The sequence below is a fragment of the Anabrus simplex genome, chromosome 1, assembly GCF_040414725.1.
Source record: "Anabrus simplex isolate iqAnaSimp1 chromosome 1, ASM4041472v1, whole genome shotgun sequence".
Classification (NCBI taxonomy): domain Eukaryota; kingdom Metazoa; phylum Arthropoda; class Insecta; order Orthoptera; family Tettigoniidae; genus Anabrus; species Anabrus simplex.
In genome coordinates, this window is record NC_090265.1 from 1,508,247,762 (window position 1) to 1,508,391,940 (window position 144,179).

A 144,179-nucleotide genomic window follows, 5' to 3' on the forward strand; every position below is an offset into this window, starting at 1 on the left:
AGCCAATCACAACATTGCAAATTTTAATGGCTTGTCATAGCGGGAATCTACAGCTAGTATTTCGCGATTTGGTGACCGAAGTAGTTGTGAAATATCGTGTCCTGACTTCCAAGTAATATTTAAGGATTTATCAGTGCAGGTGTGTGATTAATCAGTGGCTAAATAAGAAATTTTCAGCTTTTCATGGAAGAGTGGAATCGCCCAGGAAGTGAACCATCATGGCGGGAAGACGCCATGCTCTGACAGAAAATAGAGCCAGTGACGCGCGACGTCGTAGAAATTAACCTGTGATCGTTTCTCATAACGCAATATAACACGTAAGTCGGACCAGAATTAGGAAGGTTTGAACACATTTTCTAAAATTCTAACCTACGGACACAAGATAAATCGGTCCCAAGTGCAGAATTATTACGCCACATCCCTTCCACAGAACTATTTTCGAAGTGGGGGGAGGACTGTTTACAAAAACGGAGACACTAAGCTGGTGAAACTCAGTCTCGTAGAGAACCTCAGTCTTGTACGAAATCTCAGTCTCGTGGTAATCCTGAGTAGGCTTGCACGAAATCTCAGTCTTGTAGTGAATCGCAGTCCTGTGAGAATTCGCAGTCTTATAAGAATCTTCAATGTCTTATACAGTAGATGAAATCCAGTGAGTAATGTATTTATTTGTGAGAGTAATATCTTAGCCGAAAATGAACACTTCGACAAACTTTTATTCAACTTTAGATTATGCAGATATAATCAGGCAATTAAATTAACAAATGACAATGGTAGTTATATTCTCAACACTTGCCATGAATGAACTTAAGGTGCTAGGACCGAGGTGAACATTGAATCTCGTCGTAACACGTAGCTGCATCACATTTCCCTATTTCACGTGTAGCTTGTATATTTCGTGGAAAAATCATATGTTGGAGAACGATTATTATAAAATTCTCCACATCATTGGGAACATTACATGTAATTTTTCCACACTCTCATAGAACTATTATTGCAAGTGAGATATTTGGGAGCAGAATTAGTCCAGCCAGTTGCAGGGAGAAAAACTTTGTTTTCATACTTGGAATGCCGCCGTAGTAAGACCTTGAGTCCAGTGTCATGGTCAGAGAAGGTGAATAACCAATAATCCTTTACACAAACAATCTGAGAAGGGTGAGAGAGAGGCAACAGCAGGCAGGTAGCGGAGTCCAGACTTACGACTTCACGTCAGGTGATCAATGCAGTGTCATTGAATATTCTTCGTAGGAGTGTTAAAATGCGAGTGTTAATATAAATATGGGCGTGTGCAACGATATTGTAAAAATGCATCAAGTTTGCGTGTGTGACCTCTTGGATAACATCAGCTTGAAGATGAAATACTAAGTCCATCATGACGTGGTCCGGAGGATGATCTGACCTGCCTCCAGCACAAATAAGGTAAATGAGCAAAATATAATCATGTAAACAAGTAAGGCTATGAACAGTCGATGATCAAAAATGTAGTTTAGAATTTTAGATAGGACTGTAAATAATTCACGGATCGGATGGTAATTATAAAATTAGGATAATAATAATAATAATAATAATAATAATAATAATAATAATAATAATAATAATAATAATAATAATGTGTTAGCGTGTGTTACTTGCGCAGTTTTCTTTTAATGTAAGTCATTTTGACATGTGAGAATCCTATTTTACTAAGAAATTTACATACGGTGTAGAGCAGAATTTTAAAGTGATGATAATAATAATAGTTGTGGTAATGAGCGGTATTTTTGTTGACATTTTGATTTTGTGGATGCTGCCATGTTAGTTTAAATGTTTATTTTTGCTATTAGCGCATTAGGTTTATTGTTTCATGTTCTGTTATTCAGATGACCGTTTCCGGTAGCTCTCATAATTTGTATTTCGCGATGATGGTTGATACGCGAAGATTTAATTTCTTTATGTAACGTGGTTACACAGTTCCATAGCCGTGTTTTTGAGAGGCAATCTCGTTATTTCAGTTATTTAATTAGTGACAGGAAGCCATTGATAAGTTAGCTCTGTTATTTCATAAGATGTGAAACGGTCGATGATCAAAGTAACGAGCAGAGTAATAGTAATATCCCTGATGTTCTGTGGTGAGAAATGGAAAATGTGATATTTGGACCATGTTATTAATAGTGTCGTATAAATGGATGCGTGAACGACGGAGTTATTTCGCCCGCCGGATACGAGCGAGGCCGTATTATGAGTTACTACGTCGAGAATATTGATGAATAAATAGAATTGAGAGATGAATTATTTAACCGAGAGTGTTAAATATACGACAACGTGTGTTATGGTTGTAGGCGGAAAGCCTGTAGTGCTTCAAATAGTTTCCAGGGAAAATAAATGCTCGGAAAATATGCAATCGAGAGCCCGAGATAAGTTGTGCACAGAGCGACTGATCAATACGTGTTTCGACAGTCAAATCTAATCATTGATGACATGTAATGCGAATAATTATTGTCCGTAAAGATTGAATAAGGTCATGTCCAGACATTTTAGTCTGAGGTTAGAAGGTTGCCATCAAATTCACATAATTTTTGCTACTTGGATCAGCTAACATTTTATGCTTCTTCATTGCGCATATTTTTTTCAAATTTTATTTGGCAGCGATTTTTGGGATCTAGATTTTATTATGATATCATTTGTTTGTATATATTTTGTCACCGTATTATTTTAAATCTGATACGTGAATTGTGTTTGATTTAATGTCTGTAAATATAATAGAATAGGCGTAGTCAGATTATTTTAATTTCAGTATTTTTTAGGAGCAGTGCTTCTCCATTGACATGTTCATTTACGTAAATAAGATTTCATGTGTTAGGGTAAGAGATCATCGATTAGTTCATAGTCAAAAATATAGTAGTGGGATGCTCATATAAAAGGCAGTCAGTAATCACCAAGTCTTAAAATCCACTACATTTCAGTTAGGCAAATGAAGCGATCTTTAATAAGCAGTTGTATCACAAGTGCCGTAAATGAATGACATAAATTAGATGGGATCTGCCTCCATCTAGAGTTGGTACCACACAAATATGCGTGCACAATGAAAATGCAGACAGCGGCAAACTAGGTAAAGTTAATGATGTAAAGGGATCGCTTTCATTTCAGATGTAAACCTGAGGCACTTGGCCTAATTAATTTAAGTAATTTTAAGAGTCCAGACTATCACAGCTAAGTAAATGAGGTTTAACAAATTAAATGAGTGGTGGTAGCACTCAGGTGTTCAGTTCAGTAAAAATTTCCTTGTTTTCAGCCACAAGCAGTTTAAATATGTGGCAAAGATTATATAACAGAAAAAGTACAATGTTCATGGTTGTTTTCCTTTTCTCTCTTTTCCTTATTATTACACATAGTCAGTGTATTTTGTTATTATTTTAGAGTGGGGTGCTTCCCAAATGAGTTTAAACATGAGTTAAATATTTGACAGACACCTTAACGTCAATGTTAATTGGATGGATTAATAAATCAATTAATTAATTACTGAATTTATTGTGAGATGACATTTTTAAGGTATTATAAATCATTCATTCAAATGAGACTATATTTCTGACCAGTGTTTAAATGTAGTCACGTCATCGTCATGGAGACAGTGGTTCGATGTAATTCAGAACACTAAAATTTAATCGACATGCAGTTGAGAATTTATTAAGGCAGATAATTAATTTATTGAAATGCAGATCTTTCAATTGTTTTAAATCTGATTTTCATTTCACATCATTTTATTATACACCAGTTTACTTTCATAATTTCACTTTGCAAAATTTTTGTTGAATAAACCGTTTTATTTATTTCAATTTTAATTCAGTCTTTGGGTACCGTTATTTAATAGTTTAGTTTACCCCATCTTTCATTTCCTCACCCCCCCCGATCGACGTGTGGCCCATCAACCCGAGGGATCGAAGGACGCACCGCCCTTGCGGAAGAAGAGTCTACATGCGGCGGTGGGTATTTTTTAAATGTCATTATTTTCAGGAGCAGCCGGCGCACGTATCAAGAAAGTAGACCACCGCATTTGGGTGCCTTTAAAAAGGGCACAATACATACATACATACATACATACATACATACATACATACATACAAACAACAACCTTTGACAATGATGTTCGGTGAATGAAGTCAGAACAGTTGATCCGGCAACGCTAGCGACACGCAACGCTGCACCTGCGTAGCAGCAGGTTTTGACCACCTGCTCCCAACGTTGTTCAGTTGAGCATCGTGTGTGTGCCGTGTAAGATCTGTTTGACACCGTGCATGTTCAGTGCGTTGGTTCTGAACTGCGAACAGGAACAGGAACGACCAAGAGATCAATGTACAGATTTGTTTTAAGCGTGGTAAGACACCGAAAGAAACGCATGCGATGCTGGTATGCGTTTATGAAGATCAAGCACTGTCCTTGAAGTGTGTGTACGCGTGGTTCGCCCGTTTTCGAGGAGGCCGGGAAAATATTTCTGACAACCCTCGTAGCGGAAGACCGGCGACCGCCGTCAGTGACGAAAACATTGAGAAAGTGAGGACATTAATCACGAACGATCGGAGAATAACTGTGCGCATGATAGCGGATGAACTGCAGATTAACCGGGAGCCCGTACGACAAATCGTTACCCAGAAGATAGGGAAGGGGAAAACATGTTGTCGTCTTGTCTCACATCACTTGATTGACGATCAGAAGCAGGCACGTTTAGAGGCTTCACAGGATTTTGTCGAAACGGCGGATGCGTTACCAAATTTCTTGAACTGTATCTTCACTGGGGATGAAACCTGGTGTCTCAGGTACGACCCTGAAACGAAACGGCAAAGCATGGAATGGCATTCTCCGTGATCCCCTCATCGGAAAATGGTCAGAGCCGAAATGTCACGCATCAAAACGATACTCATCATCTTTTTCGATAGTCAAGGCATTATCCACAAGGAATTTCTACCTGAGGGAACGACGCTGAATGCTGCACGGTATATTGAAATTTTGACCGGTTTCATGAAACGTCTACGCAGGGTACGACCCCAGTACGCACAACAAGGTTCATGGCTTTTTGTCCATGACAGCGCTCGCCCACACACAACCAATATCGTCAAAAAGTTCATGGCAAAAAGGAGATGGTGCAACTTGAACATCCCCACACTTGCCAGATCTCAATCCTCCAGACTTCTTCCTATTCCCGCGACTCAAACTCGCTTTGAAAGGACACAGATTTGACGATTTTCCTGACATACAATGAAACGTGACGAGGCTTTTGAACACCACCCTAACGGAAGCCTTCTTGCCAATTTTACAGGATATCTATCGCCGATCTCAGCAGTGCATAGTTATGGGAGGGTATTATTTCAAAGGACAGTAAGGTCACTGTCGTGCATTGTTCATCTATGTTGATAGTACAGGACTATTCACTGAACTTTGTCACTTGTTGTACATACATACATAAAGTATGGATGTCGAGCCGGTGGTCTCATATTCCCTTAGTCAAAAAAATTATCTATTACTGTCGGGGTAAGACACTCCTATCATCCTCAGGGGAGGGCGTGAAATGTAAAATAATCGAGAACAACCGATATTAGAGTCCAATCCATAGTTTTAGGGACATTCTGTGACTTTCTCGATCTCGTTTATAACAACGTTCAGCCGTGGTTGGAAAGGAGGTTTGAAAGATATGGAAATGTGTCCAAAACGGCCGAGGTTATGAATATGTATGTGTGTGTGTGTTTGTGGCAGTATACCTCTTAACCAAACTAGGTACACATAACACTTACTATCAGGAAAAAGACTGTGGGGGTAAGGCACTCCTATAACCACTAGACGTACTGATCGCTGAAAGTATCTTCCACTTTGGAGATCGTGGAAAATTAACTTTTCAGTGGTTTCCCATATTCACCGAGTCCATTTTCCTTGCAGAAAAAAGCCGACTTTCAGACAGTGCTGAAGGACATAATTATGAAGATGTCTATAGTGACTATCATTCTGAAAGTATCCAGATACTGAAGTTACTAGCCATACGTAACGCAGTATATCAATTCGTGCTCACTTCATTACACAAATTACAAGTTTTCTCAGAACGTAAACTGTCCACAGAGATTAATAATTTTGAGATGCCCCGGATCAGACGATCCACGTCTTACAGGCGTGAATAACTGAGTGCATTCGTTCCGCGCGGTTTTGCTCGTCTGGCTGTGTAACACGAAACGTCTTTGACCTATCCAGATAAGTTCTCACATTAGCGCGAACTTTTAACTGACTTGTTTATGTTCTCTTCATGTCCTATTGTTCTCTACTTTACGAAGCAATAAACAGCGTCTACCTTCTATGAGACGGGAAGGACACGTGTTTCTAACAAGCTCATACCCGCTGGCTAGAGGTCAGAACATTGTTTATTAGTCGTCACTTTCTCGGCCTGTTCTACTTAGCACCAAGGATATGCAGTCATACTAAGTACAAATCCACTAACATGTAACATGTCGCTGTTGTGCCTGCAGAAACCGCTATGTGAAATATTTCAGCTTAAATCTTCGGCCGATAAGATTTTGTCGTCCAAGATTAAGCTTCGTACGAGTAATTTCGAAGAACCTTCTCTCTTTATGATTTATGTGCTGCGGGTTAGTATTTCTCCCACAATTCTACCACATAACGTTTTTCGCAGGCGCAACGACGAAGTAAGATGTGCTTAATGAGCGTATCAAACATCTGATAACTTGTGTTAGCCTATTCTATTCAAATAAGTTATATAGCTTTTCGCCACAACTTAAAAATGTTGTCATTAATTTGTGTGTAATATCTCATTTGCATGCAGGGAAGGTTCGTGCTACGAAAATAAGCCAATCTACCACAGGTAATTTCTGGTAAATTTTATGTTCAATATTCCGATATCGTTAGGTAACCCAAGGATAACGGATAACTTTGGTGTGATGATGCAATCTTTCCTCGCGGAGGCCTCGTGCTTTGAACTGTCGATATACGTCCCTCTTCAATATAGACTGTTATGCCTTTCAGTGTTCTTTCTGCAAGTCTCTGTGAATGGACTAATTTCCTCAACAACCGACTGTTTCTCCAAAAATCGTACAAATAGTCTGTGGGGCGTAAAGCCAACTGTCTATTTGAAAGTGGCACTGTGGTTTCGTCGATTTTTACAAATATTTCTTTAAAACCGTTAAGAATTTGGTCAACCACAGTCACCTACGGTCTACCTTTACCCTTACCCTCCATGGCAGGGTTATTTTTTCTTTCAGGTAAATTATTCTCTCCCATTCGTCTCGTATGATCGAAGTCTGTTCATATGCACAGTTTCATAACTTAACATCTTGCTCCCATACGTACATACCAGCTATCATTTAGTTGCCGTCATGCCTGTTACTTGAATTTTATAAATGAGATAACCTCAGTCCACCCAAATTTCACTGCCGTGCAACATAGCCGACTTGTTAACGTGATGGGTGCAAAAGAAATTTCGTCTGGGAACTCATTGGTCTAACTGCGTACTCATTGCATTAGCTTTGCTACACCTCGATTTGATCTCATCTCCTGCACTGCTATAGAGTATTACAGTATTGCACATTGAATCATCCATCTCTTCCAGTTTCTATTCTTTAGCTGGCATTCAATTATCGTACTTTTCTTCGCAATTATTTTCAATTTAGTCTTTGAGTGCTGATTTCCATACCTTATCGAGTTTTCAACAGTGTGTCTTAAATACAAAGTCATTTAAAACCAGACATACCGGGCAAGTTGGCCGTGCAGTTAGGAGTGCGCGACTGTGAGCTTGGATCCGGGAGATAGTGGGTTCAAATTCCACTGTCGACAGCCCTGAAGATGGTTTTTCGTGGTTTCCCATTTTCACACCAGGCAAATGCTGGGAGCTGTGCCTTAATTAAGGCCACGGCTGCTTCCTTTCAACTCCTAGGCCTTTCCTATCTGTGTTGGTGCGACGTGAAGCCACTAGCACAAAAACGGACATAATATTTAATGAAATGGAATATAGAACAACGATTTAATATCGAACGAATAATGTCATGATTTCTGAACTAGAGCCGAGAGAGAGAAAAACATTTGTATAATCAACAAGATAGGCTTATACGCAAGACTAAACTTCCAAGATACCAAATCAAAAGATTTGCTCGCTATTATAATTTAACTAGCAAATGTACCCGTGCTTCGCTGCGGTATTCTGCCTTGTATACGAATATTGAAGTAAATACTGTACATGCAGTAAATAAGATTGTTTTAAAATAGCATGTCTCTTAACGTTATCCGAGAAACAGCATGGAGAGGTCCCCATACGTTGTTTCCAATGTAAAGTGCTTGTTACGGATTTGACCGAGCTCGATAGCTGCAGTCGCTTAAGTGCGGCCAGAATCCAGTATTCAGGAGATAGTAGGTTCGAACCCCACTGTCGGCAGCCCTGAGAATGGTTTTCCGTGGTATCCCATTTTCACACCAGGCAAATGCTGGGGCTGTACCTTATTTAAGGCCACGGCCGCTTCCTTCCCACTCCTAGCCCTTTCCTGTCCCAACGGCGCCGTAAGACCTATCTGTGTCGGTGCGACTAAAAATATATTTTTAAAAAGTTACGGATTTGTGATGATAGCCGCAAGCTCACTTGCCTACTGCCATTCACAATCGAGTTGGGAAGTTTACATTATAATTGCAGGCCCCATTGCCTACTGCGCGGTCACAATCGATTTGGAGATTTTCCGTTACAATGGCAGCCCCCATTTCCTACTTCCAGACATATTACAAATTGAGGAGTTTTTATTATAATGGCAGGAAACTTCCCTACAACTAGTCAAAATTGAGTTGTGTAGTTATCATTATAATGACAGGCCCTTTTCCAACTGCCAGCTCGCATACTGCCAGTCACACCAAGTTGGTGAGTTTCAATCAAAATAGCAGGTCAGTTTGACTAATGCCAGTCACATTTTAGATGGGTACATCTGTTTATAAGCGCGGGAACGCTTGTTTTACATTACTTTTGCCTACTTATGTATAAGCTAGAATCATGAAATTTGGTCCACATATGGCCCTTGATCGTGCCAATGTGCGAACGCAACTTGATGATCCTATCATTCATATAAGTGTGTCAAACCATGAACTATACCTGTAAAAATCACCAAATTTGCGAACAATCCAGAAACACGGCCAAATCTAACGTATAAGAGAGAGAGATACGACAAAATGTCATAGGACTAAAGTTGTAGATCACTCCGAATTGAAGCTAACCTTTTATGAGGATACTTATATCTCTAAAAGTGAAGGCGCTACAGACTTGAAAATTTGTATTTGGAATCTCTTTTAAAAATAACAAAATACGTATCTTTTTGTTTTTGGAAAATCCAATTAATGCGGGGTGAACAGGGGTGAGGAAGTGGGTAAAATTTTAAAAAGACTATATCTGCAGTATAACGTAACATGTTATAGACATGAAAATTAGTATTTGGAATCTCCTGTAAAAGTAAAGAAACATAGACTATTTGTTTCGGAGAATCCACTTAAGGGGAACTAAAAAAGGGGGTTAATTTTTAAAATGAACATATCTACAGTACATCTCAAAAACTTAACACGTTACAGAAGTGAAAATTGGTATTTTTAATCTCTTTTAATAATAAAGAAACATGTATTATTTTCTTTCAGAAAAACCACTTAGTGGGGATGGGGGTAAAAAGGTCCGAGAAGGGAGTTGAATTGTTTTTTTATTTTTTTGCTATGGGCTTGACGTCGCACCGACACAGAAAGGTCTTATGGCGACGATGGGATAGGAAAGGCCTAGGAGTTGGAAGGAAGCGGACGTGGCCTTAATTAAGGCACAGCCCCAGCATTTGCCTGGTGTGAAAATGGGAAACCACGGAAAACCATTTTCAGGGCTGCCGATAGTGGGATTCCAACCTACTATCTCCCGGATGCAAGCTCACAGACGCGCGCCTCTACGCGCACGGCCAACTCGCCCGGTTTGAATTGTTTTTATTACGACATTGATATCTAAAAAACTGAAGATGTTACAGACGCGAAGATTGGTATTTGGAATCTCTTTGAAGAATAAAGAAACACGAACTTTGTGGGGGGGGAATCAACTTAACGGGAGGGGGCTCAACAGGAACTAGAATTACTTTTATCAGGGTACTTATATATCAAAAACTGCATATTTTACAGACCTGAAAACTGGTATTTGTGATGTCCTTTAAAAGTAAGGAAACACGTATTTTTTGTTTTGGGAAATTCCACTTAAGGTTGTGAAAAAAATGGAAGAAGTGGGTGAATTTTTTAAAATGAGTACCGGTATATCTACTTTACATGTCAAAAACATAACATGTTACAGACGTGAAACTTGATATTTGGAAAGACCTTCAAAAATATAGGAACATGTATTTTCCTTTTGCTTTCGGAAAAGGGACTTAACGGGGTGAAAAGAAGAAAAAAAATAGTTGAATTATTTCTTATGAGGATACTTATATCTCAAAAACTGAAGATGTTACAGACGTGAAAATTGGTATTTGAATCTCCTTTAAAAATAAGGAAACGTGTACTTTTTTCGAAAATCTACTTAGGTAGAGGTGGCGTGAAGTAAAAACTGACAAAGGGGATACTTATATCTCAAAAAGTGAAGATGTTACAGACGTGGAGATATGTATTTGGAATGTCCTTTAAAAATAATGAAATTTTTTTTTCGACTTGAAAGAATACTCTTTCTCACATGTACTGTTGTATGTCGCATGGTTGTCTTAGCCCTAAAAAGCAATACCACAAATGTGATTTACTAAGAGTTTCTGGGGGTAAATGAAACTCAATTTCTCGGTGAGTTTTTATACTTTAAGGATTTTCAGATAATGTCTTAGTACGGTAGCGAGGAACGATTACTTTTATCAAGTTACGAAATCCTCGCGAGCGAAGCCGCGGATAACTAATATAAAATTGTGACAAATTTATCTTTGACAAATCAAATGACCACAAATATGTCCTGTAATAAACAAAATTCAAATTGACAATGATTAGTTTATTTGCATCTAGTGGATCGTTTTTGAGAGAAAACTGTATGGAATTTGTAATCGACAAGTGTAGGAATTAGAGCATTCAGGGCCTAGACCTTTACGGACTAGCGTGTCATTGATTATTTTCCTTTAAAATCATCATGAAACCCCTAATTTGACTTCATTTAGTTGTTAGATTGCATTACATACAAATCCACTCCATTGGATTTCAATTTGCAATCATCATCATCATCATCATCATCATCATCATCATCTGTTTACCCTCCAGGATCGGTTTTTCCCTCGGACATAGCGAGGGATCCCACCTCTACCGCCTCAAGGGCAGTGTCCTGGAGCTTCAGACTCTTGGTCGGGAGATACAACTGGGGAGTATGACCAGTACCTCGCCCAGGCGGCCTCACCTGCTATGCTGAACAGGGGCCTTGTGGAGGGATGGGAAGATTGGAAGGGATAGGCAAGGAAGAGGGAAGGAAGCGGCCGTGGCCTTAAGTTAGGTACCATCCCGGCATTCGCCTGGAGGAGAAGTGGGAAACCACGGAAAACCACTTCCAGGATGGCTGAGGTGGGAATCGAACCCACCTCTACTCAGTTGACCTCCCGAGGCAGAGTGGACCCCGTTCCAGCCCTCGTACCACTTTTCAAATTTCGTGGCAGAGCCGGGAATCGAACCCGGGCCTCTGGGGGTGGCAGCTAATCACGCTAACCACTACACCACAGAGGCGGACTAATTTGCAAACATCATTGAAAATTACATTTTTAAAACAGGTATATTTTAAGAATAAGATATATTTTTGCTTTAATCTAATAAAATTTGTAATAAATATGGCCACAGAATTAATTGAGACATACATTTTTATTAAAGCGTAATGTTAAAATATGCTATGTTGCTAGATTTTCGACCTATTTATTAAATGTTAAAAACATTAAAATGTTAGTGTGTTGTCGGACTTGCCACAGAAGTCGTGTGCGTGTCACCTAGTGGCACGCATGTCAAAGGCTCACCATCCCTGGCCTAAGAGATTATTATGAATGAAATAATTTCTTATAGTATGATGAGATGAGGCCTCTTTGATAAAGGAGCCTCCTATAAGCTATATCTCTTACCATGACCATCGATCAATACTTCACATCACAGCCTGCAAGATCACACCGACCACCTGTACTCTAACGCCCCTTCTTTGTTAATATTTCTCTCATTCATGGTCCGGCTCCATGGCAAAATGATTAACGTGCTGGCCTTTGGTCACAGGGGTCCCGGGTTCGATTCCCGGCAGGGTTGGGGATTTTAGCCATCATTGGTTAATTTCGCTGGCACGGGGCCTGGGTGTATGTGTCGTCTTCATCACAACGCGCAGGGCGCCTACGGGAGTCAAATCAAGAGATTTGCATGTGGCGAGCCGAACATGTCCTCGGACACTTCACATTATAGCCTTCACTGTTGATGCGTAGCATCGTGTCACGCATAAATGCATACGACTGAATGTTTCATCATTTTTATTTACAAAAAACACTGAAAATTACATTTTTAAAACAAGAATTTTAAGAATAAGGTATATTTTTTGCTTTAACCACATAAAATTTGTAATAAATACTACATAGAATTAATTGAGACATATATTTTTTAAAGCGTAATGTAATATGCAATGCTGGTAGATTTTTGACCTGTTTATTACATGTTAAAAACATTAAAATATGTGGTATGTTGTCTGACTTGCAACAGAAGTCGTATTCGCGTGTCACCTAATGGGACGCATGTCATAGTTTCGGTATCCCCTGCCCAGACCCTCCCTGGAGCTACACTAATAACAACAAGGTGAGCCATCTCTTTCTTCAATCTGTGATACCATTGCTGTAAGTTCGTGTTTTCTGTCGGGTGAGTTGTACAAAGTAAATTAATTCCTGAGATTAGAAAGAAAGCCTGTGAGTAGGAAGCAACCAAGCAGGGGTGCAATATTTTTTTCGTCTCTTGTCATCTCTCTTCTGTTTCTTATTTATAACTTAACGCAGCCTGAAGGAATATCCTCCCATAAATTTTATAGCAGAGCTCTGCTTTGATAGCTCGTGACGTATATTGCGCATCAAACAAAAACATTGTTCGGTATTATCATGTAAAGTTCATTACGTAAGCAAGCATGCGGCGGTAGGTCGCACAGTAAATCACATCGTGCTAAATTTGCCTTCCTCCCGAGATTGAATGTGGATTAGATCAGAAGGATAATATCACGGCTTGTTATATCTGTATCGGTGAGCTGGCGTGACGCCAGGGGTTGGTGCCAACATCGAGCCGGGCCACTGTGTCTCGCTCAACCTGGCTACATTCTTGAGACGTCCTACATGGTCCTCATCATTCAGTAGTACAGAGTTCAAGTCACGGTACACTCCTATTACTACGGTTCATTAATATTTATTGTTTTCTTCTCCTAACACAAAAAGATAGAGAGATTTCCAATTGTTATATTTCGCCGTGCAGGATAGCTTTTCCCTTAAGCGAAACAATTCTAAGACACTCGGAATAGACTTTCAACAGATCAGGTCGTGTTCAATACCTAGGCTATATATATATTTACAATTGCATTACAAGACGACACATCTATGTGGATCAACATGTTTTAAATAAGTTTTAATTCACTGCTAATGGGCCTTAGTGTCTGAAAACTAGTTTTGAGTCCGCCTCTGTGGTGTAGTGGTTAGCGTGATTAGCTGCCACCCCCGGAGGCCCAGGTTCGATTCCCGGCTCTGCCACGAAATTTGAAAAGTGGTATGAGGGCTGGAACGGGGTCCACTCAGCCTCGGGAGGTCAGCTGAGTAGAGGTGGGTTCGATTCCCACCTCAGCCATCGGGAAGTGGTTTTCCATGGTTTCCCACTTCTCCTCCAGGCGAATGCCGGGATGGTACCTAACATAAGGCCACGGCCGCTTCCTTCCCTCTTCCTTGCCTATCCCTTCCAATCTTCCCATCCCTCCACAAGGCCCCTGTTCAGCATAGCAGGTGAGGCCGCCTGGGCGAGGTACTGGTCATTCTCCCCAGTTGTATCCACGACCAAGAGTCTGAAGCTCCAGGACACTGCCCTTGAGGCGGTAGAGGTGGGATCCCTTGCTGTGTCCGAGGGAAAAGCCGACCCTGGAGGGTAAACAGATGATGATGATGATGATGATGATGATGAACTAGTTTTGAAATGAATATTTGTGTGCTCTTACGATCTTAATAATAATAATAATAATAATAATCTTCTTTTGCCGGGCTGAGTGGCTCGGACGGTGGAGGCGCTGGCCTCCTGACTCCACCTTGGCAGGTTCGGACCTGGTTCAGTCCGGTGGTATTTGAAGGTGCTCAAATACACCAGCCTTGTGTCAGTAGATTTATTGGCACGTAAAAACACTCCTACGGGGCTAAATTTCGGTACCTCAGCGTCTCTTAAAAACCGTAAAAAGTAGTTAGTGGGAAATAACAGCAAATAACATTATTTATTATTACTTTCTTATTTTTCTTCGGCGTTTGTCCCTCCTGCTAGCAAGGTCCGCTACATGCATTTGTTGTCTCCATTTAGTTCTGTCCTGGTCTATGTCAGGGTGAAGACTAACGCACTTAAGATCTTTGTGAAGAGTATCGGCCTATCGCTGTTTTGGCCGTCCTTTCGGCCTCCTACCGGTGACTTCTAACATGTAACCAGCCTTCGCTATAATGTCACCGTCTGCCCTTAGTACATGTCCAAACCATCGTAGACGTCTCTCGCGCATTTTTTCTTGAATCGATGCAGCGCAAAATTTCTCCCTGTTAATAATACAACCATCAGCACTGTTTTTAACATAATGGCTATGATATTTTATAATGATTATAACTTTCAGCTCTATGTTATGAGAAAATACATAGAAATTCTAGTTTTTGTGAAGGACAGCCATGTTATAACGTCAAAAGAACAGAACATAACATTTTTGTCTGCAATTTAGAAGAGAGCCATACATAAAAATTACGTGGACATTTTCCTGCATTTTCTGTTTCGTTTTTCTATAACTACTCTATCAGTGTTAGGACGTAACATCTGGGCATTTTTTCCTCGAAGACTGTATGTTACGCTGTGATATGACAAAGTACTTCGGGATTTGGACTTAGCAAGTTTCATAACAGAAAACATATCGTCGTTGCAGGGACAAAACCTCCTATGTGATAATATTTTTGGGACCGGACGAGTTGGCCGTGCGCGTTGAGGCGCGCGGCTGTGAGCTTGCATCCGGGAGATAGTAGGTTCGAATTCCACTATCGGAAGCCCTGAAGATGGTTTTCCGTGGTTTCCCATTTTCACACCAGGCAAATGCTGGGGCTGTACCTTAATTAAGGCCACGGCCACTTCCTTCCAACTCCTAGGCTTTTCCTATCCCATCGTCGCTATAAGACCTATCTGTGTCGGAGCGACGTAAAGCCCCTGGCAAAAAAATATTTTTGGAGATATACTGATCCGCAGCACATACATTATGAAGAGCGAGAATGCCTTGGCAATATTCACACAATATTGCACCTTAGATGACAGAACCTTACCGACCAAAGTTCTAAGCTAAAGTATTTCACATAGGAGGTTTTGTCCCGGCAGCGACGATATGTCGAACCGAACATGTAAAAAATCCGTGCTGCAAGGGCACAATCTCAGAATTCTAGTTTGGGGGGCATTCCTGAAGAAAAAAAAGCCAAGTCTTCTTTATCATTATAGTTATCCTTCAGCAAATGTACACATTGTAAATTTAACAGTTTTATTTGATACCTTCTAGGAACCTTCTTGACATCCACTGAATACGGGCTTGCAAAGATTTGAAAAATAGTAGAAAATGTTTCTTCATCTTGAAACCCGGACTCAAACTGTGACGAAGGTTTTGCAGAATTTTCATATATTCTTCAAAGAGACTAATGTCAGGAGCACGCACTTTATTGTCATCGAGAACGCTACAGTTGATTGACACCTCTATTTCCACACCCACGCTGCCGTTTGTCTAGGCAACGTTATATTACTCAGCTCTTGCCTGACGTTAACAAACCGACAGGCTTACTCTTCGTTCTGTAACATCACGCTGCCTGAAGCTGTCTTCTTCTGCACTAGCCGATCTTCTCTCCCATACTTTTCATGTTAATTAGCATGGCGTACAAACGCTTTTACATGCTGAAGCATCCAGTTACAAATCGAACATTTCATCATTTCTACATATTCCATAAATAAGTTTCCCTATGAACGTCGCGGGAGTTGATGTATACTGCTAATAATAAGAGTTGGTGTCTGACATTTCTTGGAGGGAGGTCCGTTTACTGCCTGCCGAAGCGGGATAAAGGGAGTGGCTGTGTGGTTGCCATGGAAACGAGGGTGGGGCGACTGCGGTTGCCACGGAGATAACACCTCAGGGCAACTCGTCTTGCTGGGAGTTGCCAAACCTGTCACTGTCACTGATAAGAACCTGATTGTTTGTACAAGAGTGATCGCAAATGGGACGACACCGCCTGGCCAGGTAGTCTACAACAGATCACAGCGGTCAGAATGAAGGAGGGAACAAGTGAGCCGGAAGCGAGGGATAAGAGTAGAAAGGAATGATGTGGCAACGTCGTGAAATGGCACGTGCAGTGCTCCCCCCTCCAACCTTACCTGTCAGACACCAACTCTTATTATTAGCAGTATACACTACTACACTCTTGTATCTCTATAATGGTCAATACACATACACTAATATACTGTCATACTTGAACTTAACCAGTCCGCTAGTAATTCTCCACTGATCATCAGAGTGTCCGTGCGTGTTTGCAGCAACACGACTCCACTGATCTCTCTGCTGTTCTATGCTATTTCTGCTCGATTGGTTCCTAGTCTCAACTGCACACTCTACCGGCTCCTACATTGAGGATAAATACACTCTGGCAAGTATTAATGCAAACGCCCTCTGTACTGCTCCACGTGGTGCAATCGAAACTCATTTCCGATGTTCGTAAGGACTACGGACTGTCTACCGGCCTCAGAGACAACATCATTTCCTCAAGAAGTCAGGTGAAGAGTTCTAGTCACTCAGTTCCCAATCTCACTGACTGGGTTCGAATTCCGACAACGTTGGGAAAGATTTTCAATAGAACAAGTGTGTGGTGACACCGAGGGTATCTGGTCTTAAAACCTCGGTCTATAACCTAGTAGGTGGATTTGATCCCAACTCAATTTCGTAGTGTCTGAACGTGTTCAAATATGCCAGCCTCGCCTCGGTAGAATTTCCAGCACCTAAAACAACCCCTACAAGACACATTTCCGGCACTTAAGCGTCTCCGAGAAAGTAGTTAATGGGACATAAGATCAAAAACATTACTATTTAATATAATCCTAACCTGAGTCTGGGTGTTCCATTACTATTCAACCGGCTCAGGTTTTTATAATGTATTATTATTGATGATGTTTCGCCTGCCCCGCAGTTTTCGGGTAGCGGGTCTGCTTCTTAACTTGAGGACTTGAGTTCGATTCCTGGCCATATCATGAAATTTTACCTCGATCTGAGGGCTGATTCGAGGTCCACTCCACCTACATGAGACCAGTTAATGAGATACCTAACAGCGAGATAGCGGTTCCCGTATAGAAAGCCAACCTAGAGTACCATATTTGTTGCTCTGGTCGCACGTCACTTTCTAATCTAATCTTAAGGCCTTTTGGCTGAGCAGCGGTCGCTTGGTAGGGCAAGGTCCATTAGGGCTGTAGCGTCATGGTGTATGTTTGTTTGTTTGTTTGTTTGTTGTTCCAGGAAAAAATATTCGTTGACAGCCTCAGGTAGTTACGTATATGAAGTTTATCTGACAGTCTGTGTTGCTGTAGAGCGCCTGTAATTGACTGGAGCTAGATCTATGAAACAAGTGACTCTACACTGGCATGTAGGCACCATCCCGAGAATTCCACTGAAGTTGAAGTGCAGACATTTCGGAAACCCATTCCGTAGATGGATGGAATGTGTTTCTCTTTGCAATGTCGTTGCGTGACTCTTGTTCTAGTCCCTGAAACACGTTTTTTATTTGTGGCAGAGCTGAGAATCAAACTCTGGCTACATGAACAAGAATTTACTAAGCTTACCCTAAACCATGGCGCGGATTATGTCAACTTATTTAGTGATTAATTTTTCCTTTATCTACAAAGGACCGGTCGGATTCCAAGAACCTGAGATGGTTCATTCGGCTTGACTGGGCTTGAATACCGTGACGAGATTAATGCAGGTAACATCCAGTCCCAGCCGTGCTCGGCAGCGCATAACCTGCCGAGAGATCTTATCAGTGGCTAGTAGAGCCCCCATACATCAGCCGAGCAATAATCGGTGACCCAGGTCCTGATGAAGACCTCGTCTAGAGACCGCCGACTCGTATCAATGTACTAGATTAAATGGCGAGATCAGATCTACGTGAACTATAAACGCGAGTGCAGTCATATTTTCCCCAAGACATTGTGGAGTGATTTTGATCCCGTCTGGGCTACCAGTATTCAACTGGATTTTGTTGTTAAAAATTTACAATTATTTTCGTTTCTAGTCTATATCTACTATACTCTAACTGTCAAATGCATGATTTGGTCTCCACTTACTGTATTTACTACCTCTTCCCTCTACATATATCTACCTCTGGGACGCGCTCCACCAGGCTTGGAGATGGTTTCCTGCGGTTTTCCGTTTTCAAACCAGGCTAATACCGGGGTAATATCTTTACTTCCGATCACTCGTGCGTAGATAGCTCATATATTTTTTTCTTACAAGTGCTTTACGTCGCACCGACACATAGGTTTTATGGTGACGATGTTATGGGAAAGAGCTAGGAGTGGAAAGGAAGCGGCTGTGGCCTTAAGGTACATCCTCAGCATTTGCCTGGTGTGAAAATGGGAAGCCACGGATAATCATCCTCAGGGATGCCGACAGTGGGGTTCAAACCCACCATCTCCCGAATACTTAAGCGACTGCAGCTACCGAGCTCGGTACTCACACGATCTCTCAGGCTGTTAGGTGAAATGAAACATTTGCATTTTTTAAATAATTGAATTTATAATGCAATTTTTGTTGTTATTGCGTCTTATTTCAATTTTAGTGTATTGTAATTATTATTTTCATGATATCTTCAACATCCCTTTTAAACGAAACGAACACGCAAATGCAGGCAATACTTATGCTCCTTGTAAAACAGCTTCAACAAATACCAGTGAGAAAATCCGTAAGGAATAATAAATAATGTTATTGGTTTTACGTCGCACTAACTACTTTTAGGAACTCCCTAGAATGAGGAATACCATACGCCAAAACAAGCAAAGTGGACTAATACACAGGTCAAAAACATTAGGGGAACGTGTTTTGTAACGTCTGGTATGTGAACGTTGATTGAGTAGATGGGGTTCCAATGGTCGTACAGCATACCTTGAGACCTTAGCTACTCAGGGTATATCAAATCGAAGTTATACTCCATCTGTAGGCGTAGGTATGCATTAAACTGTCAGGTGACCCCTCAAAAAAAGTGAATAGCGGTGCGTCCGTGTGTAGTTGTGAGGTACACAGACTACTGCGGTCATTTGAGCTCGTTTTACGTAAACCAGCACATTCCATGAGATACCTTAACGAGGTTTAAGTCGCAAGAGCCGTCACCTTGATCCAGGAAGGATGGACATTTGTGGATCTTAATGTCTCTCCGTAAGTTATTCACCGCTTGTGGAATCGCTACAATGAGATCGGCCAATTCATAAGGAGGGTTGGACAAGGTCGTGGACGCATGACAACCCTACAGGATGACCGTTATCTGACCATCTGTGTTGCGGCGTCGTTCAGCAACTGCCAGAGAACTGCAACAAGATCTCAGGAGGGACACTGGGGTCACGGTGTCAGACCAGACAGTAAGGAACAGGTTAAGAGATGTGTCCATATGACCCAGACGTCCTGTTAGTGTGCCCCGTTTAACTCAACAACATCGCGCAGATCGCCTTCTGTTTGCCCGTACCCACGTCAACTGGCAACTTCGCCAATGGAGACCCGTGTTGTTCACAGACGAGTCCAGATTTACCCTGACACAACGTGTTTGACGTCATCGTGTATGGAGACGCCGTGGTGAGCAGTACATGCCAAATATTGTCCAGGAAGGCGATCGATTTGGACAAGGTTCTGTGATGATGTGGGGTGGCATCAGTATTGATGGCCGTACGGATTATGTCGTCGTCCGTGGTAATCTTACCGCTGCGGGGTACTTCGAGCAGATACTGCTTCAGCATGTGTTGTTTGCCGCATACGGTGTTGGCGCTGAATTCGTACTCATGCACGACAATGCCGAGTGTCATATAGCGCACATCCCCAGAACTGTTTTGCAAGAACTGTAAGTTACATTCAAGAGATGGAATCGCCATCATTGAGTCCCAATCTCAAAAGTATATGAAGAGAAGTGTAATACGAAGAACACACAGATTTTGTCTCCGAGCAAGAAGAATTAACACCGAGCTCGATAGCTGCAGTCGCTTAAGTGCGGCCAGTATCCAGTAATCGGGAGATAGTGGGTTCGAATCCCACTGTCGGCAGCCCTGAAGATGGTTTTCCGTGGTTTCACACCAGGCAAATGCTGGGGCTGTACCTTAATTAAGGCCACGGCTGCTTCCTTCCCATTCCTAGGCCTTTACTATCCCATCGTCGCCATAAGACATATCTGTGTCGGTGCGACGTAAAGCAAATAGCAAACAAAAAAGATAACGAGACGCAGCTAAAGTATCCTACCCGCTGGGAATCGAACCCGGGACCCTCAAAATCAAAGGTCACCATACTGACCACTCAGCAATGGAGTAAGATGTTTTAACTAAATATATCTTTTTTTTTTTGCTAGGGGCTTTACGTCGCACCGACACAGATAGGTCTTATGGCGACGAATTAAATATATCAATATGCTGTCAACATTCTCTCATCAAAACACTGCCACGGTAACGGAAATAGCTCATGATATCAAACAACTTGCATCGACCAAGCAACCTGATTACGCGGTACGGGTCGTATAGCTGAATGTTTGCATTTGGGAGATGTGGATTCAAGAGCTTCACTGTCGGCAGCCATAAGGGTGATTTTATGTGGTTTCCGCTTTTCACACCAGGTAAATTTCAGTGTTGTACCAGGCCATGGCCGGTACTCTCTTATTCCCAAGCCCCTCCTACCCCTGCTTCGCCGAAAACCTACTGTATGTGTGTTAACGCGACGTTAAACAGATTGATGTGAAAAGAAAAAGAACACTGCTCGTTGGCTCCAGTCTACAATATGAAACTTCGTAACTTATGATCTAATGAACATAAATTAACATTAACTCTCACCTACGGCTTCTTCATCAAGATATACAGTTGCTTTAGTTTTAATTACTCTGTTGATAGAGTGAATATACCTCATGGGGACTGCTGTAAGTACAACGAGGTTATAAATAAAGTTTACAGATCACTTCATATGGTAAGAGGTTGTGGTAAGGATGTAAAGAAGAGTGCGAATAAACCACTGGTAAGATCCCAGTTAGAGTAGTGTTAAACTGTAGGGTATCCCCACCAGGGTTACTTGATTTGAGAACTGGAAAAGATAATAATATAAGAAATAATAATATAAGAAAATTTATTGGACTCCAACCTATTCAATACATTACAGGATGTTAACATTTTTAGTTAAAAATCGTTAAAATGGAGACATGTTTCGCTCCCTATGTGGGGCATCATCAGTCATATCATTACTTGTAACTGGAAAAGATCCAAAGGAAAAGTAGGATATTTTGTGTCGGGCGACTTCAGACAAACTAGCACTGTTCTGAAAATTTTACAGTCATTGGACTGGGAAAATTTTGGAGTAAGGGGATGGAAAAATTTCGGAGTAAGGAGTTGTGCTGCTCGACTAATGGTATGTTCCGGGGCTGTCAGTGGAGAGATGGCGTGGAATGATATTAGTAGAGGAATTAGCTTGAGGGGATTTTTAAAAGTAGGAAAGGTTATAACTTGAAGGTAAAGTTGGAATTCAAGAGGACAAGTTGGGGCAAGTATTTATTCATAGGAAGAGGAATTATCAATTGGAATACTTTACCACGGGACATGTTCGATAAATTTCCAAATTTTGAAATTATTTAAGAAAAGATTAGGCAAACAATTGATAGGGAATCTATCACCTGGGCAACAAACATAAATGTAGATCTTTTGTTAATGTAAATGTTAAAAAGTAAATTTACCTAACAGGAAGTGGAATCTCCTAATACAAAATTCATTAACATTATTAGACCTATAATATTATTAAGGCTATAAAAATACATATTATTTACCTGAAGGACGTCCATACAGTAGATTAAACATGTTGTAGATATTAATAGCTTTGTACAGCAAAGTATAATTTGATATTCCTTTAACCTATTTCCCTAGAATGATAGGTATAACCGTTTTCATATATTTTAAATTTAGAAAAAAAGATCATTAGGCATATCATTCAATTAAGAATTTAAAAAGTAATTTTAGTTTCGCAGGCAGCAATTATGTATTATGGATCTTATTATGATACGAAGTTTATTTCTCCCATGCATATATTTTTTTGTATAAATGTCCACCTTATTCCTAGTCAGTCCCCTTTAGATATTCGATCCTTAATTATTGTATCATGAATTTGGCAATAATAATAATAATAATAATAATAATAATAATAATAATAATAATAATAATAATAATAATAATAATAATAATAATAGTAATAATAATAATAATAACTGATAGTAAAATCGTCGCGAGAAAAAAGAATGAATGTTCCGATTTCTTATTGATAGTATTGTTTTTATCGATATCCACAGTACTCAGAAACTTCCGATAATGAACTGAGCAATTGTACCGTTTCTATGATGATACCAGGTGAATCAGTGGCCCCGATCGATATTTTGTTCTGCACCTTCAACTAACGTGCGAGATCGTCGTGAGGTTGATATTACTCTGCTAGCATCCCGCATGGTATTTGTCACTTTGAGAACATCCTACGAACGATTTTGAACTCTATTATCTTTCCCACTACGTGACTATAGACTGTTCGAAAAACATGTCATGCTTTCATTAAATTTATCGTAGGTCTACGTCAGTCTACCATGTAACTATGTTAAGATGCCGTGCCAAGTGACCGGGTATAGCAAAACGTAAAATTAACGCATGAAACTACAACACAATGATGTGGAGAGCGTACGAAACAGGGAACTGAAGGAGTAACGTACTCTAACGCTTTCGTAATACATGTCTCACTCAAAGTTGTGACGTAGCGCATGGAGTCAAACACTAGTTTACCAGTTACCAGAATGTAGCATTGCATCCGGGAGATAATGGGTTCGAATCCCACTGTCGGCAGCCCTGAAGATGGTTTTCAGTGGTCTCCCATTTTCACACCAGGCAATTGCTGGGGGCTGTACCCTAACTAACGCCATGGCCGCTTCCTTCCAACTCCTAGGTCTTTCCTATCCCATCGTCGCCATAAGACCTATAGAATATATGTCGGTGCAGCGTAAAGCCACTAGCAAAAAAAAAAAAAAAAGTAGTATTGATAGTTCGAATCTCACAACCTATAAAATTATTTACATCGATATAAAGCTTCAGTGCTTAAACACAGGCCAGGGTGCGCAACACGCAAGCAGTAACGCGCCGTTATTACTGCTGTTACTGCGCTGCGCAACACTACACTGCTATACGGTCGGAAGGAAGTCGCTTCAGTCATTCGTCATTTATTCCAAGGACGAATACATCGACATGCTCCATATTTACGAGGAAGCGAGGGAGAATCCTTTGGAGGACTTCTGTATCAGGAAAGGTATCCGGACAGGCGACATGCGATTGAAAAGACTTTCCTCAGTGTTAAAAGACGTTTACTTCAGCCGATACCCCCTGTCCGATAGAAGACCGTTACGTTTCGCGTTTCAGACACGCTTCATTTATACATCAGACCCCTTTCAATAGTTCACACTATCATGGCATAACAGCTTCCAATTTTTGTGTAGACCGTAAATACAAAGATATCTTTTTTACTGCGTTTACTGTGCGTACCGGAAAGACATATGTTTTCAGGACTATATAAAACTGCAACATGATTACAATAATAATGGTTGGGGCAGCTGATTCATTGGTATCACACAATATAGTTAAAAATTATATCGGTCTCGAGATGCGAACACGATTGTTCTTCTCCAGTAAGATCGACAGCGGACGAATCTTTCATAATAGCTAAATAACTCACTTCAAAGCTAGGAATCTAAAATGTAATTCAAACTATGTTGGTTGCCAAATTCATAACAAAAATATAAATAAATAACTCCATTGCCTACAGATTTTTCATGCGAAATAATTATGTGTCAAGGATTTAAAGTTACAATACTCGGAGTACGTTTTTATGAAAGGAATGTACACGAAGTTTGTAAATAATGAGAACGACAAAATTGCCAACTGTCCAAATAGAGCTTTTCAAGTATTTTAATGTACCTTGTGTATAACGGAAAGGTTAATATGTTGATCTATAAGGGTTCATTAATTAGTGATTCAGTTTGAAAGTAAAAGGGTAATATTGATGTGTTTTTTTTTTTTTAAATAGTTACCACGATCGAACTGCTGCCAACAACGTGAAGAATAAGTCAGTAGGCCATTGCGTGCTTTCGATTGGCAGAAAGTCCACAACTCGTTATCGGTAATCGAAGTCCATCAGAAACAAGGTGCATAATAGATGCAGTCGTGTCGTGTTCCCTAGCCTTTCATTACTTGCAAATGGCAGGAGCGCCGCGTGCGCATCAAACAGAATACCAGTACACATAAGATAATTAATGAATGAGGCATTTAGTTTGCTTTGTGCTCCACCAAATAATTCAGGATTAATTAAGTATTATTTTCCAAACCAGATCTAAGTGGCGAGCAAAGAATTACCTAATAACAATTGCCCATGTACACGTATATAGGAATCACGATTTGATGTGTACGGTTTCGACTTCGCAACATATAGTGGTTAAGGTTTATTATTATTATTATTATTATTATTATTATTATTATTATTATTATTATTATTATTATTATTATTATTATTATTATACTGACCCTACCAAGCGACGAACCCAGGACCTATTTACAGCGCATTTGGTGCGCCCAATACATTCACCAGGCCGCGAACTGTGAGTCCACGGTGAGAAAGGGCTCGGTTTCTCAGGCACAACGAACAAAGAGCGGGGAGAATTATGCGTAATTGCGTTACACAGAAAGCCGGCCGCAAGCGGGAGGGAACGAGAATGTAAAAAAAAATCCGCCTAGTCGATTTGTTGGGAGAACTACCCTTTCCAGTTGTACGGGGCAAAAATATGGAATGTATGAAGTAATGTCTGGTTATAACATACTGCAATTTGGCGATCTAATTGAAACTGCAAAGTTACGATCAACCGTTAAGAGAAATGAGGTCAGCTTAACAAAGAGAGAAGGTTTGTTAGACGGTGATTCCCCTGAGCGAGGAATGGTGATACGATCTTTAAAACCCCGGAGCGAAAAGCTTCCCTGTGTGTTGGTGAATTGTTGAAGGTGCATATCGTTGTCCAAGTTAGAACCGCGAACAATAAGTCTATGGGAGTTCTTATGAGAGGAACGTGTGTATTTAAAGGTTATGGCCATATATACTACAGTACGGGAGTTAGAATAGAAAGAGTTAAGGAATACAACTAGTGCGTTTTAAGAACAGTGCGAATAGAAATTACTATAACGAAATTAAATCAAATTAAATTAAAACTAAAATGAAATAATTTTAAATTCAGTGCGAGGTAAGGAAGTCATTCTATTCAGCACTAATTACTATCAGCCGGAAGTGTGCGAACTGAATCTATTCGGAAGTAGGAGCATACCTTCTTCTCTACTCCTTTCTACTTTTTGCCAGTGTTTTATTTCCCCGTAAGGCTAATAGTTTTTTTTTTTTTTTTTTTTTTTTTTTTTTTTTTTTTTTTTTTTTTTTTGCGAAAATGGGGTGGGGAATGGCTAGGACTGCGAATGAAGTGGCCTCGCATTTAATGAAGAGAAAACCTCGGCATTCCCCAGGTGTGAAAATGGGAAACCAATCACGAAAAACTACGTTCAAGGCTACCAACGAGCTACTCGAGCCCACCATCTCCTGAATATAAGCTGGCAGATACACGACCTGTACCGTGTAAACAACTCGTGCGGTAACTCTTGCTCTATCAAAGTTGTTCAAAAGTATTAAGTTGTAAACAATCAGTTCTGTTCTTGACAAGCCGAAACTGAGTTCGAACGGGTGTTAAGTAAAAATTCTTTTTATCATCATCACTGAACTGTATCATTATTATTATTATTATTATTATTGTTATTATTATTATTATTATTATTATTATTATTATTATTATTATACCGGGAGGTACACCTCAACCCCACTCATTCAAAAGAAGCGCCTTAATGAACTCCTCTATCGACAAAAAGGTGAAATTGCTACTACAGAAAGTTGGGACATTAATCAGAAGATGTCACCATTGAAGTATTGAGTAATTGTGTTATTGTGTTATTGTGAAGTTGCCTAAACTGACAGAATTTATTCGGCTTGTGTTTGTTTACTTCAGGAAGTTTGAACTTTTCGCCGTAGATGGCAGTACAAAAACTAAGGTCACGCATTCTGGTGCAAGGAAGAACTATTTGTTATTCAAAGAAATGTTGTGTTTATAGGTTTTCTCAAGTAAATCAACTTTAATTTATTTTATATATATATATTTCAAGGTTTGGAACACTTCTCTCTCATTCCGCAGTTTTTGAATGTGACCAATCACTAATTTTCTGTACGTATTTTTCAGCCTATCACGGGCTTCTTCTTGGTTTTTGGGTGTAAAATTTTGAATTTGCCGATAAAACTGAGAGGGTGTGTCCGGATTCGTCCAGAATCCTCTCGAACCTTCCCTTCGGGTATATAAGCTGAGGTTTTTCTGGCTACCTTTTCTATTGATCGTCGTCTTTCGGAGTGTGTGCGTTAAGACACAGGCAGAACAACAGCCATCTAAATTCTATTTTTCTAGCTGTCTGCGCAAACTTATCCGAGGTGAAGGTCCGAATTTCTAACTATGTAAGCAACGTTTTCTAAAATGTAAATTTTCGTTCGCCAAATGTAATATTTCATAAAGTCTTTAACTGTAAACCGGGGATAGATAGTGCGTTACCCTCTCGAGTTCCCCTTCAACTTGGTTTGAGGTGACTACGACCTGGTAATTGTTTTTATTCTTTTCCGTAATGCATTAAATTGTTCATGCGTGTCACACAAGTAGCTAGGGATTAGTCCCTGTATCACTAGGCCAAGCGCCCCGTTAGGATTTTCTTCATTTACGAGTGTAAGTATACGCCTCCATTCATTTTGTGTTCGGGCCATTAATTTATCCTATTATTCTTTTTACACCAAGGCCCAGTTCGTTGGGTACTAGATACCGCTGTGTAAAACTATTTCCATTGTAAATCGTGCCTCTGGAGGCCAGAGATTGTAAGATTTTGATGTGATGTTCCCTTGAGTTGGTGGTAAGAAATCGGGAGCATGTACCCTCTTTTCTAAGTTTTTGTAATAGTGAGGGACGCCTCTGGAAGGCTATAGATTGTAACTTTGGAGCAAGTGCTCTTGAATTTGGGAGATTTCTATCCATGTCTAAACAATACCACTTTTGATATTGTAAACGTGTTAACTAAGGGCTCGAAACCCAAAATTGTTAAATTCCCTTTTCTGGGGTGTTCCACCCGTGTAACTGAATTGGCATTTTACCTGTTATTTCATTGTTATTTCACCTAGTGAAAATTTGTTTTGTTTCTTGAAAGAAATATAACCTTTATTTAAAGTTTAAATTCAAATTTTGATATCGTAGTTCGACCCATTCAAGCCCACACCTTCTTTAACCTCTCTGGGTTCCACAGATACCTCGGAACAATTATTATTATTATTATTATTGTTATTAAACTCTTACGTTAAATGCATAGATACTATTGTTAAATCCTTCAAACTGCAAATAAATATTCTGAACACTAACAAATGATTGTCCAAGGCTGAGTGACTCAGGCGGTATAGCGGTTGGCTTTCTGCGCCCAAGTTGGCTGGTTCGATACTGGCTCACTCCGGTAGTATCAGACATTGCTCCAATACGCACGTGTGATACCTCCTATGGAACGAAATTCCGGAATGTCAGCGTCTCCGCAAACTATAACATTAGTTAGCGAGACGTAAAACCTATAACACACAAATGAATGTGGCAAGTTGCTAGTGGTCAAAAGGAACGTAATGTAAACTATGAGTTAAGACATAAGAAGATGTTTCGTCCAATCAAGTGGACTTCTTGGAATTGATGAAATCAAATCAAAAATAAAAATCTCATTGGTACAGTAATATAGTTTAGCTTATACAAATCTGATTAGTTGGAAATAATGATGTCTGGAAAAATCCAGCTGCAGTTGCTTAAGAGCGGCCAGGTTCCCATATTCGGGAGATAGCGGGATCGAACCCTATAACGTCATAAGACCTATCTGTGTCGGTGCGACGTAAAGCAAAAAAACCGCACAAAATATTAGGACCAAAGAACTGACTTTTGCGTTACAAATTTTGCAACATAATTTGGACAGAAGAGCTGAAATTTGTGTTACAAATTGTGTTCGGCTGACTGGATTCCCTTTTAAAAAGTCTCACTTATACACAAGTATAGCATATGATTTGCTTATGAATTCATCTTAAATAGTTGCAAGGTAAACGATGATATAGAGCCTGTAAGTTAAAATTATGCAAGGTGTTAGAGGTAAATGTGCAGATATTTATTGTAGCAATAGAGAACGATGTGACGAACCAATATATATCAAACTCTTAGTAATCCTCGGAAGTTGCTTTAGAGAGCAAAGGGATACGATATTTTTTGAATAGGTAATATGCCTTGTTCTTGTGGCTTTCCTTCGATAACAGGCAAGTTATGCGCCATCCTTGCCAAACTGGATTCTGTTTCTGTTTAAGAGTAAATGTTCTACTGTAACAGCTGAACGCTACCGATACAATGCCACGAGATGTTACGTAACACTCTTGCTAAACTGGTTTTATGTTTAAGAGCAACTCAAGTACAACAACAGCTGAAGGCTGCTTCTACGGTATGCCATGTTACGTAACATTCTCGCCAGACTGGTCATGTGGTTGTTAATATTTTGTTTCCGTCTTAAGGGACTTCAGACCCCACCTTGTCATCGGTTTCAGGCCCTGGAAATGTATAGAATGGTCGGCGTTAATGCTGGTTCTTTTCCTGTTACGTCCTTTAGTGGATTGTGATATCTGTGGTCATCAGTCCCAAAGTCTAGTGAGTATGGAAATGACCTGGAAACCTGTGTCGGTGCGGGATCTGTACGAGCGTGTGACAATTATTCGAGCGTAAGGTTGGGATAGGCGCACCGGGACGTTAAATACGGTACGATGCCCGTGTGCACTGCGTAAAGGTAGAAAATAGAAGGCAAAATCGTGTTGACGTGTATGTAAACAAAATTATTTCCGTAAACGAAAGAATGCACGGGATAGGATATCAAAATGAGTAATGTTGGAACTTAATTATCGAAGCAGATCGTACATTTTGTTTTAACGAAAATGGACATATTATAAAAATAAATTTAACGTACCTACATTTCGTGCTTCTTGCAGGGCTGAATGGCTCAGACGCTTGAGCTGCTGACATTCTAACCCCAACTTCGCAGGTTCGATCCTGGCATAGTCCGGTGGTATTTGAAGGTGCTCAAACATGTCAGCCTCGTGTCGGTATATTTACTGCCACGTAAAAGAACTCCTGCGGGACTAAATTCCGGCACCTCGGCGTCTCCGAAAACCGTAAAAATAGTTATGCGACATAAAGCAAAATACATTCATAAATGATTGGTCCAAGTAACCGACCTCTTTCTAAACCCATGCAGATATTAATTGAGAACAGATGCTGGAAGATGCCTTGTCGTACTGCGCGGGGATGTTCCACAGCCCATGAGTGAGTGTTGTGCAAATTAAACATTCCTTGTCGTGTGAAAATTGCCTCGTCTGTCACGAATACACTCGAAAGAAAATCTCGATTGCGTGCTAGATTAACTAGAGGCAGAAGTCCACTCTTGATTAGTAATCATCACTGAGCTTGGTATCTGCAGTCACTTAAGTCCGGCCAGTATCCAGTATTCGGGAGACAGTAGGTTCGAAACCCCACTGTCGACAGCCCTGAAGATGGTTTACCGTGGTTTCCGATTTTCACACCAGGCAAATGCTGGGGCTGAACCTTAAGGCCACGGTCGCTTCCTTCCCGATCCTGGCGCTTTCTTGTCCAATCGTCGCCATAAGACCTAAGACGTAAATAAAGGTAATCAGCTGGTGAGGGACATTGCACCCGTTAAATAGGGCAAGGATGCATTCACTCTTCATGCAGTGTCCTACGCACGGCCCACCATCGGCACGTGTGATACAACGCGTGCTGCGCCCGGGATTATCGCCTACCACTGTCGGGATGTCTTCTTTCGCGTCTAGGATTGCTAGTTGTTTTACGTCGCGCCGACACAGATAGGTCTTATGCCGACGATGGGACAGGAAAGGGCTGGGAGTGGGAAGGAAGCGGCCGTGGCCTTAATTAAAGTACAGCCCCAGCATTTGCCTCGTGTGAAAATGGGAAACCACGGAAAACCATCTTCAGGGCTGCCGACAGTAGGGTTCGAACCTACTATCTCCCGAATACTGGATACTGGCCGCACTTAAGCGGCTGCAGCTATCGAGCTCGGTGGTCTAGGATTGCACATAGCCGTTCAAGCTCTCGCTTTTCATAGTGTGATGTAACACAATCAGTATCGCGAACATGCTGTACTGCAAGTACTACAAGTATCATTGCTGGATTCGTCACCCGTCTGTTGGGAAACCTTTCCCGATATATTCGCGCAGCGCGACCCGTATTCTGTTGTGCCTTACCATATGCTAGGAGCATATCAAGGTATTCGTGGTTTTCATACATTGGCAGTTTTAATATACTACTACTGCTACTACATACTACGTAACTCGCGTACAAGTACGGATGATAGTTCGACTCTCTGATAGCTGTTACTTAGGTGAAGATCAGGTAGGCAGCTCATAACTTTAGTCCGGTTTCATGGAAGGGGCGAGAACACGTCTAACCACATCCTCGTCGCTAGGAACAGCAGAGCACGGAATTGGCACGTTACACGTCTAGTTGAATGTTCTCCCACAGTGTAATTTCATTATGGATTTTTGGTAGAACTACTTGCCGTATGCAGAAACACCCCGGACTTAATTTCTTCATTTTGTTATAATGCACAACATAGCTAAAACACAAAACCTATAGGATGTGCGGTTAGTCTGCTAGACATCTCTAAATACCACAAGGAAAACATTCTTCCCGCTAAACCACACACATTTTACTATGGGATTTGCGCGTAATTCAGCTCTTACTGACCTGGGGCATCGTATGTTCGCGGCTCCCTAGTTATACTCCACCCAACATGTATGTGGTCATCAGGCCCATGCTCTAGTGAGTGTGGAAATGACCTGACAAACTGTAACGGTGCGTGATCTGTACGATTGTGCGTTATTATAATAATTCGAGCGTATGTTTGGAATAAATGTTCCGAGACGTGAAATATGTCAAGATCCCCGTTGTGCATTGCGTATAGGTATGAGGAAGAAGACGAAATCGTGTTGACGTGTCCGTGAACATTTTTACGTGAACGAAAGAATGCATGGGATAGGATGTCCAAATTAGTAGTATCGGAATTGAATTATCGAAGCACATCGAACTTTTTGTTTGAGACGAATAATGGAGATGTTATAAAAACTAAATACATTAAACGTACCTACATTTCGTGTTTCCTGCCGGGCTGAGTGGTTCAGACGGTTGAGGTGCTGACCTTTTGTCTCCAACTTTGCAGGTTCGATTCTGGCCCAGTCCGGTGATATTTGCAGGTGCTCAAATATGTCAGCCTCGTGTCGCTAGATTTACTAGTACGTAAAAAGACACCTGTGGGACTAAATAACAGCACCTCGGCGTCCCCGAAAACCGCAAAAGTAGTTAGTGAGACGTAAAGCAAATAATAATAATAATAATAATAATAATAATAATAATAATAATAATAATAATAATAATAATGATAATAATAATAATAATAATAATAATAATATTAGGTCATTAAGTGCTGAAGGAACAGAAATAAAATAGTAAAATATGCGTGGTCTGGAAGGAAACAAGATGAAATATACGTCACACGTGGCAACATCGGTCGCAGTAATTAACTGCAGAAATACTATGCGTAAGACCAGAACCATATAAAGCTCTTGGCGATGAGTCACCTGTAACCTCGTATTGTAGTTAGCGCGAGAGGACGAAGTGTGACAAACATATATTGTGTATAAACATCAAACATTCATATCAACATATCTGAGGAACATAAACAAGGTTACACGTGATAGACATGTAGCTATTAACCTGACGCCAGGCCGACGGTCGCTTTCATGAGTACCAGATGAGTTATCACTGTACACAATTCGCAGATGTCGAACGTATCTAAGAGGATTCCGCCACGACTGCATCCTATACTTTACTATGAGGGAGCTAATACCGAATCGCAGCAGATTACGCTACAGCATGTTAAGACGATGCTGATATAATACACCTGGGGTATACGGCTCCAGTAGAAGAAGGCGAAGAAGGAGAACAAGCAGGTAACGGGAGCCACATAGTCAAACAGGACATAGCCGAACAAAGCTCACATTATTGACACAGACATAAGAGTCGTATGGTCGTAGGAACTATAGTCGTAATAGTAACATTCTGCTGTATAAAATAATGACCTAACATACTGTAGGGGCTCCGTAATTCCATGTGAACGGTATCCAGACTATCTCGAATAGAAAAACACGGATTTACGAAAGTACACCAAAAAGCCTGTATACACGAAAAATTTACTTATATCAAATATTAAAGCACAATAGTTCAGAAAACAAAAACATACAGATTACCTTACACTAAAATGTTAAATTATCTCTTGTAAATAAGAAAAATGCACTAGGCAACCTACTTGTGTTAAACGTTATAGTTACTAATTCAGTAGTGATGAATAAAAAAACACGCATTTTATTGAATTTTTAAAACTTGATAATGATGATGGAGATGATGATTGCTGTTTAAAGTCATCGGCCCTTAAAAACATAAAATGTCTAATGTTTTAACTCCTAGTGAATAAAATATAAACTGCTCAAACACACGTAATGAACCCAAACCACATGCAGGGTAGGACTGAGGAACTGCCGAACTACGTTCAAGGTCAGTATCTAGCATCTTAACAAGCACGTCTTTCGTGTGTTGTGTTCAGTTTTCGACACGTACAAGGCACTCGCGCACTAAAACTCTCGATTTATAATTTTTGTTACCGTTACTTCATTTTTTTTTTGCTCGGATTTGTAGGAATGTCGAACTATCGAGACTAAAAATACTACATAGATTCTGTACTGTACTCCCAAGTCAATACGCTGCAGAAATGGCGTAACATCTGATATACCAAAGTGAAACTCGTAACAATAGTTCAGTGTGCTTTTAGGCAGACTTCACTTCTCCGAATCCATTTGCGACGCATTCGAGCCAAAACATCACGGTTGTTCCGAATATCCTCTGCTGCTTGAAAAATACGCTTTCGGATGTCATCCGAAGTGGTTACTTCAGTTCGATATACTCTTACGGTTTCCGGAGAAGCCGAGGTGCCGGAATTTACTGCCCAAGAGTTATTTTACCTGCCAGTAAATCCACCGATAGCCGCTGTGGATGGCAGGCGTAGACGAAGAATATACCCACGGTATTTACTGTCTGTCGTACGAGGCGACTAAAGGGGGCGACCAAGAGATGAAGGAACTTGAACCATGGGATTATTTGTGATTAGTACCATTACGTAATGATGATGATGATGATGCTTGTTGTTTAAAGGGGCCTATCATCTAGGTCATCCGCCCCTAAATGTACGAAATGAGACGAAATGTAATAGCAATTTAAAAGTCCAAAGACACCCATTGACTAGAATTCAAAACGCGATGACGAAGAATGATGGATGAATATGAATTGAAAGCAAATCATTGGATCCGACCCGCAATGCCTCACATTCCCAGAAACTATCGTAAAAAAATTGTTTTACTGACCAAGGGGCTGCTTTTAAAGCACAATCCTGAATCTATGATGATTGTTGTCTAGTGGGGTCAAAAATCCAGGTCATCGGCCCCTCATAATGGTACTTATCGCTAGTAAAGTAGAACCATGGTATTTCGCAAGTGGCGGTACTAATCAAGCGTAGCGTACACTTACAGTGTTCCAAACGTTATGGTACTACTCACAAGTATTGTACGTCGCACAGGTAACGCAGACCTATGGTGTTCCTCATATCGTGGCGCTACTAGCAGGCAACGCAATCCTATGGTGTTCCTCATAATGGTGCACTAATCGCAGGGACTTGTACTATCCTGTGGTGTTCCTCACATAGTGGGTACTAATCACAAGCAACGCCCAGACCTGTGGTGTTTCTTACATAATGGTACTAATTACAGGCAGCGTAAGCCCGTGGTGTTCAGCATATAGTGGTACTAATGACGGGTACTGTAAAACACTTCCTGATTCACACTCTGTTACTACTAATCACAGACCTATTGTGTACTTAACATAGTGGTACTACTCGCGAGGAAAGGGGAACGATGGTGTTCCCCGCGTTATGGTACTAATTACAAGTAGTCTCATGGTTCTAATTAGATTATCCCTTTTCGTTGCCTCTTACGACAGGCAGAGGATGCCGTGGATGTACTATTCGTCTGCGCCCCCCACCCACCAGCGTAGTACGTTCGTGGTACAATTGTGACGAACACGAGGGGTCGACGTTAATAGCTATTAGAACCATCATGTGGGGAACACCATTGGTCTGGGCGCTGCCTATGGTTAGAACCATCGTGTGCATACTACCTAGGCGGGGGAACGGGCGCGCTGCATCACGGACTGGCGTCCGTGCGGGAGGAGTGCCATGAACCGCGCCTGTATTCAGAACGGGTCTACGTTACCTATGAGTAGTACCACTATGTGAGGAGCACGCTGGGTCTGCATTGTTTGTGCCTTTATGTGATCAACACCACGGGACTGTTACTTGTGGATGGTATCATAATTAGCCATACATGTACATCGCCTATGTGAGCAACGTGGCCTGTCATTAATTACACTATGTGAGGACCACCACGGAAATACAAACGGTGAATGCATTCAAGTTCCTGATATCCAACATGACTACGAATAGCAGTTTGAAGTCAGAAATCGTCGACAGGATAAAAGCTGGATGGATGATCAAGAGAAAAATTACTGGAATGTTTTGCGATGGAAAAGAAAATGTAAAATTGAAAGGAAAGTTGTGCAAGTCACTTCTGAGACCTGACGAAGAGGCATGAGCATGGATAGATTGCAGGAGAAGAGCCTAGAAGTTTCAGAGATGAAAATGCTGTGATGGATATGTGCTGACACCAGGATTGACAAGGTCAGAAAAGAGATATATTATATTATATTATATTATATTATATTATATTATATTATATTATATTATATTATATTATATTATATTATATTATTGTTTAAAAGGGCCTAACAGCTAGGTCATCGGCCGCTAATTGTATGAGGTGAACGAAACGAAAATTAAAACTTCAACATAGTGTATATCCACTGACTAGAATAATAATAATAATAATAATAATAATAATAATAATAATAATAATAATAATAATAATAATAATAATAATAATAATAATAATAATAATAATGTCATTTGCTTTACGTCCCACTAACTAGTCTTTTACGGTTTTCGGAGACGCCGAGGTGCCGGAATTTTGTCCCACAGGAGTTCTTTTACGTGCCAGTAAATCTACCGACACGAAGTTGACGTATTTGAGCACCTTCAAATACCACCGGACTGAGCCAGGATCGAACCTGCCAAGTTGGGGTCAGAAGGCCAGCGCCTCAACCGTCTGATACACTCAGCGCGGCTAAATCTAAAACGAATGATGGTGAAATAAATGATCGTGAAACAAAACGATCCATGGATCCAATTCACAATGCCTTCATTGCTGGGATGATATTGTCTAAAAGGGTCCAAAATCCAGGTCACGGGCCCCTTGTATTGGTACTAGTCACTGGTAAAGAAGAACCATGGTGTTCCTCCTACAGGTGACGTAGACTCGTGGTGTTTATTGCACTGTGGTACGAATCATAGGCAATGTAGACTCATTGTATGTCACACACAATGGCACCACTCACACGTAACATAAACCTATGGTGTTTCGCACATAAGGGCACTGCTCACAAGGAATGCAGACCCGTGGTGTTCCTCACAAAGTGGGACTAGTCACGGTCGCCGGTATTCCCGTGGTGTTCCTCACAATGTGGGACTATTCACGGTCGCCGGTATTCCCGTGGTGTTCCTCACAAAGTGGGACTAATCACGGTCGCCGGTATTCCCGTGGTGTTCCTCACAAAGTGAGACTAGTCACGGTCGCCGGTATTCCCGTGGTGTTCCTCACAAAGTGGGACTAATCACGGTCGCCGGTATTCCCGTGGTGTTCCTCACAAAGTGAGACTAGTCACGGTCGCCGGTATTCCCGTGGTGTTCCTCACTTAACGGAACTAACCACAGGCGATGTTTACTCATGGTGTCGCTCACATAGTGGCAACGCCCACAGGCAACAAAAACCGATGGTGTTCCTCACATAATATTACTACTATTCTCAAGCAACGCAGACGCATGGTTTTACATAGTGGTAATAACCACGGGCGCCAGCCAAACCAGTGCTGTTCCTCGCTTAGTGGCACTAATCACAGGCAACGTAGACCCATGGTGTTGCTCATAGGTAACGCAGACCCATTCTGAACACAGTGGAACCGACCGGTGGAATACACACGATGACTGTTGTCACAAATAACCTCAGACCCGTACAGTTTCTCACATAATGGTAATGTTCTTACGTATCGTAGACCTTGGTTTTCTTCGCAAGGTGGTACTAGTCGCCATTAAAGTCGACCCATGGAGTTCCGCACGTAATGGTACTAATCACAAGTCAACATCCCGTGGTCGCCCCTTTTAGTAGTCTCTTATGACATACAGGTGATACTGTGGGTGTATTCTTCTGCTTTTCTCACCCACGGCGGTTTCAGGAAAGAGAGGATAAGGTAATATAATAGCGGGAATTTTCAAAAACATCCAAAGGAAGATTGCATTGATATGGTCATTTGATGAGAAGAGATTATTACTATGAACGTTGGCAGTATGGGTGCCAAGGGCACCAGAGGACGAGGAAGACAAAAAATGAAATGAAAAGAGAAAATATTTTTTTTTACAAGTTGCTTTACGTCGCACCGACATAGATAGGTCTTATGGCGACTATGGGAGAGGAGAGGGATAGCAGTTGGAAGGAAGCGTTCGTGGCCTTAATTAAGGTACAGCCCCAACATTTGCCTGGTGTGAAAATGGGAAACCACGGAAAACCATCATCAGGGCTGCCGACAGTGGGGTTCGAACCCACTATCTCCCGAATACTGGATACTGGCCGCACTTAAACGACTGCAGCTTTCGGGCTCGGTTAAGTAATGTATTGGATTGAGCTAAGTAGAGGAGACTCCACAGACACGTCGACCCAGCATGAGCGGGAAAAGACTAGAAAAAGGAGGAGACTTTATGTTTTCTTATTTGTGATCATATCAATACGTCTGTACTGAAAGTCAACATTATAATAGCAATAGTTTGTGTCTTAATGAGTTATGTGTTGTACAGGCATGACACTTGCCTTGTGTGAAGGGGGTAAAAGTACCTTCACGGGTTTCGAGCTCATTATCTTCCTTGGGCAAGCCTTGCAGCTACATTACCCTAGCGTGTTGCCAACACACTCAGAAAGAATGTTGAACAATAAGGGAAAGAAATATCAGATGCCCTCTTAAAATATGGCGCTGGAGCTAAAATAGGTATCGGCAAGTAACACTTGAAATAAAAGGAAGTTGCCAATCATTATATTTTATGCAGCATTGCAGTATCATTAGTTAAGTATAATAAAACATCTTCAATGTAGAAAGGGTAATGAGAGTTCAGGGATTCACACCCTGTTCCCCGGTCAAGGTGAAGATGAGTTCAAGTGGAGATAGCTGGCTACCTGGAAGCTTTTAATGAACGCTGTGCTTCTTTGAGTCGTAATTAATCTGGCGTGGTCTCACGCAAGGGCCAGCGAGTCTATTGATTGTACTGCTTGCATAAGGAACCAACTCATTAGTACTGGAGCTGTTTAATTAACGAGCAAACAACACTCGGACCACACCGCTTATAACACTAAAAGTGAACTAATGGTAATAATTCTAATGGTATAATGAGACAAGGAAACATCTTTCGTAAATTTGGTAAAACAAACACAGGTAGACATGCGAACAGCTGGACCACCTATACAGACCAAGTTCAACAAACTGAGCATATGTTACATGGATAATAAAATGTGAAAGCAAGTCATTTTCGGGAAGAAATTGTCACAACCTGTCAAGGAGCCAACTGTGCTTAAAATGTATGCTCAATCTCCCATCGTTAATGTTGTCAACAACAACAACAATAATAATAATAATAATAATAATAATAATAATAATAATAATAATAATAATAATAATAATAATAATAATAATAATAATAATAATAATAATAATAATAATTTTACGAATAAAACTCCGTACGTTTTATTGCTCTAATTTATTTCACGATGAACCAATAAATACACACACACATACACATATACACAAGTCTATTCGGCTATGAATGGTCACACTTACTAATTACTGTCTATTTACAAGTCTCTCTTCCTTACGACGCAGTAGGCGGTCCGGCCCGTTTCTATACCTGGGGACGGTTAATCCTTATATTCACTACCCCAAGTTGAGTCACCTGATACATCACTTGTATGTAGACCGCTGGGTTTGAACACAGGGCTGCGGGCTACACAACACACGGTGACTATTCCATGGTTCGACTCCAAAGACAGTTCTGTACTGCACACAGTCATATGCAGTGAACGACTAAATAGCTCAACAGTAAACAGCAGGACGATACTCACAACAGCGAATATTAACACAGGTCCTTTCACCCTCACACTCACGATAGCAGCTCCCCTCGCTGACTCACGGTGATCCTCAGTTAACAGAAATACTCAAATACACCGTACTCTCAGGTAGTACACAGTCGTCCGTTCCGCACGCCTTCAGTCCAATCACTCTCTGGACAATTCGATACCAACAACCACAGCTCCAGGTTCAGAGCTCGGTCGGGTCACTAGCTACAGGTAACACCTCGGTCGCCCTCAGCCCAGCCACTGAACCGCACCACACTGAGTCTCACAGTGACGCCACCACGGAGTCCCAACACTGACTCCGAGTCCAACACCAATACTAACTTTAGCTCTACCACGGAGCTCAACTCTGGCCGACTGTCCGCGGCTAGCCTCCATTTTTATAGCCCGGGTGATGGGAACCAGAGCATTCGCGAGGTGGCTAGAGGCGGAACATTCCCGCTGAATCTCCAAGAAACTCACAGTTAAGCCAGCCGCCGAGAACAATACACGGAGAGGCTGGCCCCAACCCAGAAGCCGGCAGGGAGATCCCCGGTCTTCTGAGTCACTAGCCCCTTCCTGGAAGTGCCTAAAGAGGCTACCAGAGGGCTGGCACGTAATTATAATAACAACGGTTTTCACTAAGTAATTTTTCGGGTTTTGGGTATGCCGAGGTGCTTGAAAATCTGTCCCATATGAATTCATATACGTCCCGACAATCCTGCCGATTGAACCAAGATCAAATCTACCAACTTGGGCTGAGGTCAGCATTCTACAATGTGAGCCACTCAACCCGGCAAGGGGAAGGTAAAGGGGAAAATAGGTTTTCTAGTATAATGGCTAGTAGAAAATATGAAGGGTGGTTCTTTAATACAGCAAATGAAGACAACGCAGACAATACTACACCTTGACCGGCTTTTATATCCATAGTTAAACTTTCGAGACTCACTAATTGCCTTCGTAGTAAATTGGCCTTTATAACAAAATCATACGTTCGTATAAATATATATTACTGCATATATTAAATTGTTGTGCATAGATAAACATTAGTGCAATAAATCTGGCCACGTTACATTGTATTTGTGGAAACATAAACACAATAGCGAAACAATAATACAAAATAGTACAGTATGCTGTATAGGAGCACGACAGTAGTCGATTGATTAATCATCTTTATGACAGAAGATGTTCTTTCTATGATGGCAATACCTTTTGGAAATGTAGAGTTATTTGGAAGTAGCCAGTCACACCTCTCATTCAATAACCAGTCTCACATAGCACTTACAAGGAGGCATTGCCTACCCGTCACCACCGATTTCGCTCAAATTTATAGAACATGCAGGGCTTGGCTAGAAACGAAAGTACCCGAAGTGGGAACTCCAGATGGCCAAGCGTATAGAAAATAAAAATAAAAATAAAAATGTTGACGCGGCTCTCGCACCGTATAAGCCACTTACGTTACCGCGCACGCCGAGCAGTTGTTGGCGTAGCGGTAAGAGCTAGGGCTAATAATTCGATGGTCGTGGGTTCGACTCACCGTGTGGTGATGGTTTCTTCTGTCAACTTTTATATTATTCATTTTCCAATTACGCAAAGAGGTGAATAATTCATTTTATTTATTTATATGCAAAAGGCATATTTCGTTTGTCAGACTTTTTTCTACCTGCGCCAAGAATCTATTGTTTGTGTACAGCCGCCAGGAGCAACCTTCACTTGTCAGGTGGAAACGAATCTTACAGCGAAACGACTATTCACGTTTATGGCACATTCCCCAAGGAGGGGAGATAGCCAATAAAGGAGAGAAAAGAAGAATTTCTGTTTGAACACGTCGGGAAAGTTCGCAAATCCAAATTTTCTACAATTGTGCGCTCTTTAAAAAATGACGTCCTATATGCCTATATATAAATATAAAAATTGAGAAAAATATGCTCCACTCGGGGAGTCGAACCCACGACCATCGAAATATTAGCCCAAGCTCTTACCCCTACGCCAACTACTGTTCGGCGTGCGCTCTAACGTACGTAAGTCGCTTATACAGTGCGAGAGCCACGTCAATATTTTTATTTTTATTTTCTATGCGCTTGGCCATCTGGAGTTCCCACTTCGGGTACTTTCATTTCTAGCCAAGCACTGCGTGTTCTATAAATTTGAGCGAAATCGGTGGTGACGGGTAGGGAATGCTCGCTTGTTAGTTATACACTGACTGACAGAGCAAATGCAACACCAAGAAGGAGTGGTCAGAACTTTATGCCAATTGCAGGGTAGACTGACGTCACTGAGGTATGCTCATGATGTGAAATGCGCCGCTGTGCTGCGCACGTAGCGAACGATAAATGGGACACGGCGTTGGCGAATGGCCCACTTCGTACCGTGATTTCTCAGCCGACAGTCATTGTAGAACGTGTTGTCGTGTGCCACAGGACACGTGTATAGCTAAGAATGCCAGGCCGCCGTCAACGGAGGCATTTCCAGCGGACAAACAACTTTACGAGGGGTATGGTGATCGGGCTGAGAAGGGCAGGTTGGTCGCTTCGTCAAAACGCAGCCGATACCCATAGGGATGTGTCCACGGTGCAGCGCCTGTGGCGAAGATGGTTGGCGCAGGGACATGTGGCACGTGCGAGGGGTCCAGGCGCAGCCCGAGTGACGTCAGCACGCGAGGATCGGCGCATCCGCCGCCAAGCGGTGGCAGCCCCGCACGCCACGTCAACCGCCATTCTTCAGCATGTGCAAGACACCCTGGCTGTTCCAATATCGACCAGAACAATTTCCCGTCGATTGGTTGAAGGAGGCCTGCACTCCCGGCGTCCGCTCAGAAGACTACCATTGACTCCACAGCATAGACGTGCACGCCTGGCATGGTGTCGGGCTAGAGCGACTTGGATGAGGGAATGGCGGAACGTCGTGTTCTCCGATGAGTCACGCTTCTGTTCTGTCAGTGATAGTCACCGCAGACGAGTGTGGCGTCGGCGTGGAGAAAGGTCAAATCCGGCAGTAACTGTGGAGCGCCCTACCGCTAGACAACGCAGCATCATGGTTTGGGGCGCTATTGCGTATGATTCCACGTCACCTCTAGTGCGTATTCAAGGCACGTTAAATGCCCACCGCTACGTGCAGCATGTGCTGCGGCCGGTGGCACTCCCGTACCTTCAGGGGCTGCCCAATGCTCTGTTTCAGCAGGATAATGCCCGCCCACACACTGCTCGCATCTCCCAACAGGCTCTACGAGGTGTACAGATGCTTCCGTGGCCAGCGTACTCTCCGGATCTCTCACCAATCGAACACGTGTGGGATCTCATTGGACGCCGTTTGCAAACTCTGCCCCAGCCTCGTACGGACGACCAACTGTGGCAAATGGTTGACAGAGAATGGAGAACCATCCCTCAGGACACCATCCGCACTCTTATTGACTCTGTACCTCGACGTGTTTCTGCGTGCATCGCCGCTCGCGGTGGTCCTACATCCTACTGAGTCGATGCCGTGCGCATTGTGTAAGCTGCATATCGGTTTGAAATAAACATCAATTATTCGTCCGTGCCGTCTCTGTTTTTTCCCCAACTTTCTTCCCTTTCGAACCACTCCTTCTTGGTGTTGCATTTGCTCTGTCAGTCAGTGTATATGCAGCAACAGCAGAGATTTATCTCTCGTACAAAGTAAGATTTTCCAAATGGGACACAATTATAGATTTACATTAATTAGGAAACACTCATTTTAAAAGGTTCCAAATAAACAGACGTCCTGCTGAAGATTAGATTCGGAATGACAAAACATCAACTTCTTTTGGCCAGTGCTTTAAACGAAGAAGGAGCTTCAGTTCTGAATGTATCTGAATGGTGTTGTTTTATGGTTTCAAAAAAAGTACTTGTTGGCGACAAACAGTTGAAAGACACTGCCAATAACGTATACTTCAAGCATAGATAAGCTGAAAACTTGTCGGAAAAGCAATCTAGGCATTCTCAACATTTGGGTCATGCAGTGATTAATAATCATAAGAAAAAATCTCTAAAATGTTGTAACATTCTATGTTTCCAAACAGTAAACTTTAAAACCTACGGTACAATCTAAATAATTGCTATTCTGAATTGCGGTCCTGCTCCGAATGTTATTCGACAGACTGTTCTGGAACATGATTCACTAAGGCTTTTGAGAATAATTTAGGAACCATGTGACGTAGAGAATGCAGAGCAATTGTGTGCTCGACATTTGCAAGCGTGCAGTAAAAGCCGGTTCCGTGGTGGTATTTAAGAGCATATTGTATGCACAGTGATTCAGGTAGTGACATTTACGAACGTGTTCTACCTCTGGGGTTAAAAGGGCGATCAATTTGCGAGTATAATAGCTTTCCTTCATGTGGTATCCAGGCGCGTTGCATGTTTGAAGATATCATAAAATATTATGTTTCATGGTCCAATTATGCCTATACTATCAGCGGTACACAATTATACAATGCACCCTGCCGATGTCCTATTTAAGTGTCATATTTACTAAGTATACAATTACCTCTTCGATCATTATCAGTTTGCATTCAAAAAATGTCAGTTACGCAGGAGATCGCGAATGTAGTCTCGGAAACTAGTAATACCGTGACTGTGAGATCCATCGCTATGACTACATGTCACTCAATACATCAATATCACAGTTGGCGCCGGAAGGTCGGTCAAAATCCAAGAAAGTTATAGAGGCAAAGAGTTTGGATTGGAAGTGTTTTACTCATGACATGCATTTCAAGACAATTTCATTGCATAATTTAAGGATAAAAGAAAACTTATTCCGAGAAAACAATATTTTATCATCAGGTACTGTATAATTCCAAAGACAATCAAAATATGCTAATCAGGTCGTAACAGAAAACCCATGAAAATTATACAGTATGTATTTCTCAAATGTGTGCTTAGCTTTCAAATTATGCTCTTAGTGTATTCCAGTACAGTTATTGGTTGGACATCCATTGACCCATTGTACAGAAATACTGCGCTGCCATTCATTAAATTAAATGCTTAAAATGTCCACATTAGCATTTTTCCGGAGACAGTGCGTGGTACGCTACTTTGCACGCCATTCGCCATGTTGTCCTGCTAAGGGCATTATCAGGTCTGACACCCACGATCTTCATGTCTTCCTTCAGGCGATGAAGCCATCGTTTCTTGCGATTGCCCCTTGGTCGATTTCCTCCTTGGTTGTACTGGAGAGCTATAATAGTAACTGATCGATCTTTTTTCTTAAGACATGTCCAGACCATGGTGCAGCTCCCACCCGTTGCCTGACATGGTCACTTCTGACGTAGTCGAGTTTTGTATGTCCTAACGACCAACGGAGCATTTTCATTTTCTTTCCATGGAGAGTTTTCTCATGTCTTATTGAAATAGCGAGCATTCTGAACCATAGAGTGCAACTGGTCTAACCATGGTTTTATACACTATGGGTGAGATGTGTAGATGCCTGGCGTTACTGTGTCCGTGCAAAGGTTGAAAAGCAAAGGTGAAAGTGCAGATACTTGGTGGACTCCAGCACTGATTGGAAATGAATGCGCAGTTCCTGCTGGGCAAGCAACCGTAGCCTACTTAGGACATCCTGGTACATAATTTGGACCCATTGGACAGAGACTTCTGGGACTTCATGTTCTCGTAGTGCCTTCCAGCTTTCTTCAGGTCCAGAAGGGCCAAATTAACAGGTGATTTCTCTCTATGCTGCTCGATGAGTAGGCGAGATGCATTGATCGCATCCGTCGTACTAAACCCATTGACGAAACCATACTGGTTTGGAGATATCTGAACAATGTTACGCAACCGGTTTTCTATAACGCGCTGAAACATTTTTAACGTGTGACAAAGTAAGCGGATTGGGTGGTAGTCTGAACGTTCGCCAACGTCATCTTCGCCCTTTCAGACCGGTATGGTAGTGCTCGACAGCCAGAGTTTGGGGAGGCATCCTTCGTAAATAATGCGATTGAAGCAAAGGCCACAAGGACTTCAGCTATGCTTTGGTCGAGTATCTTCCAAACCTCAAATGGTATGTCATCTGGTTCATTTGCTTCGCCATTTTACTCACGGCTTGTAATACTTCCTGGATGTTAACTGACATGACAGGTACAGCGACAGCATCACCACAAGGAATCAGCTGGTGTGGAAATTCTTCGTTACATATTATCCTGTAATCGTTCCTCCAACGGTCCAAATAGCCAGACGATTGTTCTTGGAATATTTCATTTGCACGCCGCAGCCAATAGCTTCAATTGCTCGGTGTCGAGATTTTGCTAGACTGTAGACCTTATTTTCACCACATGTTATATCGAGTGTCTCGTACAAGCCTTGGTAATGGTACTGTAGTCGCAAAAGTGCATTTTGCGCCAGATTTTAACATCTTGTACTGGTCATGATAAGCGTGTAGTCTTGTTTTCCGCCATGCCTCGTGGGCCTCCTCCTCATCCTTGACAGACATCTGTATTTCTTCGTACCACACAAAGTCTGTTTGTCTACAGACCGTTAACCTAATTTTATCGTTCTGAGACTGTCAACTGCTGCGTATGTATCTGATTAGTGATCTGAGCCCACAAACGTTTCTACAACCTGAACCGTTCACACTAAAAATACTGACCTTTGTCACGGACATGTTTTTTACGGAGAGTTAACACCACTTTATTCTTTCCGGACCAGTCTTCTGAGTCTGAGGTCGTTTTATCTGACCAATTCGAATGTCCAAAACAAGCAGATGACATTGAGAGGCAATGAATTCTGATGGGATTTCTTAAGCATTTAATGCCAACGTGAAGTCACACCTGTGTACCAGCCAATAATCAATCTGAATAGAATGCTCACCACTGACGTAAGCAATAATATAGTGACAATTATTAAATCATGATATTCGTAAAGTCGAAGATCCTGCATCGACCATTTCGTCTCCCATATTCGTGGTCTCCATGCACTTGGTATACCCACCTCTCGTTTCTCCAAAATGACCATGCAGGTCTCCATCAATAAGATGTTCTCCTGGGGTTATTATTTGAATATGAGCCCCTAACTGTTCCCAGAATTCCTCCTTCACGACATCAGGACATACACTTTTCGGGGCACAGCAGGAAATGATAGGTATAATTCTTACTTAAGTGTATTCTGATCACTATGATACGGTCCGATAGTCGATTGACGTAACTCCAGCATCACGAAGTTTCAGAGTAACGATCACCGCAACTCTGTTTCGGGCAGAACTTTTGCCATGATAGGAGATCTTGTAGCCATCACCTATGTCTTTTGATTTTGATTCTTTCCATTCTGTTTCAAGACACAGGCAATATCGATTCAGCGGTTTTTCAGAGCCTCTGCCAGCTAGCAGCTTCCTCAGTGAACGTACTAATATTAATGGTGACTTGTCACAGACAGGGGACTCACTTGCTTAGCCCGGTCCACCCGTAACGGGTAGCCCTTGCCAATTTATCACGTCGTTCGGGCGGGAACAGCGCGCGTTACTTATAGGGAATGTTCTTTTCTTTCTTTACAATTGGATTTACGTCGTACCGACACAGATAGGTCTTACGGCGACGATGGGATAGGAAATGGCTAGGAGTGGGAGGGAAGCGCCCGTGGCCTTAATTAAGGTGCAGTCCCAACATTTGCCTGGTGTGAAAATGGGAAACCACGGAAAACCATCTTCAGGACTGCCGACAGTGGAGCTCGAACCTACTATCTCCCGAATACTGGATACTGGCCGCACTTAAGCGACTGCAGCTATCGAGCTCGGTAGGGAATGTTCTATCCCTTGAACTTTCATGAATAAAAATGACGGCCATTTTCATTTGATGCGACGAAGAAGCACTCCAACCGACGTTTCCCTTCATCTGCCATCGGATTTTGAAGCATAAGGAACAGACGCTATTGGTAACCGTCCCTGACCTGGAGTTCAGGCGCTATCTGATGGTTTTCAGTGACATTTCCTCGACTGAGGGTCCATCATCCTCCCATTGAAGCTCTGCCACCCGAAGCCGTTAGCTCATTTGGATTATGAGGTTATTTGCCACCGCCCAACACGTGGTGTGGAGACAATGACGGTCTACTCCATTACCATAGCGGATGGCCTGGTCAGACTGATACAGGCCTCAGTTCGCCACATCATGGCGTTCTGATCACTCTCCAACAGTATTTCCTGCTAGTTTAACTAACCGGTTGCACATTTCACTCAGAGAGTTGCTGCAAGATCGTTCAGTTCATCCAAGACAGATACACGTTATAGAATATCAAGAATGTCCGCATCCTTGGCTGAGTGGTAGTGCACCAACCGTAGGTCTACAGGGGCGTGGGTCTGATTCTTGGCCGGGCTGCGTGTGTGGACTGGCTATTTGTGGTGTCGCTATACTTCTCTGCAAATCACACACAACACATACCGTGGAAGCTCTCTTAACCGGTCGTCCAATTAAACGTCCGACCCAGTGAACAATGACGTTTCCGGTTACCTGCGATCACGAGCACTTGCACTGTCTCCCACCACCCTCGTGGAAAAGATGGAATTGTTTCATACTGATTATCACTTACAACAGCAGATGCCAAATATATTTCAAAATATTGCTTAAAATATGGTGAAGCATCTTAAATTAAAGAACATCATCTTCCACCATTACTGAATGGAACCATTTTAACAGGCCATTTAGTTGTCTGGTCCCGATCAGACTGGTCCACCCGTAATACGCTCCTTCACCACTACTATACACAGTACCTCACACAGAATACGCCGACCACTCTCCATTGAGAATGTAAGAAGAGCTACAACCAAACTAAAAATCAAATGAATGAAGTGCATGATTAAATTCAAGAAAATGTACACCCCGGCGGATGCTAGGAATATAGTTTACAATTGGAAAACTCACAAATGGTGCATTTTTTTTGCTAGGGGCTTTACGTCGCACCGACACAGATAGGTCTTATGGCGACGATATGGTGCATTTTAGGAACGTTGATATTTTTACTGTTATTCGCCTTATAAAAGGAATCTGTTCCCAACAAAATTATTTTTACAGCCTGAATTATGGTAAAGCAGAAGATATTGACGTGAAATGAAATGCATATCTATAGCAAATTAACGAACAGAAATAGAAAAAACATTAATAGCCTACAAGTTTACTGTTCTGAAATATTGTTGGCCCATCCCAGAAATACTGCTCCAACGGGTAAAAAGAACTCAAAAGTTATCCACAGGTAAGTGAAAATTTAACTAATAATTACGGAGAATCCATTTACTTCGTATTTTAGATATCGTACTCTCCTCTGATGAGCAGTAACAGTCACCGAATACGTACTCTTTTTAATGAAGGTGCCGATATTAACAGTTTTGTTGGTCATGCTTTATTTAAAAACATACGTTAAAAGATTACAGGTAGTGTGTGGTGTTCGAATCTGTGCTAATGTGATGCCTGTAAGGGTATGTGTATATTTAATACACAGGAGTTATTTTAAATTAAATGTAAGTTATGTGGCCTTTGAAACAGGCACTATTTTAATATTTTGCTCCGCTTTGAGAGGAAAAACCACACTAAACTTCTTGAAGGAATGTCGACAATAGAATTCGAATTAATTTGTTGCAAAGTCCATGGATTCGAGCAATGCATCCGTGCAGGTAGTAAAATAGTACAGTACATTTTAATCCATGCTATTGTATCTTGTTTTAACAACATTGCAGAAGAAGGTCTAGACTTGTATAATAGTGAGAGGAATAATTCTTAGGTTGTAATTTCTTCTGGTTGGTCCTTCCGCTACTCGCCTGGGCTGTTCAGGCATTTCCGAACAGTACCAACCCTTCTCGTCAGTTCCCAGTTTAACTGCAAGCCAAGTTCAAGCAAAAAAATATATATATCTTATCGATTACTATCAGCAGAATAAAATGGCTCATTTCTCCAGACATGGCTAAATATTCATGAGGGATATCTGTTTATTTAGTGTTCAAGTACATGTGAACTTTTAATTTCGCAATTGTTAAAATAATATTCAGTAAATATTTAACATATTAAAAAATCATGGGAAATAATTAAGCTTAAGTTGCTGAATCGTGTACAGAATCGAGGATCAAGATCATTCTATAAAGCCAATACCCGATATCAATGACTATGAAACAAACTTGCTAAGAATTTTTGAATTATTAATAATAATAATAATAATAATAATAATAATAATAATAATAATAATAACAATAATCTATATAAATAAAGTTGTAGGGGGTCCGCTGTCTTTAATTTCTTTTGTTTTGCCAATTTTTCAGATATTTTTCCGTTTTAGGTCAACTCAAGACCGAATCGGTGGTTTTTACGTTTCGTGTCTGTTTGTCTGTTTGTCTGTTCCACTATCACGTCGAAACGGCTGGATAGATCTCAACCAAACTTCATATTTAGAGTATACTCATCCCGGGGAAGGTTTCGATATGCATATCATTTTAAAATCTTTGAATACTCGGGGGGGTTTATAGGAAAACCAGAGTGGTTTTTCCACCATCACGTCGAAACGGCTGGATAGATCTCAACCAAACCTCATATTTAGAGTATACTCATTCCGGTGAAGGTTTCGATATGCATATTATTTAAAAATCTTTGAATAGACCGGGGGTTTATACGAAAACCAGAATGGTTTTTCCACCATCACTTCGAAACAGCTGGATAGATCTCAACCAAACTTCATATTTAGAGTATACGCATCGCGGGGAAGGTTTCGATATGCATATCATTTTAAAATCTTTGAATAGACGGGGGGTTTATGGTTTTCCTCCATTTTCTCTTATACTATTGATTTTCTGTAAACTTCGTTTACCGTACGTGAAACGTCTCTTCACTATAAACAACTTTCGTTATGTTCACAATTTACCTTACTCTTCACATGACGGAGAAATTTACAATTTTCCGCTGGTATCATGCTCTGCATTGAGTGACCGACAGACCGACAACGAACCTACAGGTTATCATGGCAACGTCTCTGACTGCATGCCAGCAGGGAAGTAACGTATTGCCATTTTCCTCATCATGCTTTTAAATTCGTGGTTGTTCCTTGGGTAGAAGGCAAGAGAGGCGTCAATCGGCCTATCTGCGGGATATTGGCGGAATATCGTTGGATGTTATAATCGCCCTCGAATAGATTAAGTAATAACACCATTAGTCATATTATTTGTTTACCTAAGAATCACTGGACCTAAATTTCTCCTCTGTTACCGCTTTATTATATCCATAACTCACACTGGCATAATTTATTGAGGGGCATTTGATTTTCCAATACATTCACTTGGCATTTACATATTTGTCGTTATCCGGCTGTCCTCAATTATAATCCATTTTCTATTACGTTCAACTTTCTTAACTGTATTATTTCTTCCTTAATTACGCCGTACGTACGCGAGTGCTACAAACTACTGGATGTATTTCCACCAAGACTCATATTTAGAATACACCTGTCCTTGATAGGTTTTAGGGCAAATATTGTTTCTAAATCCCTGAACTGACTGGGTGTTTATACGAAACCGAAACAGTGATTTTGCACTTCCACAAAATATACACAACCAAACTTAATGGAAATCTACTTACCTTGGTAGAAATTAATTTCTAAACCTTTTTTCTCATGTGCATCATTTCGATACGAGGATTAATAAGGGAGATATCATTAACGGATGGTTTTTCTGTACAAGTCCCATCGGACTTGACTCACGAGCGGGTGCGTGTAAAGCGTATTCCTTACAACTTGAAAACTACTGAACACATTCGAACCAAAATTTATATTTAGCATCCACCTGTCCAAAGGTAGGTTTTAAACGTAAATAACATTTCATGTTCCGGAATGGACTGGCGGTTTATAGGGAACACAAATGGTGATTTTACTCTTCCACAATATATACAGAACAAGACCAACCTGACAGGAAATCGACCAAACGTGATGGAATTCCACCTCTAAACCTTTTTTTTCATGTGCATTTTTTCGTCAGGAGGATTAATAAGGGAGATATCGTGAACGGTCACTTTTGCAGGTTAAGTCCAGTGGACATAGCCCAAAAGGTGTTTTACATGGAGCAGATTCCTTATCTATATAAGTCAAATCGTAACGACTGTGTGCCTCTACACTGACTATTTTGGCGAAATTTTCGTACAGCTTTCCGTTTAAGGGGTAATAATGACCATCTCCATAATTTTTTGTTTAGTTTCCTGAAAGTCCTAATTTTTACCCTCCTCACCCAAAATCCACATTGCGGCATAATCTGCCAGAAGAAAAAGAAGATAATTGAAATTTGACAAAATTATACGTTTTAGCCTGTAACGAACGGAAAACATCAGAGATCATTAAATTTTTCACTTTTTATCCCCGAAGAATATCGAAATATGCAGGCAATTTTAATGATGGTGCAGACCTTCGGAAATTCCTATCACATAACGGATTGCACAATCTCCGTTCAATTTGGAATGATCTACAACCTTGGTCTTATGACTTTTTGCCGTATCTGTATCCCTTTTACGTTTGATTTTTCTCTATTAATCGATGTTAAGTCAATTTGGAATTTTCACATGCATAATTCATACTTTCAATTACTTATATGAAATACAGTATCATCAAACTCTTCACGAAAATTGGCCCACCCAGTACCCATATGTGAGCCAAATGCTATGTATGTAGCTGTCACATAATTATTCGAAAAGTAATGTAATGTGAGATAATCTTACAAAACCTTTACCCTGTTCCACGTTTCTAACTCAATCTGACCCAAGAATAGATGACATATCATAGGACCAGCCATTTAGGCCACTAAATCCGGCGCGTCTTATGGTATAATCCTTTGTCGATATGACGTACGTTTAGTAGCAATTAATCTGTAAATGAAGGTCTTCAATATTGTAAACACGCATATACTTTCGTATGTCGATCTATATATATTCACTGAAGTCGATTTTTAGCGATCGAGAAAGGGTGGGTCTGCTATTGTAACCAGTACTCCCCACACCGACTTTGACTGGCAGTAGGAAAGGGTTCCTTCTCCAATTCCTGTGTAACTGTCATTAGTAAGGAAGGCCTACAATTGTAATGAATAGTTCCCTTCTCGATTTGACTTGCTGAAGGCAAGTGAGCATGCAGTTTTGTTTAAAACTCCCCTACCCGATTGTGTTTGGCAGTAGGCAAGGGTGCCCGCCATTATAAAGAAATGTCCTCATCTAAAATGTGACTGGCATTAGGCATAGTGTCTTGCTATTTTGATGGAAACTCGCCAACTTGGTGTGACTGGCAGTAAGCTGGCTGGCAGTAGGAAAATGGGCCTGGCATTATAATGATAACTGCACAACTCAATTTCGAGTGATAGTAGGGTAATTGCCTACCATTATAATGGAAACTCCTCAACTGTAATTTGTCTGGAAGTAGGAAAGGGGGGCTGCCATTTTAACGAAAACTCCCCAAATCGATTCTGTCCGCGTAGTAGGCAATGGGGCCTGCAATTATAATGTAAACTTCCCAACTCGATTGTGAATGGCAGTAGGCAAGTGATCCTGCCGTTATATCACAAATCCGTAACAAAAACTTTACATTGGAAACAACGTACGGGGACCTCCCCATGCTCTTTCTCGGATAACGCTAAGAGACATGCAATTTTTAAAACAATCGTATTTACTGCATGTACACTATTTACTTCGATATTCGAATACAATGTAGAATACCGTAGCGAAGCACGGGTACATGCGCTAGTAATAATAATAATAATAATAATAATAATAATAATAATAATAATAATAATAATAATTTCTAGCTATATAGTGCCGCAGAAACACAGATCAGGAAGGTCATAAACTTAATTAAGGTAAAACCTCGGATTTTGCTGGTGAAAATAGGAAACTGTGAAGAATATAATTATCATAAGGGTTGCCAACAACAGGGTTCGATATTTTTTCTCGAAAATGCCAGCTTATAGCTATACGTTTCGTACGGCATAGCCACCTCTCTCAGTAATAATACCAGTAATGCAATGGTGTATGTTGAGCATATCGACATCAAGTATTGATCTTGAAAGATAATAATTTGCCGGAAATTTGCGCTCTAATGGGTTCCTCATCGTGATATTTAATCTTATAATAAGGCCCTCGCGTATTCAAGCGTCTTTAAATGGTAACCAACTGTACTGGGACTCGATTCCACCACCGTAAGAACAGAAGTCGAACGTCTACGGAATTGTGTATCCAGCTAGCCGACACGAACTGGAATCGTCTTGGGTTTCTAAAGATGACATTTCATTAGAACGACTACTTTTGTATTGTAATGCAGTAACCTGATAGTCAAGACAGAACTACACTTCGCGAATTTATTCATTGGTCGACTAAGGAACTTGCTGCCACTTAGAACAACGGATAGACGAGTGACATCATCGCTGGTGGCCGTGGTTCGATTGCCGGCTAATGCCGCTTCTTTTCCTGTCCACATTCTGATGACGTCGAGAGTACCAACTATACAAAAACACGCGCGTAGATTTCGCCCTGTTTTACGGCCGGATGCCCTCTTCGAAGCTAATCCTGTTTCTAGCTATTTATTGCCCATTGCGTATTTCTGTAGCGGTTGGTACTCTAGTGTGCTGACTGTACATGAAAAATATATTAAGATGAATACAGACACCTGTACCCGAGACAGAGGAATTAGCTAGACGCGGCTAAAATCCCAAAGCCGGGTAAGATTCGAACCCCGGATCTTCTGAACTGCAGACTTCGACGCTGACCATTCAGCCAAGGTGCTGGACGATTTGCAGCCGATTTTTTAAATGAAAATTCACGTCCCTGTGGTTTGGGTTTCAGGTATAACAGAAAATCACGTGGCTAAGATCACTGTATCAACAGTCACGTAAAATAAACTTTACAGTACTTGCTTGCTGGTTTTCTTCTGTGTTTTTTTTTTCCAACTTTCCGAGCATTAGCAGTTTCACTTTCTGCCCTGTTTGATCCCTCTTCCTCCCAGAGGTAACAAAATAGCCTGCATATTCTAAACAGGCATGACTCATATGGACATGGTTTGATCACTAAATAGAGCTGTCTCTTGCACAGTCCGAGCGCTATATCTTCTTTAGACTTCCCTCCTCTCATTCTTAAAATAGCGCCACGAACACAACGGCTCCCCTTTCCTAATCAGGGAGAGGAGTTTTTCTTGCAACGGAGAAATCAATCATAGAATATTTGTTTCTCCAAAAGCTCGCCGAGCACAGATATCCCCCAACCCTGCTTATTGATTATCTCCCCTCCCATCCTCCTCCTTAATCTCTCATATTTAATCTAATGGCACTAGTCGATGGAGCGGAAACCAGTGACAACGCTGATTCAGCGCGACAAGGATGCTGCCCGCCCATTAGGCGCATTGTGCGAAGACGTCGGGTGTCAAGAATGACACGCCTCGCTGCCATGAAATATAGCCTACCTACACCTTGCCTCTTCACGCTAAGACCACACAACCTTCTCTGGGAGAACCTACAGTTGTTCGTGATCCTCAGCGAATCACCTTACTAAATGTTAATTTACCAGTGATATACAGTATATATATATTGATAGTAGCCTCCGTGGCTCAGGCGGCAGTGCGCCGGCCCCTCACCGCTGGGTACCGTGGTTCAAATCTCGGTCACTCCATGCCAAATTTGTACTGGACAAAGCGGAGGCGGAACAGGTTTTTCTCCGGTACTCCGACTATCCCTGTCATCTTTCATTCCAGCAACACTCTCCAATATCATTTAATTTCATCTGTCAGTTATTTACCATTGCCCCAGCGGAGTGCGAGAGGCTTTGGCAGCCGGCACAATTCCTATCATCGCCACTAGATGGGGCTTCATTCATTCCTGACCCGATAAAATGACTGGAAACAGGCTGTGGATTTTCATATATATTGATAGTGGTTTAACATCGAAGTAACTTTTCGAAGGTTTTGGCGGCACAAGAATAGCGAAGGGATAGGATTGGGAAGGTAGCGATCGTGGTTACAGCCCCACCATTTCCTGGTGTGAAAATGGGAAAGCACGGAAAACCATCTTCAGGAATGCCGACAATGGAATCCGAAAGATATTTTTATTAAAATTCCCTTCTCGGTGCTAGGTATAAATGATTTTCTTCGTCGTATCCCTTTCTTCCTCTCGTGGCTTATATTTAACCATTTCCAAAAACGATCCCATCGATCTAGATGGACGTTTGATGGAGAAAATTACTCTGGATGTACAATAGAGGCAATGACTCAGACTTGAGAAACAAAACAGAGCAGGCAAGTGTGGAGTTTGAGGCAGAGACGGAAGGAACTCTCCGTGGAAGACTTCGTGCCGCTTGCAGTGTCATGTTGATTATGAACAGCGATGTGTTAACTACTACCAAATTTGAAAAAGAAAAAATAAGCATGTTGTTCGCAATGAGAAAGACCTAATAACATTTTACCTGTAAGGGAAGAATCGTACAGAGAAAAAACATTTTTAAAATCTGGAACAATCAACACGAACAACCACTTACGTACGCTTTATTGCATACTTGTTTTTTTGCTAGTTGCTTTACGTCGCACCGACACAGATAGGTCTTATGGCGACGATGCGACAGGGAAGGGCTAGGAGGGGGAAGGAAGCGGCCGTGGCCTTAATTAAGGTACAGCCCCAGCATTTGACTGGTGTGAAAATGGGAAACAACGGAAAACCATTTTCAGGGCTGCCGACAGTGGGGTTCGAACCTACTATCTCCCGAATACTGGACACTGGCCGCACTTAAGCGACTGCAGCTATCGAGCTCGGTTATTGCATACTATTTTGTTTTTTATGTTGCAGAATATCTTCGTTTATATATTTGTGTGATGTAACGTAATTAACTGGACGAATTATTAATTTTATGCTTACTTAATAATAGTGTTATTGGCTTTACGTCCCACTAACTTCTTTTAAAGTTTTTTTGGAGATGCCGAGGTACCGGAATTTAGTTCCACAGGAGTTCTCTTACGGTATGCTGATGTATTTGAGCACCTTGAAATAGCACCGTACTGAGCCAGGATCGAACCTACCAAGTTGGGGTCAGAAGGCCAGCGCCTCGACCGTCTGAGCCACTCAGCCCGGTTTTTTGCTTACTTACAGAATGTAAAGTTTGTTCAAAAAGCATTTACTGCACAACACGCATATGTCATATTTACTTTAAAACAATTCACTCTAAGTCCAATCCAAGAGTGAAGCTTTGAGTGCCGTGAGTGACCGAGGACATGTTCGGCTCGCCTGGTGCAGGTCTTTCTATTTGACGCCAATGTGTGACCTCCGCGTCTGAGTCTGGGTAATGATGAGAATTATGATTATGATGACGATGATGATGATGATGATGATGTAGGGAAAGAGTGAAAACCAGTGTCGTCACCTAGTTTAATTGTAATGGCCTACCGTACCACCCACCTTCTCTCCTAACCTCCCGGCCAACATTCTGATGGTAATTTTTTCCATCAACCGGGACTCGAACCAGCTAACCACAGTATATGACGATAGATACTTGTCGCCTTAAAGATAATGATCACCGTGCGGGCACTGATAAATAATAAATTACGTTGTTCATTCGTATGTTTAAATTACACAATACAGTGCATGTTAATGTCGTTAAAACATCAAAGTGCCATGTTAAAAGTCAGGTTCTAGATATGTATAGGCGGTAATAAAAATAATGTGTGCATGGTGTTGTATAAGTTCCTCCTCACAGATACACTTTTCTCAGAAAGGATTGGACCTATAAAAAAACCAAACCCTATGGCGCAAGATCCCGAAAGGGCCGTGACCTACCAAGCGACCGCTGCTCAGCCCGAAGGCCTGCAGATTATGAGGTGGCATTATTCTTGGCTTCCTAGACCGAATTGAACCCATAATGTACTGTTTGTTTTGGGTATCCTCAGGATTTGTATTATATTTGATAATAATTGAAATTCAATCTGATACAATATTGAATGTGAGGAACATACAACACCATGCGCTCATTCTTCTGAGCGACTATACAGATGTACTGCCCGTCACGGGAATAATTTCCTCCTCCCTGATACCCCTACACTGCTCCATGGCTTCAGCATCGAGCGCTGAAAGCACGCGAGACGCGTTATAAGACAGCATTAAGGTACTAGTTGGTTGAACCTGATCTTAACCATTTATGTCCAAGAATTCATTAATATAATTAGAATATTTTCATTACTTAGGTTACCGTATTATGCTTTGCTTTTGTGATTAACCAATGGATGAGAAAGGTGTGTGATCCCATACACTATCTGACACAGCTTAAAATCTATGTCTTTAGTTTTATCCCCTACTGTCCATGTTCGGCTCCTTGGTTGCATGGATGCATAGTGGCCTTCGGTTCAGATGGCACCGGATTCAGTTTCTGATGGATTAAAGTCATTCCCTGCCTTTATCCAGATTCAAGCATAGCTTACAAGTTGATTTGTGGTCACACTAGGCTTCAAAGGCTGAAGAAGTAGTGATTTGTGATTCAATGATTGTGTTTCATAAGACACTAGCACAAAATCAGTGTTTCAATCATCATCCTGAACGACGGTTCATCCTGCAAAGTATCCAATAGTTTCTTGTAGGAAGTACACTCGGCAATTGTCGAATATACAGGAAAGAGTCCTAAAACGAATCCCCTCTCACGCAATGATGTTGTAATTTTACTCTGTAGCATGTCGTGAGACTCAAATACCATATAACATTTCCCATCTCCTTTGGAAACCACCGAGTTATTTTTCCCTTAAAATGGTCTATTCATGCCGTATTTACGCAATTATACAGAAGAGGGGAAGAATGGTATGTTAAAATTCTTCCTTGGTTACGTCTTCCTGTACCTCGGCTCTTTAGTGCTACCTCCGTTTATGAATTATTTTCAAGACCCAGTATGTCTATCTGTTGAATCTTATTTGTTTAACACTTTTCCGATATCATAGAATTTAAGAAATTCCGGGCTTTTCAAAGTTTTCCCCACGGGAGTTACTCTTAAGTAGCGAATGCCAACGACAAGGAATAGACGAATTTGAGCAACCTCAAGTGCATAACCCTCAATTTTCGGGAAAGGACGACAACGACTAACCGGCTATCCTACTAAAGTAGACTATCTATCTATCTATCTATCTATCTATCTATCTACCTATCTATCTATCTATCTATCTATCTATCTATCTATCTATCGATCCGTATTTGTCGTTCATTCCGCTCCACGACCAGAGTTTAAAGGGAAATCGGTAGGTTGATTTTAATATTTGCTCACAAAAATCTTCAGAGTACCGGTACAGTAAATACGAATATTTCAGTTGTAGCACAAGGTATCTTGGAGAATAGTACTGTATGTGCAAGAAAGTGCTTCGCAGGTGTATTTCTTCTATCGAAGTTGTTGGTTACCAGTTTTTGTTTCACATCTTGCAATGACTTCAAAAGGATCATCGCAGCCGGGCTGAGTATTTAGACGGTAGAGCGCTGGCCTTCTGAGTTCAAGACGGTGAGTTCGATCCTGCCTCAATTTGGTGGTATTTGGAGGTGATTAAATGTGCCAACCTCGTGTCGGTAGATTTACCTACAAGTAATATATCTCCAACAGACCAAAATTCTGGCACCTCGGCGTCTCTGAAAACCGTAAAAATAGTTAGTGGGACGTAAAATCATTTACGTTAAAATTACTAAATCAAATTAAAGCACAATGAGAACAGAATAAATCAAAATATAAGAGAAAGACGATATCATACAGAATGGTACAAAGGTTTTTAAATGGTGGTGGTGGTGGTGGTGGTGGTGGTGGTGGTAGTTGTGGTTGTGGTCATCGTTGTTATTGATTTAAGGAAAAGTACAATTAGGCTATGAAATGAAATGGCGTATGGCTTTTAGTGCCGGGAGTGTCCGAGGACATGTTCGGCTCGCCAGGTGCAGGTCTTTTGAATTGACTCCCGTAGGCGACCTGCGCGTCGTGATGAGGATGAAATGATTATGAAGACGACACATACACCCAGCCCCCGCGCCAGCGAAATTAACCAATTAAGGTTAAAATTCCCGACCCTGCCGGGAATCGAACCCGGGACCCCTGTGGCCAAAGGCCAGCACGCTAACCATTTAGCCGTGGAGCTGGACAATTAGGCTATCATCCCAAAGCTTTCCAGATTCGTTACCAAGAAGCTCAAGAAGCTGTGTGTGCTATATACAATGACTCCTAGTAAAAAGATCATCAACAGTATCTTAAAAACACGGCTCAACATTTTGTAAACAGTAACTCAAAATATCCGTCTAATGGGAAATACTCGAAAGCAATATGATGTCCAGGTTCAGGGGATGAAGCGAGGTCGAATTTCTATTTTGAAATGGCAGTTCATTTCCCAGAACATGATCCCAATGAAGAAAAATGTGACTTCCAACTTCAAAGAAATAGTATACGGTTTTGTCTGTGCTCGCACGTGTGTGTGTGTGTAAACTGACATACGGGAGGGAGTTTCACAGTCGTTACCTTCAGTTAATGAAGCTCTTCAAGTCTTTTTCTCTTCTTGGAAGTAACAGGGCTTAACAATGGAAGTACTAAGTTTATCACAACACCATTTCAAAGCAGCTGGCCCGACTGTTACTTAGAAGGAGATCAACTATTCTCATAGAAGCAATGTGTGTGTAAGAACAAGGTGTCCACATGATACTACAACGAGGTATTCCCATTACAAGTGCAATACAGGATTTCATTAAACATTTCAAACGTACCAATTTCAATTCCTAGTTCTAAATTTCTGAAACTTTTTGCTAGTTGCTTTACGTCGCACCGACATAGATAGGTCTTATGGCGACGATGAGACAGGGAAGGGCTAGGAGTGGGAAAGAAGCGGCCGTGGCCTTAATTGAGGTACAGTCCCAGCATTTGCCTGGTGTGAAATGGGAAACCACGGAAAACCATTTTCAAGGCTGCCGACAGTGGGGTTCGAACCTACTATCTCCCGAATACTGGATACTGGCCGCACTTAAAATTTCTGAAACCGTAAACGTAATTAGTGGGATGTTAAATCAGTAACATTGAGCTTATTAAATTAAAGCATTAAAATTTAAAACGCAGTGGGCACAGTATAAAACAAATTAGAAAATAAAAACGACAGCCTTTGAATACTGAATAGTACCAAGCTTTACAAGTGGTGGTGGTGATAGCAGTTATTGATTTCAGTGGAACTACCATTAGCTTCTAAAACCTACTACCGGCCCGGTGCAGTAGAAGTATTGTGCCCGAAGGTCCTGGTTCGATTTCCGGCTAGGTCAGTTTACGTGATTACAATTGACGAGTTATCTGACGGTGGGATGTCGAGCCCGGTTTAAAAATCTAGGAATAACAGCCGAAATGATTCGTCATGCCGACCACACGACAACTCGTAATCTACAGGTCTTCGGGCTGAGCAGCGGTCGCTTTGTAGTCCAAGACTCTTCGGAGCTGTTACGCCGTGGAGTTTTTGTTGTGTTGCTAGTTTCTTGTATGGTAAGATGACTCTTCAAGCCAAATGACCAGTGGTAAATGAGTAATAAAAATAACCCATTTTACGATTATTGCGCGAGATTGAGCAGTAACTGTGGATCTACCGGTCTTTACTAACGAAGTGGATCTGCCAATGAAGGAAGTCATATGTTGAACATTTAGATGAATCGTTTAACAGCTGCCTGGAATGTAGGGACAGTTTTATATCTCTGCCAGTAGCTACCTAAAAATGAATTCTGCTCTCTCCAGTTAAAAATCATACGTGCTTAGATAAATCCTCAAAAAGACAATAATCTGATGTCTATTTTAATACAATAAAAATATGGTAAAACACATAAATTGTACTATTTTTTAAAGAGCTATAAGGATTATTCTGAGCGGAGAAAACAGTTAACGGGGCATTTCTAAAAGGGATACATTTTTCTAAAAATCAGTGACGATGAAATATAGTCGATATATCCAAATACTGTCCATTCCTGTTCTTGTATCTAATTCACAAACATCCTATTCTATGCTTCTTTAAATGATCCTCTCTCGTTGACGAATTTTCAAAAGTGAGGTATGATAGATTTGCAACCAAGTACGTAGCACTGATTTAATTAATAATGATTCTGAGAGATTTATTTATTTATTTATTTATTTATTTGTTTATTTATTTATTTATTTATTTATTTATTTATTTATTTATTTACAATATGTTTACGTCGCACCAACACAGATAGGTTTTATGGCGTCGATGGAATAGGAAAGGGCTAGGAGTGGGAAGGAAGAAGCCGTGGCCTTAAATAAAGTACAGCCCTGGCATTTTCCTGGCGTAAAAATGGGAAAACCGCCTTCAGAGCTGCTGACAGTGGGGTTCGAACCCACTACCTCCCAAATGCAAGCTCACAGCTGCGTGCCCCTAACCGCACGGCCAACTCGCTCGGTGATGGAATTTCACCAAGATTGTAATCGCTATGTATAAGCAAACTTAAGATGTAATATCTGCAATGATATCGTCACTGGTTTCTCAACAAGGCGGCCGTAATTTGAATCCCGGCTGAGGTACATAGGATATTTGAAGTAAAAGTCACATCCTTGCGATTCGGATTCCTCGTACAACTGGGGGTCCAGTGATCAACTATCACAATATCGACAGGCAAACCCAACCACTTTATTTACTTCATTTTGCTTAATCATCTATCATGAAGAATGTATTTTACAACACATGTTAAACACAGAACTGTAAACTTCATTAATGTGATTTAATATTAATAACACTAAGAATAGTAAGAAGGAGAAGAAGAAGAAATAATGTTATTGGCTGTACGTCCAACTAACTACTTTTACGGTTTTCGGAGACCTCGGGGCGCCGCGTTTTAGTCCCAAAGAAGTTATTTTTCGATCCAGTAAATCTACCGATACGAGACTGAAGTATTTGAGCGCCTTCAAATACCACCGTACTGAGCCAGGATCGAAACTGCAAGTTGGGGTCAGAAGACCAGCGCCTCAACCGTCTGAGCCACTCAGCACGGCGATGTAATTTCATACATCAGTTAAAACAAGCAACTACTCGTATATAAAACTATAATTATTAAGGATCACCGCAGTATACATTAACTTGTAAATTTCCCAAGAGATTTCAGACTTATAGTGATATTTATTCAGATGCTAATGAAGACAAACTCTGCTATTATAACGGTAAACTTAAAGTTCAAGCTTGTAATTAAACAAAACGATTACGGGAATGTATGAGATAAAAGGAACAACACAATAAATATTTTGAATTGCACAAACTCCAAAATGCCATGATCAACACTACGTCCCGTTATATCTGCATATTTGTGCTCCTAGAGGCCGGTTACTGTTTACCATCGGTTGAAAAGAGCTGGTGTGTGTACGCAAGGGATTTGGAACATTGGTCAACAACTAGTGTTCTCCAATCCATACAAGGACCTCACTCACTTCTAATGACTAAGAGAACACATTATGTGCAGTACAGGTGGTTATTATTTTTTCTCGAATTTATTAAATAATAATAAGAAGAAGGCACAACAATGAGTTATAGTAACATGTATAAAAGGAAACGGACTCCTGTATTGAGGGGGCGGGGCTGTAAACGCCGCAGTAATAATAATATGATGGTCCAGGTAGACTCCAATCACAACTCAGATAAACATTTCTACTAGTAATAAAGATCCCTTAGAGTAAAGTCGAGTGTTAGGTTCAATCCATAAGAGACTTCAAGCAGGCCTTTAGTTTCAGAAGTGAAACTTTAGGAATTGGTGTGCCGATCCACAATGTGAAAAGGTCCCCATAACATACCTAGTAGTTTAGCACTTAAGTGTAATAGGGGATACACCCACGTTTTATTTTTACTCTTCCAAAACTTTTCGGCCCTGACATTTTTCCGACGAGGGGATCCCGGAAAACGCCATTCCATGCTTTGCCGTTTCGTTTCAGGGTCGTACCTGAGACACCAGGTTTCATCCTCAGTGACAATACAGTTCAAGAAATTTGGTGTCGCATCCGCCGTTTCGACAAAATCCTGTGAAGCCTCTAAACGTGCCTGCTTCTGATCGTCAGTCAAGTGATGTGGCACAAGACGAGAAAATGTTTTCCTCTTCCCTAACTCGTGGGTAACGATTAGTCGCACAGATTCACGGTTAATCTGCAGTTCATCCGCTATCATGCGCACAGGTATCGCCGATCGTTCGGGTTCAATGTTTTCGTCACTGACGGCGGTCGCCGGGGTTATCAGAAAAACTTTCCCGGCCTCCTCGAAAACGGGCGAACCACTCGTACACACATTTCATGAACACGAACCAGTATCGCATGTGTTTCTTTCGGTGTCTTGCCAAACTTAAAAGAAAACTGTGCATTGATCTTTTGATCGTTCAAGTTCCTGTTCGCCATTCAGAACCAACACACTAAACACGCACTGTGTCAAACAGGTCTTATATGGCACACACATGATGCTCAACTGAACAACGTTGGGAAGAGGTGGTCAAAACCTGCTGCTACCAAGCTGCAGCGATGCGTGTCGCCAGTGTTGCCGGATCGACCGTTCTGACTCCATTCACTGAACTTTATTGTCACAAGTTGTATATCGGCGACGAGGTGAGCATATTACAAACCATTCGGAAAAGGATAGTTTTATATGTTCATCCGATATGAACAAGTTCGCAGACTGTCAAATCGGATCGTAGCCTATTTTCTGTAAAATAAGACCAAAGGAACCTAGCTCACCGAGGAGGAAAAGGACATACAAGATGTGGGGATCACACGTAATGACATCCTGAGACGTGGTCCTCTTCGAAAGGAACTTGGAGGACACCGTGTTTTCGAGGAAAATGGAGGACACCGTTTTTTCCAGAAAAATACTAAAAAATAGGCAAAAACTGTACCGAGGAGAGCAAAAAAAAAAAAAAAATGAATGCTGGAACACTAGACAAAGGTTAAAGACCCTGGAAGAAGAAAGTTCAAATGACGCGGTTCAGAGCTGGCCGAATCCAAATAAATAAATAAATAAATAAATAAATAAATAAATAAATAAATAAATAAATAAATAAATAAATAAATAAATAAATAAATAAATAAATAAATAAATAAATAAATAAATATTAACCTTCTGGGAACGTTTATGTAATTCGCAAACATAGTAGACATATTGTATTGATGCATATTTAGGGTCTAGGAATGTATTTCTTATTTGCTTTAAGTCGCACCGACACAGATAGGTGGCGACCATGGGTTAGGAAAGAGCTAGGTGTGGTAAGGAAACGGCCGTGGCCTTAATTAAGGGACAGTCCCAGCATTTGCTTTGTGTGAAAATGTGAAACCATGGAAAACCATCTTCAGGGCTGCCGGCAGTGAGATTCGAACCCACTATCTTCCGAATGCAAAGTGATAGCTATATGACCTAAACCACTTTCTCCGTAGTTTAGGAAAATTGCCAACTGATAATCACTGAGATTGATAAAGGGACCTGGATAGTTAAAATGAAGATGGGAAACCAACCCTCTAACTAGTAATTCTCATCGAGAGTCGACTGAGAGGAAGGGGGGGGGGGCGAAAGTGAGGTAATGTAATTTTTCAATCTCAATTCTTCAGGTGACAATCTCCGTAGTAGTCCTGGTTGGGTCTCAGATCGATTTTGACTTCCTAACGGCGGTGTGAGTGAAGGAAGTATTGTATTCGTGCAAAAATTCATATTCTGTTTTCGAACTTTCTAAGTCGGTGTGACGTAAAATAAACCAAAATAAATAGCTATCTACACTCAACCACATAAAGAAATGACCGGCAAAAAATATGTATTCATACATTCTCGAGACGCGATGATATTCGTAAACTGTCGACAGCCGGTAGCCAAAGAGATGGAATCTTATCACCTGCACAATATGTTTATCCCATATCAAACAACAGGATTGTCATCTTCTACGACGGCCGATGTTTTGTGCGGTAGAGTGTACTTGGTCATAGCTGCCACCATTTGAGTGAATAATTCATCGCAACTGAAGAAATAAAAGTTAAATATTAAAAAGTAACTAATGTATTTAATTTTTTCCTTGATACACATTTTATTGAATAGTTGTGGGTGATAAATGAAGCTACAGTACAATAAAGGCATTTTAAATGTGCGTACTGCACCATAATTCACAATAAACTGATTTCAATGATTTTTGTATCTTAAGAAATTTGAAAGAAATAACCAATAGAGAAGGTATATATATATATATAGCATTAGATTTGTAGTTTATTCTCATTTTCAACTATGTACTGTATAATTGTAATATGCAACTATTTCACTTACAAGTTAAACTTATATTTATTGGAGGACTGCTTTTGAAGGGAAAAATTAGTGAAATATGATTCCTTTATGTTCTGAGACCTAGTGGTCCGATTTAAATTCCGCTCAGACTGCCTTTTAGTATTTGCAACTTTCTCTTTCAAATTCATTTCATTATCTCTAAAAAGCGAAAACATTATATACGGAGCACGATTGCCAGTAAAATGTACTATACAACCTTTCGCCACAACTTCCTATACGCAAGTGTGGAAGGATGAATTCTTCGTCAAAAAAGACGTTTTCTTGTCAAACGAGATTATTAGCAGGAATGAGCTCAGGCGTAGCATTTTCATCGAAAAATAATAAAGTAAAGCACAATATTGTTGCTATTAATTAAACAGTTTCATAAACTGATCAATTAACATAAATTATTTAAGGATTACGCTTACTTTTCAAATAACACCGGATCCCGTGAGATCTCCGCAGTTAAGCAACATTGGGCGTGGTCAAGATTTGGATGGGTTGCCACGCGCCGTTGGTGGGGGTAAGGGAATGGACGAGCGGAAATGAACTGGCTACCCTACCGCACGTAAACTCCGGCTCAGGCACACCTCTGCGGAGGTTCAGACCTGCCTTCGGGCAGATTACACCCTTACTTGACTGTACCTTACTTTTCAAATGGTTTCACACTGTTAATACATAATCTTGCCCCAGCCCCTTAATATTTCACAGAAAGTCGGCTTTTCAGAATATTATGATTTATTAGCTTTGTTATGTTCTTCGTAGTGCTATAATTCTAGTGTGCAAGTATATGATAACAACGAGTAAGTAATGATTTATTCAGTTTACATTAATTTGTAATAAACTAATGAAATAATACTAGCGCCTGTGAGCTGCAGTTCTTGGCAATTTATGGCTGACAGATAACTGGCAAGTGATCCCTTCCTCAAGGGAAGATGTGATAAGATTTGCGAATGCTAATTTTAAGACCAGAGAATGAAAGGGGAAGTACGAGAGAGATGAGCACGAATTAGAGAGTAGTTAAGCGCAATTATGGATGGGGAGGGGAGATAGAGCGGCGCCACGATCTTAATATTCTGGTCGTAAAAAGCATTTGTCATGAGAAAATTCAATTTAAAATCCCGAGCCATCTCGTAAGTTGAACACGTACAGCTATTAACATTATAATGTGTATGTGTGAGAAGGGATCCTGAGTCTCTCTCTCTCTCTCTCTCTCTCTCTCTCTTCTCTTTTCCTTCGGTCCTTTCACCAATATTCTAAGCCAGTCCTCACTAACTTGAGATTCATGGGCTTAGTTTTCGATTGACCACCCGAGAGAAACGACTCTCGCTTCTATTCATGTAGGCCTACACCATGTTCTAATCATGAAGCACAGTATGCTTACTGTCGGCAAGGAACACTTTATAGGGTAATTTTTTCTTTTTACAATTGGCTTTGCGTCACACCGACACTGACAGGACTTACGGCGACGTTGGCACAGGAAACGGCTAGGAGTGGGAAGGAAGCGGCTGTGGCCTTAATCAAAGTACAGCCCCACTAAGCAATGGTAGCAATAATTTTGGTCAGACGGTTGTATCGACCAAATTATATGGTTTGAAATGTGTAAAATCAAAATATATTACCGACTTAAATTGTTATTGCTTCATACAAGATACTTAGGAGATTGCAGCCAACAGGTCAGTTCACTTAGTGAATGCGAAGTTTGAATGATAACCTTCAAATATACGATGATTGCACTGATGTCTGCGCTTGTAACTAGAAGAAATCGACCGTCATTAACTTGGGGTTGAAATGAGAAAACATTCCTAAAATGAGATGCAAAACATTCTTTAGAAGTTTTCTTTTTCTTCTTTTCTAGATATTTTCCCCAATTCATAGGGGTCAGCACTTGATACTGATATGGTCCAGTTTTATGTCTGGGTGTCCTTCCTGATGCCAAACCTATTGTGCTATCTGTGGCAGTGGCGTACTGCCAAATACATGTTTGCATTCCTCAGTAGTTAAGCTATTACACCAGACGTAGAGCGTAATGAACATTCAACCATGTCTCTATCCGTGTCGAAAGACGAGTACACTCGTTCACCGTGATATCAAGCAGTGAATGTATTCTAAGCGTTTATTAAAAAAAAAAAACAGGAGTAGTCTCGTGTCCTTGCCCCGAGATGGTGCAGCTCTTTTCAGGCACACCCGCGATGGAAGTGACCTGCGTGTACCAATTTTATTCACATATCATCCCCCCTGTCATTCTTAAGTGTGTAGCAGTGTAGGAAATCGAACCCGAGATTCCGAGGACGACAGCTAATACAGCAGTGCTAACCGTTACTCTACGGAGGCGGGTTGTTAAACAGTAATCATGTAGCTTTGTTTCGTTCCTAGTTGCAGATCGGGATACAATAAAATACCGGGCTTTACTCAGTACTTACAGAAATCAATGATTACAGATCCATTAGTAGCACAAGTTTGCTAACCAATCCTCCAAAATTGTCTGTGGGATTCCTTTGCAAACTGAAATGAAAATTTTAGAAAATTTCGGTTCATGAACTTCAATGAGGGGCGATGTCTTTAACGACTGTCTAGATTCGATTGACCAGAATTTCAGTTGAAGCGACAGGTGCTGACCATCGCATTAATAAATACAGCATGGATGTCATTCTAAAATTAACATTTCTTGACTTGAAGTTCGATTCTCCTTCAGAGCAAAGGAAATCCGGAAAAACTTTCAAGCGTGGAAATCTGTAAGTTTGCTCACAAAATTTCGAAAAAAGCAGATACCTGCTGATGGCGATTATTTTATTTCAGTTCAGTTCTGTGTTTAATCTCTTGCAATGTATTTTTAATTTAAAGTAAGCAAACTCCTTTAAAAGTGTTTTCTAGTTCAACAACGACCAATATTGCTGTAATGTAAAGAATAAAGCTACCTAGTGGACCTACCTGCAGTTCAATGACAGCTTCTAGAGAATATTCTCAAGGCGATGAATGGCGAAGGAGCATGAAGGGAATGGGGAGCTGATAAAGAGGTACAATCACTTGCCTATAGGCAAGGTGTCTACTTCTTACTCTCAAGGACAGCCGGCAGGAATATAAACACAATAATAATAAATAATGTTTTTTTTTATTTCCCACTAACTACTTTTGATGGTTTACGGAGGTGCCCAGGTGCCAGAATTTTGTCCCGCAGGAGTTCTTTTATGACCCAGTAAATCTAAAGATACGTGGCTGACGTATTTGAGCATCTTCAAATACAACCGGACTGAGCCAGGATCGAACCTGCCAAGCTGAGGTCAGAAAGCCAGCACCTCAACCGTCTGTGCCACTCAATCCGGTTCATGTAAAACACACCAGCGTGTAGTGAATAGTAAGTGACTTATTCATCTTGCTACTTCACAGTCCCAAGGATAAGTTTGTTCTCTGGACTTATAGCATTTATAAGACACCAAATTTCTCTGATTGAACAGCGCCACGTTAGCCTCTGTGGTGTAGTGGTTAGTGTGATTAGCTGCCACCCCCGGAGGCCCGGGTTCGATTCCCGGCTCTGCCACGAAACTTGAGAAGAGGTACGAGGGCTGGAACGGGTTCACTCAGCCTCAGGAGGTCAACTGCGTAGAGGGAGGTTCGATTCCCTCCTTCAGCCATCCTCGAAGTGGTTTTCCGTGGTTTCCCACTTCTCCTCCAGGCAAATGCCGGGATGGTACCTAACTTAAGGCCATGACCGCTTCCTTCCCTCTTTCTTGTTTATCCCTTCCTATTTTCCCGTCCTCCGACAAGGCCCCTGTTCAGCATAGCAGGTGAGGCAAGCTGGGCGAGGTGCTGGTCATCCTCCGCAGTTGTATCCCCCGACCCAATGGCTCACGCTCCAGGACACTACCCTTGAGGTGGTAGAAGTGGGATCCCTCACTGAGTCCGAGGTAAAAACCAACCCTGGAGTGTAAACAGATTGAGAAGAAGTAAAAGAAGAAGAACAGTGCCACGCCCAAAGTTTGATTACCGTGGATACAAATACTGTTAAAACAGAACATATTCTCATAATTAAGTCCTTAGGAACGTAAACGTATTTTGAAGTAGAATGTTTTCCTATTCGGTTCTAGTAATTCTGAACCAGCTAATGTTAGTAATTTCCGTTTTCTAGTGTATTACGTTTTCGAAGGCTTTAAAGGAAAAGTAAGGATGGTGGGAAATATTGATTATGCCCTCTTGATCACAAAGCTCGTAAATTCGGTATTTAAGCGTGTAAAGTACAATAATGTGTTTGGTTGAATACAAGAATAACTGACAGTGGGATGTGGTCTGATTAGTCGCTGGAACCTAAACGGGCGCCGTGCAGTTGTGGCGAGCTTAAACTCAAAGAGTGATGACACTAGTCCTACTCATTCTATTGCTACGATTCAGGATCGAATCATATGCCTTGAGTGTCAGCCAGGAGGTAACAATGTTAGGAGGGCACTCGCAATGAGGTAAAGGCTAGCGTCACACAGGTATATTAATTTATCTTACTAAAACTCACCTCCATCTGCACAGGTCGAAAAGTGCAACATTGACAAGCACCTAACTATTGGATGAACTTACGAGTCCCAGCTGTACGAAACACCGAACTAGCTTCTTTATCTTACCTGAAATTAAAAGAAAAAATATAATTAGTACTATGTATATCTCAAGTAATATTCACATATCACTAACTTTAGAAACCTCGGTACAGAAAGGGGACAGCGCCCATTTTAAATTTTTCAGGAAGAAGAAGAAACTACTTTAAAAATTCTGGATAACAGATTATGGTGAGTGTTGATATCTGGTTGGGGATATAAAGGTTCACATGTAGTCATACCAATAACAAAATATACTCACTGATTCTGAAGCTTCTGTATACGTCGCATTGACACAGACAGGTCTTTTGGTGACGATGGGATAGGAAAGGGAAGGAAGTGGGAAGGAAGCGACCGTGGCTTCAATTACGGTAGCCCCAGCATTTGTCTGGTTTGAAAATGAGAAACCAAGAAAAACCCATCTTCAGAACAGTCGACAGTTGGGTTCAAACCAACTATCTCTGGAATGCAAGCTCACAGCTACGTGATCCAAACCGCGAACTCAAGGGCTCGGTAGATTCTGAAGTAAAAACGTAATATGTGATATGGAGTTATCCCATTTTCGCTCAAGATTAAAAAAATTAAATTCAATACTTCATATAATATTACAGATGGTTAAAAAAGCGCATAGATTATAGGATATAACAATACGGAGTAACATTTGCATATATCACCGTCCTCTGAGAAAGAATCATAATTTCCTGACATGAAGCCGAGTTCAAGGATTCACAGTACCAGGCGTGACTCTTCGGAACATACTATGACGAGAACGTCATTGTGTCTGAATAGGAAGAATCCAAAATGTATCCCTTTCTGTGCACTGAACTCAAATTGGGGGTAAGATTGTGAAGCCCACAGAGGCGAGAAGTAAAGTAAGGGATGTCCCATTCTTGTACCAAAAAAGTGAATTCTTTTTTGCTATATTCATGTGTTACGAAGAGTAGATTTGTCCCCTTCTTGCACCGAGATTCTGATTTGAGGCATTTCCTCTTCGGAACCGCCTCACACAGAAAATAAATATACAATATTCCCTTTAATTGACTACTGCCTTCTAAGTAGCTTTCTACTGTTATCATGTAAGTCAGTTTATAAAATGTAAGACTCTTCAAAAAGGACGACTATGAAAGAACATAATTAAAATAGGGATTAAATAACAGAAGTGTAGATGTAAAGCAGTTTATGTAGGAACATAATAATTAATGGTAAATCGGGATGTTTTATTTTTTGAAGCACACGTATCCTCGAGCTCCCAAACCAGTAAGAGGAGTTCCACAGTCTGTCGCGCTGTGAAATATAACTCGAGCCCGTCACATGTGGGCCAACAAAGCGGGTCTGACGGGGTACGTGACGCTACTACCAGACGCTGCTCCTCGACGGCGATGCGCCTTTACGTGACAAGGGTCGAGAGGTGAATGAACCAATGCAGCACAGTATCGGAATGATTTGGCAGCCGAGATTTCAATAGGAGCTCAATATATAAGTACGGTATTTCAAAATGATCTCATAGTGCTACTTCTAAAATGAACGGAATAAAACACAGTTCACTGGATGTACGTGGAGACAAGACGTCATAACTAGGTAGAGCAGAGTTACTCATACTATTTTATTTTTCATCATAATGTATGACTGTGGAAAGCATGAAACACGTTGACCGTTCACTGGAAGTACATAGAAACCAGTCGCCACACTAGGTGGACCTAACCTATTTAGATGGCAGCAGTTTAATTTTTCGCCACATTGGATGACTGGAAAGCTCGAGAAATGTCAAGAGGAAGATATTCCTTTAAAACTTAGTAATGAATGTTATTTGCTTTACGTCCCACTAACTACTTTTACGGTCTTCGGAGACGCCAAGGTGCTGGAATTTAGCCCTGCAGAAGTTCTTTTACGTGCCAGTAAAGCTACCGACACGAAGCTGTCGTATTTGAGCACCTTGAAATACCACCGGACTGAGCCAGGATCGAACCTGCCAAGTTGGGGTTAGAAGGCCAGCGCCTTAACCGTCTGAGCCACTCAGCCCGGCTTTAAAACTTAACACTTCGATACCGGAAAACTACAAAATAAATAATAATAATAAATAATAATCATCATAATAATAATCATCATTTTTATTTCTCGAAGAATGCCGTATTTTCTTTATCTCTCACTCAGCACAGGTGAGATTAAACCTAATACGCCTCATATTCGCACCACCGTAGATTCTGATGGTTTCCCCATAACCATGTAACCTTTGTTAGTGCTATTTGAAGATCCAACCGTGCCCAGGGTGTATCGTGAATGGTTGAATGCGGGTGTCACCGTCCACTACAAACGAACGACCGGCCGTCTAGCCACCCTTGATGACCGTGACCGGCGACATCTGAGATGGATTGTCAATAGTGACAGACGGGCAACCGTGCAACAAATCATGCCTCAATTCAACACAGGCCGTGCTAGACACGTCTCCCAGTGGACAATCCGTAGGAACATGGGTTCTATGGGGTATGGGACCCGGCGGCGCACACGGGTGCCACTGTTAACCCAACGTCATCGGGCACAACGACGCGCATTTGTCGCCAGTCACCAGGGATGGTTACTGGAACAATGGCGTAACGTGATATGGTCGGACGAATCACGATTTCAACTGCACCATGCCGATGGGAGGCACCGTGTATGGCGCAGACCACATGAAGCGATGGATCTCGCCTGCCTCGAAGGTGTGATCCAGGGCGCTGGTGTCTCTGTTAAGGTCTGGGGTGGAGTTTCCTGGTATGGAATGGGCTCCCTAGTTGTTCTGGAAGATACTTTGATTGGTACGTGGTATGTTGATCTGCTTGGAGACCATTTCCACGCATTTTTGGCCTTCCAGCGCCCAGACGGTACTGCGGTGTTTCAAGATGATAACGCGCCGCCATATCGCTCCCACGTCGCCCGGGAATGGTTCCAGGAACATGCAGCGGAGGTCCAACGACTGCCATGGCCACCCAGAAGCCACGATATGAACCCTATCGAGCATACCTGGGATGTCCTGGAACGCAGGCTCCGTGCCATGGATCCTGCACCCACGAACAGACCAGCATTGGCGGCCGCTCTGCAAACGATTTGGTGACAGCTGCGTCCAGAGGACTACCAGGGAATTGTCGACTCACTTCCAAGGCGTCTCACTGCAGTTCGCAGGGCCAGAGGAGGCCCCACACGCTATTAGGTGACTATCCCATGACATTTGCTAAGTCAGTGTATTTCAGCACCTTAAATACCACCGAACTTAGCTGGGATTGAAAGCAGTAATTTGGTCTCAGATATCCAGTGTTCTATCGTTTGAGGTACTCAGCCTAGCGTCCAAAGATTCAGTAAACATCCCGTCGACTTCGCGAGGATGAAATTTTCCATAGCCAGGTAAAAGAAGAACAAAAGAAGAACAACTAATTTTGCACATACGAACTAGACATTGTGTGGCGCTTTCGACAAGAATATATTTTCCCAACTTAAAACGGAATGAGTTCCTTATTAGTTTACTATGAGTAACTGGTAATTTGATTTCTCATTATATCACTGTTCAGGGGCAAGATAGGTAAAGCCGGTGGTGATACTTGTTAAGAATTTTAAAAAAAAGCAAATGGATTATCAACCCTTCAGTATACTAACATTCAGAAAGAGGAAGCGGTAGAAGGATAACTGTTTGGAGAATTAAAGAAACTGAACAAGTCATGAAAGGACTGTCATATTTAATACTATCGGAATCGGAAGATAACAAGGATCGACCAAGGGAGATCTACTGTAATAGAGGAAAGGATCTAGCGCAAGGAGATGGAAGGTATGTCTGATTTAGCAGGGAGTCCTGATTGCTACTCCTAAATGATACGTCTATGAACAGAAAGTGAGAAATAACAAAAACATTGTTGTCACAAGAGTGCGGATAGTAGTTAAGAGAACCGACTGAAACTGCAAATTTTGGTACTGTAAGTTGTCAGCGATTGTCACAGTTTTGACACATTCTTATGTAAATGCATTTTAAAATATCAAGATGATCAAACTTCAATATTCCAGTAAACTGGAAACGTAAATGTAACATTTTTCAAATTGTACCTTTGAACCTATTGAATTGCATGATGCAATAGTAAATTGTTGGAGTGTGGTAATGACCAGATGATCCATGAATGTCTCAGATGATGCAACAATACTGTTCACTTTGTTTGCACAAATCGAAGTTAGTTTGTTGTACTTGCTTGCAAGTAAAATATTCATGAAAACATTCAGATCTGACATTATGAAAGCGATGGTTTTCGTACAACGCGGGGTTTCAGTAGGTTCAACCTTTATTATTATATGAGACATCAGTGAATATTGGTACGCATTAAAAGTTCTAGTTACATCGATTATTCTAATGAATCGAGTACAAGTTACTTCAGCTGTTCATTGACATAAAGCGGCACTGATCATGAGTTATACAAAATGATAACTCACTGAGAACATCCTCGCGCCTTGTCGCTCGAGAAACAAAGGTTTATATAGCAGGGTTATCATGCTCTACAGCTATAACAGGGAAAGAGTATTTGTGTAGCTCGGCGCAGAGAATAATAGCCGTACATTAGAGGATGGCTATGCGTTGTTTCCCCTTGAAGAATCCTCCTGTTCTGATTACACCGGACCTCTGTTTATCTCCTGCTGGCTGACTTGTGTTTCCTTCAGCCTCTTGACTATCAGATGTTGCGCCTGCTCGTAAGTCTTACTGCTGTAGCCGGCTGGGCTCATTACATTACACCCTAATGACTTCCAGCTTGCTTCCATCTACGGACTCTCCAACTGCCTTCTCTAAAGTCTATATTGACTCTTGCATAAACGTTCATACCTCTACTGCATTGTTAGACATTCTCATTGACCTCGTGATAACAAATAATGCACGTATATTTATATCAAATAATAGATTGCTTAGCATTTAAAAAAGAATGGTATTTATGTATTGGTCCTGTCCAAAGGAAATGCAATTTTTAGTTTTCTGTCATCTCTGTCTGACTGTACGTACGGACGTCACGTGAACGTGGCTGAATAAAATTTAATAAAAATGTAAAGTCAGGCAATAGGGCACTACACTTTAGGATATACATCTTATTCACGCTGAGTGAAATGGTAGTTTAGGTGAAGGTCTACATTGTAATCTCAAATATCTATGCTATCGGTCGTCCTGCCGGTAAATAAGCCCACTACATAGCGAAAGTTATATAGAATACTATTTCTGATCACTCATGTCTTATAAAGTTTTACCGTACAGGCTATGATAACAGAGATTCATCAGTTTATACATTTGTTACTTAGTCCATATCAAAGTCGAGCATTGCTAACATGGAAATTTTGTTCAACCGTGTTAACTAACGATGATTTTGGTTTTTAACGTGATTGTCTTAAGGTGGTCATCAGCCCATATCGATAAGGAAAATTGTGAAGATGATTATCAAAATGAGAAAGAAATCGTAACGGAGCGATCACTTGAAGAATACGGCAAGAGGGTGTCATGAATGGAGGAAGAAGGGCTCACTTTGCATTAGATGTCCTAATATCACAGTTTCGGAAGAATACTAAATATGAAGGCCTACACTATCGAAAGCCCAGAAAATTAATCCACAAGAACATTACATTGACTACGGTATTGTTTGTTTTGTGCTTTATCCCATCTGCTACCACTCATTTCCGATTGATGGGATTACTGCTGCGTTCCGAGTAGAACAGCCTGCTTGATTATTGGCGGGAAGAAGATGGGGAGTTAGATAAGAAATATTTATATTTGTTTTTGTTGGCCGAACCTCTGACTCATACATTTTCTGAAAACTACTGGTACGTGACACACTGGTCCATTACAGTATTACAGCCCTGAGACGCTGATAGGAATGAAGAGTACGCACACTTACGGAAAAGGGCAAAGCATTGTTCACCGCTGTTTGTCATTCCAGCTCTGAAAGTTGGCAATGTCAGAACGCCAGCATGGCACTATTCGTGAAAATTGATAAACTGTGTCGTTTTTCATTTGATTGAGCATTTTCTATAGTAGCATTGCCTTTAACTGTGATATTCCAGTCGCTTAACATTGTATACTGACGTCATTGTAATGACCATGTCGAGTTCAGTTCAGTATTTGTCTATCACAGAATCACGAGAACATGTATGGGTGGATTTTAATGAAACTTGGTCTTTCAGTTTAGAATAAGCTCGAGTAGGATCTTAAGTTGTCCAAAAATGTTCCCAGAAGGGGGCGGTCCAAAAGGGACCAAAAGCACAAAATTCTATGTATGTCTCTTACAGTTGGTCTTACATGAAAACAGCTCATGGCAACTTCTTCTGTATTTTTTTCGAGGGTCACTGCGTTGTTCAAACGATACCTTTGTACTTCAGATATTAGCAATGAAAGACAAAACTTTCACATCTTTTTTCTCTGGAATATTGACGTAATGTGTTTTGCTTGTACATTCACGATATTATGAACACTATGGAATAAAGGACAAGAATGAAGATGGAAATGTTAATGAAAAAAAATTCTATGTAGCAAACATGTGTTGTGGAGAATATCAGATATTCCCGTAACGGAGCAAGCAGCAGGTTTCATTTGACCCTGTCTCGAACTGTTTATATATTCCGATGATTATTTCTTGATTTTGTGCCAACACTACTTGACCATTGTTGGTTTGATTATCAACGCAATCGGTTGGTGTTTAAAAGAGTACAAGAGACATTTACTATCACGATAAAGGGCATTTTCTTTTGTGGAAACAATTCAAACAAACCGTCGTCTACTTAAATCTGTTGTAACTGAGAGGACGTTATTTATTGGTCTGGCCAATTAGGCAAGGGTACGACCGCCGACCACGATATAATCAGCACTGAACTATTGGTAGGAAAGAATATGATGGTGATGATGATTGTTGTTTAAAGGGGCCTAGCACCTAAGTCATCGGCCCCTAATGGTACGAAATGAGACAAAATGCAATGCCAATTTAAAAATCAAAAATTCATCCACTGACCAGAATTCAAAACATGAAGAATGAATGGATAAATATGAATTTAAAATAATCAGCGGATCCAACTCACAATAATGAAAGTTAAAAATAATTCGAAAAATCGATCCACTGAGTAGAATTCAAAAAGACGACGACGAACAATGATTATGAACTTAAAACAATCAGTGGATCAGACCCGCAATGCCCCACCTTCCCAGGAACAATCTTAAAACAATACTATTACTGACCAAGGGATTGCTTCCAAAGCACAGTTCTGAATCGATGATGCTTATTGTCTAAAGGGGTCGAAAATCCAGGTCAACGGCCCCTCATAATGGTACTTATAGCTAGTAAAGTAGAACCATGGTATTTCTCACGTTGCGGTACTAATAAGAAACTTAGACTCAAGGTGTTCCACACATTATGGTACTACTCACAAGTAACGTACGTCGCACAGGTAACGCAGACATATGGTGTTTCTCACTAAATGGCGCCACTCATAGGCAACGCAAACCCATGGTGTTCCTCACCTAGGTGTACTAATCACAGGGACCCGAACTATCCCGTGATGTTCCTCACATAGTGGGTACTAATCACAGGCAACGCCCAGACCCGTAGGGTTTCTCACATTATGGTACTAATCACAGACAACGTAAGCCCGTGGTGTTCCGCATATAGAGGTACTAATCACAGGTACTGTAAACCCACAGTGAACCACACTCTGCTGCTACTAATCACAAACCTATTGTGTACCTAACATACTGGTACTACTCGCAAGTAAAGGCGACTCATGGTGTTCCCCGCGTGATGGTACTAATCACAAGTAGTTTCATGGTTCTAATTCAGTCATCCCTTGGGCGCCCCTTTTAGTCGCCTCCTACGACAGGCAGGGGATACCGTGGGTGTATTCTTCGTCTGCGTCCCCCACCCGCAGAGGTAGGAAATAAGCAATGCAAGAGGAGAAGTCAAAATATCGATGTTCGAATAATAATAATAATAATAATAATAATAATAATAATAATAATAATAATAATAATAATAATACACTGGCGGAAAAATTCCAAACACCAAGAACGTACGTAAAACGTACCAACATACCAAGAACGAACGTAGGTAGGCGTGTTTATACATCTGAAAGATGACGTTGGTTCAAATTTCCCGCATATCGCATTAGTATGGCGCTAGTAGCGGCCACATGACGTTGCACATCAGATTTGCTTTATATATGGTCTATACTGTGCGATAGCGTTAGTTACCTGTGAGACTGGACGGAGTGACGGTGAGTGGGTCAAGAATCCCTTTATGATGGCGAGGAGGCCGGTATCAACAGCTCATTGAGGTTGAACGAGGCCGTATAATAGGGCTACGTGAAGGTGGATTTTTCTTCCGCACTACCGCAGAACGACTTGGCAGGAATGTCTCCAATATACATGCGTGGTGGCAGCAGTGGTCACGAGAAGGTACGCTCGCAAGAAGACCGAGTTCCGGACGTCCCCGTGGCACCACTGAGAGGAAGGACCGCCGTATTTGGGGTATGCAAGTATGAAGAATGAGATTTCCACCTAATCAATACTTTATTACAAATGTTTGAAGTTATCTACATTGAAACAGAACCGGTTTCGACCTGTAAAAAGGTCATCATCAGCTGTTGGTGAACCTGCTTAATTGCGGCCCAATAAAACACCTTGATTGTGTATTCACAACGGTTGGTCTCAGTGCCGACATGCTGCAAAGACGTTTCAACTTAACACCGAAACCTCAGTGATCCTCTATTCTATAGGAACTGTATTTTCAACCTCTGTCCTACAATTTTTGGAGTGTGTGGCTTTCAAGGGACTCCAGCAAGCCAAAGCCCTTTATTGCACCGTATGTATATATGTATATTGTTTGACATAATGTTGGCAACAGCACAGATGTTTGAATGGAACTCCAATGAGGCTAAGCCCCATATTGTACCATATGTATGTATCTTAAGAAATATTATATTAGAATAAGGCATTCTTGTTAAATTAGTTTTAGTAATGTTTTACGTACTATCGCTATTAAGCAGGTTCACCAACAGCTGATGATGACCTTTTTACAGGTCGAAACCGGTACTGTTTCAATGTAGATAACTTCAAACATTTGTAATAAAGTATTGATTAGGTGGAAATCTCATTCTTCATACTTGCATTCTTAATTCATCAATACGGACAATGAAGCTGATAGATTATAGTATTTGGGGTATGACTGTGGCGCAGCGGACTGCGTCTTCAGCAGCAATTAGAACGGCAGTAGGCATCACAGTGACGCAACGAACTGTTCGAAATCTGTCACTTGAAGGACAGCTCCGAGCCAGACGCCTTGCGGCATGCATTCCACTTAGCCCAAACCATCGCCGCCTGTGACTTCGGTGGTGTCAAACGAGAGCTAATTGGAGGATGGAGTGAAGGTCCGTTGTGTTTTCCGATGAAAGCCGGTTCTGCCTTGGTGCCAATGATGGCCGTGTGTTGGTTAGAAGTAGGGCAGGTGTTTTGAAAATGGGAAACCACGCTAAACCATATTCAGGGCTGCCGACATTGGGATTTGAACCCAATATCTCCTGAATCCTGGATACTGGCCGCGCTTAAGTGACTGCAGCTATCGGGCTCGGTGGAACATTTGTAACTAGAACTCTTAGTTTAGCAGTGTCGTAGACATTTTACGCAGAATAGTTTGCTTGCATTTGTATCGTACTTTGTCTTCCTCGACTTCATAGAGTACCAGCCAAAGTAGGGTACGCGTTTGCGTCCACTTGTATACGAAAACGGTATTTCTCTGTTCTTAAAAATACGAAACCAAGTTTGCAGTCTTTCTCTGTCAGACAATTATTCCTGATATCACCGATATCATTCCAAGACGACGAAGAAGGATTTAAAAAATATCTGTTTGCGTTGACATTTTCGAAATATCTCTTCTACCTGTCCAGTGATTCCCTGGGATATGAGTTCACCCGATTTACGTAAGTACTTTTCATTTAGATTTCCCCACATTTTCTAGGTTATTTATTGCTGTCGAGAAAGGTTTCCCTGCCACTTGACCTAGCCTTTGCAGATTCTTACCAAAATCTTTGCACGACTTGATGTTGAATGCAACAATTATTTTTTCTCTCTGTTTCTTTCATCTACGTACAACTCCCTGTGTGCATCAGTCCTTGTTTGGAACCATTGTGGTACACTTCATTTTACGTTTAGAAGCAGCACTCACTTCATCATTATACCTAGTTTTTGCTGTCTTTACATTCTGTTATTCCCAGGCATTTCATTGCTGTTTCTACTACAGCATCCCTGTGTGTCATCCATTCCCTTTCTCTATCCTGAACCTTCTTACTGTCTATTGTTTGGAACTTTTTTCTACTGACATTCATGCACTTCTGTCTAATTTCCTCCTTCTGAAGATTTTCTATCCTTATACGTCTGCAGATAGATTTCACTTTGTTTATCCTCGGCTTAAAGATACTTCGTTCACTACAAATCAGGTAAAATGAAATGACTATGGCTTTTGGTGCCGGGAGATCCCAAGACGGGTTCGGCTCGCCAGGTGCAGGTCTTTTGATATGACCTGCGCGTCATGATGAGGAAAATTAACCAATGATGGTTAAAATTCCCGACCCTGCCGGGAATCGAACCCGGGCCCCTGTGACCAAAAGCCAGCACGCTAACTATTTATCCGTGAAGCTGGACTACAAGTAAGGTGATTCTCTGGGACATCCCAACATCCTTAACAGATTTACTGAATTCAATTTCGGTTATAATATAATCCATTATGGATCTGGTGTCTCTATCCGTCCACGCATATCGATGTGCTAGTAACTGCTAATTGCACACTAGCACAGGAGTCCAGTAAGGGTTTCCTATTCCTGTTAGCTTCCATATCTTCCCCACATTTACCCACCACCCTTTTCATATCCTTCAGTTCTACTTCCAACCATTGCATTCAAATTGCCCATCAGCGCTATCCTACCCTTGCTGTTGATCCTGACTACGAGGTCACTTAGTGCTTCATAGAACTCGTCAGCTTCATCCTCACATGTTGAATACACTAAGACAATTTTCGTCCTAATTCCTCCAACTGCCAAATCTACCCACATCATGCGTTCATTTACGTTCCTAACAGAAACTGTGTTGCGTGCGATACTGTTCCTTATGAACAGTACTACTCCACACTCTGCCCTTCCATTTTTATCACCTGTTAAGTATACTTGATAATGTCCTCTCCGTTTCACGTTACCTCCCCTTACCCGAACATCATTAACTCCTAACACATCCATACGCATCCTCTTTGCTGACTCAGCCAGTTTACTTTCTTTGTTTCTTCATTTCTTTTTTTCGTAAGCCTCATTAATCACTTTCCATCGAATTTCATTTCGTTCGCCAAGATGTTTCTAAGGAGTCCCTCGCTTGACAAATGGAAGTAGAACTCCGTTATTCCTATAGGTGCGAGTATTGCTTAAGGCGTTCTAAGCGTGCTCGGTGAAAATTCTGTGAAGCAGGATGCTACGCTACTTACACATATCCCCAGTGAGAATCTGTCCTCTAACAGGTTAAGGATAGCAGTGGATGGTATAGTCCAAGCCACCTGAGCACAAGGATGGCCGTGACTCAGAATACGTCCGAGATGCCCACTCGCTTTCCAGAGTAACTTGTATCCCGACTCTCAGGACCACTTAGTAGGCCACTCAGCCGTTGCCCATGGTTCACGAACTCCGACGTGACTACAGTAACCCACGCAACGAACCGTACGAATTAGCCATACGAAGTTAATATTCCCGACCCGGTCATGGATCGAATCCGACACCCTCTGAACCGAAGATCACTAAACTAACCATTCATGCAAGAACCGGGAACAAACCACTCAACCTACAACACTCCCAGGGTGTGGGAAAGTGAAAGAACAGAAGAATTAAACCATAAAAATGATGCTAAACGCAAGTTTAAAAACTTCATGAAGTTTTAGGGATTCAGGGACACAAATTTAGCAATTTTAACATTACGAGATTGAGCACATCATCTCCTCTTAAGAGATAAAGGCATCTGCCGGGGTTCAGACATTAATCACTTTTAAAGTTATTCTGATAGTTAACAGCTCATTCGATCACGTGTGAATTCAATTTCCATAATAATTATTCTTGTTGACTCACGATCACAAGTACAGAAGGTACTGCACAGTACCCTGTCCGTTCTGTCACCATGAATATGTATATATTGATATATCTGTTCCTTGACCCGTCCCACGTGGGCGCCATGGTGGGCCGGCGCCTCAGTACCTTCATTTGTTTTCTTTAAGAAGCGTGCGCGGGCAGTCTTCAGTCGAGAGCCATTGACACACTCTCCACGTTGTCTGAGCCGTATGTTTCACTTTTATAAAACACAGTATTTATCTCATCAGCTGTGCGTGGTATAACATCATGTCCTGATATCCCCTCATAACTAGATCGTTGAATGGTTCGGCCATTCATTATCCACATTCATTCTATTCAAATACTCAAAATATACCGTGTCAAGCAATACAAGCAAGCTTGCAGTTTTGCGTAATTGTTAATATCGTGTCCATAGCCATAGAACCTCAATATCTGCGTGTAATTTGAACCATAATCATTAGCCGGAATTCGAACCGCGGCCGCCTTGCTCAAGTACCAATGACAATGACACCCGCTAATCACTCCCGTTATATTTTAAATTCCTGGATTCCTCTCCTCAGGCTACCTAGTCACAGCAGCAAATACAGGCTGAGTTCACCGGAAGGACGTAGGTTCAATTTACAGGCAGGAAGGTGAGAAATGTCGGATAGAGACTTCCATTTCTGGAGAGGCATATGGCCTTGGGTCTCACTCAGCTTTCTTCAGGAAGGATTATCAAGTATTAGATTAATCCTGAAAGCAAAGTCGATCACATATAGAGCTAAATACTCTATCGTATTTGGTGTCAGAGAATGAAAACGTTTACCTTCTACTTTTCACGGATTATTCGGACCAAAACGGCAATAATTCCACTTTTCTCTGAGTTATTTTTCGTTCTTTAGTTTCAAGACATACTAGATGAAGAAAACAAAACAAGTCACGTTTCATTCACACTGAAATGAAATGTCGTATGGCTTTTAGTGCCGGGAGTGTCCGAGAACATGTTCGGCTCGCCAGATGTAAGTCTTTTGATCTGACTCCCGTAGGCGACCTGCACCTCGTGATGAGAATGAAATTATGATGAAAACAACACACACACACACACCCAGACCCCGTGTCAGCGAAATTAACCAATGATGGTTAAAATTCCCGACCCTGCCGGGAGGGAATCGAACCCGGGACCCCTGTGACCAATTGTCACCACGCTAACCATTCAGCCATGAAGCCGGATATTTACACTCATAGTATGTGTTAGTGAAGGTTACGAGATACAGTATATAGACGCTATACAGTAAGCAATTAGCATTTAAAGTCAGGTGAATATATTTTTCTAAGACGTAAATTTCAAAATGGTTCATACATACAAACTACATGGAGTTGGATCAGGTGAAGAGTACCAAGAAACACAAAATAAATTAAGCTTACATCACTTGACTCTGAAGCCGATTTTGCAGTATGGGAATGAAAGCTAGATGGACTCAGGATATCAAATTCATAAGGTGGAAGTAACCGTTATGAAAGTAACAGACATGATTGATGGTACGATAACATTCAGTACCTTCCAATACTTATATAATATATTATTTCAAAGTAAGCATGTAAGCTTGTACTTTAACGTGAATGTTGATATCGTAATTATAGCCACAAACCTCCAGACTTACCTGGAATCCGAGCCACATGCACTGGCCAGCATTCGAACTGCGGCCGTCTTGATGAGCAGCCAATGGTAATAACACTCGGCTATCACGCTCTTTACTTAAAGTTCCGAATTTAGCCTCTATACCCCCATTGTACGTCTCCTGCCGTTATTTCACTTGTTTCTACCAGCAATTTATTTCTTGCTTTTATTTTATTATCCCTTGTTGTTCATTTAAGGGCTGCCTGGCCGAGGCGGTAAAGGCGTGCTCGGTTCGCCCGGAAGGACGTCGTAAAATTTAAGAAACGAGATTTCCACTTCCGGAGGTGCATATGGCCCTGAGGTTTACTCAGCCTACACCAAAAATGAGTACCAGGTTAATTCCTGGGGGCAAAGGCGGCCAGGCGTAGAGCTAACCACTCTACCCCATCATGCACCGCGGTTAACAATGGTGGAATCCTTTACCTTCCACTCCTCCAAGGGCCTTCATGACCTGTACGGAGGTGAATTTGTCTTTGTCTTTTATTGTTCATTTATTTTGTTTCTTAATATTAAATGGAGACCATGGACGTGGCATATAGGGACTGAGGATGACTGCTGTGGTGACCCTCCCTTGGGAGTGTCACGTTTCCGGGGTATCCAATGGACCTCATGGCATGCCCAGGAATTTTGTATTTATCTTCTCTTCTTTTGTTGTTAATTGTCCTTGTGAACATGTATCGGGGATAATTCGCCTGTTATGTTCAATAAATACTAATACTAATACCAGCAATTGTTCTCGCTACCTTCATGTTGAACTATCCGTCTCCACAAGCTTCCATATGCAACAAGCCGCATCTTGCTCTGCACTTCTTACCCCGAAACGTCTACAAACCGAGTCAAATTATCTCCTTCTGCTCCTCTTTTCCTCCCTTATTCCCCCATTATTCTCGTAGGTGACCCATTCTTCTCGATTCGCACTGCATAATTTCACCATCGAATCCGATTCAAATGCACGACATCATTCGTCTGGTAATTCCTGATTTAGCCTCCTGTTTTTATTTCCACTTGTTTCTAACAGTAATAATTTTTTAAAATGCTGTTTGTTTGGGGCGTCGACCTATGAAGATCTTTTGCCCCTACTTGCACCATATGCGAGGAACCTGCGGGTATTATGTAAATGGCGGAAGTGTAAAGTGTTGAGTGTGAAGAAAGGAACGTTAAGGACGACACAAACACCCAGTCCCCAGGCCAGGGATATTATTCATTTACAATTGAAAACCCCTGACCCGGCCGGGAATCGAACCCGAGGCCGCCGGGTGACAGGCGGACACGTTTCCACCGACACCGCGGGGCCGGACTAACAGTAATCATACTTTCATATCCGTTACTTTCTGGTTACAAATAAGATATCCTGAGTTCATCCATCTATCGTTTCCATACAACAAAATCGGCTTCAGTTTCGAGAAATGTAAGGATAATTTAGTCTGGAAGCACACTGCATACACCTTGATTAGATTTCACTTGCTATAATATATCGTGGAAGAATCCACATACACACAAAAAATTATTCGCCTGATCTTGCACCATATCGCCTAGCACACATTCAGTCATCGTACGTTTCGTCCCACACCTGACATCCCATTATTCTTGGAAGGTACCTGTTGACTATATAATGGTAGCAGGTCTGTAACAACAGCAGAAAACAGACCACAGTACGTGTCATTATGCACCTTGTAATATACTTCTAGGATGGCTACTCCATTAGAGAAATCGAACTTAGATGCAGTAATGACAATGAAACGAACTCACAGTTGCGACATAATACTCGTATACAACTTGTAAGTCAATTCAGTGCACTACAAATAAAGGATAAATGTAGGGAGACAAAGCTCCGGCTACTTTTATGATGGTTTCTTAAAAACGGTATAAACATTGATTATGATGTTTCAATGGTCACGTCTTCCTCCAAGGCATCTGGCATTACGGTAAATTCGTTCGAGGTATTCTTCCTGTGCATTTAATTGCTCTTGGAACACGACAGGTGACGTGGTTTTGACATGACACGGTGTCATTTCTCTGCAGTTCAACAGCATAACGCGCAAATATACTGTATGTCAGGAAGGACAGTATTATTGGACGATATGGACCCATCTTCTGGCTAGCAATATCGCCGATCTCATCCCATTGCAATTTTTATTACAGGGTTCCTTGTAATCTATTGGAAATTTTGATTGACTCGAAATACATAATCGTGCGACATAGGCCTTTCCTATCCTACATCGCCATAAGACCTATCTGTGTCGGTACGACGTAAAGCAAATAGCAAAAAAATATTCCTTTCGTTTCTTTTATACTCAACTCAACTCTCCGAATACGCTCAATTTTACTTACTTTTCTTCAATTTTACTTACTTTTCTTCAGAATCTTTAGTTTGAAGGGAATCTTGTTTTCGTTTTTCTATTATCTGCGAGAAAGTACAACTAATAGAACTTGTTTGTCCAGAGATGTTGGTGTTTATTGACAGTGAACTCATGTCACGGTAGTGGGAGAGGAACTTAAGAGCAGTGACAACATTTAGTGCACCTGATGGCGCGCGCCAAATAAGGCGAGACCAATGTCTCCTGTTAATTGCATTGCTCTCCACTTCTTATCGTACAGCCATATACGGTCCATGTGAAATTAAAGCTTTCATTTATAGCCTTCATTTGCATTTCTCTACACCCTTACGCGGCTCCAGAAGTGTAATTGGCTTATAACCAACGACAATTGACGAGGTATTCAACACATATTTCTAAAGAGACAGGTCAATACTGAGCAGGTAGTCTGTTTGCAGGCACCTGAAGAAAATATGCAGGTGTCTCTGGCGTGTTACATGCTAATTTATAAGAATAATAAAAGTCCTTCACGCAACCTTTTTTTTTTTACATTTGAAGGAACTTTTTTGGCTGTTGGTTTAATATCACACTGACTCAGAGATTTGAGGTGACGATGGATTGGAAAGGATCTAGAACTGGGTACACCCTTGTCCTTGCACAAAAACGGGAAACCATAGAGAACTATCTTCAGTGCTACCGACGAAGTGTTGCGAAACCATCACCTCGCGACCTTCATCACTTTTACCGTGTAGACAATTCGCTCCGGTCTTGAAGGAAATGATCGGTGGTAATGATTACTGTTTTAAGGGGAAATGAAATGAGATAATCAACCCCACCCTTATATATTATGTGTGTGTGTTCCAATAGCTTTAAAAATCTTGGTATACATTTGCCTTAGACCTACTATTTGAAAAACAATACTGTGTTGGTAAGACACCACTAGCACTCCTAGAGGTGGGGGTTGGGAGGGGCTGGCATGTAAAAATAATGTCGAATGTCAAATCAATAGTTTTCTGGGTCGCTGAGATGATTGCTGACACTCGGATGCCGTTTAAGTCCATGTTCAGCCCTCACTGACATGCGGGTGAGAACGGGTGAAAATGCCAAAAATGACAGATTATGGATGTGTGTATTATCCAGCATAGCTCTCAACCTAACGTGGCACACAAATGACTTACTATCTGGAAAAAGATTACTTTGGGGATAAGACACACCTAGGGTGGGCGGGCGGGGAGGAGGTGACATGTAAAAGCAATCGAAAACTACCAATATTTTCAATCAATCATACTGAATTGCATTTAGGGCAGTCGCCCAGATGCCAGATTCCCTATCTGTTGTTTTCCTAGCCTTTTCTTAAATGATTTCAAAGAAACTGGAAATTTATTGAACATCTCCCTTGGTAAGTTATTCCAATCCCTAACTTCCCTTCTTATAAACGAATATTTGCCCCAATTTATCGTCTTGAATTCCAACTTTATCTTCATATCGTGATCTTTTATACTTTTAAAGACACCACCCAAACGTATTCGTCTACTAATGTCATTCCACTCCGTCTCTCCGCTGACAGCACGGAACATATCACTTAGTCGAGCAGTTCGCCTTTTTTTTCTCCCAAGTCTTCCAAGCCCAAACTTTGCAACATTTTTGTAACGCTACTCTTTTGTCGGAAATCACCCTGAACAAATCGGACTGCTTTTCTTTGGAATTTTTTCCAGTTCTTGAATTAAGTAATCCTGGTGAGGGTCCCATACACTGGAACCATAATCTGTTTGGGGTCTTACCAGAAACTTATAGGCCCTCTCCTTTACATTCTTACTACAACCCATAAACACCCTCATAAACATGTGTAGAGATCTGTACCCTTTATTTACAATCCCATTTATGTGATTACCCCAATGAAGATCTTTCCTTATATTAACACCTTGCTACTTACAGTATACCCCAACAATGCAGTAATTAAAACTGAGAGGACTTTTCCTATTCGTGAAACTCACAACTTGACGTTTAACCCCGTTTATCACCATACCATTGCCTGCTGTCCGGCTCCATGGCTAAATGGTTAGCGCGCTGGCCTTTGGTCACAGGGGTCCCGGGTTCAAGTTCTGGCAGGGTCGGGAATTTTAACCATAATTGGTTCATTCCGCTGGCACTGGGGCTGGGTGTATATGTCGTCTTCATCATCATTTCATCCTCATCACGACGCGCAGGTTGCCTGTGGGTGTCAATTCAAAAGACCTGCACCTGGAAAGCCGAACTTGCTCTCGGACACTTCTGGTACTAAAAGCCATATGCCATTTCATTTCATTGGCTTCTCTCCACCTCACAACATTATCGACGTCGTTTTGCATTTGCCCACAATCTTGGAAGTAATTTATTATTCTACACAGAATAACATCATCCGCAAAAAGCCTTATCTCTGATTCCACTCCTTTACTCATATCATTTACATATATAAGAAAACATAAAAGTCCACTAACACTGCCTTGGGAAATTCCCTTCTTAATTATTACGGGGTCAGATAAAGCTTCGCCCACTCTAATTCTAGAAGTATATCACCCCATTCAATCACTATTTTATCTTGTTCAACTGCACTCATTTTTGCCAGTAGTCTCCCATGATCCACCCTATCAAATGCCTTACATAGGTCAATCGCGATACAGTCCATTTGACGTCCTGAATCCAAGATATCTGCTATATCTTGCTGGAATCCTACAAGTTGAGCTTCAGTGGAATAACCTTTCCTAAACCAAAACTGCCTTATATCTAACCAGTTATTAATTTTGCAAACATGTATAATATAATCAGAAAGAATGCTTTCCCAAAGCTTACTTACAATGCATGTCAAACTGACTGGCCTGTAATTTTCAGATTTATGTCTATCACCCTTTCCTTAATACACAGGGGTTACCATAACAACTCTCCATTCATTTTGTATAGCTCCTTCTTGCAAACAAAAATAATCAAATAAGTACTTCAGATATTAATGTCGAATCCATAGTGTTCTGGGTCGTTCAGATGAATATTGACTTAAACCAGAACCCTTCACTATTTTATTTTATAGATTTTGTTTATTGTAATCGTAGCTTTGAAATAACAAGATGATTACAATTGTATAAACATGTGTTTCAAAAGAACACGTGTGGTAGTTGATTGATAAGCAGACTCGTGTTCTGTTCGATGTACCTCTACTAATGTACAAAGTTCTGTACTAGCGGAGGTGTCAGAAACACTACTGGTCATTATTTTAACAGGTGTCTAGCAACGTAATAAAAGGATTCATTCTGGCAAACAATAAGCACGAGTCTTCAGGCTGACGAACAATTGTTCGGTAATCGATTATTCACGCTACTCCACTACCGTTAAGTTGAAGACCTTCCTTTTTTTCCTTTTGCTTTAATCAAATACACTACCATAATAAAAAGAACAGAACAAAAGAGGATCCGGTTAGATTTTTCTGTTCACCATTATTATTTAACCATATTAAGCCGTTGGAGTCTACTGAGAAACCTAGTCTTTCTTACATGGATTGAGTAGTTTTTAATTTATTGGACAGTTATTTTGAAAGAGAAAATACACTCGTTTTATGGTACTTTGCAATACAAGAAAAAGAAGTCGAGTGTACGTCGAGTGAGAAACTTACTATTTTTACGAGGCGAAGATATCAAAGCAACGGGGATAAATCGCCGTGATTAGCCCAACTTTGAGAATCGAATTTGATGCCTTGTAGGTTTAGAACAACGTATCTACTCAGAAACCATGACCTCAGTAGTACTGATAAATTAGGTTCAGGAACAGTGAACATGGTCGGTATTCAGACTAATGGCTCCGATGCCAATTGGTGAGGAAAAAGAAATACTTGTCATCCTATTCGTTATGGTAGTGCTCTGAATGAATATTCCAGTGACCATTTTGTTACAGAGGCATTTCTAATCTTGTAATTTTTTTTTTTTTTTTTTGCTATTTGCTTTTCGTCGCATAGACACAGATAATGGGATAGGAAAGGCCTAGGAATGGGAAGGAAGTGGCCATGGCCTTAATTAAGGTACAGCCCCAGCATTTTCCTGGTGTGGAAATGGGAAACCACGGAAAACCGTCTTCAGGGCTGCCGACAGTGGGGTTCGAACCCACTATTTCCCGGATGAAAGCCCACAGCTGCGTGCCCCTAATCGCACGGCCAACTCCCTCGGTAAAGGTGAGGTTTTCACCTTATTGTAATGACACCACATATTCAAGTAATGTAAATACAGCAAACTAAACTGCTTGCATCCGGGAGATAGTAGGTTCGAATCCCACTATCGGCAGCCCTGAAGATGGTTTTCCGTGGTTTCCCATTTTCACACCAGGCAAATGCTGGGGCTGTACCTTAATTAAGGCCACGGCCGCTTCCTTCCAACTCCTAGGCCTTTCCCATCCCATCGTCGCCATAAGACCTATCTGAGTCGGTGCGACGTAAAGCCCCTAGCAAAAAAAAGCAAACTAAACTAAATTAAAAAAACATATCTTCCTAGACCAAACAATAGCGCATATATAATTTAAAAATTATTCCATCCATCTAAGGTTGTTCAATCATCAGAAGTTCATGGTTAGTATATGGAAAGTATTTATAAAAACTATAACATGATTATCTATTGATAAAGTGCATAATAATAAAAATGCATTAATCATTATACAATTTTGAGTCAGATATGTATTCATTTATATTCATTTATAATACGTAAATGACTGACTTCACTCCGTAATGAAAGAGGAGGCCGATTTCAGCGCTGACTAGTGGAAACAATTGGAATTTACGATCCGAATGAAAAACCGAATGCAAACGGAAACAATCGGCTGTAACGGTAGCTGACGACTAACGAATAATTCGGTAGTTTCCTTTCGATAATCCCATCACTATGACGATGGCGTCACGCTGATTACGCGCCACTCCAATATATTTACGCCGCCTTGTTGTGTAGCAGACCATAAGGGGGTGTTGTACTATGGGTTCGTTTCTAATAATATGATAGGAGTAAACTGCGTTTTAATAACTTACTATCACTTAATTTTAGAAATGCTGCCATGCTTATTCTTGCGGAGAGACAGTCCGCAGCTATCAGAGTGATATTTGCATATACCAGGTAACTACTGCTCCAGTGCTCATTAAAATTATGTATTCATAGATATGCCAGGTGTAGCGTATGGGTGGATCTTTGTACACCCACAGATATGATCTCGATACGGTTTAGTTACAGTCAGTTATGATTCTCCATCGTTAATTGTGTTGTCAATCATCAGGATGCAACACATTTAGTACTCGTCTTAATTACCAATGCAAGCATCTTAATCGCCTCACACGGAGGGGGAACGAAGAAGACGTACTGGTCGGGCGGGAAGTCTAGTGGAATGTTAATAAGGGTCCACAGTCATCCACTGCAGTCAGAGTCCAGTCAACATCATATTCAACCTTCGGTACTTCGTTTACAAATTCACTTAAATAAAAATACTTGTACAGTAGGACCGCGATAATCCGGCATGCTCGGGGACCTGGAATTCCCTAATTATCAATATAATTTTTAAAACCTAGTTTGAAAAAACTATAGTTTTAACGTACAAAAACGATGATGCTTGATAATGATGCTTGTTGTTTAAAGGGGCCTAAGATCTAGGTCATCGGCCCCTAATGGTAAGAAATGATACAAAATTTAATAACAAATTAAAAGTCCAAAATCCTCCATTGATCAGAAGTAAAAACGCGAGGACGAAGAATGAATGGATGGATATGAAGTTAAAACAATCAGTGAATCCAACCCGCAATGCCCCACATTCCCAGAAACTAGCATAAAATAATAGTATTACTGACCAAGGGACTGCTTCTAAAGCACAGTACTAAATCAACGATGTTTGTAGTCGAAACGGGTCCAAACTCCAGGTCATTGGCCCCTCATAATGGTACTTATCGCTAGGAAAATGGACCCATGCTATCTGTCATGTTGCGGTACTAATCAAAAGTAGCGGAGACTCGCGGTATTCCACACATTATGGTACTACTCACAGGTAATGAAATTTGCACATGTAACACAGACCTATGGCGTTTCCCACACTGCGGCGCTATTTACTGGCAACGCAAAACCTATACAGGCAATGCAAACCTATGGCGTTCTTCACATAAGTGGACTAACCACAGGGACCCGCACTATTCCGTGGTGTTCCTCACATAGTGGCATCATAGGCAGGGCAGAACCACGGTGTCGCTCATCCCATGGTGTTGCTCATATAAGGGTACGAATCACAGGTACTGTAAAATGCATCCTGAGCCACACACTGTCGCTACTAATCACAAACCAATTTTGTACCTAAGGTAGTGGTACTACGCGCAAGTAAAAGCGACCCATGGTGTTCCCTGCGTGATGGTACTAATTGCAATTAGTCTCATGGTTCTAATTTGATCATCCCTTTGTCGCTCCTTTTAGTCGCCTCTTACGACAGGCAGGGGATAACGTGGGTGTATTCTTCGTCTGCGACCCCCACCCACGGGGGGTCGTACAAAAAAGAACAATTGTAATTCATTTAACACAACAGAAGATATTATTTAAAAAATAAAATTATGTAGTAGTGAACTCTAAAAACAAAATTGAATTAAAAATTAAATACTGTCCTTCCTGCACCGTTAAATCATGTAAGGCTCAAAGTTTTAGCACACTTCACTATAAATAAGTTTTACAGGTATATTATGAAACTGTCAGCTTCTGTGGTGTAATGATTAGCGTGATTAGCTGCCATTCTGGGAGGCCCGTGTTAGATTTCCGCTTCGGCCACAAAATTTGAAGTGGTACGAGGCTGTAACGGGTCCATTCAGCCTCGGGAGGTCAAATAATAGAGCGGGGTTCGATTCTCACCTCAGCCATCCTCGAAGTGGTGTTCCGTGGTTTCCCACTTCTCCTCTAGGCAAATGTCGGGATGGTATCTAAACGTAAGGCCACAGCCGCTTCCTTACCTCTTCCTTGTCTATCCCTTCCAATCTTCCCATCTCCACACAAGGCGCCTGTTCAGCATACCAGGTGAGGCCGCCTGGGTGGGGTACTTGTCCTCCTTCAAAGTTGTATACCCCGACCCAAAGTATCATGCTCCAGCACACTGCCCTTGAGGCGGTCGAGGTGGGATCCCTCGCCGAGTCCGAGAGGAAAACCAACCGTGAAGGGTAAACAGATTAAGAAAGAAATAATAATAATAATAATAATAATAATAATAATAATAATAATAATAATAATAATAATAATAATAATATTAATAATGCCTGGTGCCAATGTCCTTGTCTTTATGGCAGAACTTTTTCATGATGTGTGGGAATCGTAATAATGGTAGTGCGCTCTTATGGATCATCTCCATAAAAGAAGGCAATAAAGCAGATTTGAATAACTACAGAGGCTTCTTCACTCAGTTGCCTAGAAAATCCTGTCAAAAGCACTTCAAAGTCGCATTAAACCTGTTATTGATCCGCAGTTTGGTGAATATCAAGCCGGCCTCCGTAAGACCTGCTCCTGCAGTGAATATATCGTTTCACTATATTATATCAGAATCAGTCCGCCTCTGTGGTGTAGTGGTTAGCGTGATTAGCTGCCACCCCCGGAGGTCCGGGTTCGATTCCCGGCTCTGCCACGAAATTTGAAAAGTGGTACGAGGGCTGGAACGGGGTCCACTCAGCCTCGGGAGGTCAACTGAGTAGAGGTGGGTTCGATTCCCACCTCAGCCATCCTGGAAGTGGTTTTCCGTGGTTTCCCACTTCTCCTCCAGGCGAATGCCGGGATGGTACCTAACTTAAGGCCACGGCCACTTCCTTCCCTCTTCCTTGCCTATCCCTTCCAATCTTCCCATCCCTCCACAAGGCCCCTGTTCAGCATAGCAGGTGAGGCCGCCTGGGCGAGGTACTGGTCATACTCCCCAGTTGTATCCCCCGACCAAGAGTCTGAAGCTCCAGGACACTGCCCCTGAGGCGGTAGAGGTGGGATCCCTCGCTAAGTCCGAGGGAAAAACCGAACCTGGAGGGTAAACAGATGATGATGATGATGATGATATCAGAATCAAATCTCTTCGCTCCAAACCACTTGTATTGACTTTTGTTGATTTCAAGAAGACCTATGGCTTTATCAACCGATTCACTCTTGTAAATATCCTCAAGGAGATGGGCGCGTACAACAAGGCTCGCTGCATTACCAAACTAACTCTGACCAACGCCTATTCACAAGCGAAATTCTTGGAGGAAATCTCCAGATCCTTTGACTGGTGTTTGTCAAGGCGAGGGGCTTTCACCCATTCTTTTCAACTGTGTTCTTGAAAACGTCATCCATGAGTGTAGAAACAAGCTGTCCAATAATGGTATTAGGCTAGGCACTGGATCCAGAACAGTAAACATCGACTGCCTTTTTTTTTTTTTTTTTTTTTTTCAGAAGAAATGAAATGTCGTATGGCTTTTAGTGCCGGGATATCCCAGGACGGGTTCGGCTCGCCAGCTGCAGGTCTTTCTATTTGACGCCATAGGCGACCTGCGCGTTATGATGAGGATGAAATGATGATGAAGACAACACATACACCCAGCCCCCGTGCCATTGGAATTAACCAATTAAGGTTAAAAATTGCCGACCCGGCCGGGAATCGAACTCGGGACCCTCTGAACCTAAGGCCAGTACGCTGACCGTTCAGCCAACGAGTCGGACTTTTTGCAGATGAGATAGCCCTAATGGTAGATGACTTCAACATCGCCCGCCTCCAGGTTGAAACATTAAAGGAATTAGCTGAAGCTGTAGAACTCTAGATTTCCTTTGAAAATTGAAGAAATGACGTCTGACAGTCATAATATCACTGGATTTATCGATACCAAATATGGAAAAATCTGACATTGCATCATTAAAGATACTTAAATGCATCAGAGAAAGAATCCCTGAAAGATCGGTCTAAACGCACGGAAAGAGCTTTTCACCTCTGCAAACCCACTTATCAGTTCAGATCTGTCTCATGGCAGACCAAATGTCACCATACTACAGTAAAATGTCCTAAAGCGTTACAGTATATGCCGCTGAGTACCTGGTCCTCACTCACCACACTGAGATAGAGGGTCCAAATGAAATTTGAAAGAAAAATTCGCGGCCCACGTGAAATTTCTGACGAGGGAACACATACATGTGTTACACTCGTATTCGGTTGAAATTTGATAGGAATATTCGTGGGAGGCAGTAGAATGCTAAGGTGAAAAGTGCATGTGCCCAGCGCAAGTTTAAAAGCCAAAATTGAACAAATAAATAGTCGTAAAATTAGAAGTGCCGCGGGAGTATCGGGGTGTGGCGGAGAGGTAGGGAGGAGCGAAGCAGCGGACATGGACCAACCAGGCTGTAGAGAGCTGCGCCAGCAGCCAGGCAGCGTATAGTTAACGCGTTCCCCTTAACTTCCCGATCAGATGTGCAAGACGTAAATATAAAAACAGCACATGAAACAAGTGTACAAAGGACGATATTTGAACAACGATGTCAATAATGTTTGAAAAATTACAATGAGTAACAAGAACTCGGGCATGAATTTGGCCTTGTTTTACGGCCGAATGCCCTTCCTGACGCAACCTTATATGAAGGGATGTAATCACTATTGCGTGTTTCTGTGGTAGTTGGTAGTGTAGTGTGTTGTGAGAATATGAAGAGGAAAGTGTTGGGACAAACACAAACACACAGTTCCCGGGCCATAAGAATTTATCAGAGGCGATTAAAATTCCCGACAGGGCCGGGAATCGAACCCGGGATCCTCTGAGCATAAGGCCTTAATGCTGACCATTCAGCCAATGAGTCGGACAATGGTATGTTTTTATTATTATTATTTATTTGTGTTACTATTATATTAGCCATAACCCTGGAAGCTTATAATCAATACTCAATACATCGACGGTGCGCCAGCCACTCATGGATAGGCAGTCCATCAGTACCTTAATTGCATTATGCTGTAGGAGTGCGGAAATCCTTCACGAAAATATTTTCCTACAGTACAGTAAAATAAGGCCCATTTTCCTTGACACCCTGGCATAGGAAAGTGAACACAGTATTCTGATGGACTGCATATCCATGTGTGACTGGGGGGCGTGACCAATTTCAAGGAAAATAATGCAAAGAAGAGCATTGTGGGATGCGAGGTATTGTTCGCGTACCGCCGATATACGAACTTGCTTTCAGAAGACAGTGAGTTTGGACAGTATCATCAACAGGACTGAAAATAATTTTTATGGAACTGCATATTTAATAAGGCTACGTTCACACCACAGATTATTCCCATCACTCATTGCCGAATACCTACAAAAGACAATGTGGTTTTAATCACCTAGGTAATATATTATAAAAATAACTCCATCTGCAATTAAAATGTCTAAACTGGATTCACGTGAAACGTTAATATATATTTCCTCACCTTTAGCGTTCAGATATGAAATCGACTGTCGTGATAATCCAATTAGGGAGAAGGACAAGACGAAAAACATCCCCTGGAAATAATAACATTTCACGGCAGAAAACATTCCTTTATTGAGTTTAAACCCATTTATCGTGCAATTTTCATTAGGGCTTGTTCTTCCTCTCACAACTCAATAAAAGCGAGCAGTTCGTTTCTTTTCCTCTTGCCAGTCTTCGTTATTAGGTCATGACAGGAAATGTGCTTCCAACCTGTGCTTCAAGTGCCTAATTGCCGCAAATTAACGGCTAGAACGGCAGCTACAGAAAACTAAATACAGTACATGCGTTCAAACAATGTGGAGAATTATACGTATACGTAATTCCACGAATTTTAATATATTCCATGTTTACTTTATCTGCGGCTGAACTACCCCACGGATTTTCCTGAAATTTTAATTTATGAATATTAAGCATGGAATACGGTAAGCACGCGTAATATCGCATATACTTCTAACCAGGAATTCTTAACGTTACAGTATTCTAGTTCACCTGATGAGGTCAGATTAAAAAAAAACAGAAGATTGTTTCACACGTAAAATCTATCAGTAATTACAAACATACGACTTTCTGTAAAAGTAAATAAATTGTGATAAGATTATGTTATAAAAATATTGTCCCCGTATCACAATGCACCGTATTACGACAGAGTTAAGGGTGTGATATTACGATTCCCCCAGGTCGCGATAGCCCTGATGGGCCTTGACCTACAAAGTGATGTCTGATCAGCTTGAACACCTGCAGATTATGAGATTCCGCAAGGTCAGCATAGCGAATCCTCTCAGTTTTTATTCTGGCTTTCTAGTCCGGGGCTGTTACCTGACCGACAATATCTCCTCAATTGCTGTAATGTAGCATGAGTAGATCGCGAGGTAGCCCCTATATCCAGGCAAATATCCCTAACCTGACCGGAAATCGAACCCAAGGCCTCCAAGCACGCTAATCCTAGACCCAGGGCCGGCACATTGGGAAAAACTGTAAACTTTTTCGTTTGCGAAAAGCTAATGAAAGAAACTCAAATATTGATAACGAACGATTTATTCGCAACATTTCAAAGAGATGAGTAGAGAGATTCTTTTTTACAAATCTGCAGCCCGTGAACCTTTCGAGGTCACCGTAAAACATCAACGGCTGCTAATGTCAAATGACCGTCAGCCTAATCAGGAGGCTGTGGATACACACATTACAGTGTGTACCGTAAGAGGGTGGCCAATGACCTGAATGTTAGTACTACCACGGCCGACTTGATGCAACGTAGATCTAGTTGGCCGTGGTTCTACACTACGTATCTTAAACTACTGCGTTCTATTTCAGCACATACTATTTATACAAATCTACAGCCCGTGCACCTACCAACGTCACTGTTGATAGGTAAAACAATTTGTAACCTAACTTCTGTTACATGTTGTGTCAGGTCACGTCACGCAAATTTTCGGATTACCCCTAGCCCTGAGACATACTCAAATCATTCAACAGTCTATGGTTTTTATTAAATTATGTAACATAGTATTACATTTTATTAGTTGGGTGAATGGTCAGCGTACTGCCCTTAGGTTCAGAGGGTCCCGTGTTCGATTCTCGGCCGGGTCACCAATTTTCATCTCTTCTGATTAATTCTTCTGGCTCGGGAACTGGGTATTTGTGTCTGTCCCATAACTCTACTCTTCGTATTCAGACAACAAACCACACTATCAACCACCACAGAAACACGCAGTAGAGATTACATCCCTCCATGTAGGGTTGGCGTCAGGATGGACAGTCTGCCGTAAAACTGGACCAAAACCAATTGTGTGCCGAAGTTCGCACCCGCGACCCCACTGGTGTGGGAAAAGCGGTAGAAAAAGAAGTAATACATATTATTAAAATCAAGTAGTAGGCCTACATTTCTGAGGCAAGTAATGCAGTAAAAATAAAAGTACTATCACTTTCAGTTGTATATCGACTTCAATACCGCACACTGCAATGACTGTATTTTGACAACTACAGACTCCCTAATAAAGGCGAAAGATACGTAATTAAGTTCACTGCATTCGCTTGTGTGAGTTTGAACCCGCAGAATTAATTACGGTACCTTTTGGAACCATGCGTTATTTATCAGCGCAGATATATTAAGATGCAATCTTAGAAAGGTGTGTGATATTAGGCATACCTCCATTACTAAAGCTACAGTTCTCACGTGTATAACCTAGTTAATTCAGTGTGTCTGACTGAAAGAACTTGTAGAAAATACATTAAAAAGCACTTAAATCTTAAACCTCTCAAACCTCCAAACAAAACTCAAATTCGTCACGACCGCCTAGTATTTTCCAGTTCCTTACGTCGCACCGACACAAGGTCTTACGGCGACGATGGGATAGGAAAGGGCTAGGAGTGGGAAGGAATCGGTCGTGGCCTTAATTAAGATACAGCCCAAGCATTTTCCTGGTGTGAAAATGCGAAACCACGGAAAACCATGATCAGTGCTGCCGACAGTGGGATTCGAACCCGCTATCTCCCGTATGTAAGCTCACAGCAACGCGACCCTAACTGCACGGCCAACTCGCCCGGCAATGGCTCTAGTGACCCATGTTGTAGGTACAGGCTACTTGAGCCCCAACTGGAGTGTTCTTGGTTCGAATCCTACGACTTCGGGTGAAATTTTCAATTGAAACATCGCCTGGTGTCAGGAAGCGAATTAACCTGAAACTGAGTCTAGACCTACATCGACCCTAATTAGAGCTGGGGGAAAGTGGCGTGGAAGAAAATAAGCTATCCCTCTTTTTCTATTTTTACTGTTCGCTTTACGTCACACCGACACATATAGGTCTAATGGTGACGATGGGATTGAAAAGCGCTAGGAATGGGAAGGAAGCAGCCGTGGCCTTAATTAAGGTCCAGCCCCAGCATTTCCTGGTGTGAAAATGGGAAACCCCGGAAAACCATATTGAGGGCTGCCGACAGTGTGGTTCGAATGCAAGCACACGGCTGCGCACCCCTAACCGCACGGCTAACTCGCTCGGTAAAAGAAAGAACTATGCTTATAGTTCTCGCTTCAATTAAGTTAAGAAAGGCATATGGATAAAATGAATCCTTATGGGCTATACGAAATGTAAGACCGTGGGAATCCACGGAAAACCAGTTTCAGAGCTGCCGATGGTGTGGTTGGAACGCAGTTTCTCCCTTATGCAAGCTCACAGCTAAGCAGCCATTTTCTCGGTAAATAGCGCTTTTAGAGGTGTGTGTATCAGGTGATGCCTAAACTGGATACGCAAATAATCGAAAGTGACCTGAAATTGTTTCTTTTGCTTGTGACGTTATCATTTCTAGCGCCATTTTTCACTTTGTATTTGATTTATTTGTAAGTTTGTGTTCCTAGCGCTCAACATATTTGCTAGCTTTTGTTTGGTCACAAAACTATGATTGAATGGAATTTTAGACCCATCAGAAAGGCGAGATTAAAAAAAAAAGACGAAGTCACCTCCATACAGGCCATGAAGGCCCTTGGAGGAGTGGAAGGTAAAGGCTTCCACCATTGCTAACCGCGGCACGTGATGGGGTGGAGTGTTTAGCTCTACGCCCAGCAGCCTTTGCCCCCAGGAATTAACCTGGTACTCATTTTTGGTGTAGGCTGAGTGAATCTCAGGGCCATATGAACCTCCGGAACTGGAAATCTTGTTTCTTAAATTTTACGACTTCCTGAGGGGGAATGGAACCAACGTACTTCCGGGAGAACCGAGCACGCCTTTACCGCCTCGGCTAGGCAGTCCCTAACATTGCGGTACATTACGAGCGCAAACTAGAAAAAGGTGAACCACCGAACCTCTTAAAGTGATCATTTCGGGCTGCATCTTAGGATTTTAAGAGTTTTGAAGCAATAAAGTTTTCTTCAAGTGGTGGTGATGATGCTTTGCTTTAAAATATCTGGTTTAGCGGCAGCGGAGTATTTAAGAGCAGAAAACGTGGGAACAGCTCAATTCTCCCGCGGGAGTTGAAGTACAAAGATGTGCTTAAAATTAAGTATTTGTTCTCCTTCAACACTCTCTTTTCTAAAGTTTACTCGTCGACCTTTTTCTACTTCTTATGCTCCGTCTCCATGAAATGCATCTTCCCTTCTCACCGCTAGTACAATAAAGATATTATTTTACGAATAAAAGTTCGCAATTACAAATACACCACATTCGTTTTCCGCATGATCTGTCTCCGTTCGAATTTCGACTGTGCCACATGGGACATTAATCCTTATATGAGAGTCGAAACAAACCTCTGGAGTATAGCCAAAATACGACGTGGCTTCGAATATAATTATCCACCATCCTTTCCTGTCATTTTCAGTTGCTTTCCACTCATACTCCAGGTAGATGATGCTGTGGTACCTGATGCACAGGCCACGGCTGCTTCCTTCCCAGCCTCGAAGTTTAATTGTAATGTCCTACTAATTTACTTTACGGTTTTCTGAGACGTCGAGATGCCGGAATGTTGTCCCAAAGGAGTTATATTGAGTTCCAGTAAATCTATCGACACAAGGATAGCATATTTGAATTGAGGCAGTGGCGATTATGGTTTTAAAAGGAAGCACAACTGGGCAACAACACTAATTAAGGAAATGGATAAAGAGGTCTAACACTTGGAATAGCGAAAGTATTGGCAAAAGAAAGGGAAGGACAGCAAGGGGCTTCCTAGACCTCGTAAACCTAATACTGTCGAGGTTGCTAGTTGCTTTACGTCGCACTGACACAGATAGGTCTTATGGCGACGTTGGGACAGGTCACTGCTAGGAGTGGGAAGGAAGCGGCGGTGGCCTTAATTAAGGTACAGCCCCAGCATTTGCCTGGTGTGAAAATGAGAAACCACGGAAAACCATTTTCAGGGCTGCCGACAGTGGGGTTCGAACCTACTATCTCACGAATACTGGATACTGGCCACACTTAAGCGACTGCAGCTATCGACCTCGGTCTGTCGAGGCTGAAGGAGAACTGTTGAGTTGACTAAGGAAGGCATGATGACAAACTTGAATGTAAGTAGACTGGTAAGTGATGCAGAAGCAATAGACCAAACTAAAAGACTAGTGTTCGCCAGCCCATGTTTCCACGGTGAGAGCTCTTGGCATTCATAGTTTTGCTCAGATTATTATTATTATTATTATTATTATTATTATTATTATTATTATTATTATTATTATTATTATTATTATTATTACATCTCGTATTTTCCTGCTTCCATTTTCAAGAATATTTTAGGCAATGTGAATATTGGTCTATTCACAAGCTGATCGACGACGCATGTGGACTACTAAGAAACCGATCGGGTATCACAGAAAAAGTTCGCCCTCTGATTAGCGTGAAATTGCATTTCTACGCTACTTCAATATTCAAGGTCGGACGAAACATTCTAAAACACTATTGTGGCATTTGTTAGGCACAGTGTCGAGTAGCTTGGAGACGCAGAGAAGGTGCTAACGACATAGTGAGTATCTAGAGACCAGAGCGGAGACGTGTGCAAGCAAAAAGAGATTCGTCGACAGATGATAGCTGGGAGTCGGGACTCTCTTGTGGCCACCCAGATGATGTGATGGCAGAAAGGCGGCAGTCCATTCGTCACGTCCCTAATTAGCTGGAGAGTTCCACCGCGACGCTACTTATCATCAGCAAACAAACATATTTCGAATATATTTCAAACAGCAAAGTTCATACAGCTGCTCGCCGAACAAGTTTGCAGTTTCCTACGAATAAATGAAGTTATAAATTAGAAATCTCTATAGCTCTCTAATCTCACCCACAGTCGTCCAGACTTCACTAGAGTGAGTAATAGCCTGATATAAAATCATACTATAATATTATTAGAAATAATAATAATAATAATAATAATAATAATAATAATAACACCGAATGCAACATATGAAAGACCAACTAACAGCAATGGAATTGGACTTCAAATATAACAATTCAAGAGACTTTTACAAAGCATTTAAAACAATGTAAGGAAATACACACCACCGAGTTTACATTTCAGAGATCCAAAAACACAGAAAATTGTAGGATACTTCCAGAATACCTCGAGGAACTACATAACAGCAATCCACCAGAAGAGAAATTTAATTTTGATAATACAACAACAATACAAACAGACTAAAAACCACCAACAAAAGAGGAAATCAAAGAAATCATACAGGAACTTAAAAATTATAAAGCAACTGGGAAAGATAATATAGTTGCTGAACTGTGGGAACACTAGTGACAATATGATACAATGTTTAATGTAAACCATCGAAGACAGCTGGACAACAGGCACTTCGCCAGCAGGATGGACATCAACATTAACACATCCACTACACAAAAAGGGAATAAATCAGGCCCTAACAACTATAGGGGAATTTCCCTTTTACTAATTACATATAAGATTTTGTCCAAGGCACTTTTAAAAAGAGCTGAAGAAATACTAGGCCCATAATTAGGAGAGTATCAAGCAAGATTTAGAAAGGAAAGGTCGTGTTCAGAACAAATTTTAAATCTAAAGAACATAATAGCTATCAGGAAGATCAGAAACTCAAAAATTTTAATCACTTTTATAGACTTTAAAAAATGCCTATGATTCAATTGATAGAAACACTTTATTTGATATTTTAAAGGAATTTGTACTTGATAATAAAACAATTGAAATAATTAAAGCAACATTAACAAACAAAACATCCAAAGATAATTTTTGTGAGAACTCTCAAAACCATTTGAAATATGATCAGGTGTACGACAGGGAGATGGTTTATCACCTCTACTCTTCAAGTGTGCATTAGAGAAGGTAGTTCGAAAATGAAGGAAAACCATCAATACTAAAGGTGTTCAACTAGGAGGAAATCCAAATAAAATCACTATAGATTGTTTAGCTTTCGCAGATAACATGGCATTAATTACAGACTCGTTAGATAATGCTCAGGAACAAGTACGAGAATTACAGAAACAAGCGGCCAAAGTAGGATTGCAAGTATCATTTGAAAAAAATACAAAGTTCATGGCACACATCATTAACGCCCCTCAAAATATCACAATTAACAATAACATGATATCTCGGACAGATTGCTGTAATTATCTGGGAGAATAAATAACAAACAACTCAAAAGAAAATATAGCTATAGATATAATAGTAAACAAAATGTACAGGATGTTTCATATGACAAAAAACATATACAATAAGAAATCTCTATCCTGGAACTTGAAATTAAGACATTATCAAACAGTGGCTCGGCCAGAAATTTTATGCGCAGCAGAAACTCTTAAACTTACAAGAATTGGGGATCTTGAAATATTAGAAAAAGGTGAAAGAAGAATTTCGAGAAATATACTGGGACCTATAAGAAACAACAGTGGCGAATTTGTACTACGACCAAACAGAAATCAATATTTAAAAGTTGACAAACCGACAACTGTAATGAGGAAAAGACGACTCCATTTTTGGACACATTCATATAATGAATAACACTAGACTAACTACACAAATCTATACAATCTTCAACAGTTACAAATCCAAGCCAACGTGGTTCATTGAAATAGAAAAGGATATGAAAAGCGCTGGATACGTTTCAGAGAAGTAATACAAAAGCCAGGATTTCACGAGAGAAAGAAGTTAACAACTGGAAGGAAATGGACTCAGGAGGAAAAGGAACGACATTCTGAGAAAGTGAAGGATGATTGGAAACGAAGAAAGATAATTGCAAAGTAAAGTAACCAAAGTTTATTTATCGTACCCTCAAAAGGGTTATTCGAAGAAGAAAAAAAGAAATAAAGAAAGAAAGAAAGAAGGAAAGAAAGGTAGGTTGCAAATTCGCGGGCTTTCAAAGCGTCGTAGCAAAATTCGAAAAGTAGGAGTTAACAAGTTCTAACTGTTTCTTCAGAATATAGAGGGGGCTAAGCAATTTGCTATCTTGATTATGTCCTTTCCGTGATAAAGAGCTAAAATTAGCATGGCAAGTCCGGTCACCAGACTTTGTAATTTTACTGTAATAATAATAATAATAATAATAATAATAATAATAATAATAATTAATAACCATTGCAATATGATTAAAATATTCAAATATAAATAAAACATATAATCGCCTCACGCTTGGGCGTCATATGATATATAACTGAAAATATTTGAAAAATAACTTAAATAAATTAAAATAAAACACATTCATAAAAATAATCAATCGAAATATCCGTATTATGAGCACCATAGTTCACCAGAATGGATCCCTCGAATTTTGATAGAGCATGATCATTCTTTATCCCCCAGGGCGTGTACATAAATCTGCGTACTGGTACATCTGCTTCAGGCTTTACCTGATCTTCTGAAAAGGACTAAACAGGTAGGAACTGCACCTAGTTCATCAATAACTCTACTGATTCTAAAATAACTAACTATATTCTGAATAACATCCGTGCACGAGCACTTCATCAAGACACCAAAATATACGTAAAATACCTCACAAAATACCGCTGGAAGATTCTATGTTTACAACAACAACAACAACAATAACAAAACAGTTGGAAACCAAAAGCGAGGACCAAGCTGCCCTTTGCAGTCAGTCCGTTGAACAAAGCACATATATGCAGATAAGTACCCTTCACTGTCTCTATGTATCAACACGACTTGCATATTCTCATAATTGGCACTTATATCACACAGATATTGTACCTTTACAATACTGTGTTCACTGAGTCTAACACTTGGTTTAACGACACATTCACTCGAGCAACACACGCTTGCTGTTCCAGAACATAAATTATGGAAAGTCTGAGATACAATACCCCAAAAGCTTTCACAGACTTATAAACCGCCACAAGTAATACAATACCATGTGCCTAAGCACTCCACAGTTGTAGGTTAGTACCACACTTCACATTACACAAACATAATAAAACCACGTTCCACCAAAGTTACATCTCCTCTCGAAGTTTGAAGTCAAGTCTTCTCCACCAAATTTGAAGTCCAGTCCAGTCCTTTTCGCCGTTTGATCAAATGCCTGTATTGACCTCAATTTCCCCCTTGCTCTCACATGATACATCTGGATTGATCCTGGCCATCCAATCAACAGTGGAAGATCTCCTTGCCGTATCAAGACCACGCCCTGAATCTCTTCCGGGTCTCAACATAATAACAACATGTCGCGTCGTCAGACTCTGGGCTATCCACGTGACTCATACAAAATTTCCGAGTTGGAAATAGCACTGTTTTCCCATTCGCTTGTACAAAACAAATTACTCATACCACATATGTAGACCTTCCAGCTTAAAATATTAACAAAATATACAACTGAAATAATGCTGATGCTAATGATAATAATAATGATAGTAATAATAAATCGAACACTGACAATAATAATTTATTTCACTTCTGATTACAGTGCGGGGGTGTGATATATGTACTATTACAACCTCGGGCTAATGGAAATTTACTGCAAGCTATTAATACGGGTGATGTTGCAATACCTTACTCAAGACTCAGCTCGTTCAGAATTCGTTATTGCTGTGATACAAGGAAATGAGATGATAATGTGAAATAGATGACTAAAATTCCTATACATAGGCATAATAATTTAGAATGACCTACCAATATATATATTTCCAATTAATTCCACAGTTTGATAACTTTATGTACATCACAAGATTTATACTCAGAATTCCAGTCCAAATTATACTACAGCCAGACTTGTAGTATAGGAGATACCTTACACAGACTCTGTAAGTCTTTTTACAAACAGGAATAACTCTCCAGGATGTGGAGACAGTTTTGGGACAGATGATCCCCATTCGCTTTCTTGACACAAACTGAAGTAATTGACTGTCAAACGAACACAAGACATCAGTTTAATTTTAAATGTCTTTACTCAAATTCTTCTCCAGTTGACAGCACACGCCGTACATCCTTGGTGTGAAACAAGTGTGATGGTCGGAGGCCCTTGAGCTGTCAACGCTCGCTTATTCTCGGCACAGATAATTACAAAGTCACAGACTTCTCCCGCCCGCCTCCGTCTTCAATCTGAGCTCATTCCCGCAGTCCGGGTCACATTCAGCTGATTCTCCGACTGAAGGCGAATTCCATAACCAAAGAACCAAAAGTACTATGATGATGATAATAAGCCAGGCTGAGTGGCTCAGAAGGTTGAGACGCTGGTCTTTTGACCCCACCTTGGAGGTTCGATCCTGGCTCAGTCCGGTGGTATTTGAAGGTGTTCTAATACGTCAGCCTGATGTCAGTAGAATTACTAGCACGTAAAAGAACTCCTGTGGGACTAAATTCCAGCACCTCGGCGTCTCCGAAAACCTTCACAAGTAGTTAGTGGGACGTGAAAAGAATATCATTATTATTATTATTATTATTATTATTATTATTATTATTATTATTAAATTCAGTAATTGTTAAATCTAATAATAATAATAATAATAATAATAATAATAATTTTCGAACCCTGGTTTCTGTTTTCCGGACGAGTGCATAAGCTGTTTCCACTGAGTGACAAACTCGCGGAAAAATCACTACAATCGCTAATGCATTAAGTAAGTTTAAATTCATTTTTTACTGCGCACATTGAAAGAGACTACAATTTTCTCACTTAAAAACTAGTTAGTGTCAATTGCCCTAGCGCAATCTATCACTGAACCCATCTAGCCACAGTGCACATTATTAGTGATGAAAGTACTGATTATTGTCATTAGGGGAAACATTAGGAGGTATAGTTCTTCATTAATGTCCGATGTGTCAGCTTGCGTTCGGGAGATAGTGGGTTCAAACCCCACTGTCGACAGGCCTGAACATGGCTTCCATGGTATATCATTTTCACATCTGGTAAATGCTGGGACCGGACCTTAATTAAGGCCACGGTCGCCTCTTTCCCACTCCTAGTCCTATCCTTATATCAACGGGCATATTTTCGTAACATGGGGTTCTCAGGAGCCTTTGAATATACTGCAGAAGGACAAATATTACCTCGCAATTACTCCTCTACTCACTGACCTTGAAGTACTTTCTGGCTGGAATGAACCAACCCGTCCACTATCGCCTGTCTTCAAGCTAAACTTAACATCTGATAGAATATCTGTGTATCCTTGAGTTACTAACAAACTGCTTCCCAGGTGTAATGCCTGCTACACTCCACTCTTCTCTACGCCCCTCTCGCTCTGATACTGCCCCTCATTGTCCCTATTGTCTTGCAGGTTGCATATTAGAGGGGTTATCATGGCCGGCCGAACTAGGTGAACGAAATCACATTGTCAATGGAACTAAACAGAAAGCCACAATTCATAGTCAGATTTCGTAGCAAAAACAAGTAGTAGCATGAGAGTCCGTTCTGTTTGTGAACATTACATTTTTGTTTCAGTTTTTATAACTGGTACATTCTTCACTCTGTCCAAACTAATTTTGATTATACTGTACAAAATACCTGAAAAAAACACATGGTAAATAATACGGAAAAAGAAACTACTTAATTTAAATAGAATGACATGTTTCGTCCTTGGAAGGACATCATCAGATTTAATCAAATAATTCTGTTACCATACGTTTTCTTTTTCAGGAGGTTAATAAATTTCTTTATTCAAAATTAGTTTCTATAGACTGAAGAACAACCTAGCAGTTATAAATTAACTGAATCGAAAATGAAAAGATGGCTTCAGATATTACAAAAAAATCACTATAAATGCATATCGTATTCGATAAGCTCAATCTGAATACTTTGCCACAACAAATGGTACGCGTGAAATGTGAAAAATGTGATCATTGACGGCATAGTTAAAAAGTAATATTTAAGTGATTTGACTAAAATCAATTCGAAAATAGCGGTTAGTCATAAAGAATTATACTGCATTTGAATAAAGTCGTGATTTACTGATTTTTTAATTCTACGATTAAGTACAACATACAAGTATTGATCCAAGATTTCTATTTGCCATAACGATTTATTATTATTATTATTATTATTATTATTATTATTATTATTATTATTATTATTACCGGGCGAGTTGGCCGTGCGATTAGGGGTGCGCGGCTGTGAGCTTGCATCCTGGAGATAGTGGGTTCGAATCCCACTGTCGACAGCCCTGAAGATGGTTTTCCGTGGTTTCCCATTTTCACACCAGGCAAAATACTGGGGCTGTACCTTAATTAAGGCCACGGCCGCTTCCCTCCAATTCCTAGGCCTTTCCTATCGCATCGTCGTGTCATAAGACATATCTGTGTTGGTGCGACGTAAAGCCACTAGCAAAAATGTTATTATTATTATTATTATTATTATTATTATTATTATTATTATTATTATTACTATCGATAAAAAGAGCCCCAAAGCTAAGAAAAATGAAGAGTAAACCTATTCTGTGTGCTGATAATGATTGAGCTACAAATACTTTCTGTGTTAACTTGAAATAAATTGGGACCTGTCCTTTAAGTGATCAGTCCGGATGCTGGTTGGCTCCTCAAATAGGAGTACAACAGTTTATCAAGATACTAAGAAACTGAAAAAATCGACAGTGACGCTTTAAATATGAACTAGGCAGATGAGGAATGAGGTAGTTTGTCATTCCTGTACATTCATCGAGCTACTGCTACTGCAGAATGACTGACCCTGCGAGTAACATCTTTCCTAGCATCAACATATTTCTCGTGCTCTGAATTTTTATAATCAGTACCACACATATCTCAACAGCTTACATACTGTCACAGTCATAAATGAGACTTTAGTGGAAAATATGGTTTACTCTGACCAACATCTTTCTTGCAGAAAGTGAAAAAATACTCGTATCTTCCGATTTGAGCCATACCTTTCGAAACATGAAATCTATTACAAAAAATACCCTCCTAATGTTTTGGTGCTATTTGTATCAGCCATCACTCCAAACATTTTGATTACATTTACTATCAGGTTTAATTACTGAGCGTTCAGAGCATTGTTTATGGGTTCTCAGTGTCCCGGTTTCAGTTCCCAGGACTGCATCAGGTCAGAAATAGCGACATAAAATTATTACTACTTTTTGTGTTTATAATTATTACATTTACTATGAGTCACTATTATTACACCACACTAATTTCTCGGTATCAGTACACTAGATTCGGTGCACTAAAAACACGACAGCAACATGTTTTACGAATGAAAAGAGGGGACGAAAATCATCCACAAGTTTGAGAAGTAGTTCTCCGTGCAGGAAGAATGTCAAAACACACTGACGGTTTCCATAAACCTAATCGGCAAACCTAAGCCATATACGTACAATTTCAGTCGTAATACAAGGCAGGTTGTTTACCTAGGGGTATGTTAGTCAAACAAACAGTCACCGAGAGACTCCAGTTTATCCCTCAGTTCGCTTGATGAATTACAGCAGAAGTTCTACGCTCAGCGAGGATTTGTCACTAACAAAGTTCACTCGGTATTTTATTAATCACCACCTGCTTCTCATTTCAAGAGATTACGCGATGGCTTATCTAAACGATTCATTTCCTTGTTCTCACGCGGAGTGAGCCCTAGAGGCAGGATTATGGTAGGAGTAAATGCAGCAGTGTCTAGAAACTTCATTAAAATAAAAAGAACGGAACTGTTTCCTCGCTACGAAACACTCTGCGTTGAATGAGGACTGACCGTCTCTTAAGTGAGGTCTTCAGTGCAGTGGAAAACACCAAAATTCTAAGGAGGCTGGTGAAAAATAACAACTGGGAAACCACAAAATCCATTTCACATGTATTGTTGGTAGTTAATACTTTTACAAATTCATAAAGAGATCATACATTTAAGAATTAAATACTAAATTTAAATTGCAATTATCATTAAGAAATTGTAATAGTCATAATAATTATGGTTGTGGTGGTAATAATGATGGTGGCTGTGATAATGAGGTTGACGTCTTAAACAGAAAAGTTACAGCCAATTTTTTCCGTAATATTTCTTGGAAGAACCAAACACTGAGTTGGGTGGAGGCGATTTGGGAGAAGATTAGTTTGCTTAACTGAAGTGATACATAGGTTTGATGTAGAAGACTCAATAAAGTTTCTTTTTTACATCGTACTCAGATAGGTTTTCAGCGACGATGGGCCACGAAGGGGTCAGGAATGGGAACAAAACAGTTGTGACCTTAATTAAGGTACACGCCAGCATTTGCCTTGTGTGAAAATGCGAAACCATGGACTATCATCTCTAGGGCCGCCGATGGTGGGGTTGGAACCTATCATCTCTCGAATGCAAGAAGAGGGCTACACGGACAGTATAGCACAACCAGCTCCCTCGACGTGTAAAATACCGAATAAAGGACGACAAGACCACACACATGATATTTCCATTTCTATTAAGGATGTCTGATAACGTTCACTGATCCAAAGTCTCCGAGTTCTGAAGTTCATTGGAAATCAGGTACACAGAGGAATTCTTTATCTATCATTTAAACAAGTATTAAACTGCAGTGACAGAAATCGAGGAATATTAAAGGGACACAACTACAATCTAAAGTAACAAATGAGCCTCTCTTAGGGATTGTTTCTCTTTCATTTTCATTAAAGACAAATTTGTAAACGGCATCACAATTCAAGGATAGGATATTAAAGCCCTAAGGTAAGTCGACGATGCTGTCATGTTATTCGAGGCAATCTATCCATTTATATATTTATCTATCTATCTACCTGTGAACAAACATATTTTTGAACATTAATATTTGGAACTTGGAACATCTTAGACAATGAAACATTTTATGTGAGTAGAAACTTACCAACTATCTACCCATTTTAATATTGAATCTGCTGCAATAATTGCTTTTATAGTCACTTAGGGTAGGTACTGTTCTGGCACATTCCTCAACTTTGTGCAGACGAGATTTTGGGAATCTCATGAGAATATCTGGTTTACAGCCAACTTCATTTGACATTACTATGAACTTAGCTGTTTAACACTGACTCACGTAATCTGAAGTTACATCAAAAACAAACCATCTCACATTACTCAGATGATCGTTGAGTAACGCCAGTGAAGTTGAGGAGTAACTGTGGCTCGACTCCTGCTACTGACATTATCTTGCTGTCAAGATGATCACGAGCTGTCCCGCTTCACATCCAGTTCATTGGCCTGCATTGCCGATTGTAGTGTTCGATAAGCCTCTCCCCCACACGAACAGTAGCCTTGGCCATTATGTTATGGGTGGAACTCGTTCTACAGAACGTGATGCAGGCTCTTGGAGCAGGTTGGTTACAATCACGCAGTGTGAAGATGCAGGCGCCAGAGAACCATGGATTTGAGAAATAATAATAAATTGATATTAAAACACATTATTATTCCCCTTCGTCTCTATTATTATTATTATTATTATTATTATTATTATTATTATTATTATTATTATTAAGAAAACCGTCTGCATGGCTAAATGCTTGGGCTAAGGGGCCCCGAGGTTCGATTCCGGATTTTTTTTTTGCTAGGGGCTTTACGTCGCACCGACACAGATAGGTCTTATGGCGACGATGGGATAGGAAAGGCCTACGAGTTGGAAGGAAGCGGCCGTGGCCTTAATTAAGGCACAGCCCCAGCATTTGCCTGGTGTGATGATTCCGGATTGGGTCGGAGATTTTAACATTCACTGGTCAATTGCAATGGCTCGGGGGCTGGGTGTGTGTGCCGTTTTCAGCATTATAATTCATAACAACTAGGGCCTCATTGTCACAGACGCGCAGGTTGCCTACCGGGCATTAACTCGAAAGACCTGCACCAGGCCCATCCGCGGGCCACGCCATTGGAATTATTATTATCATTATTATTATTCAATACGTTTTAACGTACACTGACTGACAGAGCAAATGCAACCCGAAGAAGGAGTGGTCAGAACTTTATGCCAATTGCAGGGTAGACTGACGTCACTGAGGTATGCTCATGATGTGAAATGCGCCGCTGTGCTGCGCACGTAGCGAACGATAAATGGGACACGGCGTTGGCGAATGGCCCACTTCTTACCGTGATTTCTCAGCCGACATTCATTGTAGAACGTGTTGTCGTGTGCCACAGGACACGTGTATAGCTAAGAATGCCAGGCCGCCGTCAACGGAGGCATTTCCAGCAGACAGACGACTTTACGAGGGGTATGGTGATCGGGCTGAGAAGGGCAGGTTGGTCGCTTCGTCAAATCGCAGCCGATACCCATAGGGATGTGTCCACGGTGCAGCGCCTGTGGCGAAGATGGTTGGCGCAGGGACATGTGGCACGTGTGAGGGGTCCAGGCGCAGCCCGAGTGACGTCAGCACGCGAGGATCGGCGCATCCGCCGCCAAGCGGTGGCAGCCCCGCAAGCCACGCCAACCGCCATTCTTCAGCATGTGCAAGACACCCTGGCTGTTCCAATATCGACCAGAACAATTTCCCGTCGATTGGTTGAAGGAGGCCTGCACTCCCGGCGTCCGCTCAGAAGACTACCATTGACTCCACAGCATAGACGTGCACGCCTGGCATGGTGCCGGGCTAGAGCGACTTGGATGAGGGAATGGCGGAACGTCGTGTTCTCCGATGAGTCACGCTTCTGTTCTGTCAGTGATAGTCACCGCAGACGAGTGTGGCGTCGGCGTGGAGAAAGGTCAAATCCGGCAATAACTGTGGAGCGCCCTACCGCTAGACAACGCGGCATCATGGTTTGGGGCGCTATTGCGTATGATTCCACGTCACCTCTAGTGCGTATTCAAGGCACGTTAAATGCCCACCGCTACGTGCAGCATGTGCTGCGGCCGGTGGCACTCCCGTACCTTCAGGGGCTGCCCAATGCTCTTTTTCAGCAGGATAATGCCCGCCCACACACTGCTCGCATCTCCCAACAGGCTCTACGAGGTGTACAGATGCTTCCGTGGCCAGCGTACTCTCCGGATCTCTCACCAATCGAACACTTGTGGGATCTCATTGGACGCCGTTTGCAAACTCTGCCCCAGCCTCGTACGGACGACCAACTGTGGCAAATGGTTGACAGAGAATGGAGAACCATCCCTCAGGACACCATCCGCACTCTTATTGACTCTGTACCTCGACGTGTTTCTGCGTGCATCGCCGCTCGCGGTGGTCCTACATCCTACTGAGTCGATGCCGTGCGCATTGTGTAACCTGCATATCGGTTTGAAATAAACATCAATTATTCGTCCGTGCCGTCTCTGTTTTTTCCCCAACTTTCATCCCTTTCGAACCACTCCTTCTTGGTGTTGCATTTGCTCTGTCAGTCAGCGTATTTGATGGTAGGAGGTTTTTCGTAGCGTACAAGTTCAAATTAGAAGAAAGTTTAGTTACAAGGATTCTGAAAAGAAATATTCCTATACACATAATCCACCCTTATTTGTAAGCCAAGATATTGTAATAAAATTTCTTATTTCTTATAGTTCTTTAGGAGCTGTTAAATAATCTAAGATTCCAGTATGCCTGCTGAAATATTTGATATAGCAGTTAATATACATTGTGTTAGTTTTGTGGTTTAGTTTTGCACTTTTTGGAGACCCTAAGGTGCTGAAATCTTGTGCCATACGTGCTGATTAATCTAACGAGAAGAGGCTATTGTATTTGACAACCTTCAAATACTACCAGAATGAGCAGGCTTTGAATCTGAAACCACTTCAGAAAATCGGTGCTTGCCGTCTAAGTCGCTCAGCTCGGCTGTTATTGGTTTTAATTGGGGCTATTGTCCGGCTCCATGGCTAAATGGTTAGCGTGCTGGCCTTTGGTCACAGGGGCCCTGGGTTCGATTCCCGGCAGGGTCATGAATTTTAACCATCATTGGTTAATTTCTCTGGCACGGAAGCTGGGTATGTGTCATCTTCCTGGACCTGGCGAGCCGAACATGTCCTCGGACACTCCCGGCATTAAAAGCCATACGCCATTTCATTTCATTTCGTTGGGGCTACTGTAAGAAAAGCAACCATGTGCTTAAGAAAATATTATTGCAGTATTTACCTGGTTTTGAAAAAGCCCGTCTCCTTGGATAAATGATCAGGGCAGTGGCCTTCGGTTCAGACGATCCGGGGCTCAATTCCAAGCCGGGCCGTGGATTTTAATTGAGCTTGGTTTACTTCTGTGACTCGGAGACTGGGTTTTTTTATTTGTTCCAGCACACTCATCATGTACTTAAGGTATCACACTGTCAATCGCCACAGAAACACACAATAGTGAATACATCCATCCACATAGGTTTGGCGTCAGAAAGGGCATCTGGTTGTAAAACTCGGCTAAATTCACACATATGTCACACAGTTCATACCTTTGACGCCACCAGTATTCAGGAAAAGCGGCGGAAGAATTATAACCTTGTGCTGAAATAAAGAAACCACCGAAATTAATTTTAAAGATGGGCGACTGTAGGAGGTAAACTTACTTGCTTTCTAAATACGTAAGTATCCACAATCCTGGCTTGCCCTTAAGTACGCTGAACTAGTCCGTTCGGAGATGATATTCTGTACGACTCCATAGAGGCAGTGTTAACCTCCAGCCTGCACGTGCCCCTAGCAGTTGGTCTCATGCAAGTCGCTAGTGGACGACCACCAGTCACGCTCCATTAAATAAATGAAATCCTTTCATAACATGAAGTTCAACTTCCGTTTACAACGTTAAGGGGTGTGTTCGAACATCAGGAAGTCTGTCTTGAGTAACTTACTGACATATCTACAACAAGCATGCGTGCTTTGAAAAGGACGAAACTATAAACTCGCTGCTTGTAATCTGTTGAATATATTATTATACGGAAAGGAGTGATAACCAATGACATCGCCACTGATTTCTCACCAATGCGACCACGTTTCGAATCTCAACCAATACAAGTAGGGTTCTTAAAAAAGTCGCGTCTCTGTGGTTTGGATCTCATGTAAAACTGAAGATCCTTGCACGATTATCTCAGCAACAATCGCGTCAAAGTACAGGCTTGCTTTGCCTTTAAGTTATTATAACTCTTGTAGTAAAATAATTGCAATCAAGAAGTTATGCGGTGGTGTATGGGACAAGATTTAAAAAGTGATCTAAAGACTAAAGGCTCGTATTTTGTAACGAATGGATATGCCTAAGGAGATGGGTAGCTAAAAATCCCCTTGATGAAACTCAATTACTGTAGTTCCTTTTTTTAGATCGACTCTTACGGATATTAACATTTTATTCTGTAATCACGTTAAAGTCACAATTTTCTTGGCAGTACACTGATATAATTTTAACTAGTAAGAGTTTATAACTTTTAAGGTGAGAGGTGTGCAAAATTTCACTACAACTGTAAAATAAAATTATTCGCTAAACGTTTATCATAGTATATCGTCATTTCGTAAAGAAAAACGGGGATATGTGAAATATTTCCGCTTATAACTCTGCCCAAAAAGGTTCTGTCATCTTAGGTGCAATATTGTGTGAGGTATTTAAAGGATCTCTTGTTCTTCATTTTTTGGCTATTTGTTTTACGTCGCACCAACACAGATAGGTCTTATGGCGACGATGGGACAGGAAAGGCCTAGGAATGGGAAGGAAGCGACAATGGCTTTAATTAAGGTAGAGCCCCAGCATTTGCTTGGTGTGAAAATGGGAAACTGCGGTAAACCATTTTCAGGGCTGCTGACAGTGAGATTCGAACCCACTATTTCCCGGATGCGAGTTCACAGCTCCGCGCCCCTAACCGCACGGCGTTCTTCATTTTAATATGTGTTGCAGGTCAGTATTTCTTCGAGAACGTCGTCATATAACAAAGTTTTCAGGTGCAAGGACGATATGTGGAATATAATTTGAAGGATTCAGTCAATCTAGAATCTCACTGAATTCTATCTTATACCTGCACACTTATAAAAGAATGAATTAGAGGAAATGGCGGTGTTCTCTGGATGGCAAGTGTATAGGAGGGCGTGACATGTAACAGCAAGGGCGTTAGAACCCTTACGTGCTGTATGAGTAACAGACTACAAGATGGGTAAGACACGAGAGCTCAGCGCATTTGATCGAGGTTAGATTGTCGGCGCCAGACGTATGGGCCACTCCACCTTTGAATTCGTGCAGGCACTGGACTCTCCAAGAGCCACAGTATCGAGTGTGTACCGCGAGTTCATGAATTCGGACAAAACCACTGCCGGAGGCTAAACGTCGCACAGTGTGTCGAATCCCATATCTAGGTGGAAAAAAATCACTGCAGCAAACCAAAGCAAAACCTGGCTCATTCGATAGTGAACAAACCAGATGATGACCTTCGGTCTTCCTTTCCGCTTTCTGGTGTGTAGGATGGAGCGGACAGGTGCTGAAATGTCTTCCTGGCAGATATCAGCTCAGTTGATGGGAGGTGTCGGAGTGAACCGAACGTTGTGTTTCTAGGGAGTTCAACGAGGTGTTGTCTTCTGTGGCTCATGGAATAGTGAAAAGTGATATGTGTTCTCACTTTTATGCGTAATATAAGCGTTCTGCACTAAATAAATTATTTACAATGCGTTGTAAAAGGAAGCTGTTGTAGAAACTTCGACTGTTTTTAGATTTTGATCGGAAAAAACTTTATGAGTGCCTCATAGTGCCACTTTACTTTAAACGTCATTCGATGGGAAATTTAATGTAGATTCAGGATCTGTAGCGGTGTGGTTGCGCACGAATGTGCATGATGGTTTATTTTCTTATTTTCAGTGACTATGTGGGCGTTGCCGCGAGAAGAATTTTTCAACGCGTGGCGGTTGTGTCGTAAAGAGGGGCGTTCAGAAGTCATTTTTCAATATGTTATGAATAAATTTGAGCCTACAACTCTTATTGACACTCAGGTTCTGCAGCTAAGAAACAAAATTAAGTTGATATCCCATAATATCAAAAAATGGAAGAGTGCAGGAAGAAGAGAACAACGATTCCGGGAAAAATTCGGTGATTGATTAAATGGGACGGATTTTATCGTGTTAAGTGGACAAGACGACATTGATCCAGCGTATGATCCGAAAACAAGTTGTGTCCCTAACAAGGCCGGCCGTCACCCTAAGGAATTTAAAGACTGTTCCGTAAAGACGAAGAAGCAAAAAGATTGTGATATTACCGAATCGCATAGTTTGGAGGAAGTCGCGTTTGCTGCTGAAGATTCTTTTCGACCAAACGGGAAAAGAGATGCAGCAACGTGAAAGAGCTTTATTCCTCCCCAACAAGAGGCACAAAAATTAAGAAAGCTCTAATTGCTCATAAAAAGGAGCAGGACAAGCGTCCATTTACACCGGAGGAAGCGTTAGCGCCATACGTTGACACCAAGTCTACCTCGTACGGTTATACATTAATGTGGAAACGTGCCATGGATTTAGGGCATTTTATTTACCCCTCATATTATGCTTTAAATAAAGCTAAAGCTGCGTTTTATCCTGCGGAGGAAGATATGACTATTAGCGATACCTCAGCTACTGTAAAGTTACAGGCAATATTAGATCTAACGGTAAAACGCTTAGTTGATACCTTGCCTGTGCAAAGTACTGACTCCTCTGCCGCCCTTATCAGCAAATGGGGATGTGACGGAAGTTCAGGTCACAGTTTGTACAAAGAAAGATTTAAGGACCACAGTAACACAGATGAGTATTTGTGTGTAATCTGTTTCGTTTCTTTAAAACTGCACCTGAATGATGCCAATAAAACTGTCATTTGGACAAATCCCAGGCCTTCATCAACGCGTTATTGCCGGCCAATAACATTTCGTTTTGAGAAGGAAAGATCTGAAATCGTCAAACGTGAATTGAGTTAATTGAAAACCAAATAAAAGAGCAGACGCCATCTCTGGCTGGAAATTGGACTGCAGTTCACAGCTTTCTATAAACCATCGTAGGTGTAACAAGAATACTGGACTGAAATTCTCATTGTTATTCATACTTTATCCAGTTTTAAATAGTATGTTTACCAATGTCATAAACTATAGAATACACATCCAAATCGTGATTTTTAATCCCAAAACTGGACGATTCTTTTGTTGCTTTCGGTCATTTTTTACACCTCCCCTTGCCTCTCACCCCTATATATTTACCACCGAAGATCGTACACTTCAGACGATGCCAGATATGAATTCAGCGACCTCGAAAAGGGTATATTGCCAACTTTTAATAGGATCCCAGCACTAAAAACGACGTTATTATTTTTTTCCACCTAGAATTGGGATTCGACACACTGTGCGTCGTTGTGCACTAGGCGTTGATGACAGGAAATGCCGTCGACTAGCTCGGATCGTAAGAGCGGATAGATGGGCCAAAGTGCAGAAGACCACTCGTTAATTCAATGCCGGATAACATCGGCGAGTGAGCAGCTTTACCACACAGAACCATCTCCTCGCCATATTAACATTTAATTTTGTAATAATGTTGAAGTCTCAATTGCCTTGCCAGTACACCAAATCAATTTTAACTAGTAAGGTTATATGACGTAGTGAGGAAATGACTCTGTGCTCGCCCGGGTAAATGTTATAGGAGGGCGTAACAAGCGTCTCACAGGGTACCTCTGCTCAACACCCGTCACAGGCACCACGACTGACATGGGGAAGGAAACACCCACCGTTGGACGCACGAAGCTTGGAAGAAGGTCGCTTGGACAGATGAACCAAGGTAGCAGTTGGTACACACCGATGACCGGGCACGAGTGCGTCGTCAATCACATGAGACCTTGGATCTCCTTTGGCAGCAGAGTGCAGTTCAGGTCGGAGGTGATGGTATCTTTGTATGGGGACTGTTCACGTGGTATGAAATGGGACCCCTCGTACATCTGACAACATACCTCGCTGGCGAATGTTACAGGAATGTTCACCTCTTTGTTCGACTTCAGCACCCTGCAAGCGTCCTGTACCTACAGCAAGACAATGCTCCAGCCCATCGCTCTCGGACTGAGGCTGACTGGTTCCACGGATTAGAATATACTTCCTGATCCCCGAGAAGCCTCCATCTCAGTCCCATTGAGTTCATCAGAGATGCTGTCAATGTGCATGCCCTGGGCACTGCTCTGACAAATCTTCCGAGTGTTGTGGGAGGCTGTGCGGTGATAATGGATTGGTAAAACTCCTCAAAGCTTCCGGTCTCTTGCGCAGTCCATACCACGCAACTTCGCCGCCGGCATGAAGGCGAAATCGTGTACTACACGTCAATAGTCAGGTATCTCTAATTAATTTGCTTATTAAAATAATCGCGCGCAGGAGCAACGCCGATTTTTTTGCCAGGTGTGGGAATAAGAAATCCGATAATGCTACCTTTAGAGGTACCAATGGCGGAATTCAAACTCGTCAGCTCAACAAAGTTAACGTATAGGATCAACAGCCGCACAGTAACGCCAATTCAGACGATACGGTATATTATTATTATTATTATTATTATTATTATTATTATTATTATTATTATTATTATTATTATTATTATTATTATTATTATTGTAATTATGATTGTAACATCTGTTAGGCAAAACCTTAAACGCCTGAGGGCAGTGAAGTCTTGCGGTGACAAACTGAACTTTATGAAGAACACAAAATTTGCAAAAAAAAAAATTATGTCACTACTTTGGTTTTTGATGCCACATAGGGACTTGGAATGAACTCCCTGGGTAACTGTTATTGGTTGGCACTAGATAGCACCTGGCCTCTGTTTCTAAGTTACCACTACTGTTATAGCAAATTCAGTCAACCAATCATCACCCAGATCGCCCGTATAAAAATGAAAAAAATGCAAGCTTGGACGTTGATCAGTGCGGCGGCAGTGAGGTTTTCCTCACTTAAGGCTACAGGCACGCTGGGGCAACATCCAATGTAGACGGTTAATATATTTCTCTATCATGTGAACTTACTTGCGTATAGCGAAGTGAAGATAGCAACGTTCCCCTCCAGTATGTAACGGGTAGGGTCGAGTCGCGGTTACCTAATTTCAATGTAGGTTTTCTTTAATTTAACTTAATGAGTTCTTGGTTCAGGGTGCTTACAGAGGTTAGAAAATGCTGTAATCTTTCACATTTGTTGTTCGCAGTTTACATGGATCACCTGCGGAAAGGTACAGAGTGGTAGGGAGGGATTCAGTTAGGTGGAAATGTAGTAAGCAGTCTGGCCTATGCTGACGACTTGGTCTTAATGCCAGATTGTGCCGAAAGGATGGTAATAAATTATAGTAAGGAAGATTGAATCAAGGTGTAGTAAAGCTAATGCAGTGAACTCACAGTTGCGATCAACAGTATTCTGTAAGAAGGAAGTCTGCTCCCGGACGAAACTATCTTTACATCGGTCCGTTTTCAGACCAACTTTTCTTTACGGGAGGACTCAGGATAGATAGACGGATAGACGGAAACTTGTTAGAAAACTAGAGGAAATCATCGGTCGTACCAGGCTCACTGGACTAGTTACCAACATACTATCGGAGAACTATATTCAAATAAACGACAATCTCTGCACATCAAGATGGATCCGGCAGACAAACGGGGTATTACAGGGGGACCCACTAAGTCCTCTGCTGTTTAATATCTTCACACAGGATGCAATAAAAGAAATTAAGAAAACACGGAAGGTCAACGCGTACTTATATGCGGACGACATGGCTATTGCGTCTGAGAGTAAAGAGGAACTACAAGTTGTCATGGACTTCATCGTGGAATGGGCAGAAGGTAATAAAATGGACCTTAATACGAACAAAACAGAATTGGTTGTTTTTAGGAGGGGAGAAAAATTATCTAAAGATGATTATATCCTGTGTAAAAGACAAAAATTACGAATTAGTAACCAATACAAATATCTGGGGATCACAATACAGGTAACAGGAACAACATTCACAATACACCTAAAAGAGAGAATCATCACAGCTATACGAAGCATTAGTGATATTAAACACCTTTCACAGCTATCTTTGGAGACAGCCATGGCTCTGTTTAATACGAAAGTTGTTCCAACAGCCATATATGGTTTAGGGCTAATATGGGAACACCTCTCAAAAAGACAACTGCAAGAGCTGGAAAGTTTGAAGGCTACATTCTTGAAGAGAGTTCTATGTGTCTCTAAATATACATTATCAAGGGTAGTATACGTTCTTGCAAAGGAGACGTACTTCATTGAAGACATAAGACTTAGATTGTTACTCTCAGCGACAAGGAGTTACAGAGAGCTGCTACAAGAACTGCAAGCAAAGAGGGCTATGATATGGGACGAGTTTTACTCAACTGATGCGATATTAAACAGGGAGTGGACGCGTGGTGGATATGACCTAAGGAATACAGTGACCAGGTTTGCCGTACACGGGTTATACCATAAGGTGTGCAGAACCATGGAATTTCACAAACCAGGACCGGGTTGCGTATGTGTCTTCTGTGACCAACGATGCGATATATACCATGCCATCGAATGTGACCGTAGAAAAGGAAGCTTGACACAATTGTGCCAATAACTGATCATGTTTTGCACGCATTGACTGCACATTATTACTATTAGTGATGTACATATAAGTGTATTCATGTGTATATATCAAGACTATTTGGTTGCAATATTATTATTATTATTATTATTATTATTATTATTATTATTATTATTATTATTATTATTATTATTATTATTATTATTATTATTATTCATAAGTTAGAAGTAACAGACATAAAAGTAGCGAGAATGATTGCTGGTACAAACAGGTGGGAACAATCGCAGTATGGTACTCAGAATGAGGAGATAAAGGCTAAGTTAGGAACGAACTCGATGGATGAATCTGTAAGTATAAACCGGCTTCGGTAGTGGGGTCATGTGAGGCGAATGGAGAAGGATAGGTTATCGAGGAGAATAATGGACTCTGTTATAAAGGGTAAGAGAAGTAAAGGGAGACAAAGACGACGATGGTTAGACTCTGTTTCTAAAGATTTAAAGATAAGAGGTATAGAATTAAATGAGGCCACAACACTAGTTACAAACAGAGGATTGTGGCGACATTTAGTAAATTCTCAGAGGCTTGCAGACTGAACGCTGAAAGGCATAACGGTCTATAATGATGTATGTATGTATGTAATTTTTGTAAAATATAGTTTTCTAGGACGTGTCTGGTAATATCTTGAGGATGCACGTGTGTGGATTCTCGACATTTTCCTAGGGTTTTAAAAGGTAGTGCTTTGTACTACCATTAACACATTCCGATTCACTTGGCCGAAACTTTCCAGTATATTGTACGATAGGAGGATCTTCCTTCGTCGGTACCTGCTATATCTGGAGCTCGTTTTGCACGCACTGTCAATGCCCCCAACATAACCGTGTACATATTTACAGCGTTTGTCGTAAAGTAGCTCCCAATATAGCTTTATCGTTGTAACGTAATGCTAGCCTCGGGCTTTGTGGGGTTAGGAACTCAATTCCCTTGGGTGCTATTGGTTCCTCGCCCCATACATCATCATGCGGTGACCCCTAGAAAAAGAGCCGTGTCGGCAATATTAACACCATAGATCAGCGCCGGCCATTATCAGCTCATCTCGCTGTGAATCAGATTGCGCCGTTCATTAGTCACATTATAAACCTCATTTCTGCAAATCATAAGCTCGACCCACTGTTGGGAACATTTAACGCCTATCTAACTCCGTGATATACAGCCCCAGCTCGGGATCTGAAATTATTCCCAACTTTAAACCCTGGCGACTGTATAGTATAGTCGTATAGTCGGAGACCAGTAAATATGGGCTGCAACAGATGCCAGAAGTTGCTGTAGTTAACCGTGGTAGACTGAGTGCAATTTATTCAGAATAGGAGTAAGAAAAAGCATTCACTTGAATAACAGAAATAATAAAACAACGTGTGGATAGATCTTTGCATATATGACTATTTGAATACACGGAATTCCGATAGTGGCTGTAGTACAAATAACTGCCTTGAGCATCTATTTCACTACCTTAACTGCTCTATGGAATATCAACTTCTAGACTCCATTACAGACAGTGGTAAAGCTACTGTGCCTGCTTCATTCATCACCGTCATCATCATCACTATTTGAACACACGTGCATAATATAATGCATTAACTTTAAATAATAATAATAATAATAATAATAATAATAATAATAATAATAATAATAATAATAATAATAATAATAATAATAATAATAATTGTTACGGAGTTGTCCGTGGTAGGTAGAGGTGAAAGAAGGTGCTGGGATGAACAGGTCTCAAGCTACGGAATTAAAGTTAATTTAAAATTTAACAAGGTTATATTTTCTTTGCAAAATCAAGAAATAACAAGAATGGCAGGTACAGAGTAGCAAATCAACTATTCGAGAATGTACAATTACAGAGTTACAGGATTTGGGCTCCGAGAGCCAGACACACAATTCTTGAGCAATGAGCCCAACTTTCCTTCTATACAAGGTTCAACAAAGGGGCAGAAAACCCCAATCATGCCTAGGAGCACTTGCTCCCCTTTACACAGTAAAGCCTCCTCGAGGCACGCAAAAACAAATTTTTATTTTGGAAAGAGCAACCCGCTCTCAAAGTTCTAGCCTATCAAAGGCCACACCAAATTCCACCTTCAAGCTGTCCTCCAAGGACATAGATACAGGGGTACAAATACCCAACCTACTGAGGCCTATTAAGTGAAGAAACAGAAATATTACATGGCCTCGACAACACCAACATGAGAGGAGGCACAACTGCACTCCTAATATATTTTACTAAAACCTACTTGGCACTAGGCCGCTTATGCAAGGGCTAATCCCATACTAAAGAGGTGACTTATATAAGAAAATGATTTATATTACATTAGAAGGGAAGAAACGGTTGTGAAAGTAAGTTCACCTCAAAGCAATATGAGTGGGAGCTCGAGAGGGTTAAGCACTCTCTATCCCAATTTGTAGTTTAAAAAGATAGAATAGATACCAAGTGTTTTTACATTTTAGGGGAAAGTTACATGGTAAAACGCTTCGGACCTGCCCCGAGAGTTAAACTGCTGAGCTAGCAAGAAAAGAAGTTATTAAACGGCCATTACCTGGTGGTTGAACTGCTGCCCGAAGAAAGAGGCGCTACCCGCCCCCTGCTACATAATTTACACACTGATAGCTGTTACTGAAGTGGCACGGAGACCCGAAAATCAGCAGTTTATATACCCTCGTGGAAAGTTCGAGGCGTTTCAGGAATGAGAACACCCGCCCACAATCATTTATTGGTTAATAACGAAAACCCCTACACTAGATGAAGAAGAAACACATTATTGGTGGAAAATTAATTACAGAAATTCCTGATTGGACAAATTCAAAACAAGGGGAAAGAAAGGGTTAATATTGCCAACTTAAATAAGGACTGAAAGAAATTTAACAAAGAACAAACTTTTGAACCCAAAATTTTTCCAAAAACACAGTTATTTCACTTCGCACTAGGGTGCACCATTGTAGTTCTTCAGTAGTGTCCTCTAGAAGAGAATGTTCACACTTCTTACTACAGGCAAAACAAAAATACATCGAAAATGACACTGTTCAGAACACTTCAAAATTTACAAGTAGTGACATCTTCTGAAAAACTTGAGAATTAGCACTGTAGTTAAAGTTCAGGCTTCCTCCAGTAGGAGAGTTTCAACTGGCGCAAATTTTAAATTAGCGGCGCGGAGGTGTACCGCCCGGTACAATAATAATAATAATAATAATAATAATAATAATAATAATAATAATAATAATAATAATAATAATAATAATAATAATAATAATAATAATAATAATAATAAATTTTATTCCTAACCTGCTGTGCAAAGGTATGATTATACTCAGATTCTTGGAAGGTGAAAGCAAACAAGGAAGCAAGCTTGAACGTTTACATAATTGTTGATATCGCAAACATAACCACGGAGTCGTCAGTTTGACGTGGAAACCAAACCAGAGAAATGTGACTTTTCATCTCAAAAATCCACCAGTGGTCGGGATTCGCACCGGCGCCGCCTTGGCGAGAAGCCAGTGACGATTTCTCTCGGCTATCACGCTCCTTTAATGTGTAGGTAAGAGACATTTTCCCTTTCATTTTCAGGAATAAAGGACGTTTACCACATGTTTCCTCGTGGTGACTTGAGTGGTTAACACAAACTCACTCTCGTTCTTAATAAAAATTTTATTAGCTTTAGGTCCCACTAACTACTTTTACAGTTTTCGGAGATGCCGACGTGCCGAAATTTAGTCTCGCAGGAGTTCTTTTACGTGTCAGTAAATCCACCAGCACAAGGCTGACATATCTGAGCACCTTTAAATACCATCGAACTGAGCCAGGATCAAACCTGCCAAGTTGGGGTCTGAAGTCCAGCGCCTCAATCATTTGAGCCACTCAGTCCGCCAGTCTCGCTCGTCTCGTCCTAACTATTCGATGTATCCTCGAGTCATACCATTCCGCTCGGACGTTCATATAGGTTTATGGTAAATACATGTCTTCGGACACTCCCGGCACTAACAGCCATACGCCATTTCATTTCATGGTAAATACATAAAAGGAAAATGGACAAATGCCTCTTAGATAGACATGATCCATGCTCCGATTGTTTGCGCTGTGAAGTTTATCAGCCTTTTCTTCTAATGTTAAAAACAAACATTGCTAGTAATCATTTCGTGCGTTAAACTGATAGCTAAAAGGAGGCAGTGTATAAGACTTGGGATGTAGAGATTCGAATAATTTAACTGAGTTCTAGAATGCAGAAATATTGGGCAGTTATCAAGGAAAATTCCTATGGTTTCTATACGAGAATCATATTTTGCCGTTTCGTCAGCATTGCAAAAAAAAAAAAAAAAAAAAAAAAAATTAGCACACAGGCATTTTAAAATACTAAATTCAGTAAAAAGGGTGAAATGTGAAATTTTCAGGTCGCGTTTAATTTTAGGCTTCTTCTTCTTCTCCTTCTTCTTCTTTATCAGTTTACCCCCCAGGCTCGGTTTTTTCCCTCGGACTCAGCGAGAGATCCCACCTCTACCGCCTCAAGGGCAGTGTCCTGGGCCTTCAGACTATGGGTCGGGGGATACAACTGGAGAGGATGACCAGCACCTCGCTCAGGCAGCCTCACCTGCTATGTTGAACAAGGGCCTTGTGGGGGGGGGATGGGAAGTTTGGAAGGGATAGGCAAGGAAGAGGGAAGGAAGTGGCCGTGGCCTTAAGTTAGGTACCATCCCGGCATTTGCCTGGAGAAGTGGAAAACCACGGAAAACCACTTCCGGGATGGCTGAGGTGGGAATCGAACCCACCTCTACTCAGTTGACCTCCCGAGGACGAGTGGACCCCGTTCCAGACCACTTTTCAAATTTCGTGGCAGAGCCGGTAATCGAACCCGGGCCTCCGAGGATGGCAGCTAAACACACTAACCACTGCACTACAGAGGCGGATTCAATTTTAGACTCCTAACAAATTTAGATAAGATAGCGGGTAGCCAGGTAGCTCTGTGCTCGTCCCTCGGGTGGGGTAATACTGCCTGTCCTCATCAGCTTGCTATATGCCCGTCGTTTGAGTTTGCCGTAAACCCTTGCTTGGTGGTCACTGTAGGTTCCCGTTTCTTTCATCACTGAGCGAGAAGACTTTATCATATTAATTTTCCAAACTTACTGAAATGTGAACACCAAACCAATCTTACAAGCCAATTTTCAACAACATTCAGCACAGGGACTGACTACATAAGGATACAAGTGCTGCTCATGCCTGTCACTTTCAAATTGTAAATATGAGACAGATTCAGGATGACGACTGGTTTTCTAAACCCTATTAGAAGACAATATGCTTTGTAAACTGTATATTTTAAGCTCTGTAGCGTTCAAAGTTCATGAACGGTCTTGACCTGAAAGGACGATTGCTGGCCAGTACAATCTCCTGACATTGGAGTACCACGTAGTTAGACTGATTGCCTTTCTCGACTAGGCCATGGTTCTTCGTATTAGCCATCTACTCAGTTGACTTGGCAAGAGGCAGAGTGAATCTCATTCCAGCTCTCCGTTCAAAAGTAAAGTATTATGATGAACCAGGAATCGAACTCCAAGGCGAACGTTCTACCAAATAATCTATGATACGAATCTGTAATACTTATACTAAATGTCGACTGACAGTTTCTTTAATTTAGGAATTACTACTGTGTTTGACTTTTGTGGTGGCCAATAGCACTAGGTACTCATCCTCTTGAAAGTGTGTATCTGTGCTGTTCTTACTGGTGTGGTTTCGTTGATTTGGGACTAGGATTGGGAATAATGTAGCCATGATCTACGTGTTAGGGACCATATCGCCATTTACTCCGAAATGTAGTGGGAAACAACTGAAAACCAGAAATGTCAGGAGTAGAATTCATGACCTACCTCTCTTCTCCGTCCTGCTTTCGAAACAAAGTGCACCTCGTTCCAGATCCTTACTTCATCTTCTTCTTCTTCATCCTCACCCGAGGGGGGGGGAGGGGGGGCACAGGTGCGAACAGTGTCACTATCGCGAAACTGACCCTATTTGACGACCGGATACCCTTTCTGACACCAACCCTATCATGAAGGATGCATTCACTACTGTGTGGTTCTGTGGCGGTTGTTAATGCGGTGTTTACTTTGTATATGAAGAGGTGTATATTGAGACAAGCACAGACACCCAAACCGCAAAATCAGGGGAATTAGATGGATATAGCTAAAATCCCCAATTCAGTCGGGAATTGAACCCTTTACCCACTAAGCCGAAAGCTCACAACGCTGACCATTCAGTCAAGGAACCGGAGGATCCAGATCATCATACCTGTCATAAATTTATGCTATAGCTGGAATAAATGTTATTGATTTTAGGTCTTATTAACTACTTTTTCGGATTTCGAAGACGCCGAGGAGCTGAAATTGTGTCCCGCAGGAGTTCTTTTAAGTACCGTTAAGTATGTGCACTCGAGGTTTGAGTATTTGGAGCACTTTAAAAAACCACCGAACTCGGCCGGAATGGAACCCATCAACTTGAACTCAGATAGCCAGTGATCTCGAAATTGGATAGGCAGTGCTCTACCGCTTCAGCCATCCAGCTGGCGGCGGGAGGACAACATTTCTATTTTCAAAACATATATCTTAAAGTGTAATATTGTCGAAAAATTAGCTGGAACACACCAAAGACTTTGGAATAGCCACTGAATCCAACCTGGAACTAGATCTCCCATCTGTAAGTGCTCTTGATTAAGAAGCTATCCGTGCAAGTGCAGGAGGCACTCAGCAAGTCCCTGGTCCCAAGAGGAAACAAGGAGCATTCAGCCCCAATGAGAACAAATAACGTGAGTCCCAGAGGGTTGTCTTCTACAGCAACAACCGCGGAGTGGACACAGCGCGCAGAAAACCTAATACTAATTGATAAACAGACTTTGCTAATATTTACTCTTCTTTCGTGTTACTTGGTACATTATTAATTATTAGAAGTGAGTGTAGAAACTCTGATGGTCTGTGTTATAGTGGTGGTAGTGAATATAATTGTACCCAGGATTCACAAAAAGTATCAATATTCAGCATCTTCTTGAATGAGCTTGTGAGAAACCTATGAAAATCCACAATCATATTACTTGCGGTGGTATTAAGCTACAAATTCCGATGTCATAATGGTTCAACTTCGGGGAGTTCTGTTGTGGAACAAAATTTATTACACGAGTCAGTGGTGATAGTAATTAATACTAATAATAAGAAGAATTATTATTAAAGACACAGAGAAACAAGAGAGGAAAATTAACGTAAATAAGTAAATGAAAACTGGATTAAAGCCACTATATTTCTTTAATGAAGCCGAGCTTTCAGCCAAATTGCATTGGCCTTCATCAGGGCATGTAACGTTCTGCTCTCGACAGTGAGCAAAGAAATTCTAAGAAACGTGGAAGTCATGACCGTACTATCCACGGCCTAACCTCTCACTGGAGTCAAGGATCGTCGTGCTATTATTCACCGCCCTCTATCGACGGTTTCGTGAGTGCGTCTCGCTGTTCCATGGTGGTCTTATGCTTGTATTTCTGCAGTACAGGTCTCCATATAGTGGCTTTAATCCAGTTTTCATTTATTTATTTACGTTAATACTATGAGCCACGAAAACCTACGTTCATTAAAGAGAGGAAAATCTTTGACCCAGTCTACTCAGAGGGAATCTGATTGAAAAGGAAGTCTCCGAAGCTTTATCTGCATTCTGAGATCACCGACAACGTCAGGGAAAGGCGATTAAAGTTCTATGGCCACATTCTCAGAATGAACAATGACAGGCTCACCTAAAGGATTCTCAACCTTGCTCTTTCAATGAAAGTCAAGAGCAACTGGCTGAGTGAAATAGAGAAAGACCTGCAGGAAATTATCATCCCACAGGGAATTATTCGAGATCGACTCCAGTTTAATAAAAGCAGTCAACAACCATCATTTTGCTAAGAAAATAAGTACCAGGACTAATAAAAACGGAGGAAAATGTTCAGTGCCCAGACAAAGAGATTCTGCAAGAAGACAAAATCAACATCAGCTAAATATGTTTCAATCGCGCTTCACAGATGGGCATAACGCAGTAATATAATAATAATAATAATAATAATAATAATAATAATAATAATAATAATAATAATAATAATAATAATAATAATAATGTGATTAACATGCCCTTAACTACTTTCGAGCTGTACTGAGTGGCTCAGACAGTTGAGGCGCTGGGCCTTCTGACCCCAACTCGTCAGGTTCGATCCTGGCTCAGTCCGGTGGTATTTTAAGGTACTCAGATACGTCAGCCTCATGTCGCTAGATTTACTGGCACGTAAAGAACTCCTGAGGGACTAAATTCCAGCATAAATACACGTTCTTCCATTCATTGTCACTTGCAAACTTCTAATCGGGCTCCATGAACTGTTGACAACAATTAACATAGTTGGGGTTCGAAACTTGCGAGAGAAGAATCATTATGCGTACAAGAACAAGGGTGATGCATTGGAATGCATACAATTTCGACTAATCAATGTCGTATGTAATCGATTGCGTTTGGTGTAAGTGTACTTATTTCTGAACATTGCTGGTTGTAATAGTCTTCTGAATACATTTCTGGTGATCTTTAGACAAGGTTATATGGCCCAATAGATATGTAGGTACTGTCGTGCACCCCATACCAGGAAATCACGTCTACCGTGTTCCATGAGGAATAATAGCTATTCATTAGATTGTTAGCTGTTTACACTTCTTCTTCTTCTTCTTCTTTCCTTCTTCTTATTCTTCATCTACCACTTTTCCCACACTTGTGGGGTCGCGGGTCCGAACTGTGTTGCACACGTTTACGGCCGGAATGCGCTTTCTGACGCATATGGAGGGATGTAATCACTATTGAGTATTTCTGTGGTGTTTGGTAATGTGATGTTTTGTCTGAATATGAAGAGGAGAGTGTTGGGACATACACTAATTCCCAGACCGCGAGCCAGAAGAATTAATCAGAAGCGTTGAAAAAATTTAATAGCGTACGGCTTTTAGTGTCGCGAGTGTCCGAAGACATGTTCGGCTCGCCAGGTGCAGGTCTTTTGATTAGACGCTCGTAGGCGACCTGCGCGTCGTGATGAGGATGAAATGATGATGACGGCGCACCTCCCAGCCCCCGAGCCAGCGGAATTAACCAATGATGGTTAAAATCCCCGACCCTGCCGGAAATAGAACCCAGGGCCCCTGTGACCAAAGGCCAGCACGCTAAGTATTTAGCCATGGAGCCGAACATCAGAAGCGTTTAAAATCCCCGACCCGACTGGAAATCGATCTCAGTGTTAGCTGTGCACACTAAACAGATTGAAACATGTGCACTATTCACTTCTTGCACGAACCTGCAGTGGTACTTACAATCTCATTACCTGATAACAAACGATTAGTTTATGAACAGCGCCCGTAAAGTAATTTGAAAAGGGCAATGAACGTGGCCAAAATCATTATCATCAACACAATAAAAGATTGGGATCTCACGTAGGACGATAGTCTTTATTATGGAGGATATTACACCAAAAGTGTATTCGGTTGGCATTTTATCGAGTCTTAATGAAGGTTGTCAACACTGAAATATATCGTCGTTTCGCCTGAAAAACCAACTAATTGACACATTTGCTGAAAAAATACCACGTGAACGTATAACTTACAGCGAGAGATTCTTCGTTTTCTTCTTCTTCTTCTTCTTCTTCTTCTTCTTATTATTATTATTATTATTATTATTCATCTCAAGAAATGCTGTGTCTATCCTGAAGTGACGGAGGTACTCCAGAAATAATTGCAAGCTGTAATATTTCGCAAGCGATGTTTAAAACCACACCGATGGATGATTAATTTTCAACACTCTGTATACATTCCACGGTAACACTGTGTATCACAACAGATAGGATTCAAACTAACCACAAATCTCCAGTTTTTTTTTGGGTGACACCTCCTCTCATCTCATCGGAACACTAATGGGTCGTCTCTAAAACTAGGATCTTACAATTCAGGGCCTCTCAGATTGCATGCACCGGTGCATTGCGCGATGCGCTGTACAAAAAACTTCGCTAGGTTGACCAGAATGCAGACCCCCACTCTTCGATTTTTTAACAATATTGCTGACCTCTCTCTTTCCCTACGCCTGTCTTGCTCGCTCGGCATGTCTGCCCCTTCCTCACTTGCTCCGCAGCGCTCCTACATCCGAGCCGAGTTGAGCCGATCATAGCAGAGTCGGACCGATGCACGGAGCACAGAACATCCACGCCACGGTTTGCATGCGTGAGATATTTGGCGTTTGAGAGGCCCTGTTATAATTTCTGTAAAATCGCTATGCCTAGTTTAACGTTACTTTAGTGACAAAGAGAGATAGAAATAAATAAATAAATAAATAAATAAATAAATAAATAAATAAATAAATAAATAAATAAATAAATAAATAAATAAATAAAAACAAACTTGGTTATGAAAGAGTCGTAAATATTTCATCTTTATAATTGACAACCATCAACATAACATAACAAAACGACTTTTCATATCAGTCATTAGTATATTTTAATTGCTGGGGAAGGAAGGCAATCAAGTTTGCAGTTTTACGTGACTTGATATCGTGGTCGTACCCACGAGATCTTCCGTGTTTGAATCACGGTGATTTCGGATTGGATTTAAACTAGGATTATCACGTCGTATTAGAAAGGATATTCGATCCTCGCTAAGTACTAAATTGAGCCTGCATGCTCCCAAACATATTAAAATGGCGTTAAAATTATCACCTGATATCTGAAAGGACAACTGGTCCTAAGACCACTGGCAAAGTCCAAAACGAGCCAGAATGGCCCCAGTGACACAACTAGGATAAGTTTTAAAATCCTATTTTATACCACCACAATAAAGGATCCCACTTTTATCCAATTTAAATCATGGCATATCGATCTCCATCTGTCATTGGCACTGAATTGGCAGTGAAATTAACAGCTACTTGTTCGTACAGTGTTTGTTAGATGACGCCTGCTATCACCATGTCCTAACACCGATGGATCAACTCTTATGATTGAGCAAATTTTCAGTAAAATCCTGGAATATTGTGCTGTACATCAGTAAACTGATCGCATTAACTTCAAATGTCGTGACACATTTTTCAGAACTATGGAAAGGAAAAGTAATAACAGACTTTGTGACCTGATTCAACATAATAATTATCTCATCTCATCATAGTACGGTCCGATTTGTAATGTTCAGCGAGCGTAACGAACATATAGACTAAGTGATTGTTGCTGTGGTATTTGTTTTATTTATTTTTTTCTCCCTACTGTTTGTATTTGTGTAACCCCTTATAGCCTATACCACATGCTCAATTTACCAAATACTCCTCCTAAGTCCCACAGAGTGGCAGTCAATTGCCTCTTGACCTCGCGGAAGGTTTCATGAGTGAAGAAGACATGGCTACTTGACCTAGCCATAGCTATAACCATAATTTCCCTTTCATAGAGGCCGCCTTGGGTAAGGCAATTTCCTTCAATAAATATTGAATGGGGCGGTACTGCAGACAGATCTTATCAGAATCTAATAAAATCTACCCAAATAAATGAGAAGAGGTTATCCAGCAGGCAAATCAGAAGAATGACTATGTTACAAGCGGAACTCTCGATGAAAAGGGCTTAAGAAGTAATTTTTCGACTCTAATTGTGGTATACAAACAATCACAAACTACGTCTTGTCTTCTTTGCTGTTTTATATCGCACCGACTCGGACAGTTCTTACGGCGACGATGGGATAGGACAGGGCTAGGAGTAGTCTTAATCAAGTTACAGTCCCAACATTGTTTACCTGGTGTAAAAATTGTAAAGCACTGAAAACCATATTCAAGGGCTACCGACAGTGAGTTAGATCTCCACGGAAAAATAAATAAATAAATAAATAAATAAATAAATAAATAAATAAATAAATAAATAAATAAATAAATAAATAAATAAATAATATAAATAAATAAATAAATAAATAAATAAATAAATAAATAAATCCAGGGGTCAATATGAAGTTAAATGGGCTAAAAAAAGGAAATCAGAGTCACACAGAGGGTACAGGGAGAGGCAGCGTAAATTTACCGCACTATGCAGCGGATGTCAGGTGAGCAGACTGGCCGCAAAACATTGCTAGATTCACCGGCGAGCTCTAGCAGTACGAGCGGACGTTCAGTTTCATTACATTGGACCTACATTATTAGTTATGACTTAATAATGAAGTTCAAAACGAATGTCGATTTTACCTTTCATCAAAACAGCTGTTGGAAATGAGGTCCATCATTTTGAATATAACTGTCGTATCGGAGTAAAACACTGTGAATCACTCGTTACGCCTCTGAAAGTTCATATATCCACCGTTTTATTTAATTCGCAACGGCTTCAAAAGTACGTTTAGAACAGACCCTGTTTCTCGCCTTTTCCTCAATAACTTGCTTACGTACTGTCTCGAAGAAATTGCAGCGCCACGGAAACGACGTAGGAATTTGGGAATTGTTCTGTCATACGATTTATTCTTCAGCAGAAATGTCTCGAGTAGAAATGTCCGTTGCTCAATGCTATAAGTCACCATACTGACAGCCATCAGCAATAACGTTCAACAAAATGTGTAGGAATGTAACACTAAGAAAACTAATAATGAGCGATCAACAACTCCACTCGTTAATTCCGTATTTTTACCACTGCACTACCTGACCGCGCACGCGGGAACGAAGCAAGCGTTTCCGTAGTCCACCTGCGCGGGCAGCGTCACCGGCTAAATTGCCGGTAACTTTTCGCTACGTCTCTCTGGCACTATTCATTTCACTGCCGAATCTCAAATGCATAGAACAGGATTTGAAATTTAGTCATAACTAGCTGCTGTACCCGTGCTTCGCTACGGGATTCTCGGAAAAAACTGACTTTGTGGTTTTCCTAACTGAAGTCAACATAGGTCATTACAAAAACGTCAGTAGGAAGGTAGTGATTCAAAGAAATGTTATCATATAACATAATCGATCAAATGAGAAACCGCACATTTTCTCACTTTTAGCGAACAGTAGGCCTACTGCGCTGCCGATCTAACAATCCAAAGTTCCAGAGCTGGAATGACCAGGCCGCAGACAGCCGTGAATACTCCTCTGCCATCATTCGGTTAAATATGCACACTGCTCATTCCAATCACTGCCTCAGAGTAGGGATTGAACGCTATGAAGAACCAGTGTGTTACGTACCAGTAGTATCAGAAAATTTATGAACCAGAGGAATGGCATGCTGAAAAAAAAAAAGTTATCCATCTCCCCAGCTATTCCCGCCAATATTCAGACAGGCTGTTACACTCGGTACGACCGGGCGAGTTGCTGTGTGGTTAGGGGTGAGCAGCTGTGAGCTTGTATCCGAGAGATAGTGGATTCGAACCCCAATGTCGGCAGCCCTGAGGATGGTATTCCATAGTTTCCCATTTTCAAACCAGGAAAATGCTGGGGCTATACCTTAATTAAGGCCAAGGCCGCTTTCTTCACACTCCTAGCCCTTTCCTATCCCATCGTCGCCGTAAGACATATCTGTGTCGGTGCGACGTAAAACAAATTCTAAAAACAGACCTATCTGTGACGGTGCGACCTAAAGCAAATTTAAAAAATGCTCGGTACGCAGCAGTAATCCTGTCTATCGGAGAAGGGTGGCAACAGAAGACACAAACACATCACAACAAACAATGGTCAATGTAATGTTATTGTTGATCAGTTTTATGAGCTTTCTATATTGTAGGCCTTCACATGTAGTTTTCTTTTGCCTCTGTGATATCAGGGTATGTTATAAAATTATTTATAGCGTAGACTGTAGTTTCTTATTCTCCGACTTGACATACCGATTTTCATTAAATTATGTTTACCAATTTTTCTCGTGACTCGGCGCTGATATGGACTTACTAACAAAAAACCAAATTAAAGAATATCTTTGTGATCATAGTCGATACGATAACAATGTATAAGTCATAGGCTAAATGATCGGAAATATACTACTATATAACTTGAGTTATGTAGTATTTATCGATAGGACCACTAATAACAAATATTATTGGTAATTAAATTTTAGGCCTTCCCCTAAAGTACCATTTCACTCAGCGTGAATACAATTAATTACGGTCTAGGTTACAGCGACTTATTCCCCGACCTTGCATACTTTGCATACCGATTTTCATTAAGATAGGACCACTAATAACATAGATATTTGAGAATTATATTTTAGGCCTTCCCCTAAACTACCCATCATTTCAGCGTGAATACAATGTTATTTATGATGACATAGATTGTAGCGACTTATTCCCCAACTTCGCCTATCGATTTTCGTTAAGATGCGACCACTAATAACATAAATATTTGACAATTTTTAGACCTTTCCCTAAACTACATTTCAGTCGCCGTGAATACAATTGGAAAGAGTTTCACTCATCGCCATGAGACTAATTGAGAAGAGAATCTGTCTGATACGAGAGACAGTACCCGATCAAGATGTTGACTACGCGGAACTTCAGTAACTGCAGGCCATCTGACTGGGTAGCAGTCATCTTGACAGGCCCTAATGGACTGTTGTGCTATAGGTTTTGTTTGTGTATCTTATCTTCCTAAAACAGACAAACATAATTCACTAAGAAATGGAATGTATGACGAACAAATACGAAACTGTTCCTTTATACAGTACCGGTCAAAAGTTTAGGACCACATAAAAAAATCACTAAATGTCATATAGAACTTAAAATTATGCCACTGAACCTCAGTAATTTTATTTCTGAGCTGTCACATCGAATAGGATATATGTCGCCTGATTTCATTGAGTTAGTCCAAGTGCTGTAGAAGTTACCTACAAGATTTTTTTCTGACTTACCAATAGGTGGGGGCCATTTTGGTACATATATAAATATTCAAAAAATGCGCGGTACCGTTTCTTTTTGCGTGTATTTCTTTTCAAAGCTGCGCCAAGATTGTTGATTTTTCTTTGTCATATATGGTCCTGGGGTGAGCTATCGGCGTCAGACATATCTGCCCTGATAGTTTCATTTTCACTCTGCAGAAGGCATCCAAGAGCACATTTTTGATGCCAATAGCTCACACTGAAACCTATGATAATAACAAGGAAATATTGACCACTTTAACGCTGATTAAAAAAAAAAAATTGAACACACAAAATTCGGGGCCGCATTTTTTCGGAATTTGTATATTTATACTAAAATGATACCCACCTATTACTAAGTCTACAAAAGAATCTTGGTGGTGAAACTTGCAACCAATTAGAGTATATAGTACATAATATTTCCAAAAATGTTGATTTTCTGATGTGACTTCCCAACAGTTACAAATATATAACTTCTACAATACTCGACGTAACTCAATGAAATCAGGCGACGCATACCATAGTAGATACGAGAGCTCAGGAAAATACAGAGGTCTAGCAGCACAATGTTAGGTTCGAGATGACATTTCTTGAATTTTTAAGTGGTCATAAACTTTTGACCGGTACTGTAAGTATGTTTTGTAACACCTAAATTTCCAGTTATGTTTATTAATTCTGGTCTAAAATTCCACGAAGTATAAGCAAAGAGAACCGATGTTTTGACCACCTCTCTACAGGACATTATCGCGGTAGAATGATGTTCCAAACATTATACTGAACACAAAACTTGCAAGTTTTTTTAGACAGTTTCTACTCGTCTGCTTTTAGGCTCGGAAGTTTTTCTAATGTTGTGACCAAAGATGCCTTAAATTCCTTTTCATGATGAGAGTTGATAATCACAGTGAATGACAGAGAGAGAGAGAGAGAACTAGGGTGCAAGTTTGATAATACTATGTCCGTTGCAGGTAGAAGTTTCTACACATCCCCTGGAGAGTCCCAGCTAAGAGGCTTGAGTAAAGCTACCCCGAGCTCACTTACACTCCACTGCACTTAAGCCAGATAGAAGTAAACCGAATGACGAAAAGAGAACTCATAATCCTGCAGCACAAGCGATAGCCTTTAAAGACCAATGCTTAAAGTAGTATAGCGAGGGATCTTTCAACAAACATCTCATCAACATCAGATCTCTCTGATTTATGTTCAGTATTAAGAGCTTCGACCACTACTATAGTCCAGGTCACATTAAATTCCTACTCGGTTTGCCAGGTGACGCTTCCCGGGCCTAGAATCTGAAGTTCGACCTCTGATTTAGAACGAAAATGAGAAATGGGTTTAAGTTCTCACCCACGAACATACTAGGAGATTTTGCAAAGTTTACCATTTCAACATAATTGGCACATGAAGATGCCTTACAGGCCACGAAGGCGCTTTGAATAGTCGAAGGTAAAGGCCTCCACATTCCATAACATCGGCACTGGGTGGGATAGAATGATTAGCTATATGCCGGACCACCTTGGATTCCAAGAATTAACCTGGTAAACATTTATGGTGTAGGCTGTGTTGACCTCAGAACCATGCGCTTCTCCAGAAGTTAAAGTCCTGTTCCTAAATTTTCCAACTTCCTGACGGGGAATGGAATCGAAGTCCTCCCCGGTCATCCGAGCACGCCTTCATAGCCTCGCATAAACAACCTCCTTCCTTCCCCTGCGCTAAGAGACAGTTAAAAATACATGTAGTACTAGGCGATCTTTACAAATAGTGTAACATAATTACCACGTAGTTGCCCACTAATTCATGTAAAATTTATAATATATAACTTTAAACATTCTAAAACACCTAGTACGATACACTTGCACATGTTTTGGATTCTTGTTGATACGACGAATCACTGCATAATTCGAGGCGCCATGTAATGAGATCTGTCACTGCTGACGCTTTAAGTTCACGCAGAACTCCATGAAATCTAGGAAACAGGCAGCACAAGGCCCATCGACATGATAGTCATCAGCCTTGAGTCGAGAATAGGTACTACGAACTGTAACAACAGAGTCATAGAGCGAACAACCAGAAGTCAAAGTATCAACTTGACAACATTCAGGTCATCGGTTCGATGACGGCTGCCAGAGGTACGATCCCAGACTTCTTCTGCAAGTACTTCCATGAAGATAATGCTTTGGCAATTATTGTTTTAAAAGGCTCAATTACAATATTACGAAATCATTTCAAATGGCCCAAAATTACGAAGTCTTTTAAAAAAGAATTCCCAAACCCTCCTATTTTTAATTATGAAATTGTAGTGTTCAGTAGGCTTTGCCTTATGGCAATTTTTGAATGGGGGAAAGCATATTGTTTGTTACCAAGCAATAAAAATTAATAACCAAATATGATATTGAATTGCACACTTATAAAACTGACCACTGTGAGTCCAAATGCTGTATAATTATTTCAGCTCTGACTGACCTTTACAAATGAAATCAATTTAAGATAGAAAAGAAAGTACTGTAGGCAAGAGCTGGATGGCTGAAAGAGTCTTGAGGCGATTCTGCTTCAGAACTTTGAGCAACGATAATTACGAGGACGACGACGACTACGACAATGATGATTTCACCAAAACTACTCTAGTGAAGTCGTCAACTTCAACTAGCTGGTACCATTAGCTGATGAGGCCAGTGAACTCAGGCTGAAAGGAGCACTCAATGAAGCGATGCATATGGTAATGGTGCAAGCCGACCACATAGGTTAATGTTGGAGACTAGTGACCCGTTAAGGTCTGTCTGAGTTCGCTGTTACACTGAGGCGCGCCGCTTGCTGCCTACTATTGCCTCTAATTTCTGTCTCTCTGGTCTTATCATGTATATAGATGTTGTAGTTTGCGTGACTGGGACACCGTAGTCTACATTTACTAGGCTTCTTAATTCACGGTCATTGAAAGAAAAGGGAAGCAATTAGCTCCAGCCTCGATAAAGGCGCCATTTCCAGCCTAAATTATAATGGAGGAAACCGGGCGAGCTGGCCGTGCGGTTAGCGGCGCACAGCTGCGAACTTGCATCCGGGAGATAGTAGATTCGAACCCCATTGTCGGTAGCCCTGAATATGGTTTTCCTTGGTTTCCCATTTTCACACCACGCAAATGCTGAGGCCGCTTCTTTCCCACTCCTAGGCCTCTCCTATCCCATCGTCGCCTTAAGACCTATCTCTCAGTGTCGGTATTGTAAATAAATAAAAAATAAATGGAGAAAACCGAAAACCAGAGTGGAGGAGCTAATGATTATTTTAAGTGGGCACAGAATAGATTTATCGTACTCTGTGGATCAGTGATATATTCGCATCTTACAGATCCAGAGATTGCAGGTTCAAAATATCTGATTTTTCAAGAGCGAAATACGGCCATTCAATATTCCACGTCGCGCGATGCTTGCGTGAAAAATATTTCTGGTGACATATTTAATCCGACATAGTTACTGATTAATTAATGAAAGTTCAGCCCTAGATCTCCCAGAAGATATTCGTTTCTCCCCAATCCGGAAGAGTAATACGGAATGTCGAAATTGACGCGCATGCAGCCTAAATGACGTCAAATCAAAATACCTGCATATGACAGCGAAGGCCACACGATTATTATTATTATTATTATTATTATTATTATTATTATTATTATTATTATTATTTCCTTTTACAATTTGCTTTACGTTGCACCTACACAGATACAGTAGGTCTTATAGCGACGATGGGATAGGAAAGGCCTAGGAGTTAGAATGAAGCGGCCGTGACCTTAATTAAGGTAGGCCCTACAGCCCCAGCAGTTGCATGGTGTGAAAATGGGAAACCACGGAAAAACATTTTCAGGGCTGTCAACAGTGGGGTTCGAACCCACTATCTTCCTGATGCAAGCTCAGAGCTGAGCGTCCCTAACCGCACGCCAACTCTCCTGGTATTATTATTACTATTAACAACAATAATCAGGGGACAGTTTTCATCCTTCCAAAAAATTAAAGAATGGAAGTATGAATGAAAGAACGAGACGCCCACGAAGAGTGTGTCAAAATGATATTCTCATCGCAAACCTAGCACTATCGTGGTTAGAAGAGAACATGAATTGGCCAGGGGAGGTCGGATAGGAATGGTGAAAGTGAGTATGTTGCACGAGTAAATGGAGTCAAAAGCAGACTTCGCTAGGAATCCCTTGTTTGCTCCTCTTCTCTCTCAGGTTAAGAGCCCATAGGAGAAGTACACCTGAGTCTGTATAGCCTGCCAGTTACAGTGGCGTCAGACACTAGCTTCTGAACAAGATGCCAAGTGTTCAATACCAGTCAATGTAAATCATATTTTAATGGTTGTAATTCAGCATACAACTGTAAATTTAGTGCTCTATAACTTAAAAGTAATAACGTAGTGGCGTTAATATTGACCCTAGCTACATGGTTGGATCAGTGGTGGAGTGTCCATCTGGAGGGTTGCATTCCAGCCGAAGTAGTCAGTCGACAAAATTAACTGAGCCACAGTATCCATCCAATAGTATTCCGATTTCTTTGCTATATAACAGCAAATAGGAATGTCAAAAGTGATAGGCAGACCGCCTAAATGGCACCACTCCATAAGGTCTACAACTCTGTAGGTACTTAGTAGGATAGTAATATGGTTTGTTCTCTTTTCATCATCCTCACCTTACGGGACACTGGCGGAATAATTGAGTATTCCTCTTTCATTGTCCTTAATATGATACATCCCCACGATTTGCCTGGTGTGAAAATGGGAAACCACGCAAAACAAAAGCTGGCGTTTATGGTATTTGAATTCTCTATTTCCTGAAAGTAAGCTACCCGTGTTGCACAGCTAACACCATTTTATTAGCCTTTTTAAATTTTATTTTTATTCAGAAATGTTCTACAGTACAGTAGTTTTCCTTTTTTTTTTTTTTTGCTAGGGGCTTTACGTCGCACCGACACAGATAGGTCTTATGGCGACGATGGAATAGGAAAGGACAAGTAGTTGGAAGGAAGCGGCCGTGGCCTTAATTAAGGTACAGCCCCAGCATTTGCCTGGTGTGAAAATGGGAAACCACGGAAAACCATTTTAGGGCTGCCGATAGTGGGATTCGAACCTACTATCTCCCGGATGCAAGCTCACTGCACTCCTCTACGAGCACGGCCAATTCGCCCAGTTAGTTTTCCTTCAACCCACCACAATTCTCGATCTTGTGCATCTTAATAATTTAAATCAGTTTTTGCATAATCTTGGGGTTTCTATCATGTGCATTATCCCCTCCCCCTCCCCCAATCATCATCATCATCTACATATATCTATGGCATAGCGTAACAATTCTTACTTCATATCTGGACCCACATTTGGGAGGAACAGTCCGTAATGCTAAGACAAATATTCAATTAAAGCTGTCACAATATAACTACGAGAGAAGATGCAGCTGTTCCCCAAGTACACAATGCAGACTAGCTCCTTGTCAATATGTAAAACTCCCAATTTGGAGTGTTTATCCACCCTCTTAATGAAGACACTGGCAGGCAGACTCAAGAGGAGTTAACCAAGATCGCTGACAACACGTTCTTGTTACATTGGGAGGACCATAGAATTATGTCACAACTAGGGTGATTACTGCTTTGTTCGCCAGACGAAATCGAGAACCGGTATCACATTATCCCTGACTATGGTGTGCGTACGGATGTTAAGGTTTATTAAATGATAAACTATTTGGGAGTAGATTTTGGAAACTAAAAACATAGATTGCAGCCAATTATATCCATGAATCCGCACGGCACGGTAAGAAATACCTATCCGGGAGATAGTGGGTTCGAATCCCACTGTCGGCAGCCCTGAAGATGGTTTTCTGTGGTTTCTCATTTTCACACCAGACAAATGCTGGGGCTGTAACTTAATTAAGGCCAAGGCCGCTTCCTTCCAACTCCTAGGCCTTTCCTATCCCATCGTCACCATAATACCTACCTGTGTCGGTGCGACGTAAAACCACTAAAAAAGACGAAATACTTACTTGTCTCCGTTGTGGTTAAGGTTCGGATGCTGAAGAATGTTTTAACTTCCACTGTAACTATAGATGAAATTTTGTTAACGGGTTTACCATTTATAACCATGTCTAAATAGACTCCATACAGCATACACATGCATGTATTGGCCATTTTCATTGAGTGGATGATATTTCTGTCGTTTTACAACATAGTATTCATATTGTGAGAAAATATCTTATTTTAAACGTACCGGGATGTGTGGCTCAGACGGTTGAGGCGCTGGCCTTCTGAGCCCAACTTGGCAGGTTCTATCCTGGCTAAGTCCAGTGATATTTGAAAGTGCTCAAATACGCCAGACTCGTGTCTATAAATTTACTGGCACGATAAAAGAACTCCTGCGGGTCTAAATTCCGGCACGTCGGCGTCTCCGAAAACCGTAAAAGTAGTTAGTGGGACGTAAAGCCAATAACATTACTATTATTATTATTATTATTATTATTATTATTATTATTATTATTATTATTATTATTATTATTATTATTATTATTATTTTAAACGCGATGTACTCTGCACCGGAATAGAGTTAGCAGCTTTGCGAAAAGAGCAAACAGATCAATGTGCTACGAAGGGAAAGTGGGAGGGTAGGTTGGTCCGTTCGCTCATTATAATTATGAAAACGATAAATATAATCATATGAGACTACGTTTGCATTTTACAATTGCGTTAATATAATACTCTACAGGGGTAATTGGGATTCCGATATTCAAAGAAGGAGAGACTAAGATGGATGCCGAAATGATTTCCTATTGACATTTTGAAAATTGTAAGATTTAATTTGAAAGGCTCGAAGAAACTTACATTAAATTTAATTTTGAACTTCTTTTACTATTTGATTTACGCCGCACCGACACAAGCAGGTCTTACGGTGACGACGGGATAGGGCAGGGCTAGGACTGGGAAGGAAGTGACCGTACCCTTAATAAAGATACAGCCCCAATATTTGCCCGGTATGAAAATAGGAAACCATCTTCAAGTCTGCCGACAGTAGGATTCAAACCAGAATGATAGTTCCCAGCAACATGACCAAACCGTGCAACCAACTCGCTCGGTGACACTTCATGTGATAACAACTGTTTTGGTAGAGCCAAACCTAGCTGAAAATTCGGAATAACCTAGGAAATGGTTTCCATGCAGTTTCTTGGGTTACACTAATATATCGAAAGGGACTGTGTCGGGGTCATGGATACGAGTGTTGACATAGAATACTTACCATGTGGTATTGACGAAATGAAGTATCTAGTCAGTACGGGTTTAACATTTTAATTTTAATACTAAACAAATGTACAGATCTTCAAGACCTTGAGTTCTATTGGGACAGCAGGTGTGCTCAGCTGGTGTTCCAGTAGCGCTACCTCGTCTCACCACGCTCGGGCACATTAACTATGAGACGCTATAGATAAGCCGCTTGACGCTCGACGTTGGTGAAATTGATAATAATGTTATTTGCTTTACGTCCCGATAACTACTTTCTTAAGGTTTTCGCAGACACCGAGGTGCCGGAATTTAGTTCCGCAGGGGTTCTTTTACGTGCCAGTAAATCTACCGA